At 45.6% G+C, this 144,179-nt stretch overlaps 1 protein-coding gene across 4 annotated transcripts; it reads left to right on the top strand.

Annotated features, from left to right (window-relative positions):
* Positions 1-32,945: 32,945 nt before the first annotated feature.
* JPH2 (junctophilin 2) lies at positions 32,946-136,697 on the top strand. 4 transcript variants are annotated; one of them, XR_003943073.1, is made up of 7 exons: positions 32,946-34,039; positions 60,768-61,548; positions 105,956-106,074; positions 118,177-119,126; positions 121,425-121,522; positions 126,072-126,535; positions 136,286-136,697. XR_003943073.1 is itself a non-coding variant. In XM_030211501.1 (6 exons), exons 1-5 carry the CDS (start codon positions 33,580-33,582, stop codon positions 121,503-121,505), a joined length of 2,391 nt encoding a protein of 796 aa, XP_030067361.1. In that variant the 5' UTR covers positions 32,946-33,579; the 3' UTR covers positions 121,506-121,522; positions 126,077-126,993. The 4 variants fall into 4 exon arrangements, 2 of the variants coding, with proteins under 2 accessions (XP_030067361.1, XP_030067360.1); XR_003943074.1 differs by lacking the exon at positions 136,286-136,697 and adding an exon at positions 127,904-128,180 and having other exon boundaries at positions 126,072-126,365; XM_030211501.1 differs by lacking the exon at positions 136,286-136,697 and having other exon boundaries at positions 126,077-126,993.
* The last annotated feature ends 7,482 nt before the right edge of the window (positions 136,698-144,179 follow it).

Raw genomic sequence — 144,179 nt, 5'->3', positions numbered from 1 at the left:
GGAAAGAGATGTATTTATTTGTTACATTTGTACCCCACATGTTCCCACCTATTTGTAGTGGTTTAGTCCCAAAACAAAGACGTGCTGGAAGGATCTAAATGGTTTTTTTTCTCCCTCCCCCTCACCTTCCGAATTGTGAATGAAATAGGTATGTGCCAATTTTAGTAACAAAACTATACTTACCCAAGGTTTGACAGGCATACAAAAGCCATCTTTAATTTACAAAGATGCAGGTGCCAAAGACCAATGCAGCTTGGCATCCTACTGTACTAATTTCAGGTCGAAGCTTTAACTTCAACTATTTTTATTCTTAATATCACCAAGGAGCAGTAATGGATTTTATACAATCGTTGGTTTGTTTGTTTTTTGGCAATAAGCTTAAATTATAAGTCTAGGCCTTTGCACTGGACGTATTTGTTACTCAGTTTATTTAGTTAAATTATAATAGTGAAACTTGATTACATAAAAGACACAATCCCAGAGTTGGACTTTGGGAAATTAGCAGAGGTGTGGAGTGGAGAGCTGGATGGGACTATAACAGCGGAAACACTAAAAGACCATATCCTTGGGCTGAGGAGGACGACCCCATTGACGAGGCATTGGGAGATTCAATATCGGATGGTATTGCGTGCCTATATACCACCAAGGAGGGCCTTTCACATGGGACTATGTCGGGATGGGGCGTGCCCGAAGTGTGGAGCAGAGGGAGCCACTCTCGGGCACATGTTCTGGACATGCCCGGTTACACGTGCCTTCTGGGATAGGCTGTTACAATGGATTTCACGTATTTGGCAATCGGACTGGCGCCCCGCACTGGAGATGTTGTTTGGAAAAGTACAAATACAAGGCCCGGTGGTTTCGGGCATGCGGGAATTTGCGCTCCCTTATTGTGGCCAAGAAAAGTATACTTGCAGCTTGGCTGTCCTCAAAACCACCCCAAAACCAATGTTGGCGAGGGGAAATGATACAGCTTATGAGATTTGAAAGGTTGGAAATAAACCATCAATGCTAGGTCGGAGATCTGAGATTTCAACGTAGGTGGGGCCCTTTTCTGGATACAATGACACCTATGGCCCGAGGATATCTACTGAATGTGTAATAAGTCAAGCAAAACGGACTTCACAAAAGAACAATGAGACCTGCCTCTGGAGGGAAGGGGGGGGGGTGGGAAAGTTTTTTTTTTTTTTTTGGGGGGGGGGGGAAGGGGATGTTTAAATGAGGGAGTGGGTGTTAGGCAGTTTGTTTAGGAAGAGTCCAGACTTTGATATAGAGGTGACTGTATTTGTGAATTGTACATACCTGAACACTATATATTGTGTGCACATTGTACTAAGTTAAAGCGAAAGTTAATAAAAATCATTTAAACATAATAGTGAAACTTGATTCCTGCTGTCCTTGAAGTCACATCAATGACAGGCAAGTCAAATGGTTCTTTGGTATTTAAAATATTGTGTTATGTGTGGCAGAAACTAAAGAAAACTAAAAGTGCCATTAACCTATGTAAAAAAAAAAATAGCATCCATTAATTTCATTTTTTTAATGAGAGAAATGAGTTTTAGTGTGTGTGTGGGCCTTTGCTCTGAAAGTCTAAGCTAGTGATTAAAGAATGTAAGTACAGGCTGCAGAACAGCTGGAAGGCACGACTTGAAATTAAGGTTACTTTCCTTTTGATATGGATTTTAGATGGAGTTAGTGTGTCTGAAATAGTCAAGCTAGGGGCTGAAGGTAGGATGCCTCCTTTCAAATGGGTAAGTAAATTCATAAACACAGACACAACTACCTTTTCCGGAGACGGGAAGGCGGTAGAACTAGAGGACATGAATTGAGGTTGAAGGGGGGCAGACTCGGGAGTAATGTCAAGAAGTATTTTTTTCACAGAGAGGGTGGTGGGTACGTGGAATGCCCTCCCGCAGGAGGTGGTGGAGATGAAAACAGTAATGGAATTCAAATGTGTGGGATAAGCACAAAGGAATCCTATTTAGAAGGAATGGATCTACGGAATCTTAGCGGAGATTGGGTGGCAACACCGGTAATTGGGAAGCAAAACCAGTGCTGGGCAGAGTTCTACGGTCTACGCCCTGATCGTGACTGAATAGGTACGGATGGGCTTGAAGAGTACAAGAAGAGTGCTGGGCAGACTTCTACGGTCTGTGCCCTGAGAATAGCAAGGAGAAATCAAACTTGGGTATGCATATCAAGTATCGCATACCATGTAAAATGAGTTTATCTTGGGCAGACTGGATGGACCGTACAGGTCTTTATCTGCTGTCATTTGCTATGTCTCATACATGATGGTTGTATATTTCTTCAGAGTAGATATCATAGGAAGGAGGACAATCAATGGGACACTGTTAGGGTACAAATTATATTGCAATGATAGCGTGATTAAAAGGTAAAGTGAAAGAGGCTATTAAAGCCAAAAGAGTATCCTTTAAAGAATGGTAAAATGATGTGAATGAAGAAATAAGTAACATAAGCAGTATCAAGCGAGTATCAAAGAACTGATAAGGCTAAAAGAGAATATGAAGGAAAACTCAGTGGAGACAAAAACTCACGGTAACACCTCAGTAAAACGGGCCCTTAATGTGGACAAATGCAAAGTGATGCACATTGGGAAGAATAATCCGAATCATAGTTGGCTGATGCTAGGGTCCGCCTTAGGAGTCAGCACTCAAGAAAAAAAGATCTAGGTGTCGTCGTAGAGAATACACTGAAATCTTCCCAGTGTGTGGTGGCGATAGCCAAAAAAAAAATAAAGCAAGCGGGATGCTAGGAATTATGAGGAAAGGAATAGGACCAAGAATATTATAATGCCTCTGTATTGTTTATTTTTATTTATTACGTTTGTATCCCACATTTTCCCACTTATTTGCAAGCTCAATGTGGCTTACATAATACCGTAAAGGCGTTCGCCAAGTCCGGTAGATAACAAATACAAGGTGATGTGGTCGAATAAGGTTCATGAGTTTCTGACACAGTGGGGATAGAAGAGAGGAAGGGTTGTGTGGATAATTTTGTGGACCAGGGTGCAGATTCCATGGTAAAACCTCTCATTGAGTATTGGTGTTCAATTCTGGTTGCTTTATCTAAAAAAAAAAAAAAAAAGATGTACCGGAATTAGAATAGGTTCAAAGAAGAGTGATCAAAATGATAAAGGGGATGGAACTCCTCCCATATGAGAAAAGGCTAAAGAGTTTAGGGCTCTTTAGCTTGGAAAGCAACGGCTGAAGGGGAATATCATTGAAGTCTGTAAAAAGCCTGAGTGGTGTAGAATCTTTTTTTTTTTTTTTTCCACGCTTTCAAAAAGTACAAAGACTAGGTGACACTTGATGAAATTACATGGAAATACTTTTAAAACAAATCGGAGGCAATATTTTTTCACTCAAAGAATAGTTAAGCTCTGGTTCTCGCTGCCAGAGGATGTGGTAACTGTGGTTAGCGTATTGGGCTTAAAACTTAATAGTCTCTGAGATGGACATGGGGGAAGCCACTGCTTGTCTCAGGATTGGTATTATGGAATGTTATTACTAATTGGGTTTCTGCCAGGTATTTGTAACCTGGATTGGCCACTGTTGGAAGCAGGATACTGGGCTAGATGGAAACATTGGTCTGACTGAGTATGGCTATTCTTATGTTCTTAGGATTATGAACTGTCTGCCTGTGTTTCAGAAATCAGCAGAGTCTACGTTAATGTCCAGAACATAAAAGGTTGCATAATATATCTGGACATTTTTCTCAGTTCACAACCTGTATCTGCAGTTGTCTAGTTCCCCACCCCCACCCCTCCCTATGTCAGTGAGCCTGCAACTAGCAGCAGCCACTATAGGTACGATAAAGGCAAGGGGGAGGGAAGGCAGTTCTAGTCACAGGAATGGAGGTGGTGATCTGGAGTAAGTTTCTCTGCTGTAGAAGTTATTAATAGAAATCAAACAAAATAAAACATGGAAAAGAAAATAAGATGATACCTTTTTTATTGGACATAACTTAATACATTTCTTGATTAGCTTTCGAAGGTTGCCCTTCTTTGTCAGATCGGAAATAAGCAAATGTGTTAGCAAATAGTGTATATATAAGAGAAACATCAAAGCATTACTTTGACAGTCTGACAGAGTGGGAGGGTGGGGGTATGCATGGGGACATCAAAGCATTTCATTGATATTCTAACAGAATGGGTGTTGGTAGGTGAGAGGAGGGTAATAAACAGAGAAATAAACGAGAAATACAGCTTTATGGTTTATAATGGGTTAGAAAACCCAGATCCTTATTAAGTCCTGTTTGTTGGGTGTCAAAATATTCAATCATTCTTATTTCGAAGGTCTTACGTTCCTGTATTGTTTTAAAATTACCTTTCAGTATTCTTACTGGTGCAGTGTTCTGGTCTTGTGAAGTGTTGGCCCACTTGACTGGGCTTGACTGGCACTGGCTATTTTCATGTGATGTCTGTGCAGATTGAATCTTGTCTTAAGCATCTGGCCTGTTTCTCCAATATAGCATCCTTCGTTACATTTTTTACACTGAATGATATATACGGCTACCACACCTCTCTGCTGTAGAAGTTTATGCACGTGGGGGTGGGGTGCAGAAGTAAAATGAACCACCTCCAGAAAATGTCCGATTACTCACACAAACACACACGCATGCATACAGAGCATGGCTCGAGGAATTCTTTCCAACCCCTCTGCATGTAAATATAGATATAGATAGATATATTTACATGCAGAGGTGTTGGAAAGAATTCCTCAAGCCATGCTCTGCTTTACTGATCTGTAAAAGTAAGTGTTATAGGTGAATCTGTGCACATGAATCACCAGTGCCTTTAGTTAATTCTTACCCAGTTCATCTGATGGACCTTAGGCCTGTGTCTACTTTCTGGTTTAGACTTTTTTGCTCTTCGGTGTTGCTGACCTATGAGAAGGCTTAGTCTTGCTCTTTACGAATATGGTGCCAGCTGGCCCCTGCTGCTTGGTTTACTTTCTTTACTCAGGGACGTATCTTCTTACAATCTGAGGTTCTTGTAGCACCTCCAGTAACTTTTCCATGACACTTGTTCATTACTTTCCACAGGAAGACATTTATGGAGCAGGCACACATTGAAGAACACCCCCCCCCCCCCCACCCATTGCTTGTATCAAAATAGTTGTAATGAAATGTTCACTATATACCCATTCCTTTCAGTAGACATTGAGAAGTCAGGCCCCCACAATTACACCATAGTTAAATATAGAAACGCACATAGTACCTAAGGTTACATTGAACTGCTAGTCTCCTTCTATCTGTGCTCATAGAGAAAGGGTAGCCTCCCTTTAGAAATTAAGGGGCCCTTTTTACTCATGCTGATTGAGGTCCAGATGTATTCTTTCTTCTTTCTGCCGCTGGTTGGACTGGTGAAGGAGGCTCTTGTATCTGCAGAGGGTAGCTGGAAGTTGATCCTCGTGTTGGCAGAGGTCTTCTATTTGCAGGGTGGATGGGAGGTGGAACATGGAAAAGTCAGGTCTGCTGTGGAGATGGGAGTTCAGTGATAGTGATATATAAACTCATTCAGAGGTCCTTTTACAGAACGGTGGTAAGCCCAACATGGGCTTACCGCTTGCTCTTCCAGGACGACTGCCAGCCCAGTGTGGCTGCCGGCAGTAGTCCTGCCCTGAGCGTGCACCATTTCCGGGGGAAAAAGAAAATCCCTGGAAATGACACGCGGCGGTAACCTGACGGCAATCGGGCATCGCAAGGTTAGCGCAGGAGCCCATATTGGTAAGGGCTTCCCGCCGCATGGCCATGCGGCGAGATCTCTCACCGTGTGGCCATTTGGTTTTGTTTTTTTTGGCTTTTACCAGCTGCGGAATAAACAGGCCCTGGTGTGTGGGAACAGCAGCCATTGCCAGCTTAGTAAAAGGACTCCTGAGTGTGATTTCAGAGAGATGTCCTCTGGGCACCAAGATTCCATTATAGAATACTTGTAAAAAAAGGCCCGTTTCTGCCACAAATGAGGTTTTCCTCGGAGTGTGTATGTTTGAGAGAGAGTGTGTGTGAGAGTGACTGTGTGAGAGAGAGAGTGAATGTGCAAGTGTGTGTGTGTGATAGAGTACTCTGAGAGTGGGTGCGAGTGTGTCTGTGAGAGAGAGAGTGTGTGTGAGAATGAGAGTGTGTGCAAGTGCGTATGTGAGAGTGTGAGAGAGAGAGAGAGAGAGAGAGTGTGTTTCACACAGATACAGTGTGTGCGAGAGAGTGTGTGAGACACAGACTCTCTGTGAGACTGAGTGTATGAGACCAAGAGAGTATGTGAGTGACTGTGACACATAGAGAGTGAATGTGATACAGTGTGAGACATAGAGTGTGTGTGAGAGAGAAAGACATTGACTGTGAGAGAGAGAGAGTGTGTGTGACAGAGATATCTCCCCCCCTCCTCTCTGGTGTCAGGCCCCCCCCCTCTCTAATGTCTGAGTGTTACTGTGCAGGATGCTAAGCTCTGGCTGTGCTTCAAGGAACTGACCAATCCTATTTAATAGAATGCACCTCCAACATTCTGAAGCCGAGAAACCTCGTGTGGTTGGTCACTTCTGCTTGTGACGAACCCGGAAGTACGTGATGTCAATTCAGGAGATGGATACAGAGAGCAGGAATGCCTCAGCCATGCAGTCAGTTTCAGAACGTTGGAGGTGCGTTTTATTATACAGGACTAGTGTAAAATAGTTAATTTTTTAAAATTTATTTATTGAATTTTATAGTCCATCTTATTGACTACGCCCAGAATGGGTTACCTAATTTATATTCACAATAAAGCACAATACACACATACAGATAATCAATTCAATCTGCCAACTTAACAAATAGAACAGTCTATCAGTTCCATTTAAACAAATGGGTTTTTACAGATTTATGGAAACTTGGGAAATTATTAATAGATCTCGATCTCACAGCAAGAGGTAGCTTATTCCATAGCCAAACCAATGAATATGAGAGAGCTCTTAAATGAGCACATTCCAGCTGGAAAAACCTTGCAGAGGGCAAAAGAAAGCATCTCTCACAGTGAGAACGTACTAGCAACTGATTCAGTGTATAAATTGGTGGCTTCTTAGAAACATAAATTGGAACCATACCATGAAAAACCTTAAAAGCTAACACCAACATCTTAAAAATTCACCATTTACTGATAGGAAGCCAATGCATTGATAGAAGAGAAGGTGAAACATGATCCCATAATGCCAGATTTTTCAAGAGCCAAATTGCCGAATTCTGAACCCGCTGAAGCCTCTTCAAACTTATTAGGCAACCCCACAAACAGCGCATTGAAATAGTCTATTCATGAGATTACATAAGCATACAACAACTGGGCAAAATCAGACTCAAAGAAATAACCTTGAATCTTATGCAATTGGCGCAAATACCCAGTGTACCTGAATGTAACTCACCTTGAGCTACTACTGACAAAAGGTGAACAAAATCTAAATAAATAATAAAAAGAAGAGCGAGCCAGTTGAGAAACATGGTTATCAAAAGTTAGCCTATATTTAGGTATGCCCACTTATGCCATGTCAATAGCGGGTACCAATGTGCGTGCCTGCATGCAACACTTTAGTGCATACCTTACATTATTCTATAAACTACACGTGTAAATGTTGGTCCCGCCCATGCTCCTCCCCTCTGAACATCTATTTGCATTTATGCACCAAGAGGTCCTTTTACAAAGGCGCACTAAAAAATGGCTTGCGGTAGTGTAGGTGTAGGTTTTGGGCACATGCAGATCCATTTTTTAGAACGCCTATAAAAAAAGGCCAAATGGATGTGAGGCAAAATGAAAATTGCCACGCGTCTATTTTGGGTCAGAGACCTTACCGCCAACCATTGACCTAGCAGTAAGCGGGTGGTAATGGCCTATGCGCGCCCAAAAGTAAAAAATATTTTTCAGAAGCGTGCCAATAATGAAACTACTGCAAGAGCCACGCGGTAATTGGATGGTAAACTCCATTTTGGCGCACGTTGGGCAGGTGTAGACGCTTACGTGGCTTAGTAAAAGGGCCCCTAAGCAACTTGCACATATCCTTTATAGATTAGCACTAGAGAATGACACAGGGACAAAGTTTGTCCCCAAACCCGCCCCATCCCCGCAGGCCCTGTCTCCATCCCCACCCCGTCCCTGCAGGTTTTGTCCCTGCCCCGTGGGCTCTGTCCTCATCTGCAGAAGCCTTGAACACTTATGATTTCATATTTAAATCTTTTCATTAAAGTATAAAAAGGAACAATATACTGTGCAACTGTTGTGTGTAAATTACAAATAGAAAACAATAATAACAATGAGCAGCTATAATAACCCTTCTTCCCACCATCACCCTCTACCCTTCGAACCCCAACAATAGCTGACTTCTACTACCCCAAGAAATCCTAATCCACCCTGTTAAAATGTCCAGGGGTACAAAATACAACCCGTTCTATATACCCTAGAGGGTAAAAATATGCCCTATGAAGCACTGCTATGTTTTTTTAATCTGTGGATGAATAAGAAATCATCAACAATCTCAGGATTCAATCTAGCTCTCCTGTCTTCCACAGTCCTTCCTGGAATAGAAGTTGTCTTCTTAGAAGATGTGCTGGTAGCAGGATGTACAGGATCCCCCATGCAAATTTTGCTAGTTGTGGCCAATATGTTTGCTTGTTTTTCCAAAAAATCAAAATATCTTTGTAGGCATCACTTAAATATAAATAACAATCCAGTTCATTAACAGGCTTCAAAGTAGAAAATGACACAGGGATAAAGTTTGTCCCTGGCCCTGTGGGCTCTGTTCCCATTCCTGCCCTGGCCCCGTGGGATCTGTCCCCACTCCATCCCCGCAGTTACTGCGATTCCCTGTCCCCATGTCATTCTCTAATTAGCACTGAGCACTCATCTATCACTTTGGGCCACTGTTTCCTTCTCCTCCTGTTGCGGCACACCAACATCCTCCATGCCTTCCTGAAAAAAAAAAAAAAAAAAAAAGATTTGAGATGTTAGTAGGGGGAAAATGCATGAACAAACCACATTTACCACCCACCCGTGGCCTCCTCTCTTCCCATCCCCTTGGCAATTATATCCAGCATTTCTCTCTTTGCCCCTCTCTGCCCCTCACCATCCTGCGTATCTCTCCTTGCCCCTCTCTCCACTTCTCCATCCTGCATATCTCTTCCACCCCCCCCCCCAATCTGACACTTCTCCATTCTCCCATTCCTCCCTTCTGACGGGAGACCACCCCACCATGAAAACTTTTGGCAGCCCACAGAAAAGACTGTACAGTCGCCTCTCTCCCTCCTGCCCCTCAATCAATGCGAAAAATGAAAACATCTCACACTCACCAATGAAAATGTGAAAGCACGAAAAAAAAAAATTCTGGATGCAAGCAACGTGGCACAACACACGGCAACCGTCGGCAGAGCGGTTAAAACATTGCACACGGACCAGGGCCTTTAAGGTTCTGCTTACTCTTGACGTCTATTTCACATGCCTAAGACAGGGTCCAAGAAAGCAAAGGGCAGATGGTCTGCAAACTCCAAGATGGAAAATCAACAAAGCAGATCGTGATGAAAAAATGTAATTTATTAATAGACTAGCCGTTGAGCCCGTTAAAATGGGCTAGTATGGGGTTTTTCCAAGGCCCCCTCCCCTCGCCGCTGCAGGCCCCCCCCCCGGAGTCGCCGCCGCTGCCACCACCCCTCCACCCGGCCTGGGCCCTCTCTTCGCTATTGAACTTACGTTGCTGAAACACAGCACGCAGATCAGAGCTCCTGTCAGCCTTCCTTCTCTGCCTGTGTCCCGCCCTTGTGTGACGTAACGTCGGCGAGGGCGGAACACAGGCAGGGAAGGAAGGCCGACGGGAGCTCAGCTGATCTGCTTGCTGCGTGTTGGCGATGTAAGTTCAATACCGAAGAGAGTGCTCGGGCCGGGTAGAGGGGGGCGTGGGCGGTGGTGACGACTCCGGGTGGGGGGAGCGGTAGCGGCGACCTCGGCGGGGGGGGGGGGCGAGCGGTAGCGATGTCGGCGGTTCCCTCCCTCCCCTTCGCGCAGTTTCCCTCTCTGTCCCACCCCCATCATCACATATTGACGCGGGGGCGGAACAGAGTGGGAAGTCTCTACTGCGCATTTGCGGGTGAGTACGGTCACTCGCCATTTATATGTTTGATATATTAAAAATTACATTTTTGCACCACGATCTGCTTTGTTGATTTTCCGACATGCCTAAGACATACATCTGTGATGCGATCTTTTTAGACATGCATGCAACAGCTGCAGCGCTTGCCATGTGCTTAGCGAATGACTTTTGTGCACATGTGTTTGCAATCCCACTACCGTGGATTTCAACAGGTTAGAGGGACTTTCATGCATCAAACTTTGGATTACCGCGTGGCTCATTTGCATGCAATTTTTTTGAGCATCGGTTGTTTTTTTTTTTAAATCGGTAACTTCTAACAAGGACATTTACGTTTTCGGTTCTTTAACGTTTCTTTCATGCATCCTCCCCTTACTCTCACAAGTGTACAATTACCCACATAAGTGCAAGTAGTCTAGAACAAGTAAACACCATTAAACATTTAAACAAGTAAATAGTAATTAAGTTGGGGGTATATATATAGTGGATTTATGTCGACTCTGTTTTTATTGAAAATCACGAACCGCTTACAAATTGAGACAGTGTCGCACAAGGTTTGTTGAAGAATAGAAACCCAAGGAAGCAGTTATACATTTTGGGCTATGCTAACTGTATAACTTCTGTTCGAATGTTGATGGATGATTTTAGAAAGCCACTTTCTGAGAAGGAAAGTAGGTTGAAGATATCAACGGCACCCAGAGGGTCATGACATTCTTCATCTCTTACTGTGCTATGTTTCAGCCTCCAGCGATTTCCTCCCCACCTTTCCTTTAGGTCCCACCTAATTTATACCTCTCAGGTTCAGGCAGGGTTGAATGGGAAAGAACAGCCTGTGAGCTCATCTGGAAACAATGAACAGGGAAAGAAACTGCACTGAATGATTCTGAGCTAAACCTAAGGAAGGAAGTCGCAGTGCTTGTAAGGAAGAACATGCAGCAGAAGCTAATAGACATGGGTAAATAAGGCTGAAATAGGAAGCTTCAGACAGCATGAAGAGGAATCAGAGACAGGAGGGAAGGAAACTGCTGAACCAAAAAGATAGGGTCAAGGGGGCTGTGCTTTCCACAAGAGCAAATTAGGAGAGAAATTATAACACACCTGTCCTATATAATAAAACGCACCTCCAACATTCTGAAGCTGACTGCATGGCTGAGGCATTCCTGCTCTCTGTATCCATCTCCTGAATTGACATCACGTACTTCCGGGTTCGTCACAAGCAGAAGTGACCAACCACACGATCGGCTTCAGAATGTTGGAGGTGCATTCTATTAAATAGGATTGGTCAGTTCTGAAGCACAGCCAGAGCTCAGCGTCCTGCACAGTAACGCTCAAGACACCAGATGGGGGGGGGGGGGGGGGGGGCTGACACCAGAGAGGGGAGGGAGGTATCTCTGTCACACACACTCTCTCTCTCTCTCACAGTCAATGTCTTTCTCTCTCTCACTCTCACACACTGTCTCTCACACACTCTGTGTCTCACACTGTATCACATTCACTCTCTATGTGTCACACAGTCACTCACACACTCTCTTGGTCTCATACACTCAGTCTCACAGAGAGTCTGTGTCTCACACACACTCTCTCGCACACACTGTATCTGTGTGAAACACACTCTCTCTCTCTCTCACACTGTGTCTCACATACGCACTTGCACACACTCTCATTCTCACACACACACTCTCTCACAGACACACTCGCACCCAGATTCACTCTCTCTCTCCCCCACACACACACTCGCACATTCACTCTCTCTCTCACACACAGTCACTCTCACACACACTCTCTCAAACATACACACTCCGAGGAAAACCTTGCTAGCGCCCGTTTCATTTGTGTCAAAAACGGGCCTTTTACAAAGGAGAGAACACCAGAAAGTGAAGAGGAAAATGCAGAATGGGAAACAACAAGAGATGACTCTGATAATGGTGATGTTAACTATGATTCTGTCCCTGAGTTGTCACTGGAAATGAAGCGTCAAAAGATCCAGAGAGAGCTCATGAAGCTAGAACAAGAGAACATGGAGATGAGAGTGGAAATAGTCATCAAAAAGGAGATTTCTCCTGAAGTGGTTGGATCGAAGATGTCGCCCTCACTGCGAAAATCCAGTAAATCTTCTAAACGCAAATCAAGTCCCAAAGTAACCTCCTCCTCGAGCAGTGTCTTCCCCTTTGCAGGAGCAGCAGAGGCCGTGGTTGTCACCTGCACTGCTTGTCTCAGGCATCTGCCACTTCCTTCTGGGCTTTACTGTCCTTTTCGCCTGCCTTTATGAGTCTCAGGGAGTCAAGACCCGATTTTTGGTCTCTTCCTTACTTCCTCTTCTTTTTTGCTTTGTTTTCCCTGCCTATTTATTTATTTGGTTTAAAATTGTATTTATATTCCCTTCCCTTCCTTTCTTTCTCTGTTCCTTCTACCCTCTCAATTCTCATTGCAATTATTTTATTAGCTCATTGCAAGCCGCTTTGAGGCTGCAAAACTGCGGCAAAAGGCGGGGTATAAATGATCTAAATAAATAAATAAAATAAAATGGCATCCCGACATAAGAGCCCTGACAAATTTTAGCCCCCAACAAAACAGCCTTGTAACAAAATAGCCCTTGACAAATCAGCCCCTAACAAAATAGCCCTTGACAAAATAGCCCCTAGAAGAAAATAACACTTCACAAAGATGATAAACTACAAGTGAAATCTTCACTGATAAAGGCTTCTACCAGCATTGCATTGTATAAAGCATATATAAATAAACACAATTCTATAGCTACCAGCTGGTATTCATGATCTGTTTTGCTGTCTAAGGAAACTATTCTTCCATCAACATACTAACTAAAAACAATATTGTTATTTTCATAGTCTTACCAATCTTATTCTGTTTGGCAAGGTAAAATTATTAGGAAAAAAAATGCAGTGCCGTATTCTGAGCAGCCTGATCGGGCCCTTTGTCAGGGGGCTAATTTGTCAAGGGAAGGCCATTTTGACAGTGGCTGTTATGCCGGGGGCTATTATGTCAGGAGCTTTTTTGTCGGGGCTATTTTGACCAGGTACCATGTAATATGTAAACCACTTTGGCTGTACCACAGAAAGGTAGTATATTAAGAATCCAATAAATATATTTTTGTTACATTTGTGCCCCGCACTTTCCCACTCATGGCAGGCTCAATGCAGCAGGCAATGGAGGGTCAAGTGACTTACCCAGAGTCACAAGGAGCTGCCTGTGCTGGGAATCAAACTCAGTTCCTCAGGACCAGAGTCCACCACCCTAACCACTAGGTCACTCCTCCACTGTTGCTACTATTTGAGATTCTACATGGAATGTTGCTAGTGGAATAGCAACATTCTAACATTCCATGTAGAATCTCCAATAGTATCTATTTTATTTTTGTTACATTTGTACCCTGTGCTTTCCCACTCATGGCAGGCTCAATGCGGCTTACATGGGGCAATGGAGGGTTAAGTGACTTGCCCAGAGTCACAAGGAGCTGCCTGTGCCTGAAGTGGGAATTGAACTCAGTTCCTCAGTTCCCCAGGACCAAAGTCCACCACCCTAACCACTAGGCCACTCCTCCACTCCTGAGTTATTATATAAATAATAAACAAAGCAAAACAATAGATCCTAACAACCACTCTAACCCAAAGAAATATCTGCTGCTTACACACAGTGATACAGAAATACTTAGACAAAGACTTACACAGAAGACTGACTACATGACCACGGGTGCCACTGAAAAGCCAGAAATTAGTAGGGATGGGCACCCAGAAAGTTTTTGTTTCATGTTCATTTGTTTTTGTTTTTTTCATGTGGAATTGAGTTAAAAGTGCACATCTCCTTAAAGAATGAGTACTATCTGTAGACAGTGCATGCTTTCCTGATAGATGTGCATGTGTGAACCATTGTACATGTGCATTCTATTGGGAAAGAGCGTGCACTTTGTACAGATAGTGCACACTGTTTAAGGAGAGTGTGTACTATTCCCTGGATTCTGTATAGGTCACCCAAACTTTTGGTGCAGATCCCAGATGCACACATCAACTAATTAGTCAATTAGGCTCTAGCAATCAATAATTGGAGTTAACAAGCATTTAATTGGCAGTAATTAGGAAATACGCGCAGATCTGCCCTACGTGTTATTCTGTAACATGTGTGCTTAAATTTCATCAGGCACAACTCAAAAGGGGCATGAGCGTGGGAGGGGCATGGACTGGTCAGGGGCATTCCCAGAAAATAGGCACAATATTATAGAATTCCTGCATTTGTGTGCCTAACTTCAGTTGGGTGTCAGCTTTTATGCCAGCTTTTTGTTGACGTCAGGGGCGTAGCTACGTGGGGCCACGGGGGCATGGGCCCCCACAGATTACGCCCTGGCCCCCTCTACATTTGACGCCGCAGCTGCCGCCCCACATCAGGTACCTTGCTTGCTGGTGGGGGGTCCCCAAACCCACCAGCCGAAGAGTCTTCTTCAGCGCCGGTCGACTCTGGCGCCTTCATTGTGTGATCATCTGTTTCTGACGCCTTACGTCCTGCACCGTGCATGTAGCCCCTTGCGGGCGGGCGGCAGTGGCAGCGGAAGGGGGGGTTGCGGTTGCGGCGTCGGGGGGGGGGGTCCAAAATGGCGGGGGGAGGGTGGCAGCAGGGGGAGGCGGCTAAACAGTGCCCCCCACCTCGGACTCTGGTCCCCCCTCCCGCTGAGGTCTGGCTATGCCCCTGGTTGACGTAAGTTAGGCATAAGAAGCGTGATAAGCTAGTATTCTGTAAAGAGTACTCTGACTTTGGGTGCCATGTACTTAATCTGGTCCTATCTGCTGGATTCTATATAGTGCGCCTAGAGATCTGTGCGGAAATCCAGGCGTATTCTATAACTACGCACATAACGTAACAAGCCAATCAGTGATTTTAACAGCACTTAACAAGCAATAATGAGCATTAATTGGCAATAATTAACATTTATGTGCAGCAGGGGCGTAGCCAGACCTCATGGTGGGAGGGGGCCAGAGCCCGAGGTGGGGGGGGGGCACATTTTGGTCTGCCGCCTCACCACCCTGCCCCTCCCCACCCACTGCTGCAGTAAATACCTTGGCTAGCGGGGGTCCCCCTACCTCTGCCAGCTGAAGCCTTGTCCAGCGCTGGTCTCTGGCGCCGCTGCGTTGCCTGCCTTGCTCTCTCTTCCCCTCACGTCCTGCATTCTCAGTTTCACTAAAGGAGCATGCCAGACGTGAGGGGAAGACAGAGCAGGGCAGGCAACATGGCGGCTCCGGAGACCGGTGCTGAACAAGGCTTCAGCTGGTGGGGGTTGGAGACCCTCGCTAGCAAAACCAGGGGCCCAGAGGAAACTTGGAGGGTCCCATACCCCCATAGCCCCACCACTGACGTGCACAACCCGCTAAGCATATTCTGTAACGCAGTGTGCCTAACTTCTAACATGTGCAGGCAAAAAGGGGTGTGGTTATGGGCGGGGAAATGGGCATTTCCTCCACGACCCTCCAGACCGGTCAAGACGCATGGGTTATGTCCTCCTACCAGCAGAGGGAGACTGAGAAACACTGAACTTTTGAATACTGTATATATAACCTGTGCAGTACATTCACTAGCCAGTATTTTCTCAGTCTCAGCAGAGGTAGATGGACAGCCTGTGCAGTCTTCAATAGTCTGGTGAGGTAGTTTGAATTTATAGTTAAGGGGGTTTCTCCTCTTATTTCCTTATTTGTTGGTTGGGAGTATTCCCTGTACGTGGTAAAAAAAAAAAAAAAAAAAGTGCTTCGGGGCCCTGGGTCCGGTGGGGCCCAGTTTTCCCCCCTGGGGTGTCACACCTGTTTTCAGGTCCCTCCCCCTGTGCTGCTCTCTTTGGAGACGCTGGCAGCTTGTGCCTCGGCTGCTTTCTCTGATTGTAGCCTTGAGAGCCCCCACTTTTCAGCTGCCAAAAAGAAATTGGTAATATTTCTTTAAGAGCCGTCTGCAGTTTTGTGGGTAATATCCCTTTAAGAGTCGTCTGCAGTTTTCTTTACATAGGAACGGACGCAGGCCCGTCCCTATTACTGGCGAAAGAGAGAGAGAGCAGGGAGGATAATTGTTGTGGGAGAAAGCGGTGAAACAGAGGGTTTGCGCCGGTCAGGGCTTTGAAGTTATGGCGGGCAAACTTCTTCGCTGTCGCGCGTGCTCGCGTCGGGGTATAGAGGCGCCGGGAGGGCAGTGCCGGCTGTGCGGCGATCCGAAGCAGGTCGCGCCGGTGGCGGCACCCCCGGTGCTAATAGCGGAGGCCCCAGCTAGTTCGGGGGTGTCGGGAGTAGCAGCAACGTCGGCAGGGCCGTTTTCAATGAATTTAGTTTTGGCGGGAACGGCCGCCATTTTGGATTCCGCGCGTCCCTCGGAATCAGCTGTTTGTGGCCCGGCTGCTCCCGGTTCGGCCCCGAAGGTGGCTCCGGAGGGTCCAGGAGGCGTTGGCTTTCCTCCGGATTTTGTATGGACCCTGTTTCAAGCCTGGAAGGCGGGACCCCCACCTTTGGGGGAGGGGGCTAGTGCGACCCCGGCTAAGAGGCCTCGTTTTGAGTGGGACGACGAGGAGGGATTCTCCCCTGTAGGATCTGAAGGGGCCTTGAGTGATAGCGCGGATCCTGAGGGGTTTGAGGGTCCTCAAGAGCCGGAATTGGTGGTCCCTGGGGAGGATCCTTCTGTAGTGAGAATTTTTCACAGGGAGGAGCTTGCGGAGCTCATTGAGCAGGTTTCTTCCACCCTTAAGTTCGAACCGCCAGAGGCGGTTTTGGGGGAAGCTAGGCAGGTGGATCCCTTGGTTAAGGGGATCCAGCGGCAGGCTCGGTCTTTTCCCATGAATAAGGACATCCGGGATATGGTAGTTCAAGAGTGGCTTTCGCCGGATTCTCCCTGTAAAGTGTCTAAAGCGATGTCTAGGCTGTACCCGCTCCCACAGGAAGATAGAGATTCCTTTAAGGCCCCCACAGTGGATGCGGTGGTGACAGCAGTCACCAAAGCCACGGCTATACCGGTGGACGGGGGGACTGCTCTCCGGGATCCCCAGGATAGGAGACTTGAGGCCTTCCTCAAGCGGAGTTTTGATTTGTCGGCCCTGGCCCTGCAGGCCTCGATTTGTGGGGGGCTGGTTGCGAGGGCATGTTTCCGCTGGGCTGAGAAACTCCTTGATGACTCGGTGGAGGTTGGGACCTCCGGGGTACAGGAATTAGCCAAATTGGAAATGGGATCCTCCTTTTTGTCTGATGCGCTTTATGATTTGCTCCGTGCTTCGGCCAAGAATATGGCTATGCTGGTGGGGGCACGTAGGGCGCTGTGGTTGCGAGGTTGGGTCGCAGACGCGGCCTCCAAAGCTAAGCTTTGTTCTCTTCCGTTTAAGGGGTCCATGCTCTTTGGTGAGGATTTGGATAAGTTGGTAAAAGGTCTCAGCGATGCCAAGGCCCCTCGTCTTCCGGATTTTCGTCCTAAGGCGGCGTTCAGGGGTACTTCCTCCCGAGGTCGGTTTAAGGAGGCTCGCCGGTATAGGCCCGGGAGGCCTAGTGGGGCCTTTAGAGGTCGGTTTTTCCAGCGAACACAGTCCTTTCGGGGGAATCGGCGCGGAGGCCGTGATTTCTCCGCGGGAGGACAGGGAGGACAGGTTTCGGGGCGTAATTCACAATGAAGGTGTGCGGGTCCAGGCCCTGGTTCGGGTAGGGGCTCGGCTGAGTCAGTTTTACCAGGACTGGGCCCAAATCACATCGGATCAGTGGGTTCTCGAAGTGGTGCGAGACGGGTACGCGCTGGAGTTCGACGGCTCGCCTCCCGAAAGGTTCCTGGAGTCCCCTTGTCTTTCCAGACTCAAACGGGCGGCGGTGCGAGACACGTTGGCGCGGCTGATCAGTCTGGGGGCGGTGGTACCTGTTCCCGCCGCTCAGCGCCGCTTGGGCTGCTATTCAATCTACTTTGTGGTCCCAAAGAAGGAGGATGCCTTTCGACCTATTCTAGATCTGAAGGCAGTCAATGCAGCCCTCAGAGTTCCCACTTTCCGCATGGAGACATTGAGGTCGGTCATTGTCGCGGTGCGGGAAGGGGAGTTTCTCACGTCTTTGGATCTGACAGAGGCTTATCTGCACATCCCCATTCGGGCCGCTCATCAGCGATTTCTGCGTTTTGCGGTTTTGGGGAAGCATTTTCAGTTTTGTGCTCTGCCTTTCGGATTAGCAACGGCTCCGCGAACGTTTTCCAAGATCATGGTGGTAGTGGCGGCGGCCTTGCGAAAGCAGGGGGTTCTGGTGCACCCGTATCTGGACGACTGGTTGATTCGGGCAAAGTCCCAGTCGGAGAGCAAGGAGTCGACTGCTCGAGTGGTGCACTTTCTTCAGTCTCTGGGCTGGGTAGTGAACTTTGGCAAGAGTCACCTGGTGCCGTCGCAGTCGCTGGAGTACCTGGGGGTTCTATTCGATACCAGGAACGGTCGGGTCTTTCTGCCAGGCCCCCGGATTCGCAAGTTGCAGAGTCAGATTCGGCTATTTCTGTCGGAGGCGGCTCCGACGGCCCGGGAATACCTGCAAGTCCTGGGGTTAATGGCGGCCACCATAGAGGTAGTTCCGTGGGCCCGGGCGCATATGCGGCAGTTGCAGTCAGCTCTTCTCAGTCGGTGGGCGCCTCTGTCGCAGGAGTTGGATGTACGCCTTCAGCTACCGGTTTCCCCACGCCTCAGTCTCCAGTGGTGGCTAGACCCAGGCAATCTGGAGAAGGGAATGCCGTTGGAGGCTCCGCAGTGGGTGGTTCTCGTCACAGACGCCAGTCTTCAGGGCTGGGGAGCTCATTGTCTCGGTCAGGTAGCTCAAGGACGCTGGTCTCAGGTAGAAGCTCAGTCGTCCATCAATCGTTTGGAAACCCGGGCCATTCGACTAGCGCTTCTGGCGTTTCAGAGTGTGCTGGGGCAGAAAGCAGTCCGGGTGTTTTGCGACAACGCCACTGCCGTGGCTTATGTCAACCGTCAGGGGGGCACAAAGAGTCAGGCGGTCGCGGAGGAGGCGGCGCTGTTGTGTCAATGGGCGGAGGTTCATCTTCTGGCGCTCTCCGCGGCACATGTGGCTGGAGTAGACAACGTGGAGGCAGATTACCTAAGCAGGCATGCTCTAGACCCCGGAGAGTGGTCGCTTCGTCGGTCGGTGTTCAATCGCATTGTGTCGGTCTGGGGTCTTCCCGTGATGGATCTCATGGCAACGGCCCGCAATACTCAGGTTCAGAGGTTTTTCAGTCGCCGGAGAGATCCTCGAGCGGAAGGCATAGATGCGCTTCTAATGCCGTGGCCGCAGGAGTTGCTGTATGTGTTTCCCCCATGGCCGTTGGTCGGTCGGGTGGTTCAGCGCATCGCTCGACACCCCGGACAAGTGATTCTGTTAGCCCCGAATTGGCCGCATCGGCCGTGGTACGGAGATCTGGTGCGGTTGGCGATAGCGGATCCTCTGCCGTTGTCAGGTTCAGGGGTGTTGTGTCAGGGACCGATAGTTATGCCAGATCCGGATCGGTTCTCGCTTACGGCCTGGCTCTTGAGAGGCACAGGTTAAGGAGGAAAGGTTTTTCGGCCAGAGTTATCGATACGATGTTGAGTTCGCGTAAGCGGTCCACTTCGTTGGCGTATGTCCGGGTCTGGCGAGTTTTTGAGCATTGGTGTGCATGTAGGCAGGTTCTGCCCTTTCGGGCTTCGGTGACAGATGTCTTGGAGTTTTTACAGGATGGTATGGACAGGGGTTTGGCCTTGTCTTCTTTGAAGGTGCAGGTAGCGGCTTTGTCGTGTTTCCATGGGAAGCTCCAGGGAAAGTCGTTAGCTTCTAGTCCTGATGTGGTTCGATTTTTGAAGGGTGTTAAGTTACTGCGCCCGCCACGGCGGCGGATGGTGCCTTCGTGGGATTTGAATCTCGTTTTGGATACTTTGGTGAGGCCGCCGTTTGAGCCTTTGGTTTCTGTTTCAGATAAGGATCTGTCCCTAAAGACGGTGTTCTTGGTGGCTATTACTTCAGCTCGGCGAGTGTCAGAACTTCAGGCTTTGTCTTGTAGAGAGCCCTTTTTGTCCTTTTCCAAGGAAAAGGTTTCGTTGCGCCCGGTGCCGTCCTTTGTGCCCAAGGTGGTCTCAGAGTTTCATGTGAATCAAATGATTTCCTTGCCAGTTTTGGGTGACTTGGCCGGGGATGCAGAGCAGCGTCGACTGGCCAAGTTGGATGTGCGAAGAGTCTTGCGCTGTTACATTTCCAGAACTCGTCACTATAGGCTTTCTGATCGTTTGTTCATTCTCCATGGTGGGGCAAGGAAGGGCGCGGCAGCTTCCAAAGCTACGATAGCTAGATGGTTGAAGGAGTCAATTGCTTCGGCGTATTTGCTGAAGGGCCGCGTGGTCCCTAAGGAATTTTCGGCTCATTCTACCAGGAGTATGGCGGCCTCCTGGGCGGAGAGTAGTTTGATTCCTCCGGTAGATATTTGTCGAGCGGCGGTTTGGTCGTCTTTGCATTCCTTTGTTAAACATTACAGGATTGATGTGCATGCCAAGGAAGAGGCAGGGTTTGGGGCTGCGGTGTTGACCTCGGGCCTACGGGGTTCCCGCCCTTAAGATATTACTGCTTGGGTACGTCCCATGCGTCTTGACCGGTCTGGAGGGTCGTGGAGGAAGGTGAAATTAGATCTTACCTGCTAATTTTCTTTCCTCTAGACCCTCCAGACCGGTCAAGGCCCGCCCTGTCTGTACTGTAGGCCAAGAGGTCTGTACTCTGTTGTTCTATCTTGGCAGCTGTTGAGTGTGATTTCTATGGTTTCAGACTTGGTTTGTATAAGTCTGGTCAGGTGTGACCGTGTTTGTTCGTCCACCTGTGGAAGCACACACTATCTGAAGGACACAATGAAGGATATGAAGAAAGTGTCCAATTGACAATTACCACATACGGGGTTATTAGTTCTAGTTGGTGTTTTTGTTTTCTCTGCTTTGTCAGGGTTATACTGGCTAGTGAATGTACTGCACAGGTTATATATACAGTATTCAAAAGTTCAGTGTTTCTCAGTCTCCCTCTGCTGGTAGGAGGACATAACCCATGCGTCTTGACCGGTCTGGAGGGTCTAGAGGAAAGAAAATTAGCAGGTAAGATCTAATTTCACCTTTGTAGGCATTCCAAAATGTATATGTGCAGTTATGGAATATGGGCCAGTGTGCGTAAATCTACACATGGGGATTTATGTAGCATTTTCATTGGCGTCAATGGGCATGCATAGTTTTAGGCACTAGGATATCAACTAAGCGTATTCTTTATACTGCGCATAAATCTTGGCGCTGCTTGTAGAATACACTTAGTCAGAAATGCTTACCATGCGGATTTTTAGGCGTTATATATAGACTCTGGCCCTGTGTGTCTATAGTGTGCACTCTTAGCGGCAGTGGTGTAGCTACGTGGGGCCACAGGGGCCTGGGCCCCCGTAGATTTGGCCCTGGACCTCCCTGCCGCCGACCCTCTCGACCCCCCTCCTGCCGCCAATCCACCGTCGCTGTCGCCTACCTTTGCTGGTGGGGGACCCCAACCCCCGCCAGCCGAGGTCCTCTTCTTCCGGCGCAAGGCTTCGTTCAGTTTCTAAGTCTGACGCAATGTGCAGGACGTCAGACTCAGAAACAGAACGAAGCCTTGCGCCGGAAGAAGAGGACCTTGGCTGGTGGGGGTTGGGGTCCCCCGCCAGCAAAGATAGGCGGCGGCGGGGGAGGGTTGGTGGTGGGAGGGGGGGTCAAAGTTGTTGGTGGGGCGGCAGGGGGGGTCGGCAATGGCGGGAGGGGGGGTTGGCAGCACCGGCGGGGGGCTAAAATGTGCCCCCTCACCTCTGTCTCTGAACCCCCCTCCCGCTGAAGTCTGGCTACGTCCTTGCTTAGCGGATGACATTTGGTTCAAACGACAGCCCATACCTAGAAATCAGTAAAGGGCAGGATGAAGAGGATAATTTAAAGAACGTGTTTGTATACATGAATCTGCTCAATGCTACACTGTGACAGGAAACGCTGCCTTTAGGGACCCTTTTACATTCCAAAAAGTGGCCTGCGGTAGTGTGGGCGTATGTATTGGATGCATGCTGGACCATTTATCCCCTACGTCTGGAAAAATGCTTTTTTTTTGGGGGGGGGGCCAGGAAATGGATGTGTGGCAAGATAAAAACCAACAAGCGTCTATTTACAGCCTGAGCCCTTAAAGCCACCCATTGACTTAGCAGTAAGAGCTCATGCGTTATCTGCGTGGTTAACCGCCCAGAGTGCACCAACAACCAATTACCACTGGGAACGCCCCCGTGGTAGAAAATAGAAAATTATTTTCTACTGTGTGCTTTCAGCATGTGACAGACTCAGAATTACCGTCAGATGCACGTGCTAGGCAGGCGGTAATCTGATTTGACGCATACTGCACGTGCGAAGGCCCTTTCGTGCCCTTGTAAAAGGGCCCTTCAGTAACTGGATGCACCCTTATGGGCTAACAGATTTCTTTCTTGGGTTTTCAACATTAAATGATCATGTTCAAAGTAAAGCCCAGAAAAAGCTACCCTGGATAATTATAATGCTTTAAGAATGACTATCCCAGATGGGGTCAATTGGCAACAACTGGCCTAGAGTAAGATGAGGAGTGGCCTAGTGGTTACAGTACTGGTATTGCAATCCAGAGGTGGCCAGTTCAAATCCCACTGCTGCTCCTTGTGATCTTGGGCAAGTCACTTAACCCTCCATTGCCTCAGGTACAAACTTAGATTGTGAGCCTTCCTGGGACAGAGAACTAACCAGTGTACCTGAATATAACTCACCTTGATCTACTACTGAAAAAGGTGTGAGCAAAATCCAAATAAATTATTTGAGATTCTATATGGAATGTTGATATTATCTGAGATTCTAAATGGAATGTTGCTATAGTGGAGGAGTGGCTTATTGGTTAGAGCACTGGTCTTGTAATCCAGAGGTGGCTGGTTCAAATCCCACTGCTACTCCTTGTGATCTTGGGCAAGTCACTTAACTCTCCATTGCCTTAGGTACAAACTTAGATTGTGAGCCCTCCTGGGACCAGTGTACCTGAATGTAACTCACCTTGAGCTATTACTGAAGAAGGTGTGAGCAAAATCTAAATAAATAAATAATGTAAATAAAATGTACACATTCCAGACCAACAGAAGACTCCAAAGTATTCTGTTGTACGATACAAGATAACAGTCATGAAAAATGCAAACAGTTGTATTAGCAACTGCCCCCCCCCCTTAATTACATTTGGAACAGGGTGGCCAATTATCAGTAAATTTACTGGCAGTCATAACAAAATAAACTGACAAAAAATGGCATGAAAATATGGATGTCTCACCAGTGCCAGGGGCATGGGTTCTCTGAGGTTACATGGCTTGGGAGCTGAGAACTGTGTTTTGTGCATAATCAAGTGAATGTTAACAAGTCCAGCTGTGTACAAAATCACAATAGTAACGTGAGTGCCTGTAATAAAGGCTGTCAGCGAAAATCTGGTAAATTGTCAGTGAGTTGGAGGCTCAGCTTTGAAGGACTGAAAAATATTAGACTGAAAAACAAACTCTGCCCACTAGGTGTCAGTCTTACTCTATGATTAAGCTTCTTGATTACAAGCCAACACACATTCAGAGGTTAAAGAGAAGAGTATGAATCTTAAGAAAAATGTTAACCTCTTTTCTTTTAATTGTTATTTCTCCCCTCAACTAAAACATCCTCCCTTTGCAACTGGGGGCCCTTTTACTAAGCCACGTAGGCGCCTACGTGCGCCCAACGCGTGCAAATTTGGAACTACCGCCTCGCGTGGCCCTGACGGTAATTTAATTTTATATGGACGCCCACATGCGCGCCGGAAAATAAAATATATTTTCCGATGCACGGCGCTAACCAGGCAGTAATCAGCATTGTACGTGCGCTGATGATTACCACCTGGTTAACGCGTGAGACCTTACCACTAAGTAAATGGGTGGCGGTAAGGTGTCAGGCCCAAAATGGACGGGCGCCAGTTTTCATTTTGCCGCACGTCCATTTTCAAACCAAAAAATAAGGCCTTTTTTTTGCAGGTGCGTTGAAAAATGGACCTCTGGGCGTCCGATACACGCGTCTACAACAGCACAGGCCACTTTTCAGCGCACTTTAGTAAAAGGACCCCTGGGTCGGCATCAGAATATTTAAGGCCCTAGTTCAAGAATGAGAGGATAGGCCTTACTTTGTTCTATTCAGTGCCAGTTGCAGGGCTTCATCCAGAGGAATGTCTATTCAGTTGAGTCTACGTCAAATGTACCATCACACTATCAGAACATAGAGCAGGCTTGTCCAAGTTCAGAACTTGAGTGCTGCAAGCAGACCAGGTTTTCAGAATATCCCTAATGAATATGCACTACCATCATGACTAATTCTTCAAATATACATACATAATTTATTTGTTCACAAGTATAACAATGTTTATCAATGTTTAACGTCACTTCATTAAAATACCTCATCCTAACTTTACAGTGTTACCCCTAATAATATAACCATCTAAGAACCTATAAATAAACAATATTTAAAGCATTTGTTCTCATAAAAATTGTCCATATCAAAAGGAAATCCTTTTTCAAAAGCACTGACTAGCACAAAAATAGTTCTCTGAAATAGTTCAAAATCAATACTGATGGACTTGCTGATCTTTTCTCATAAACTATTTCAGAGAACTATAATATGTAATTTATCCTTAAAATCGAGCGTGGTACCAGAAGATTGGAGGGTGGCCAATGTAATGCCGATTTTTATAAAAGGTTCCAGAGGAGATCTGGGAAATTATAGACCGGTGAGCCTGACGTCGGTGCCGGGCAAAATGGTAGAGACTATTATTAAGAACAAAATTACAGAGCATATTCAAAAGCATGGATTAATGAGACAAAGTCAACATGAATTTAGTGAAGGGAAATCTTGACTCACCAATCTACTACATTTCTTTGAAGGGGTGAACAAACGTGGATAAAGGTGAGCCAGTTGATATTCTGTATCTGGATTTTCAGAAGGCGTTTGACAAAGTACCTCATGAAAGACTCCAGAGGAAATTGGAGAGTCATGGGATAGGAGGTAGTGTTCTATTGTTGATTAAAAACTGGTTAAAAGATAGAAAACAGAGAGTAGGGTTAAATGGTCAGTATTCTCAATGGAGAAGGGTAGTTAGTGGGGTTCCCCAGGTGTCTGTGCTGGGACCGCTGCTTTTTAACATATTTATAAATGATCTAGCGATGGGAGTAACTAGTGAGGTAATTAAATTTGCTGATGGCACAAAGTTTTTCAAAGTTGTTAAATCACAGGAGGATTGTGAAAAATTACAAGAGGACCTTACGAGACTGGGCGTCTAAATGGCAGTTGACGTTTAATGTGAGCAAGTGCAAAGTGATGCATGTGGGAAAGAGGAACCCGAATTATAGCTACATCATGCAAGGTTCCACGTTAGGAGTCACCGACCAAGAAAGGGATCTAGGTGTCGTCGTTGATGATACGTTGAAACCTTCTGCTCAGTGTGCTGCTGCGGCTAAGAAAGCAAATAGAATGTTAGGTATTATTAGGAAAGGAATGGAAAACAAAAATGAGGATGTTATAATGCCTTTGTATCGCTCCATGGTGCGACCGCACCTCGAATATTGTGTTCGGTTCTGGTTGCCGCATCACAAAAAGATTTAGTGGGATTAGAAAAGGTGCAGAGAAGGGCGAAGAAAATGATAAAGGGGATGGGACGACTTCCCTATGAGGAAAGGCTAAAGCGACTATGGCTCTTCAGCTTGGAGAAAAAGCGGCTGAGGGGAGATATGATAGAGGTCTATAAAATAATGAGTGGAGTTGAACGGGTAGATGTGAAGCATCTGTTTACTGGACTAGGAGGCATGCGATGAAGCTACAATGTAGTACATTTAAAATGAATCGGAGAAAATATTTCTTCACTCAACGTGTAATTAAACTCTGGAATTCGTTGCCAGAGAATGTGGTAAAGGCGGTTAGCTTAGCGGAGTTTAAAAAATGTTTGGCCGGCTTCCTAAAGGAAAAGTCCATAGACCATTATTAAATGGACTTGGGGAAAATCCACTATTTCTGGGATAAGCAGTATAAAATGTTTTGTACTTTTTGGGATCTTGCCAGGTATTTGTGATCTGGATTGGCCACTGTTGGAAACAGGATGCTGGACTTGATGGACCTTTGGTCTTTCCCAGTATGGCAATACTTATGTACTTATGTTATGTATGTAACTATTTTTGTGCTATTCAATGCTTTTGAAGAAGGATTTCCTTTTGATATGGACAATTTTTTATGAAAACAACTGCTTTAAGTATTGTTTATTTATAGGTTCTTAGATGGTTATATTATTAGGGGTAACACTGTAAAGTTAGGATGAGGTATTTTAATTGACATTAAACATTGATAAATATTATTATACTTGTGAAAAAATAAATGATGTATATATTACTAGACATGCTAGTAATATATTAGATGATACTAATACATGAAACTACAGCCCTGTATTATTTACTAATGAATATGCACAAGAGAATCATGGGATAGGATGTAATGGCCTATTGTGAATTAAGAACTGGTCAAAAGATAGAAAACAGAGAGTAGGGTTAAATGGTCAGTATCCTCAATGGAAGAGGGTAGATAGTGGGGTCCCCCAGGGGTCTGTGCTAGGACTGCTATTTTTTTCAAAACATATTTATAATTTTTGCTCTCACCTTTTTCAGTAGTAGCTCAAGGTGAGTTACTTTCAGGTACTGCTGGATAGTTCTTTGTCTCAGGAAAGCTCACAATCTAAGTTTGTACCTGAGGAAATGGAGGGTTAAGTCCAAGATCACAAGGAGCAGCAGTGGGATTTGAACTGGCCACCTCTGGATGCAAGACCAGTGCTCTAACCACTAGGCCACTCCTCCACTCTAAAGGTGGGAGTAACTAGTGAGGTAATTGAGGGGGGTCTTTTACTAAGCCATGGTACAGTTTTTAGCTCACTGTTGAATTAAGTTGGTGGTAAACATCGAGACACCCATAGGAATATTTGGCATCTAGGCTTTTACTGCCAGCTGATTTCTACTGTGAGCTAAAAGTGCTACCGTGGCTTAGTAAAAGATTTCCTACATTTGCTAATACCAGCAAATGAGTAGTGTGATCAGCAAGGCATCCCGTGAAGAAACAGAAGGATGAGGAATATATTAAAAAATAAAACCTTTTATTCTTCAGGAACCAACACAGCACTGTGTTTCGACATAAAGCCTACATCAGGGCAGAAACAGCAAGCTTATTTTTTTTTGTTACATTTGTACCCTGCGCTTTCCCACTCATGGCAGGTTCAATGCGGCTTACATGGGGCAATGGAGGGTTAAGTGACTTGCCCAGAGTCACAAGGAGCTGCCTGTGCCTGAAGTGGGAATGGAACTCAGTTCCTCGGTTCCCCAGGACCAAAGTCCACCACCCTAACCACTAGGCCACTCCTCCACTGTGGCTGCTATTTGAGATTCTACATGGAATGTTGCTATTCCACTAGCAACCTTCCATGTACAAGTCGGCCCTTGCAGATCGATCACCAATGTGGCCGCGCAAGCTTCTGCTTCTGTGAGTCTGACGTCCTGCACGTACGTGCAGGACGTCAGACTCACAGAAACAGAAGCCTGCGCAGCCTTCTACATGGAATGTTGCTAGTGGAATAGCAACATTCCATGTAGAATGTCCAATAGTAGCAACATTCCATGTAGAATCTCCAATAGTATCTATTTTATTTTTGTTACATTTGTACCCTGCGCTTTCCCACTCATGGCAGGCTCAATGCGGCTTACATGGGGCAATGGACTTTTACCCATCTTTTTACCCGCTGCGGTAAAAAGGGCCATGGTGCACGGCAAAAACAGCTACAGCAGGGCCCTTTTTACCACAGCTTTTTGTGATAATGAGGGGGTATTATGCACTAAATATTGCTTACTTTTGACAAAATTTGTTGAGGAACGGAAACCTGGAAAAAAAAATGACATGACCATGTTTTGGCTGCCTCTCCCTATCCCCTGTCCTTGTCATTATTTCAGTTCATCCAACTGAATAATAGTTCTCTAGCCTCTCCTCCGACTGTACACATTTCTTCTGCAAGCCTCATTAGAAACTGTCTGGCTCTTGTCACCTTGCTGTTCCTTTCTGCCAAAAAAGTAAGTTTATCTGAGGAGCTGGGTCTGCTAATAAACAGATGCAGGAGACTTTGCTGCCAGCACACTGCTCAATCACAGCAGAAAGGATTAGGGTGAAATCAGAGCCCCTATGTCAGACACCTTAGGCAGCTGAAAAGGAGACGGGAGCCACTGGCTGCCGGGTCAGGTTTAAAACATAGGCGAACTAGGTGCATGCCTAGGGCTCAATGCTTAGGAGTGGCTCTCTCAGATATGTTAATTCAAGGCTCCTAAATTGATTTGGCAGCTGCTGGCAGAAAGAAAAAAAAAAGTGTAGTGGGGAGGTGAACAGAGCTACTGCTGCCCACAGAGGTCTGTCTGTTGTCCCCACCCCTTTTGCATGATTCTCCAACTGGTAGGAGGAGTCAGCTGGCAGCACTTCTTACCAGGCTCCTCCCCCTCTGATGATTTTCTTTTCTTTATTTGTATCCCACATTTTCCCACCTATTTGCAGGCTCAATGTGGCTTACATAATTTTGTTAACAGTGTCATTCCAGGATATCAGATACAGTTAGTATTGTGCAGAGATTAAGTAGGGAAGAGAGAAGAAGGAAGGGTGTGTGATTGGGGTAGTTATAGAGGTGGGTTTTCCTAACTGAGTGGGTTGGAGAGGTGGATTAGTGAGGTTATCGGTTCTCATTGTAGGCTTTGTTGAAGAAGTATGTCTTCAGAGTTTTGCGAAAGATAGTTATTTCGTTGATTGTTTTCAGGTCTGTAGGTAGTGCATTCCATAACTGCGTGCTCATGTAAGAGAAGGTAGTGGCATTCATCAGCTTGTATTTTAGTCCTTTACAGCTGGGGAAGTGCAGGTTGAGAAATTTGCGGGATGATCTTGTTGCGTTTTTGGGAGGTAGGTCCACGAGGTTTAGCATGTAGATTGGGGCGTCTGCGTGAATGATTTTGTGTACAACCGTGCAGATTTTGAACGCAATTCGTTTCTTAAGTGGGAGCCAGTGAAGTTTCTCTCTTAAGGGTTTTGCACTTTCATATTTAGTTTTTCCAAATATGAGTCTGGCGGCAGTATTCTGGGCAGTTTGGAGTTTTTTGATAGTTTGTTCTTTACAGCCAGCGTACAATGCGTTGCAGTAGTCCAGATGACTTAGTTAGACCAGTGGTTCTCAACCCAGTTTTCAGGACACACTTAGCAGTGGCGTAGCTATGGGGGGCCACTGGGGCCTGGGCCCTCCCAAATTGACTCTGGAGCCCCCGGTTTGGCTGGTGGGAGTCCCCAACCCCCGCCAGCTAAAGCGTTTGTCCCATGCTGGCCTCACATTGCCTGGTGCCCTGTCCTGTTCTCAGTCACTGTGCACGCTCATTTTAGTGAAACTGAGCATGCTCACGCAAGGAAGTTTGGATAGTTTCTGAAAGATAAGTCCATAGGCCATTATTATGATGGACTTGGGAGAATCCATGACTTATTTCTAGGTTAAGCAGCATAAAATCTGTTTTACTTTTTGGGGATCTTGCCAGGTGCTTGTGAACTGGAATGGCCACTGTTGGAAACAGTCAGTCCTAGGTATACTGCAAGAAGCTGCTCAGACTCCTGGAATCTGTGTACCAAATGCCATTGTATAAAATGGTAGATTATAAAAGCAGAATGATGAAAAACAATAAAGTTTATTAAGAACAAACCCAAAGGGCAATAAAACAATATCAGACATGGCCACGTTTCGCCCTCAGGCTGCATCAGGGGTAAAACTATAAAATAAAATATAACAATAAGAACATATGAAAACATAAATTTCAAATCATCATATAGAAAAACATACATTTACATTTAGACTATGCACAAGTCGTAATATATTGAAATCAACCAGACTACCAATTAAAAAATCAATTAAAAAAAACAAATAAAACTATTAGAAATTAACTGATAAACCAATAAAATATTCAAAGTTTGTGATTATCATAATTGATACATTAAAATCTTGCTAGCATTGACAAATTAAAACAGAGAAATATGAATCCATATAAAATTATGAAAATAAAACATACATACTAAAAAAATCAAAGCATATATAAGGAGAGGAGGACATTATTAATTTAACCATAGTCAAAAGCGTAATGTAATATACATATGTTGTAATTTGTACCAAATAAAATACAATACATACCTAAGCAAGGGGGATACACCCCTTGTAAGTATACAAAAAAAAAACCTGAAATCAAAAGAATATATAAAAAATCTTTATTTAAAAAAATATTCAATATAAACAACACAACTAATAAAACTCAAAATATAGTGACAAAACCACCTTATAATAAGGTTATGGCAGATAGACAGAGAGGCTAAACATGCAAGAACATGATCATAATCAGTCTTATCTGCATTATTTTCTCTATGTTGCCCGTGTGCACGAGTGCACAGACACGAGGCAGAAAGGGCGCACGCATGCTTAGCAACTGCAGGCAGAAAATTCTTGCTGTCTTTCTTTATTGTGGAAAAGAAAGAGGAGGAAGGGTCCCTCACGCAAACGTGAGCAGCAAACCAAAAAAGTGAGGTGGACTCAAGGAGAATATCCTATATAATAAAACGCACCTCCAACATTCTGAAGCTGACTGCATGGCTGAGGCATTCCTGCTCTCTGTATCCATCTCCTGAATTGACATCACGTACTTCCGGGTTCGTCACACGCAGAAGTGACCAACCACACGAGGTTTCTCGGCTTCAGAATGTTGGAGGTGCATTCTATTAAATAGGATTGGTCAAGTTCATTGAAGCACAGCCAGAGCTCAGCGTCCTGCACAGTAACGCTCAGACACCAGAGAGAGGGGGGGGGGGGTGCTGACACCAGAGAGAGGGAGGGAGGGAGGGAGGAGGAGCTTGATACCAGAGAGCGGGGGGGGGGAGGTATCTCTGTCACACACACACACTCTCTCTCTCTCACACACACTCTCTCTCTCGCACACACTGTATCTGTGTGAAACACACTCTCTCTCACACTGTCTCACACACGCACTTGCACACACTCTCATTCTCACACACACACTCTCTCTCACAGACACACTCGCACCCAGACTCACTCTCTCTCTCTCACACACACACACTCGCACATTCACTCTCTCTCTCACACACAGTCACTCTCACATACACTCTCTCAAACATACACACTCCGAGGAAAACCTTGCTAGCGCCCGTTTCATTTGTGTCAGAAACGGGCCTTTTTTACTAGTCAAAATATAAAAGTCTTTTATTCTAAATGGCATAAAACTGACCCGACATGGCCGTGTTTCAGCACAAAGGCCTGCCTCAGGGGTCAAGTGGATCCCCAGTGGGAAATTCTCACTGTAATGCAATGTGAACAAAGGCTTTAAAAGCGCGCGCATTGAGTTCAGGCTGAAAACTTGCGCAGAAAGGTCTAAATTCTATATATGGTGCCTAAAAAAAAATCGGTGCCAAAAAATACCCATGTTAGCGGTATTTTATAAGCCGTGCCTGAAGTTTAGCGCAGTTTATACAATAACCAATTAAGCGGAGAGGTCATGTACGACTTTAAGCACTGCCGTTTGCAAATGCCCGTGCCTAAACGTATGCGCGGATCACTCGTATTCTGAAATTACACGCGTAATTCAAATCTATGCCCCCGTTCTGCCCCCAAATGCCCATGACCCTCCCTTTTCCACACCCCCTTTCTTGGACCGCACCTAACTTTACGTGCGTTAGTCCCAATTGCATCTAATTAGTGCCTATAATTGCTTGTTGAAAAACAATTACTGGCACTTATTGGCTCATTATTCTATTAAATTGTGCGTGCAAATCGGGAACGCGCCTATTTCCATGTGCAGTTTTTGGAGAGCTTTACAGAATCAGGGGAAAATGTTTTTCATGAGCATTAACAATATATAAATAAGGGCCTGCGTCCTGCCCCTCCCCCCCCCCCCCCAGACAGACAGGCAGACAAGCTTGACAAGTTCTTTCCTGTAGCATTCAACTGTTCTGGGGAGGGCCTGGAGCAGTCCTGAATTTGTAGCCCCACATTTCTATTTTAAAACTATCTCCACAAAATAATTCGGAGGGGGGGGGGGGGTGGGAGAGAGATGCATAAGCAAAAAATAGGAGTGCATTTAAGAAACATTTTATAAGTTAGAGAGATGACCCATGGCCCCCAGCCCCAAGTACTCCCATGACTGTCCTAAAAATAAACCCATTCAGTCCAAAAGCTGATCATTGGGATTTTAGAATCTCTCCAGCAGCTTGTGAAAGTTTTCCACCCTGATCAGCTGGGCTGGGGGACAGAGAGATCACTCCCTGTCCTATACCAACATTCAGCAGCTCCATAATAATGACTGTCCTGGCTGCTAATAATACATCTCCAGACGGATCTTCAGAAGCCTAGCGCAAGGGCGAGAAGGCAGAACAAGTGTCCACCGTGCAGCCGTCTCCGGCTCTATTTTAAGCGCGCACATATTTCTTTGCCCTGTCCTGCCGGGCCCGGCCCCCTTTCGGATTCCTGACCATGCCTTCTTATATTCTTTTTTTTCCTCCCGAGAGCCGGTGTAAGGATTGGGTTTTATTTTTGGAAACACTGGGATCCGATAGCCTTGTTAGGTCTGTTATTAACATTTGCAGAGCTCGGACGCGCCGAGAGCAGAAGAAAGACAGATCGGGCCGGGGGAGGGAAAGGGAGACTGCTCCCAACGATCGTCCCCATCCCATGACCCCCCACCCTCCCCCCCAAAATCGCAGTGATGTCCGGCGGGGTCCCCAGGGCACCCCCGATGGTTCTCATTTAGCCTCCAGGAGGTCTGAGGTGCAGAATAAGGCGGAAAGTATCGGGTCCGGACGGGAGGAGAACGTTCCCTGCTGCAGCCCTTCTTAAAGGCACAGGCAGCCTCTGCACCAGTCTCTCTCTCTCCCCCCCACCAAGCTCTGCTGTTTTTCACTGCTTGAAATTCACCAGGAGCCAGAAGAGGCAGCTAAGCTGGACAACTGGACCTCAAGAAAGTTGCAAAAGAACAAAAACAAACAAACAAACAAAAAAATCAAAACGCAGAGAAGGAAAAGCTGACAGTACTTTGATGTCTCTTTTGTGCGTGTATCTATGATGGTCCTCCAGCCTTGAACTACAGTTCAACCATTAGACTTCTTTATTTTTACGTATTATGTTTTGGAGTCATTTCTGACTTTTCCAGATCTCTGCCATAGGACGTCTGTGCTAGCAAGAAACCCACATTTTACACAGCTGATTTCTTTGTCAACAATTGAAGGATTAATTGGTGTTACTGTAAGACTTTTGCAAAATTGTTGCTGTTGTTCTTTTTTTAATGACATGATGGCTTTTTAAAAACGTATTACCGATTTATGAGAAAAAGAAGTAGACTGTACAGAAAGCTGCGGAAAGCTAAACGTTTAAAAGAAAGAAAACAACACTTGGTTGATAGCATGAGTGGAGGAAGGTTTGATTTTGACGATGGAGGGGCATATTGTGGGGGCTGGGAAGGAGGCAAAGCCCACGGCCATGGGATCTGCACCGGCCCAAAGGGGCAAGGGGAGTACTCAGGCTCCTGGAATTACGGCTTCGAAGTGGTGGGGATCTATACTTGGCCCAGTGGCAATACCTACGAGGGCTACTGGTCTCAAGGCAAAAGGCATGGCTTAGGCATCGAAACCAAAGGGAGGTGGGTTTACAAAGGAGAATGGACTCATGGCTTCAAAGGGAGATACGGGACACGGCAGAGTACCAGCAGCGGAGCAAAATACGAGGGAATCTGGAGTAATGGGCTTCAGGATGGCTATGGTACCGAGACCTATGCTGACGGAGGTAAGGAGGATGTACGGCGGAAGAACATTAAGCATGTACTATTAATTAATCTAATGCTATGTCTCACGTTCCCAACAAAAGGCTCAAAGGATGTATCCAATTGCAGTCATCATAGCCCTAATATTACATCACCACATGTCTATCATACGTCAAATAATGGACAATACTCAACTCTTCCGATGTACATTTCCCCGATGTGGCCATGCCACATGAACTTTATCTTACCATAACATCACTTTGTATTTGTTCTCACCGGAGTCTGCAAACGCCTAACCGGTATTATGTAAGCCACATTGAGCCTACAAATAGGTGGGAAAATGTGGGATGCAAATGTAACAAATAAATAAATAAAACAACAATAAATAAAATTATGGAAGTAGCCAGAGCCAGTGCAAGTGTAGTGGGCACCGTAGGCAAACCTTCAGCCTTACACCACCCCTCCCAATGAACTTTCAGGCCTCTAGTCTGCAGACCCCCCCCCCCCCCGCACCCTTAAAATGTTGATAATTAACTCAACAATCATGATCATCGAGCAAAAATCCTATAAAATGCAGATTAAAGTGCTTCTTCCATGCTTTGCTCAAACTCTGCCCATGTGCAAACCACAGTGTGTACTTTTCCACTCTTCAGTATTCTAGAAGGGGTCATTTACACGTGCAAGTGGCCACTAACAGGCAGATGATCAAAAGCCCCGCGCTGTTCCAAACAGCGCTCTAAAATAGCACTGGAACAGCGCGGGGCTTTACCGCACCGATGATCAGAGATAATTGCATGCAAATTTAAGCACGCAATTATCTCTGATCATGGGGTAGAAGCGCGGGCGAATTGTGCCTGAGCATGCGCTCAGCACAATCCTCCCGCACTTGTTTGACAGGTCTGGGCTGTTAAAAGCCCAAACCTGTCAAACACAGGGGCTGGAGGTCCATGGGACCACCAGGCCCTGACTACCCCTGCCACGAGCAACAGGGGCTGGAGGTCCGGTGGACCTCCAATCCCCCCGACGATCCCACCCCCCCAGGTTCAGGGAGGGCTGGAGATCTGGTGGGTCTCCAGCCCCCCCAAACCCCCAGAAAATGGTCCCTGGTGATGCACTCCCAAATGCACTAACTCCCAAATGCACTAACTCCCAAATGCACTAACGAAAGACCACTGTGTCTATGCAAACAGTGCTGAGCCAACACATTCACGGAAGCATAGGAAGAGGAATGGGAAGGGTCAAAGGGACCATGGCCCACTTAGCCTCAGCAATCATGGAAGTGGGGGGGAGGGGGGCAGGAAAGAAGCTTGGTGTTTTAGGCCTAACCCAAGCAAAAAAATATTCTGTTGCCTCTGCACACGAGCACGATCATCACATACCAAGTTTGGGGGGGAAACAAAAAGTGTTAGTGAGTAATTGCATTGATGAAAAGATTCATAGAAATGCCCAGTCTCGTAGCAGAATTTCTACTGTATGGTAATGTCACAAGGTGAAGAGCTTCTGGTTAATTGTGCCTGTGGCACATATTATGAGGCCCTTGTCCCCGAGGGTTTCTCCCGTTTGAGAGTAATGCTATAAACATTTTTAGTGCCTAGGTAGGTAGATGGGCTTTTGTAAAATTAGGGCCTAAAAGTATACCTGCCACAAGCCGGCATGCAGTTTACAGTAGGCGTGGCCAGGGGAGGAGTTAGGGTGGAGCATGGGCGGAGCTATGATTTTGGGATCATCTCTCTATATAAAAGGCAACACCAACGTTCTATGAAGCCTCCAGCCGGAAGTGTGAAGGGGGAGAGATATCCGGTTTCCCCATGAGTGTCTGCCCCGCCCTCTCTGTAACAGAAACAGTCAGTGAAGGAAAACACAGCAAAGCAGTGAAGGACTCAGAGGGGGGAGGGGAGAGAGGGCAGAAGCCCTCACTATCTCTGTAACACAAACACAGCACAGCAGGAAACTTAACACTGAAGGACTCGACTCCCAGGAGGGAGGGGACAGACAGCACAGGGGAAGGGAGAGAGGGCAGAGGGCAGGGACACACACACTCCCACATGCACACAGAAGAAAACCTTGCTAGCCCCCGTTTCATTTGCATCAGAAACGGGGCTTTTTTACTAGTATTTTATAAAATACACGTGTTTGTGCATACAGTATGTGCTAGAGTTTACGGCTGCTCTTGCGCAGGCGTAATGTCCATGTCTTCACTCTGCACACTATTTCTGCAGGATTTATGCTAGTATTTTATAAACACACATATTATAGGCGGTTATGTGTCTTTAAAAAATAGCGCCAAACAGGTTAGAGGCTGACCAAATTTTGGTTTGGGCATCAAAACCAGCCTGAAATCTATTGCTGCTGACGCTGCACACAGCTTGCCTTACTCCACTGCTGCTTCCCTTCCCCCTCATCTCACGCGCCACTGCCGCACACAACCTCCCTCCCCCTCCCGTACTCATCCATCATCCAGCTCCCCTCCCCCCCATGCCTACCTTAGGCACCCTGGTGGTCTAGTGGCTTAACCAGAGCAAGTGTGATTCAGTCACTCTGGCCCTGGCCGTCGCTGCTGCCAAAACAGCCCCGTGACCTTCAGTAGCAGTTTTGCGAGACTGCTGATGAAGATCTTGTCGGCCATCTTGGGATTGGAGCTGGTATAGGCCAGGAGCTTTAAGCTCTGCAGTTTAGGAAACACAGTTATTAAGTAGGCCTCTAGAGGCAGGCCTAACACAAGTTGTGACTGCTGGGGTGGCCACTCCCAAAACACAGCCTACAGTTCCTGTTTTCCCTCAGTGGTCCAGACCTCAGCAAAGCTTGTGAGTCTTAACAAAAGCACAAAGTTGCCTCATCTCAGCCAGGTCACAGAAGCTACACGTGTTCAATCAGGGCATAGACTGGGGCTTCAGTTTTTCCTTCCCTGGGCCTCCTTAACCTCAGCCTGGCCTTGTCTTTTAAACTTCCCAGGTATTGACTCCATTCCTCCCAGTTCACTTCCTCCCAGGGCGGGTCTCATTCTCTTAAGGTGGTCCAGGCTATTGGAAGGCCTGTTCTTAAGGTGGCCCAGGCTATCGGAGAGACTTTCCTTAAGAGAGAGGGGCAGTGTTCTCTAGACCCCCTCACAGTCCCATTTATGCAGTTACCCTAGCCAGTTAAGTGCTGAATGTCAACATTTAACTGGCCAAATGCTGACTCTGCTTCCGGAATGCCCTCAAAATTGCCAGCTTTCACTTAGGCGCTAAACACTAATTTTCAGTGGCGATAACCAGTTAAACGCTGTTGAAAATTAGCAGATAGCCCGAAACAAAGCAATATAACCAGTCAGCGGCCATTTCTGGCCGGTTAAATCATTTTGAATATCGACCAGCTAGATGTTTAGGTGACCATTTTGCCCTGTTAATAATTTGATGTCTACGGTTCTAAAATAGATGCTTCTACCAGCATGTAAGAAAATCAAAAGTGCCAGCACACGTTTCCACATGAACCCATATGTCGTTCTGTACGTACATATTTTTGTGTGGCTAATATTTATGCACAGAACAACTTGCCGGCTGACGCATCTATCTTCTCCTACATAAGCGCGCAACTATGGAATGAGCTCCAAAAAGCTGTGAAAACAATCTATGACCACCTAAACTTCAGGAAATCACTAAAAACCCACCTCTTCAAGAAGGCCTATCCCACCGATCCAACTTAAATTCCCACACCCAGCAACACAGCATCAGTGGCGTTCCGTGCTTGGCTGACACCCGGGGCGGATCGCAGCTGCGCGCACCCCCCCCCAGGTGCAGTGCAACACAGCGCCCCCCCCCGGCATGGACCCCCCCTGGCACAGCGCCTCTCACTCCCCCCCGACAGTCTCCACCTGCCTACCAGCTGAGCTCCGTGCAGCCGGCACCTCGAATCTGCAGCGCTGCTGACTGTAAAAGAAGATAACCGTCTCGTCGTTGGCCCTTCACTCACTGTGTTCCGCCCTCGAGGAAATAGGAAGTTACATCAGAGGGCGGGACTCAGTGAGTGAAGGGCCAATGACGAGACGGTTTTCTTCTTTTACAGTCAGCAGCGCTGCAGATTCGAGGTGCCGGCTGCACAGAGCTCAGCTGGTAGGCAGGTGGGGACTGTCGGATGGGGGGGGGGAGTGAGAGGCGGTGCGCCGGGGGGGTCCACGCCAGGGGGGGTGCCATGCCATGCCAGGGGGGGTGGACGGAGCACCCCACCACCCGTTGACACCCGGGGCGGACCGCCCCCTCCCTTGGTACGCCACTGCACAGCATAACCAATGATCGTACTGGACAATCTATAATCTTCATTCCCTTCGACCCTCATAACGCTCGATGCACACCTACCTCATTTGACCACAATAGAACCTTGTATTTGTTATCTACCGAATTGGCAAATGCCTTTATGGTACAATGTAAGCCACATTGAGCCTGCAAATAGGTGGGAAAATGTAGGGTACAAATGTAACAAATAAATAAATAGGTGTGTACTCGCAATTTCTTTTTCTTTGGACATGGGCACAGAAAGTTTACGCGCATGTGTCCAGCGGTCTTCCCCTGATTAGCATGCAAATTCTATGCACTTGACATTTCCATATCATTACCTTACTGTGGGATCCTTTTACTAAGCCGCGGTAAAAGTGGCCTGCGGTAGTGTGGGCGTGTGTCGGGCCAGTTTCTACCGCTTCTGAGAAAAGGGCCGGGAAAAGGACCTGTGGTAAAGTTGAAACTAGCACATGACTATTTACGGCTTGAGCCCTTAATGCCACCCATTTATTTATTTGTTGTTGTTTTTTTTTGTTACATTTGTACCCCGCACTTTCCCACTCATGGCAGGCTCAATGTGGCTTACATGGGGCAATGGAGGGTTAAGTGACTTGCCCAGAGTCACAAGGAGCTGCCTGTGGCTGAAGTGGGAATCAAACTCAGTTCCTCAGTTCCCCAGGACCAAAGTCCACCACCTTAATCACTAGGTCACTCCTCCACTGTTGCTACTATTTGAGATTCTACATGGAATGTTGCTATTCCACTAGCAACATTCCATGTAGAAGTCGGCCCCTGCAGATCACCAATGTGGCCGCGCAGGCTTCTACATGGAATGTTGCTAGTGGCATAGCAACATTCCATGTAGAATCTCCAATAGTATCTATTTTATTTTTGTTACATTTGTACCCCATGCTTTCCCATTCATGGCAGGCTCAATGTGGCTCTTACATGGGGCAATGGAGGGTTAAGTCACTTGCCCAGAGTCACAAGGAGCTGCCTGTGCCTGAAGTGGGAATCGAACTCAGTTCCTCAGGACCAAAGTCCACCACCCTAACCACTAGGCCACTCCTCCACTGTTGCTACTATTTGAGATTCTACATGGAATGTTGCTATTCCACTGCAAGTCAGCCCTTGCAGATCACCAATGTGACCGCGCAGGCTTCTACATGTGGAATAGCAACTTTCCATGTAGAATCTCCAACAGTAGCAACATTCCATGTAGAATCTTCAATAGTATCTATTTTATTTTTGTTACATTTGTACCCTGCGCTTTCCCACTCATGGCAGGCTCTATGTGGCTTACATATTGTATACAAGTACTTATTTGTACCTGGGGCAATGGAGGGTTAAGTGACTTGCCCAGAGTCACAAGGAGCTGCCTGTGCCTGAAGTGGGAATCGAACTCAGTTCCTCAGGACCAAAGTCCACCACCCTAACCACTAGGCCACTCCTCCATTTATTTATTTATTTGTTGCATTTGTACCCCACATTTTCCCACCTATTTGCAGGCTCAACGTGGCTTACATAGTACCGTCAAAGGCGTTTGCCCTGTCGGTGGTTAATAAATACAAAGTTGTATAGTGATCGTATGAGGTGTAAGTGGAGGGTCGGAATGGATGAAGATTGCGTGTTGTCCTGTTCGATCATTATCATGCTGTGTTGGTAGGTGAAGAGGGTTACGTGGGGTCGTTGGGGTAGGCCTTTTTGAAGAGGTTGGTTTTTAGTGATTTCCTGAAGTTCAAGTTGATCTAGCGGTAAGGGCTCTTGCGCTACATGCACGGTGGCTGGTCAGTGCACGCCAACTGCTGATTAACGCCAGAAACGCTACACACAGTAGGAAATACAAAATAATTTGTCCCGGCGGTATGGCCACATGCCTAATCTGAAATTAGCACCAGGGGTGCACTAGCCTGGCCGTAGTCTCATTTTGGTGCCCGCTGCACATACATAGAGCCTATCACGCCTTTGCAAAATGACCCCTACATCACCACAGTTTACTTTCTCAATTTACTGGTAGAAGCCATATACTTAGCCATCGGTGCATGGTTCTACCATGTGGCTTTCTGCATTAGGCCTTGGTTAATAAGTTACCAGCCTCAACATACCAAGATCAGTATTGTTTCCTGAAGCTGGAAGTGGCTGACTCAAGAAAATAACCGGATTCTATTTTGTGTTGGTTTTCTTGGCATCCTTTCTAAATTTTTAAAAAGGATGCCAAGAAACACGATCTTATCTAAATCTGCACTACCCAAGCTGCAACGGACTTAAATACAAAACAACTTACGCATCTAGTTTTTCCTACATAAGCACACAACTGTGGAACGCATTCCAAATGCCTTGAAAACGACGTACGACCACCTAAAATTCCGGAAATCACTAAAAGCCAACCTGTTTAAAAAGGCATACCCTACCGCTCCAACTTAAGTGCCTAATCTCTGCAACACAACCAAACTAAAGCACGTAATGGACATAACACAACTCTTCCGTTCTCCGATTCCCTAATGTGGCTGTGCCACATGAACTTGATCTTACCACAACATCACCCTGTATTTGTTTACACCGGAGCCTGAAAAGGCCTCTCCGGTACTATGTAAGCCACATTGAGCCTACAAATAGGTGAGAAAATGTGGGATACAAATGCAACAAATAAATAAATTTTACAGTAGCAAGATATCTGGGATGAGGTCTACTTCCACTGTAACTGATGCGGAGATAGAGATCGCTCAACTCCATTTCAACCACACACACACAAATGTCTGGATAGCTGTGAATATTCAGTTTCTGGCATTTTTTATTTTTCACATTCTGCAATACAGATATTAAGGCCAGTTCTGGGCATGTTTTGTGGAGATGGATTTACGTGCAGATGAGTTTGTACAGCTCAGAATTTTTTTCAGAATAGTAGCAATGTGGATTTAGCGATCCATCACTTCTTGGCTTAGAGATTCCCATTAAGTGATGCCATTTTGCTTACTTGGATACAGTTGAGTGAGCAGGTAAGATTACAGCGCACACCCCACCCCCACCCACACATACACAACCTAAGTTGATTGTAATGTTTGGCTTTACCACATTACCTTCCTCATGGTGTGTGTAATGGGTTTTTGATGCACCATCTAACTGCATAGCTTGTAATCAATAACCATTGTTTTTAACATGAATGTGCCTTGGGTTTGAAAATGTTAGTAAACACTGAATTAGAGGCTGTGAAACTTTAGCAAAAAACCAGACAACACCGATCTCTCTACACATGACCGTTTCATTTAATGAACGTTAACGCACTACCACTTTATTCCTCATGCCGAAACGAACTCCTGATATTTGACTGTCTAACTTACTCTATACTTTACTCTATCAATTACGAACCCTAATGCAATACCACTTTGTATTTCTCATTCCCGGACATGGCGATCGCCATTACGGCATTATGTAAGCCACATTGAGCCTGCAAATAGGTGGGAAAATGTGGGATACAAACGCAACAAATAAAAAAATAATCTAATCCAGTTTAAAACTTTGTCATAAAGAGAATATCAAATGTAATAAATGAGATAAAATGTGGCAGCAGTGTGTACTTCAGGTCTAGTTCTTTAATCACTCATCCAGAGTCATGAAAATGATTTACCCCCGAATTCTATAAATGGCAATTTAAATTCACCAGGTCTTTTACTAAGGCGAACTAGCATTTTTAGCGCGTGCTAAAAATAGGTGCACGCTAAATGCTAGAGATGCCAATGTATTCCTATGGGCGTCTCTAGCAGCTAAAAACGCTAGCGCGCCTTACTAAAAAAACCCGCCTGAGTGAGCAAATTTGGGTGCACGCCCAATTTGTATATACAATTTAATTGAATACCGAGTCAATTAAACAAGCAATTATTGCTACTAATTGGCTTTTATTAAAATTTATGCACCTAAATTTAGGCGCGGGATCCGCACGTAAATTTTTCTTTATCCCAGATCGCATAGGAGCTTTCACCTCACTATTTCATACTTCTTATATGTGACTGTTCTCGTGACAGCTCTCTGTCCCTCCCATTTAAATCTTGCTGCACTGTCCGTGATCCATTTGGCGATCTCTGAGAGAGGTCATCTGAGGGGCCCTTTTACAGAGTGGCGTAAGCCCAACGTGAGCTTACCACTCGCTCTTCCAGGACTACTGCCAGCCCAATGCCGCCGCTGGTGTTAGTCCCGCCCTGAGCACATGCCATTTCCGGGGGAAAAAGAAATCCCCCCCCCCCCCCCCCCCCCCCGGAAATGACTTGTGCGGCGATAACCCGGCGGTAATCGCTGCCCGGTTACCAACAGGTTAGCACAGGAGCCGTTATCACCACCTCAGTTGGTGGCAGGAAGGTCTCCCCGCCGCATGGCCATGTAGTAAGAGTTATATCACTGTGTGGCCATTTTTTTTTTCGACTTTTACCAGCTGCGGAAAAATGGCCCTGGCGCATGGGAAAAATGGCCCCTGCCGCTATTGCAGAGCCCTTTTTCCCGCAGCTTGGTATAAGGACCCCTGAGTGAGCATGGCCTTTGATTGTCCTTGAAGAGAGACAAGAAATGTTTGTTATTAATGCATCTAAAAGGTTTACAGTAGTGGAAACACCTAAATCAGAGCTGGTCAACTTAGCCAAGTTTCAGTCTTCATTATCTTGCAAGGACTTCCCTTTGAGCACTGTTCTGCTTTGGACACAAGACAATTTAAACATTCAATGGGTAAAGGGCTTGATATATAGTAGGTAGTTAGTGCATGTTAACTGTTAATGCGGCAGCCCACGCCAACTCCAGAGGTGTAGCTAATCGCATTGTGTTACCTGCCATTCAGTTAACATCATGCAGTAAAGATGTTTCCCCTGTTAGTTGAATGGCAAATACTTGGAAGGCCCCCAGAGTTAGCACAGAGGCTTTACAGTTACTGCATGTTCTTCGGTGGTAACTGAAAAATTGTCCTGAATTTTAATTAGTAAGGCCCTATGCGAAAGAAAGCCTGATTTTAAAACAGCCTTTTCAAAATCACATCCTCCTAGGGCAGAGGAGTTCAGTGTTTGTTTACAGTGCCAGTCTGAACCAATAGATGCTTGATCTCTTTTTAATTTGCATTGGGGAATACAAAAGACATGAAGCAAGCATATTCCGTCACTTGGTTAAAACAGGCAATTCTTTTTAACTCTGTAGTTTCCAGAATGCTAGGGATGTGCATTCATTAGCACACGTTTGGTTGATGTGGCTGCCAAAAATCATAGGAGCCAGTATTCAGCTGGCAGAGGTCATCAGTTTTTTAAACCCTTTTGGCCACTGCCAGCTGAATTAGAACCAGACTATGTACTGTTACTTGACATTTTTTTACTGTTGTAGTCAGTGCATTTTTTTCTAGCAAAAAAGGTGCTGGTACTCAAATACTAGGCCGCCCTTCAAGGGCGGGGTGATCACTGAGGGACCCATCCCACAATAGCCAGGCCCCCTGCAACCAGTCACAGAATCTATAACAAGACAGAATTGGTGTGTAGAGCCTGAGCTGTTTCATTAAAACTTGGGGTCCATGGGTCAATTTTAGAAGAAGGGAAACCTTCGAAAGCTAATCAAGAAATATGTATTAAGTTATGTCCAATAAAAAAGGTATCATCTTATTTTCTTTTCCATGTTTTATTTTGTTTGATTTCTATTGATAAGCAAACAATGGAAAAGGTGCCAGTACTCAGTACCCGCGAGTACCCCCCTCAAAAAAGCCCTGGTTGTAGTTATAGTAATAGAGTATAGTTTATTGATACTTATACCGCTTAGACTAACTGGGCAGGACAAGTTGATGTACAATCTAGAATACATATAAGGAAAAGGGAAAGGAACTCCATTGTTTGAAAGGAAAGAGCAAGGCATTCACACAATAGAGAACAAATAACCATATAACATTGGGATAAGGATTAGGAAGGGGAGATAGTCTTGATAACAAGAAGGGCAGAAGGAAAAAGGTAGGTGGCAAACCTTGTGTGTCCGGGACTCCAAAAGCTTGTATGAAAAGCCAGGTTTTGAGCTCTGTAATTGTCTATTGGAACCAGAAGGTCCCAAGTTCAAAACCTATGGCGGCTTCTTGTGGCCATATCAATTAACATGCATGTGTAACTGTAGGTATTTTATAACTTGTGTGCACAGATTTGCATGTTAACCCCAGTGGCATAGCTACAGGGGGGGGCACAGGGCATGGGCTCCCCTAATTGGCTCTGCAGCCCCTGGTTTGGCTGGTGGGGTTCCCAAACCCTCGCCAGCTGAAACATTTGTCCCGTGCTTGTGTCGCCACGTTGCTTGCCCTGCTCTTCTCCGTCATGCTGTGCATGCTCATTTTAGTGAAACTGAGCATGCGTGACATTTCTCACATACTCGGTGTCATTAAAACAAGTGTGCATGGCGTGATTGAGAAGAGCAGGGCAGGCAACATGGCAAGACCAGAGCGGGACAAACGCTTCAGCTGGCAGGGGTTGAGGATCCCCGACAGCCAAGGTATGATGATGTAGCGGCGGTGGCAGCAGCAGGGGGTACGATGGGGAGGCATGCCAAAATGTGCCCCCCCCCCACTTTGTCCACCCCCCCCCCCCCCCATCGAGGTCTGGCTGTGCCACTGGCTAACCCCCTAATTGTATAAAAGTTGCTAAAAATTTCAAATTTGGGTGAGCGCCCAATTTGTGTGTGCAATGTAATTGGATAATGAGCAAATTAGTGTCAATAATTGTATTTTTAACAAGCAATTATTGACACTAATTGGATCTAATTGGCATTTACATGCATCAATTTACATGTGATCTGACAAAAGGGGGTGTGGAAATAGGAGGGTCATGGGAGTTGTGGTGGCATTTCTATAATTAATATGCGTTGTTATAGAATAATGTGGATACATACCTAATGTAGGTGTACATATTTGTACCACATTTCAGTTGGTGCAAATGACCATACCTAAAGTTAAGCACAACTACCGGGCATAAGTGCTTTTCTATAAACCGTGCCTAACTTTAAGCATGGCCGTATATAGAATCTAGCCCTAAGCATAAAATTGGGTACGGATCAGGGGCGTAGCCATATGCCCAAGATGGGTGGGCAGAAGAATCCCGCCCCATTCTACAGGTGATTTGGTCTCTATTCTCTCACCTGCATGCCACATGGTCTCTCAAACATCCCCCCTCTCCCGCATATCTTTTAAATAGCAGATTTTCACTGGCAGCGAGCAGCAACTAATACACACTGCTGATGTTGGCCCCACAGCCTTTCCTCTGATGTAACTTCCTGTTTCCGCAAAGGTGAGAATACATCAGAGGGAAGGCTGCAGGGCCGGTGCGAATAGTATGTATCAGTCGCTGCTTGCTGCAGGCGAAGATCTGCTATTTACAAGGTATGCAGGAGGGAAAGTCGTTGGGAGTTTTCAGCTGGTGGGGAATGGGAATCCCTGCCAGCCACACAGTGTGCTGCTACTGGATGGGCCTGAGCCCAAAGTGGGTGGGCCTGGGCCCACCCGGGCCCATCCTTGGCTACGCCACTGGTACAGATGTTTATAGGATGAGGGGGTATATGGCTTTAACATGCACTAAAAAGTGAAATGAAACTGAAAAATGAAAAAAAAATTAGAAAATGAGAAATGAACCAAAGCAAACATTTTCCCCCCGAAATACCTCTACCCAAAGTTCCGTATTCAACAGCTTTGCATTTGCTTCTCTGTTCTGTGCTCTGTGCCCTATATTTGAGTTGCTTTTCAACATTTAGATTATGACATTTTGTAATTGTTTTTATTATGTCTATTGTTTTGATTTTTCTAATGTAATTATGTATGTTTAACTTGTACACCGCCTAGAGCGGTTTGTAAATATTTTAAATAAATAAAAAGCTATGGTTCTGAACCCAGTTCTCAGAGCACACCTAACCAACCTGGTTTTCAGGACATCCTCAATAAATATTCACGAGATCAACTTGCACAGAATGGAGGCTGTATCTGCAAATCCGTCTCCTGTATATTTATTGGGAATATCCTGAAACTGGGCAGGATGTTTGTTTTGTTACATTTGTACCCCGTGCTTTCCCACTCATGGCAGGCTCAATGTGGCTTACATATACAGGTACTTATTTGTACTTGGGGCAATGGAGGGTTAAGTGACTTGCCCAGAGTCACAAGGAGCTGCCTGTGCCTGAAGTGGGAATCGAACTCAGTTCCCCAGGACCAGAGTCCACCACCCTAACCACTAGGCCACTCCTTTTCCTGAGGACTGGGTTAAGAACCAATGAGTTAGACAATATGGCTGCCAGTTCTCACAGGCTTGTTGGTGACCCACAAATTAGGGCTGTATATTGTCAATACAGGATTTTTCTCTCTTTGTTAACGCAGAGTATCCAGCTCATTTTCGAAAGTGATCGCTGGCCGTCTTCTGACATAAATCGGGAGATGGCCTGCCATCTCCTGAGCCCGGCCAAATCGGTATAATCGAAAGCCGATTTTGGCCGGGTTCAACTGCTTTCTGTTGCGGAGCCGGCGAAATATCGAGGGGGCGTGTCGGTAGGGTAGTGAAGGCAGGGCGGGGGCGTGCTCACGAGATGGCCGGCTTCGCCCAATAATGAAAAAAAAAGAAAGCCAGGCTTGTAGAGCATTTCGCCGGCTGTACTTGCACCTTTTTTTTCACGACCAAGCTTCAAAAAGGAGCCCCAACTCACCAAATGACCACCGGAGGGAGTCGGGGATGACTTCCCCTTACTCCCCCAGTGGTCACCAACCCCCTCCCACTCCAAAAAAAAACTTTTTGCCAGACTCTATGCCAGCCTCAAATGTCATACCCAGCTCCCTGATAGCAGTATGCAAGTCCCTGGAGCAGTTTTTAGTGGGTGCAGTGCACTTCAGACAGGTGGACCCAGGCCCATCCCTCCCCCTACCTGTTACACTTGCGGTGGTAAATAGGAGCCCTCCAAAACCCCCCAAAACCCACTGTACCCACATGTAGGTGCCTCCCTTCACCCATAAGGGCTATGGTAATGGTGTAGAGTTGTGGGGAGTGGGTTTTGGGGGGGGGGATTTGGGGGGGCTCTGCACCCAAGGTAAGGGAGCTATGCACCTGGGAGCTATTTTTATTTTTAATTTTTAGAAGTGCCCCCTAGGGTGCCTGGTCAGTGTCCTGGCATGACAGGGGGACCAGTGCACTACAAATGCTGGCTCCTCCCATGACCAAATGCCTTGGATTTGGCCGGGTTTGAGATCACCGGCATTATTTTCCATTATGGCCGAAAACCGATGCCGGCCATCTGAAACCCGGTGAACTCTGACATTTGGCCGGGCCCAACCATATTATCGAAAAAAAAGATGGCCGGCCATCTTTTTTGAAAATACGGTTGGCTCTGCCCACTTACTGCGCCGGCCTCGAAGGTGGCCGGCCAGCTATTTGGCCGGCGCCATTCGATTATGACCCTCCACGTCACCCTCAGATCAGTCAAATCAGTGCAGCATTGTAAAGTCTGTGGTAGATACAAGACAGGCATAGCTATCGGCTAATTTAAGGAAGGACAAATTGATCTTCACTTTAAGTCTTATAGCTGGATGGAAATTTGGGCTTGCTTTCTTCTTGGTTCGGTGCCAGATTACTATGGCAACTGTATCAACAATGACTAAAACAGGGTAAGAAATTTACTTCCAAGTACAAGCAACATTCCTTTCTGACTATTGAAGGGACAGCTTCCTATCCAGCAACATATAGATAGATAGATAGATAGATAAACAGTAGTTCTCGCTTGTGTTGCCTTTTCTTCCATAATTCATTTACAAAGTGGTGGTAAGCCCAACACAGGCTTACCACTTGCTAAAAAGGAATTAACACTGGGCTACCGCAGCAGCCTGGCAGTACTTCCCACTCCCAGAGTGCTATCATATCCAGCCCCGGGATGTACCAGGCGGAAATCGGGCAGTGCCACGTACTGCCCGGTTACCGCCGGATTAGTGCGGGAGCCCTTACCACCACCTCAGTGGTATGGGCTCCCCCCCCCCCAAATGACTGCACAGCAACTGCTTTACTTGCCGCATGGCCATTTCCTGCAGAAAAGAAAGACCTACCTTTTACCAGGCTGCGGTAAAGGGGGGCCTCGGCACATGTCAAAAATGTGCTGATGCCAGCGCAGGCCCCCTTTTGCCGCAGCTTGATAAAAGGGGCCCTCATTGATTTTAATTTTAGCTGACATTGCCATGGAAATGTCCCTTCAACGCCCATAAGCACTTTTCTTTCTATTATGATCACATTTTCGTAGAATGGACATCGTAACATATTGGAAGGACTAATTTTTGAAAGCAAAATAATTATTCAGTTCAGTTTGAAAGAGCAGTGTTTGAAGTAGCATTACTTAATGAAGAAGTGATCCTTTGAGCTGATAGTAGCAGACGAATGGAGCTCATGAACTAGGGGCAGTGGAACACTCTTCTTTTTGGAGAGGCCAAACAAACCAATCTCAGACTTCAACCCCAATCTTTCTAGTTGCTAATGCTACGTTGGGCAAAATATTGGTAGTCCCGTGGCTCCAGTGGCCCACCCTATTCTGTTGCCTCCGTCATGCACTCAAGGTGACACCAAGAATTCCATTCTCCCAGCACTCCCAACACTGTCAAATGTCTCTTAATCAAGATTCAAGGCGAGTTGCATTAATTAAAATAAGAAACTGATACAATCAATCAGAAATTACATTTAAGCTGTAAAAGCATACAGAAAATCACAATCCTCCCAATCTAGAAAAAAGTTGTCTTCGTAGCATTTTGAAAATATAAATAATCATTCATTAATCGCAACTCTGAAGGAAGATTATTCCAGTAACGAACAGCCGAAAAGAAAAAAGAGTGAGAAAACACAGCTTTAAGCCTTATAATTAGTCAAAGAAAATGCCAACATCAAATAGTTATAGCTCCTGGAGCTTGTCCTAAACTTTAACAAACTTATCAATTGAGATCTACCTTCAGGACCTGAACCTTCCAAGAACTTAAATACAAACCAGAGTGTTTTAAAAATAACTCAATGAAATGCTTGAATTCAGGCTAGGCAGATTCAAGATGGCCGCTGCTAGAGTCTGACGTACCTGCCACTTCTCTGAATTTCCTAGTCTCTGGCGATGCCGAAAAGAAGGGGCCGGCCCTCCTCTACCGCTCCTCAGCAGCAAAACCTTTCTCCTAACGCAGCTACAATACAAACTTGTTGGAGGTGTCGGGGAATAGCCCGTTGGTCCGTTCTGGGGTGGATGGAGACCCCGGAGCGTTCCCAGTGCTAGAGCTTTCGCTCAGCCCCAATGTAAGAGTTTCTCCCCCTCAACCCTCTGGCTGCAGTACTCCTCGGTTGGTGTACTCTATCCCGAAGCCCACAAGTGGAACAGGAGAAGAGAGACGGGAGGTGATGCAATCAACCGGAGGAATTCGGACTGAAGGAAACTTAGACAACCAGACCGGAAGAGTAGTATCAGCTACTCCTGGAACAGCAAAGGACACTCCAGCCATGAGTGAGGAACATGGTTCTTCTTCTACTAATATAGAGGTAACAACGACTCTATTTCCTACATCGATGGACAAACCAAATGAAGTTATGCTGGATAGTCTATGGACATTAATAGTAGAGCTGGGAAAAGCAATATGCCCGCAGATAAAAAAATTGACTCAAGATTTATCCATGTTAGAACATAAGACAAAAGATATTGAATCTAGAATGGACACCATAGCGAACAAAAATAAGGAATATGAAAATGAAGTTAAAAAGACACAAGCATATCAAGAATGTATAACTAAAGACCTAATATTCCTTAGAAGAAAAACTGAATCCTTGGAAAATTCGAAAGGAAATAATAATCTTCGTTTTTTTAATTTCCCCAAACAATTTGCGACTTCACCAAGAGATATGTTAAGGAAATACATAAGAGATACATTGGGAGTGGCCGAAGAGGCCATTCCCCCGTTTTCTCAAATATATTATTTGCCAGCAAAAACAAAAGAGAATCAAACCCAAGAACTTGATGTTTCAGAGATTCTGGAAGCTTCTGACAATGAAATGATAACACCGTCGACTTTGATTGCAATTGTGGCATTAACTCCAGATAAAAACTGGTTAATGAGACTATTCTTTCAGAATAGGGAAAAAAGTTTTCTTGGACTGAAAATTCGTGTTTTTCCTGATATTACTAAAGACACTCAGAAGCGTAGACAACAATTTCTTATGATGAAGCCAGGGGTACTTCATTTGGGGGCGACATTTTTTCTAAGATATCCTTGCAAGTGCGTTGTTGAATATCAGATGAATAAGTATGGATTTTTTGATCCCCCTCAACTCACCACATTTCTAACTGCTAAGGGGTCCACTGGGAGGGGTGGAAATAGCTCTGTGTAATAATTTACTGGTACCTTTTGAAAATCAGACTCAGCAAATTCCTGCTTTGTTTTTCTAGATAATTGATTTAAATATCCATATATGTAACATTTTAAATCCTAATTGTGGACTTGAGTATAATCTGGTGAAATAATTTCCTTATATATTGTTTGTTTTTCTTTAATATAAAATTTCAGATTTTATATATTATATAATGGAACCAGGTAACTTTTCTGTACAAGTGTTATGCTTGATTATAATTTAAAATTCTATAAATAAAAGTTAAAAAAAAATAAATAACTCGAGCCTGAACAGGTAATCAATTCAAGATGCTGCTGAATTTTGAATCATTTGAATCTTAGAAGACAGACTCCAACATAATGAATTTACATAATCTAGTAAAGATAGTTAATTACACAATGATTCTGAAGTGATCTTGTGAAAAATAAGATCTTAACAGTCATTTCAGTTTGAAATAAACTTTTCTAATCAAACCACTCATCTGCAAACTGCACTCTATCAAAGACTTTACTGTATTTTTTTTTTTTGTTACATTTGTACCCTGCACTTTCCCACTCATGGCAGGCTCAATACAGCTTGCATATTGTATACAGGTACTTATTTGTACCTGGGGCAATGGAGGGTTAAGTGACTTGCCCAGAGTCACAAGGAGCTGCCTGTGCGTGAAGTGGGAATTGAACTCAGTTCCTCAGGACCAAAGTCCACCACCCTAACCACTAGGCCACTCCTCCTCTACTGTTGCTACTATTTGAGATTCTACATGGAATGTTGCTATTCCACTAGCAACATTCCATGTAGAAGTCGGCCCTTGCAGATCACCAATGTGGCCGCGCAGGCTTCTGCTTCTGTGAGTCTGACGTCCTGCACATACGTGCAGGATGTCAGACTCACAGAAACAAAAGCCTGTGCAGCCTTCTACATGGAATGTTGCTAGTGGAATAGCAACATTCCATGTAGAATCTCAAATAGTAGCAACATTCAATGTAGAATCTCCAATAGTATCTATTTTATTTTTGTTACATTTGTACCCTGCGCTTTCCCACTCATGGCAGGCTCAATGCGGCTTACATGGGGCAATGGAGGGTTAAGTGACTTACCCAGAGTCACAGGGAGCTGCCTGTGCCTGAAGTGGGAATTGAACTCAGTTCCTCAGGACCAAAGTTCACCACTCTAACCACTAGGCTACTCCTCTATTCAGCTTCTACACTCATGTATGCCTGTATTGTAATCATTTATGTGCATCTGAGTATCTCAAGGCTGTTGCAGTGTGACAGGACGGTGGCCATAGGTGGAAGGATGCTAGGCTGCATAGAGAGAGGCAAAACCAACAGAAGAAAAGAGGCGTTGATGCCCCTGTACAAGTCATTGGTGAGGCCCCACTTGGAGTATTGTATTCAGTATCTTGCTAAGGACATGGAAAGACTAGAAGCAGTTCAGAGGAAGGCAATGAAAACAGTATGTTTTGTTTTTTTTTAATTTCAAAAGACACATGAGAAGAGACTGGAAGCTCTGAATATGTATACCCTAGAGGAGATGAGGGAAAGGGGAGATGTGATACAGTTTACAGTTTATTTAGGATTTGATATCCCACAAAGTTTGGCAAGCAGGTTAATACAGTTTACAATAAAATCACAATTTATAAAATTTGAAAGGAAATTTATAGATAGGAAAGGTCTCACAGACATGCCTACAAAGAATAACAAATCAGCTGCGTACAAGTACAGGTAGACAAACTACCCAGTTGGGCACAGTGGCATAACCCCAAATACCTTGTGAAAAAAAGATGTTTTTACAAAATGATAAAGGGGATGGAAGTCCTCTCGTATGAGGAAAGGCTAAAGAGGTTGGGGCTCTTCAGCTTGGAAAAGAGACGGATGAGGGGAGATTTGACTGAGGTCTACAAAATCCTGAGTGGTGTAGAATGAGTAGAAGTAAATCGATTTTTTACTCGTTCCAAAAGTACAAAGACTAGTGGACACTTGAAGTTATATGGAAATACTTTGAAAACAAATAGGAGGAAATATTTTTTCACTCAATTAATAGTTAAGCTCTGGAACTCTTTGCTGGAGGATGTGGTAGCAGCGGTTAGCGTATCTGGGTTTAAAAAAAGGTTTGGACAGATTCCTGGAGGAAAAGCCCATAGTTTGCTATTGAGACAGACATGGGAAGCAACTGCTTACCCTGGGATTTGTAGTATGGAGTGTTGCCACGATTTGGGGTTCTACATGGAATGTTGCTACTTTTTGAGATTCTGAATGGAATGTTGCTGCTCTTTGGGGTTCTACATGGAATGTTGCTACTAACTGGGTTTCTGCCAGGTACTTATGATCTGGATTGGCCACTGTTGGGAGCAGGATACTGGGCTGGTCGGACCATTGGTCTGACCCAGTATGACTATTCTTATTTTCTAATGAACAAGTTTGTGCTTTGTGCTTAGAGTAGATTTTTTAAAATTTGGATTTAGCTGTTTTTGTACATTTGAGAGTTTTGTTCTTTGGGCTCCTGAGTATGATACCTCACTCAAAGGGGTCAATATTCACGTGTTCTTTTTTTTTCCCATATTTTTATTGAAGGTTTTTTCATTACATAACATACAAAAGCAAACATGAAATCAAACAGTATCAACCATTCATGACAGATAAGCATAGAGATCAAAACAACATTATCTGTCCATGACAATAAAAGGGGTCAATATTCAAGTGGGGTTTAACTGAGCAGGGGAGGCTGAGCTGGTTGGCTGCTGATATTCACCAGCACTTAACAGGTAGTGCTACTGAATATCAGTTCAAACCAGCCATGTGCAAACCAGTTAGGTTAGGGATAGTTCAGGGGCATATTTTGGGAGGAGCCACTACTTAACCAGTTTAACTGGCTAAGGGCCTTTTTTTCTAAGCCGTGCTAGGGGCGCGTTACTGCTTTTAGTCCACGCAAACCATTAGTGCGTGCTAACTTTGTAGGCACAATATTCCTATGGGCGCCTACATAGTTAGAGCGCGCTAATTTTGTGCATGCGCTAAAAATGCTAGCTCACCTTAGTAAACAGGGCCCTAAGTAAGCAGATAAAGTTAGACAGCTAAAAGCTGTCCTAAATTTATCCATTGAGTTAACTGGGCACTGACCGGCCTGAACATCGGCCAGTACCCTGTTAACTTCTCGGTGACCGCACATACCCAGAAATTCAATCCCAGACATGGCCTGGAATTATATATCTGGTCTGGCTGTGAGCAGTTTACAAGATATTTACAGCTGTGGGCTGAATATTGGGACCATAACTGTTAAACCCCTAAATTAGGAGGAATTTTCAGCAGAAAACCTCTAAGTTTGTCTGAAAATAGGGCACAATTTCGGTAGCTTTTTTTTTTAATATTGGGCCCTTTATTTTTGTAGAAATGAGTGAGAGATCCAGTGGACTAAATTATGAAGTGGAAGTCCAGAATAAAACAACTGCCTTATTTGCCACTGGAACCCAGAGCAAAGGGACGTACAGTGACTTCAGTTTTCCGAGTGGCACACACAGCTTGAATTCAGGATGCAGCTTTTCTGCAATATAATCTAGTTCTGTAACCACTGGACACTTTTTTCCTTTCATGAAGTCAAATTGCTGACTACAGCTTACATGTAATACTGTACTCACCTTTCACTACATCAGTGACTAAGGAGGCTAGGGCTTTTCAGCTTGGAGAAGAGACGGCTGAGGGGAGACATGATAGAGGTATATAAAATAATGAGTGGAGTGGAACAGGTGGATGTGAAGCGTCTGTTCACGCTTTCCAAAAATACTAGGACTAGGGGGCATGTGATGAAACTACAGTGTAGTAAATTTAAAACAAATCGGAGAAAATATTTCTTCACCCAACGCGTAATTAATCTCTGGAATTCATTGCCGGAGAACGTGGTGAAGGCGGTTAGCTTGGCAGAGTTTAAAAAGGGGTTAGATGGTTTCCTAAAGGACAAGTCCATAAACCGCTACTAAATGGACTTGGGAAAAATCCACCATTCCGGGAATAACATCTATAGGATGTTTGTACGTTTGGGAAGCTCACCAGGTGCCCTTGGCCTGGATTGGCCGCTGTCGTGGACAGGATGCTGGGCTCGATGGACCCTTGGTCTTTTCCCAGTGTGGCATTACTTATGTACTTAGTTTGGAAGGGTAGAGGGCTAGCTGTCATGGGGGCATAGGGGTAACAGTTTTTAACTGCTTGCCCAAAATGTGCTGACACTTGCCCATTTTTTTTTAATCCAGGAGTTGAGCTTCCAGAGTGAGAATGTGTAAGTTCTCGCAAACTGTAAGGTGTTCTGTTTTCTTTTGCAGATCTTGGCATGGTAACAACCTTTCTTCCCTTTGTGCATGATGGATGGGGAGGAACCGAACTGTGGAGGCCAGAGGCTCTATGATGGCATTCAATGTCCTCTCACTCTGAGTTTGAACAGTCCTTGCTTTGTTTCGTGCGACAGCGTTCTCGCCCTGTCTTTTACACGATTTCCTGCTGTGGTTTATTTTGACAGTAGGACTGTGTGGAGGAACTAAATTAGTGGTTTTCAAACTTTTTTCCAGAGGACTCTGTGAAAAGGGAAAATTTCATCTTGAGATCCAGTAGAAGAATAAGAAAAGTATTCTTTCTTCCCATTACCCTTTCTCAGCGCCCTCACCCCCTTCACAGCTTCCGCTGATCACTAATACCACCCCCTACCTGACTGACTCCCACAGACCACAATGCACACTTTCACCACCACCTCTTCACCAGCATCCACTGCTCACTTTCACCAGCCCAGCAGTCAAACTGCTCACTAATTATACCTCCTACCTCCCTGGACCTCACTGTACATTTTCATCATCTCAACAGTCTAACTTTTCACTAATAGCACCCCTTACCTCCCCCAGAGCCCACTGCACATTTTTACCACCCCAATAGTTACTGTTGCAACCCTCTTCCTCCCTAGACCCCACTGCACTCTTTTACCTTCCCAGTATCCCAGCCGTTCACTAATACCATCTCTTACCTCCACCAGAGTCCACTGTACATTTTCACCTTCCCAACAGCCCAACTGTTTACTAATACCACTCCTGTCTTCCCAGACCTCACTACACATTTTCACCATCCCATCAGTCAAACTTCACTAATACTGCCTCCTGCCTCCTAGAGACTCCACTACACACTTTCACCATCACCTGTTCATCAGCACCCAATGCTCACTTTCACCAGCCTAAATGCTCACTTCCTCACTTAGATAGTACTATTCACCCTCACCACACCAATAGCTCACCTGCTCACTAATATCATCTCGTTCCTCCCATAGACTGTACTACACACCTTCACCACCACCTTTCCATCAGCACAACTGCTCACTTTCACCACCTCAACATCCCATCTGCTCACTGATACCACCCTCACCTCCCCCAGAAATCGCTGCACAATTTCATCACCCCAGTAGCCACTAATACCACCCCAACCTCTCCCAGAACCCACTGCTCACTTTCACCATCTCAACAACCCAACTGTTCACTGATACCACCCTCTACTTCTTCCAAACACCACTGTACATTTTCACCAGCCCAACTTCTAATACCATCTCCTCCCTCTCCTAGACCACTTTGCTCACTTTCATCACCCCAGCAGCTAAACTGCTCAATATTTCTACCCCTTTCCTCCCCTAGACCCTACTTCACATTTTCACCACCTACAGGATAAGATATCATCATATGTTTCCACTTAAATGGGTGAATTTCTTCAAAAAGGCAGTAGATAAATCAAAATAAATAAATATCACATATTCCATGAAACCATTTCTTTTATTAATTCATATTAAAAATAAAAAAAGACATTGCTCTGATTTTGTATTCACATGCAGTAGTGTTGAATCTGAATGACTTGCTTTTAAATCTTCATAGTATAGTAGGTATGCCATATAGACTGTATTTCTTATTAGAATTTTTTGGTCAAAGGCAGTGGCGTAGCCACAGGTGGGCCTGGGTGGGCCAGGGCCCACCAACTTAGTGATCAGGCCCACCCAACAGTAGCACACATTTAGCGGTAGCTGGTGGGGATCCAAAGCTCGGTCAGCTGAAATCTTCCGCCTAATGGTAACAAAAATGCTACTCTCAATGATACCGGAACCTGCGAATGCTCAGTTTTCAGTGCATGCCTTCTGCAGACTGCCAAGGTGGAAAGAAGCGTTTTCCTGCCAGCTTAGATATTTTTTTTGGTGGTGGTGGTGGTGTGGAGAACACTTGGTGCCCACCCACTTCTTGCCTAGACCCACCCAAAATCTGTTGTCTGGCTACGCCCCTGGAAGGCAAGAAGTTTGGAAACAGAAAAGCTTGGTTCCTTGGACAAATGCATCCCAATCCTGACTTAGGGACCCCACAGTCAGTTGGGTTTTCAGGATATCCTTAATGACTATGCATGAGATAGATTTGTATATAGTGGATGGTTAATGTCCTCTAATTTAAATCATGCTTATTCATTGTGGATATCTTGAAAACCTGTCTTTAGGAAGCCCTGCCTTACACAAATGTGAAAAATACTACAAAGAAAAAGTTATCCTCAAAGTGGTCCTAATTCAGGGGTGGGGATTCTGATCCACAAGAGCTAGCAACTGGCGAAGCTCTCCTAATAGCCCTAATAAATATGCATGAGGCAGATTTGCCTACACAACCTCTAATGCAGGCAAATCTATGTCATGCATATTCATTGGGGTTATTCAGTAAACCTTGCTGGCCAGTAGTCCTCAAGGACTGGCCTATCCCCCCCTTTCCTAATTCACAGAACAGTCTTTGATGAATTTTGCTAGACCTTACAGCAGTATTGAAACCTATGACCATATTACATTGCAGGTGTTAACATTAGTTATAGAAAAAGAGTGCATTAAAAAACATTTTGAAAGCAAATATTATATCTTGGTTGTGGTTGTTTTGTTATGACTTATCCTAAATCCCAGTGAGAACTAGAAAATGCGTGATGGCATAAGCAGAACATTGATGTTTGTTGAATTTTTTTTATTGAAAATTACACGGAGTCTAACGGTGAAGAAGGGTTTCTATTCAAAAGCAGTGACATAGAGTTTTGTCAGAAAAACTAACTAAAGCGAATTAGGTGCAGCGAAGTGCGACTAAAATGATAGCGGGGATGGGACGACTTCCCTATGAAGAAAGACTAAGGAGGCTAGGGCTATTCAGTTTGGAGAAGAGATGGCTGAGGGGAGACATGATAGAGGTATATAAAATAATGAGTGGAGTGGAACAGGTGGATGTGAAGCGTCTGTTCACACTTTCCAAAAATACTAGGACTAGGGGGCATGCGATGAAACTACAGTGTAGTAAATTTAAAACAAATCGGAGAAAATGTTTCTTCACCCAACGCGTAATTAAACTCTGGAATTCGTTGCCGGAGAACGTTGTGAAGGCGGTTAGCTTGGCAGAGTTTAAAAAGGGGTTGGACGGTTTCCTAAAGAACAAGTCCATAAACCGCTACTAAATGGACTTGGGAAAAACCCACAATTCCGGGAATAACATGTATAGAATGTTTGTACGTTTGGGAAGCTCGCCAGGTGCCCTTGGCCTGGATTGGCTGCTGTCGGGGACAGGATGCTGGGCTCGATGGACCCTTGGGCTTTTCCCAGTGTGGCATTACTTATGTACTTATGACTATTTTTAAGGATGGTGAATTTCTTCTATTCGAATACTGCTTCTCAATCCTTTCCTAGAGGCAAACCTGATCAGTTGGGGTTCTCAGGATTAACGCAATGAATATGCATGAGATAAATTTGCATATCGTGAAAGCATGAAAATCTGTTGCATGCACATTCATTGTGGTAATCTTGAAAACCTGATTGGCAAGGTGTTAGGGATGCAAATAAGTAAAATGTTTTAATTTTATTTTCAGATAATGTGGCTTCCCTCCCCCCCCCTCCCCACACACACATACACACTTCTCATTGATATATTTCAGTTTCATTCACATATTGATTTGAATGCAACATTTTTTAAAACACATTAGAACGTTTTAGCATGAGCAAACTGATTTTATATTCTTAATTCATAGGTTGGTACAGCTAAAACAATTTGGCATACACTAAGGGGCGTAGTTATCAACATGACCTACTGTTAAGATATACTATTTCACCACTAGCTCGTGTTATTTTAGCACAGGTCCCATTTTATGCAATGAGAGTTAGTTACTAATATTAGATTTTAACAATAGCCCACCTTGATAAATTCCCCTCTTAATTAAAGAAAAAAGAAATGTCTCTAGAAATCAAAGTCACTGCTATATGTAATAAAAGTGACCAAGTATAGGGCAATCAAGCCATTGTGACATCACTGATGAGGTCAGCTCTTAGGCGTTGGTGGAATAAGGCATTATGACATCACAATATCAGCTCTGGCTACCAGAGTCTGAAACTCTTCACACTAAGGGAGGAAGTTATCAACATGGGCTACCATTAAGATATGTTATTGTACCACTAACTTGTGCTATTTTAGCACAGATCCTGTAGTGGGATACTGGTGTAAGTGGGCTTTTATGCTCCAACATTCACGTGTAGCTGCTTACACCATGACAGTGACTGGTGTAAGCAGTGTGTTTTTTCTAGCAAAAAAGGTGCCGGTACTCAAATGCTAGGCCACCCTTCAGGAGTGGGGTGACCACTGAGGGACCCACCCCATCATAGCCAGGCCCCCTGCAACCAGTCACAGAATCTATGACAAGATAGAATTGGTGTGTAGGACCTGAGCTCTGTCATTAAAACTTGGGTTCCATGGGTCAATTTTAGCAGACAGTGGAAAAGGTGCCAGTACTCAGTACCCCCAAGTACCCCCTCAAAAAAAGCCCTGGGTGTAAGCGACCACAACTACATGTTGAAGTTGCACATGTAACTAACAGAATTCTAGAATATTAGTGCATAAGTGCTGGGCATACCCCTGATCTGCCCCTGTATCAACTTCATCCACTCGACCTTGCAGTTACACTCTATAAATTTTCCATACTAAATTTCTAGAATAGCAACTAAGTACAGTTACACACGTAATTGCAACTTAGTGCCGATTAGTACCAATTCACTCTAATTCTCATTGATTATTGGTTGTTAATGCCAATTAGTGCCTAATTTACCAATTAGGTTACACGCATAATTCAGTATTCTGTAACCTATGCTGTAATGTCTTCCTGGAATTTGCTCGGCTAGCACTTTTAGACCGGAGCTTTTAGCCATATATTTCTGTATTGACTTAAATATTGCTCTACCATTCCTGATTCACCCTTGACGTGGGCACTTAACAACACATGGCCGCATCAGGTTTGGTTTATGGTGGAATGAATACCTTTGTTGCTATTCTGATGCTTTGTTATCTTCTTGTTGTTTTGTTGTTCTTAACTGGTTTCTCCACACCGGGATTCTGTTTGACCACCATTGATATATCCCTGCATCATTTTGTTGGTGATTATAACCACCAGACTGCATTATTTATTTATTTATTCATGACATTTATACCCCACGTTAGCCCAAAAAGAGACTCGAGTTTAATGTGGCTTACAAACAAACAATAAAGTGAATAAAACATAATAATGTATAGGACATCCATACACCACTACCAAATGGACTTGGGGAAAATCCACAATTCCAGGAATAACATGTGTAGAATGTTTGTACGTTTGGGAAGCTCGCCAGGTGCCCTTGGCCTGGATTGGCCGCTGTCGTGGACAGGATGCTGGGCTCGATGGACCCTTGGTCTTTTCCCAGTGTGGCATTACTTGTGTACTTATGTCCTCTACTTGGCTCACTTTTATTACATAGAGCAGTGATTTAACCTATTGTGATGTCATAGTGGCTCATTCCACCAATAAGAGCCAACCTCATTAGTGATGTCACAATGGCTTGATTGTATAGAATGTACGTTTGGGAAGCTCGCCAGGTGCCCTTGGCCTGGATTGGCCGCTGTCGTGGACAGGATGCTGGGCTCGATGGACCCTTGGTCTTTTCCCAGTGTGGCATTACTTATGTACTTATAAGGATATAACATAAATTACAATAAGTTCAAGAAGCAAATTATATTGTCTCTCTCTGTCATGTATGTATGTCTTTTAAGTTTAACCATTTATGCATAAATTTCAATTTGTAACTAGGATTTCCAATCTTTCTTTTAGGAACATACCAGGGACAGTTCACAAATGGCATGCGTCATGGATATGGGGTGCGCCAGAGCGTCCCATATGGTATGGCCGCTGTGGTTCGCTCTCCTCTGCGCACCTCCCTTACATCCCTTCGGAGTGAACACAGTAATGGCACCTTGCTGCATTCAGATGCGCTACCCGGTAGCCAAGAAAGTATTGTGTCACCTACCATCACACGAGGGGGTTTTGCGCTTTCTCTTTATTCAGACCCTGATTCTGTTAAGCCAAAGAAGAGAGGCTTCTTCAGGAGAAGTTCATTACTGGGCAAGCTATCTAAATCTGAGTCTAAGTCTTCCCTCTCAAGTCAAAAGAGCAAACTCAGCTTCCTGAAGAGTGAAAGTGGATTCAGTTCCGCAGCCAGTGATGGTAACTCCACTATGAGTCTTGGAGAAGGGACAGAAACAGAAGAGTTTCCACCGGTCGAGTCAGATATCGATGCAACAACCACGGAGGTTTACATGGGAGAATGGAAAAACGATAAACGTTCCGGTTTTGGAGTGAGTGAGAGATCCAGTGGACTAAAATATGAAGGGGAATGGTTGGATAACCTTAGGCATGGATATGGATGCACCACATTCCCAGATGGTCCAAAGGAAGAAGGGAAGTACAGGAACAATGTATTCATCAAAGGAATGAAGAAGCGCGTGATACCACTCAAGAGCGCCAAAATTAGACAGAAGGTTGACAGGAGTGTGGAAGGAGCACAGAGAGCAGCAGCTATTGCCAGACAAAAATCCGAGATTGCAGTTTCCAGGTAGGAACTTAAATATCAAACTATTTTCTGCAAAACGCTAGTCATGAGAATCTTTTTAAAGCAACATGATTTTAACTTCTGTGAGACAATTATTAGAATAGATCGTTGGCCTTACTTTGATTAGTTTAAGAGAAATTAGCAAGGTAATTTTGTGAAGGTATCAGGGAAAGTCCTCGATACTCTATTAAAGGCATTAAAAATTTTGTTTTTGTTGTTTTATATGTTTGATATTTTTGTAGCATTGACCATTGTGGGTTTTTTTTTGTTTTTGTTTTTTTTACTGATTGTTTACCTAAACTATCTTCGGGTTTGTATCATCAGATGATGCTTATCCCTTTTTTCAAACCATTAGTTTTCTTAAAGTAGTTGACGCTATCTTTTCAGTGATGGCAATATCTTTTTGGAACGTACTTCCATTAAATGTTAGAACTGAACAAAATTATTTCCTGTTTCAAAGAAATGTTAACATTTTCCTTTTTAGTCATCTATGAATAAATTTACTGCTGTTGCTATTTAATTAAGATGATGTTTAATGTGTATGATCTTTAGCTATACAATGGGAAGCATTGTGGTTAGTATTTAGTGAGGATATTTTTATTGGCTTGTATTATGCTGTAATTTTTTTTAATGATTGTATTATTTCTTTATATAATGGTACATCGCATTAAATCCTATCAGGGAAACTAGCAGTTAATAAGAGTTATATTGACATTGAATCTTCTCTGTGTGGACTTTGTTAGATTTTCAAAGTGAAAGTATGCATGGACTTCTGTTTTGAAAACTATTCCAGGGTGAACAGTTTTTTCTGTGTTAATTTACACATGCTTGGATTTTCAGAGAATGCCCCTGTAAAAGCCCATTGCCGCAGGTAAATGCTGTTTAGCTCTGGAAATCATTTTTAACATTAGCCTCCCCATAATATAGGTGGTTTCAGAGTAGTAGGGTTGAAGGAGTTATACCAAGCGCTGTTACAATATACATCTCTTGTCTTTGGGGTGGGGAATTAAGGAGCACATTAGTTTATGATTTATTAAACATTTTATATACTGCCTAGCTTAGCCAGATCAAGGTGGCTTATAATAAATAAAAATTCATAAATACATAAAGTTAAAAATTCTAAAAGAAACTCCGTATGCCAGATAGAAAAGACCTAACCACCATCAGTCAGAGAACCATTCTCACATTCTAAAATCTGTCGATCTCTTTAATTGCAAAAAAAAAAAAAATCATTTTCAATATTAAAAGCCTGACAAAAGTAAAAACTTCTAAGAAAGGACTTAAATTTCTGTATCATTGTTTCTGCTCTAACATACTTAGGGATAGCATTCCATAAATTAGGCGCCAAGCAGGAAAAATCTCGATCACTAGCCCATTCCCGCTTTATTTTTACCCTAGACAGAACCTCCAAACTCACTTCCTGCTTTCTCCCTACCACTTCAGAGGACCAGGCTTAAGCAGGGGCAACAGGGGTGGCTGCACAGGGCCATGCGTTCCTAGTGGCCCCACATTTAACTGAGTCAACTTGCAACTGGGGGCTGACCAAAAATTAAAGCTTCTTTTCCCTTTCATCTCCATCTTCCTCTCCGTCTCCTTCTCTCTTTATTTCTAATACATATATGTGAGTAACATAGTAGATGACGGCAGAAAAAAGACCTGCACAGTCCATCCAGTCTGCCCAACAAGACAACTCATGTGTGCTACTTTTTGTGTATACCCTACTTTGATTTGTACCTGTCCTCTTCAGGGCACAGACCGTATAAGTCTGCCCAGCACTATCCCCGCCTCCCAACCACCAGCCCCGCCTCCCAACCACCGGCTCTGGCACAGACCGTATAAGTCTGCCCAGCACTATCCCCGCCTCCCAACCACCAGCCCCGCCTCCCAACCACCGGCTCTGGCACAGACCGTATAAGTCTGCCCAGCACTATCCCCGCCTCCCAACCACCGGCTCTGGCACAGACCGTATAAGTCTGCCCAGCACTATCCCCGCCTCCCAACCACCAGCCCCGCCTCCCACCACCAGCTCTGGCACAGACCGTATAAGTCTGCCCAGCACTATCCCCGCCTCCCAACCACCAGCCCCGCCTCCCCACCACCGGTAATACATGGTAATAAGTAGGTGATTCAGGGACCCTATTACAAAGGCATGTAAGGGCTTATGTGTGGAGCAGAAAAAGGAGTGGGAACAGAACCAGGCTCTTCAGTGAACAAACTGGAGATGTTCAAAGTTGTAAGTATATTTTAATGAATAGAAACTCTACAAGGTACCCTGTTTCGGATAAGAGAAGTATAAAATACGTGTAAAAACATATGCAGTACACATACAAGTATTTTTGATAGCAAATCGATAAACTGGTCAATTAATTATAAAATGAACTATAAAAATATACATTATTAAATAATTGGATAATGCAGGTTGGCGAAGGATAATCATAAATATGTTGGCATATAAAACATTTTTTGATAAGAAATCGATATGCTGGTCAATAAATTATAAAACAAACTATAAATGTATATTTAATAATATACATTATTAAACAATTGGATAATGCAGGTTGGGGAAGGACAAATGTGGGCTTATGTGTGTCTAGCATGTGCCAAATCAGCATTACCGCCCAGCTACCGCGTGCCCCAGGCAGTAATTCTGAATTTGGTGGTAATTCTGCGTGGTGCTTACCCAGCGGTAAATGGCAGTAGATGCACGCTGCATGCCTACTGCCCGGGTAGCACATGAGACCTTACCGCTAAGCCAGTAGGTGGCGGTAAGGTCTCAGGCCGGAAATGGACGCACGCTGTTTTTTTTTTAATGCATGTCCATTACCCGTCCCCTTAAAAAAAGGCCTTTTTCCAGGATGCGGCAAAAACTGGCCCAACATGCACCCAAAAGATGCGCTCACATTGCCACAGGCCACTTTTTGCCATGGCTTAGTAAAAGGGCCCCTCAGTGTAAACTAGACGACAAATGTCAGTCGGGTACCTTGGGGGACCAGGGTACCTGAAGCTTGTAAACCATTATAGAATAGGTTCATAGTAGAGAGTTGCACAGGGACAGACCTTTCACCCATCCCTGCTCATCCCCAATGGAATCTAACCCATACCCACCCATACCCATTAAGATCCATTCTATCCCCACCCATCCCCACAATCAGTCTCCTCCATTCATACCCATACCTGCAGGATTCAAAGCTACTATTTACTTGCTTGCAGTCCTCTGTTTCCTCCCAACCCCAACAGCCTCCCATGGGTTTTTGGATGGTATTCACTATTCAACTAATGAATGTTCCAAGCCTTAGTCTGATGGGCATTCCAAGCCTCATTCTGATGCTCCAATGGTCTCTTTCAGAGCATTCCAAGCCTCATTCTGGAGTCACCATAGATTTTGAATGCATTCCTGTGGGAATCCCAATGCAACTTCTTCCATTCCTGTGGGAATCCCATGGAACTTCCTCCAAACCTGCGGGAATCCTGTGGGTTCCATGGGATTCCTGCAATCCCCATTCCCGTGCAGCTCTCTAGTTTGTAGCCTGCTTAATTAGCTTAAGTTGTATCACCCAGCCTCTAATGTATTCAAGTTTATCTCACGCATATTAATTGTGGATATTCTGAAAACACATCTGGCTGTAGAGTCATGAGGTTAGGTTTGGGAAATCCTGTCCTAGGATATGATGTTAGGTCATTATACAGCCTTGGGTCACTGTTTAAAACAGTGGTTAATAGTAATTTTCCCACTGCACACAGTAGCTGAAAAAGTTCATTTCTGAAGCAGTTTAATACAGATGATAAAAGGAGTTAAGCTCATTTGCCAGTTTTTTGCTTGCTTTGTAAGCAATCCCTTTGGTTTTTGCAAGCCCTTGGAAAATGGTTGTTATAAATGTAACGAGAGCATCGCTGCCTGACGTCCCGAGCGATGGAATACAATGTTCAGCTTGGCAGATCTCACCCAGTGACTTCACTGAACTGGCACACTGCCCTCCTGCCTGTGTTTATGGACGGCCTAAAAAGTCATATTCAAAGGTTATGCAAGTCCCTATTATTTGTCTATACACTGCTCAACTCGGGCAACTGGGTTTAAATGAAGTTGTATTTATTATACATTATGTGTACTTCGGATGAAATGGGACCGTGTCCTGTTTCTCATCAGGAACTTGGAATGCAGAACGCTATAGTGCTCAGAAGTGACTGCAACACTTGTCACCATAACTTAGCAACAGTTTCCAACTATGGAAGCTCTGGAGTCAGAGGCATCACTGAACAGTGTCGTACCAATTCTCCCCACAAGATTCACCGGACAGTATCTTCATTTTCCTAGCACCTTATCATACACTGTTAGGCAATAATGCTTGCTGGTCTGTATTTTTTTTACAACAATGCAGTTTTTTTTATATGTTGGGTGTTTCTACTAGTGTAAGTGTGTTTCACTTAAACAATAGCACCTGTTAGGGAGGCCTGTCCATCCATATGCACATGTACACCACCTATCTTCTCCCCTCTTCCTTCCAGCGTCCTCCACCTCTCTCCACACTTTCTTCTAACACCTGCCCTCTTTCGGCCTTCTTCCCATCCAGCACTTGCCCTTTCTGTCCTCCACAATGGAATCTAACCCATTCCCGCCCATCCCTACTGGAATCTCCTCTATCCCTGCCCATCCCCGCAAGTAATCTCTTCCATCTCCACCCATCCCCAACTTGTGGTAAAACAACTCAACTTAACAGTAGCCCATGATGATACCTTCCCGTCTCAGTCCTTATGGGTATTTCAATGCTATCAACCATATCCATTAAAATTTTTTAGTGCTATTATAATTGCCATGGCTCAAGGAAAGGAGAGGTAGGCTGGCCTGGCACTACATTTCCGCGGGAACGCTGCAAGACCTACATTCATCCTCATGGGATCCTTGCAGGACCTGCATCTATCTCTGTGGGAGTCCTGTGGACCTAGAGGGGATCCCTGCAGGAACAGCAGGATTCCCGCTAACCCCGTTCCCGTGCAGCTCTCTAGTCTAAATGAGTATGTCAAACGTAGAACGTAGTAAATGATGGCAGATAAAAACCACCATGGCTCCCACGGAGTCTGCCCAAAACTGTGGCTAAGATTGTACCTGTGATTCCATGTAAGTTACCCTCTAATGCCTGGTAATAGGATATACATATATGCAACAATCATTGCTCTTATGCAACAATCATTGCGTCCTGTACAGGGTTTGCACCAGGGTATGTTAGAAAACTGATCCTCCCACACTGAAAGCATAGATAAATGTTGTACTGCCAGACGCAATGGGTGACCAGGTTTATAGGGCTCCAGCACCTCCATAAGATAGCCCAGGGATCCCTCATTAACGGCTCTAAACACCAGACAACAAACCTTGAACTGGATGATTTGAAATTTAATAGACAACTAGTGGAAGGGACACAGCACTGGCATCATCCAGGCTCGTGATCTCGTCTCCCACCCTGCTAGTAAGCGGGTGGCTGAATTTTGAATCGACCAATGAGTGTGCAACAAATACGCTGGTAACCCCAAACAGAGTGCTGCAGCCATCCAGCAGGTCTAACACCAGCCACTGCAACACAAACCGAAAATCGGCAGCAGGGAACACTTCACCCAGTGGAGCAATGCAGAAGCTGTAGAAAGCATTAATCATCTAAGAAAGCAGAAGTACTGGAGGGAAAGTGACTTTCACGAAGGTCTCGAGGAGTTTCAGTGGCAGAACTAAAGCTAAAACCTCTTCCCACCCCATCCCCAGGAATCTTCCAGACTCCCAACACTGCACTTTAGCTATCAAATCTACTATTATAGACAGCAAAGTCAACATTCAGTTTTGCTGTCTGTGCAGTCTGTATAAGCACCAAATAATACTCATTTGGGAGTATAATCATATGTGGTAAAATGTAACGTTAGAAAACATTGGTATTTAGTTCATAGTTATCTTGTCAAGGTAGAAAAATAGTTTGGGTAGGTCGAGCATTCTTTGCGGTGCATTTCTCCATCTAAGAGACAGTGGCAAGCAGTGTAAATTGAGAAGGTAATTTTCAGAAGCATTTACTTGGGTAAATACTAATTTACCTGGCTAAACTGGCCATTTAAAAACGGCTCTGGCTTACCAGGCTGAAAGTATATGCAGGGATCAAGAATGCATTTGTATCTTCAAATCCTTGCTCAAAGCCCACCTCTTCAATGTTGCTTTCGGCACCTAACCTTAGCCTTTCAGGAAATCTAGACTGCCCCTACTTGACTGACTGTACATTTGTCCTTTAGATTGTAAGCTCTTTGAGCAGGGACTGTCCTTCTATGTTAATTGTACAGCGCTGCGTAACCCTAGTAGTGCTTTAGAAATGTTAAGTAGTAGTAGTAGTAGTACCCAGATAAAATGTAACCTCAGAGGTGTGTTTAGCCAATGGGGAGGGAAATAATGTGTAGATTACATTTAAAAAATATTTGTGCATTGTTTTGTTTTATAGAAAAAAAGAATGAACAGAAACAGCAGGTACAATTTTCAGTGGTTACTTTTTTGCAAGGCGGTTTTTAAAGGGAAAATCTGCTCCTTCATGTTTTCCGTTTGAAAATTGATGCAAAGTACCAGTGGAATTCACATCTACAAGGGCAAATTTTGAATAATGCGTTCTAAATCGTGGATGCACAACACTACCTAGCTAGCGATATAGGGGCAGGGCAAGATCTAGGGACTGTGAGGCCCTGAGCCATCTTTTGCATTGGCACTACCCCACCCCCGCAATCTGGTATCTCTCCCTGTCCCTCCAGTCTCACCCTCCTGCTGGACTAGGTGAGGCACTGGCTCAGGGCACTGATGATAAAGGGTGCCAAAATCCCAGTCCGGCATCTATTCCTCTAGAAGTTTGAAGGTAGACTGTACTGGGATTTTGGCACCCACATCACCAGCGCCCTGGGCCAGGGCATCACCCGGTCCATAGGTTGAGCCAGCCCCGTTCAGGGGGTACTTCTATAAAGGAGCTTCTAGAATTAGGTGCCTAGAGGCGGGGCCAGCCCAAGGCAAGGTGCTGCCTGAGGCGGAGTTAGGATGCCCCCCCCCCCGGGCTGAGATGCTGCCCTCTTCTTACCTGCCACTGGCACCCAGCATCTCCCCTTTATGGCACTACCCGGCAGCTGCCCTTCCACTGGCACCCGCCTCTTCCCTTTACTGTGGCTGCCTGAGCCTCTGATGAAACAGGAAGTCACATCAGAGAGGCGGCCGCAGTATTTATTTATTTATTTATTTTAGTTACATTTGTACCCCGCGCTTTCCCACTCATGGCAGGCTCAATGCGGCAGGCAATGGAGGGTTAAGTGACTTGCCCAGAGTCACAAGGAGCTGCCTGTGCCGGGAATCAAACTCAGTTCCTCAGTTCCCCAGGACCAAAGTCCACCACCCTAACCACTAGGCCACTCCTCCACTAAAGTAAAGGAAAGAGGCGGGTGCTAGCGGCAGGGATGTGTATGGGAATTGCTGCAGCTACCAGGCAATACCGGGGAGATGCCGCCACTGCTGGGTAACGCTGGGGAGGTGCTGCTCCTGAAGAGTGCCACCTGAGGCCCCTGCCTCAGGTGGCCTAATGGTCAGGCCGCCTCTGCCTAGAGGGTACCTTTGAGGCACCTGTTCTCTAAAGGACTTATGTCAGCCATAGGGATGGAGTAAATGCTCACACTTAGATTCCAGAGATATATGTGTAACTTGTAATAGTTTATAAGCTGCACACATGTGAATGCCCAACTGCAAACTATGCGCTATCAAATATATGCACAAATAGCACAGAACTGGGTGATTGCAATTTACACATGGATGTGCACCTATATTCCAGTATTCTGCCTAATCTCTCCCCCCCCCCCCCCCTTCCATTCACCCCATTATGCTTTATTATTAAATTCTTTATATATTTATGATTCTTCCCTTATTGGTAAGTGTGGATTTATTTTGTTTCATATTTTGTAATGATTATTTTTTAGCTTGTTTGCCACATTGAATTCGAAATTGTGTGGGGAAAATGTGGAGTAACATGGAGGGGCATAATCGAACAGAAACGCCTATCTCCATGGGCGTTTATCTCCGAGAACGGGTCCGTGAAGGGGCGGACCGAACCGTATTTTCCAAAAAAAAAAATAGACGCCCATGTTTTATTCGCCAAGGTGTGAGCTGGGCGTTTTTGCTTTTCAGCGATAATGGAAAATGAAATCGCCCAGCTCAAAAACGAATAAATCCAAGGCATTTGTTCGTGGGAGGGGCCAGGATTCATAGTGCACTGGTCCCCCTCACATGCCAGGACACCAACCGGGCACCCTAGGGGGCACTTTTACAAAAACAAAAAAAAAGGTCAAAGAGCTCCCAGGTGCATAGCACCCTTCCCTTGGGTGTTGAGCCCCCCAAATCCCCCTCAAAACCCACTGCCCACAAGTCTACACCATTACTATAGCCCTAAGAGGTGAAGGGGGGCACCTACATGTGGGTACAGTGGGTTTGGGGGCTTGGACGACTAATAAGATTAAGCAGCACAATTGTAACAGGTAGGGGGGGGATGGGCCTGGGTCCACCTGCCTGACGTCCACTGCACCCCCTAACAACTGCTCCAGGGACCTGCATACTGCTGCTTGGGAGGAGGGTATGACATTTGAGGGTGAAAATAAAAAGTTGTGAAACATCATTTTGTTGTGGTGGGAGGGGGTTAGTGACCACTGGGGGAGTCAGGGGAGGTCATCCCCGACTCCCTCTGGGGGTCATCTGGTCATTTAGGGCACTTTTTGGGGCCTTATTCGTAAAAAAACAGGGTCCAGGAAAAGTGCCCTAAATTCTAGCTACAAACGCATCCATTATCGGCGAAAGGCGCCCATCTCTGTTCGGGTGATAACCACGCCCCAGTTCCGCCTTCACCACGCCTCCGACACGCCCCCGTCAACTTTGTCCGCATCCGCGACAGAGTGCAGTTGAAAGCGTCCAAAGTTCGGCTTTCGATTATACCGCTTTATTTGTTTTTGTGAGAAAAACGCCCATCTCCCGATTTAGGTCGGAACTTGGGCGTTTTTCTCGTTCGATTATAAGCTGGATAGTAACATAGTAAATGACGGCAGAAAAAGACCTGCATGGTCCATCCAGTCTGCCCTACAAGATAAACTCATATGTGCTACTTTTTGTGTATACTTTACCTTGATTTGTACCTGTCCTTTTCAGGGCACAGACCGTGTAAGTCTGCCCAGCACTATCCCCGCCTCCCAACCACCAGCCACGCCTCCCACCACCGGCTCTGGCACAGACCGTATAAGTCTGCCCAGCACTATCCCTGCCTCCCGCCACCGGCTCTGCCACCTAATCTCGGCTAAATGTATAAATGTAATAAATAAATATATTTGTGTATTTGGGGCTGAAGTTTTGGCGCCCTCTCTGTAGAGCAGGGGTTCTCAACCCAGTCCTCGGGACACACTTGGCCAGTCAGATTTTCAAGAAACCCACAATGAATAGGCAGGAAATAAATTTGCATGCACTGCCTTCATTGCATGCAAATCTATCTCATGCATATTTATTATGGATAAGTATGTCCCAAGGACTGGGTTGAAAACCCCTAGTATAGAATTAACCCTCAGGGGCCCATGTGGAAAAACCTGAACTGGGCACCATGCACTAGTGCATTTCTAAACCATGTAAAATGTAGCCACGTTCAACGGGACACCATACAAATTCTTTTCCTTTGAAAATGATCTGCAAAGGATGTATGCTGAAAATGGTCTCATACTACACACTGCTATTTCTGCAGTGGCAGAGGTGTGGGACTGTTCTGGTGAGGGTGGGGCAGAGAATAACAAGCATAGAGGCCCTTTAATTAAAGTGCGGCAAAGTTTTGCCCTTACCTTGTGTTAGCTGTACGAATTAATGCACAGCAAGTGCAAAGTCTATATGATAACTGTTGTGGGTACTCCAGCATCTTCTTATTCAGTTATCACATAGAAGAATGTCACCATATGGTAACTGCACTACATCCCCGCTGTCTGCAACAGTGACAGCACATCACGGCCACCGAGAGGCAGAGCCAAGCCTGTGGCAGGGCCGCTGTAACTGTCGCGCCCCCTGCCCCACTCAGGCCATCCCCCCACTCAGTCTGCCGCGCCCCCTTAACTTCCTGCGTCTGCTTCTCCCTCAGTCTGTCACTCTCCTGCTTCTGTGTGCTGGGACCCAGGCTATCACGTTAACACAATCACCCAGGTCCTACCTTGGAGGCCAGGCTCAGGGAATCCTGCCACCCCCCCCTCCCCCGGCAGCTCTGCAGCACACAGTAAGTAACCGAGCATTAACTGCAATGCGCAGTCTACATGAATTCCCACCTATAACTTGCTCATTTCCTGCGTCATAACAGATCGTGAACTATCATAGTAACATAGTAGGTGAGGGCAGAAAAAGACCTGTATGGTCCAGCCAGGCTGTCCAACAAGATAAACTCATATGTGCTACTTTATGTGTATCCCTGACCTTGATTTGTATCTGCCATTTTCAGGGCACAGAGCGTAGAAGTCTGCCCAGCACTAGCCCCGCCTTTCAACCACTAGCCCCACCTCCCAAATACCGGCGCTGCCACCCAATCTCCACTAAGCTTCTGAGGATCCATTTCTTCTGAACAGGATTCCTTGATATTTATCCCATGCATTTTTGAATTCCGTTACCGTTTTCATCTCCACCACCTCCCTTGGGAGGGCATTCCAAGTATCCACCACTCTCTCCGTGAAAAAATCAAGTGCTGTCATACCAACACATTAACGTATGGCTGTGCGCCAACAGTTGCAGGGCCCTTTTTACAAAGGCTCATAAGAGCCTACGTGTGAACAGCATGCGTCAAATCAGCATTACTGCCCAGCTAGCGCATGCACCTGGTGGTAATTATGAGTTTGGTGCATGCCAAAAACTCACAGTAGAAAATAACTTTCTACCGCAGGGGCGTTCCCGGCAGTAATCGGAAGCTGGCGCGTGCTGGATGGTTACTGCGTGGGTAACAAGTGAGCCCTTACCGCTAAGTCAATGGGTTGCGTTAAGGGCCCAGGTTGCAAATAGATATGCACTGGTTTTAATTTTGCCACAGGTCCATTTCCAGCCACCCCCCCCCCCAAAAAAAAAACAACAAATGCCCCTTTTTTTCCAGACGTGGTGGAGAAATGGTCCAGTGCATGTCCAATACATGCGCCCACACTACTGCAGGCCATTTTTTTTATGTGCCTTTGTAAAGGGGCCCCCCATTTAGCACCTGGGGAGCCCCATTTTACAGAGATCAAAACTGAGACTGCCAGGTCCAGGACGTGCTTAGTTCTGATGGATCTATCTACCAGTATAGAGCCTTTTCTACAATATTTGCAGGATGTGTTGACTATGTGCAGATGGGGGGGGGGGGGGGGGGAGTGGAAGGGGGAGCATCTATTGTTCAAGAATAAACAGGAAAAATATTACTGGTGGAAACTTGGCAACTTACACTTGTATGTTGTGAAATATCGACTTACACTGCGAATGACAACACTTACACACATGTGGCTGCTGCTAAGTAGACATAGAGGACGCAATTGTAATTTATTTTCAAGTTGGAGGGGGAAATTAACAGTGGGAAATTAAGAAGGATACCTCCCTTAAATCCCTCCCGTAAGGGGCTGGCTGAAACAAGCACTTTTGAAAAACTTCTACGTGTGAAAGAGAAGGTGTAAGTCCCGCATTGCGAATATTCCCACTTTCACATCTATTCCCTTTGTGAAATAAGGAATTCATGTGTAGATTTCAGTCCTGTCAAACAAAAGAGTAGCGTGGTCAACAAAACACATCCAATAATGCCAGGGAGATGGGATTTATTCCATAAAAAAAGACGATGTATAAAAATTGATGACTCAATAATGACTCGACATGGCACTGTGTTTCGGGCCAAAGTGCCTGCCTCAGGAGTCTGTATATAGATGAAAAGCTCAAACGTAGCAAAAATGCTTCAGAAGCTAAAAGTGAATACAGTCTTTTTACCGCAATCATGGCAATATGCTGCTTTAACTGACTTTTAGATTTGTAGTCTATTTTATTTATGTATTTATTTATTCTTTCCAAATTTCACAATTGAATAACTTACATAGTAACATAGTAACATAGTAACATAGTAGATGATGGCAGAAAAAGACCTGCATGGTCCATCCAGTCTGGTGCTACTTTTTGTGTATACCCTACTTTGATTTGTACCTGTCCTCTTCAGGGCACAGACCGTATAAGTCTGCCCAGCACTATCCCCGCCTCCCAACCACCAGCCCCACCTCCCGATCTTGACTAAGCTCCTGAGGATCCATTCCTTCTGCATAGGATTCCTTTATGCTTATCCCATGCATGTTTGAATTCCGTTACCGTTTTCATTTCCACCACCTCCCGCGGGAGGGCATTCCAAGCATCCACTACTCTCTCCGTGAAAAAATACTTCCTGACATTTTTCTTGAGTCTGCCCCCCTTCAATCTCATTTCATGTCCTCTCGTTCTACCATCTTCCCATCTCCGGAAAAGGTTAGTTTGCGGATTAATACCTTTCAAATATTTGAACGTCTGTATCATATCACCCTTGTTTCTCCTTTCCTCCAGGGTATACATGTTCAGGTCTGCAAGTCTCTCCTCATACATCTTGTAACGCAAATCCCTTACCATTCTCGTAGCTTTTCTTTGCACCGCTTCAATTCTTTTTTACATCCTTAACAAGATACGGCCTCCAAAACGGTACAAAACTTGTACAGTAAAGTTAAACTATCAACAAATTAAAAATAAAGAATTCTATACAAAGACAGAAAAAAAGGAAAAATATCAGATAGTTAAACTCAAGTCCACTATTTAGGAATCCAAGATTACATAAGTGGATATATAAAATTATAAAGAAATAAAACTGTTTAGAGACAATAATATTGATGATACTAACTTGCCCTCACAAGTCTTTTAGCTACTAGAAAATCAGTGAGGTGAGAAGGCTCAAAGAAAACATAGTTAACTGATTGGTAATTGGCTACACATTTACATGGATAACATAAATAAAAAGTAGCACCAATCTGAGGCCCAGATGCACTAAACGTTTTTCATCGTTAAATGAGCCTTGAAGGAAGAACTTCCTATCCTTTCCATGCTCTAAAGCCTATTTTCCGACGACAGTAGCAGCTAACGAAAACTGAATGCAGATAAGCAATTCTTCTACAAATCCCATTGAAATGACATGCACTAACCTTTTCCGATTCGTTTAACGCAGGAGAACACCGTGAAATCTAACGAGAGTCTGTACCTCTCGTTAGGGCTGTCTGTCTGCTAGAAGTTAACAAAATCCAATAAAAACAATAACTGGGGGGGGGGGGGCGAAAACGCGTCAGGGGCGTCCTTTATTGATGCCCCAGGTCGCCGCTGCTCCTCTCTCCCTCAGCACCAAAAAAGAAAAAAAAAAAGGATTGGGAAGGGGCAAAGGCACTCGTCATGAGCGTCCCGTATGGACGCCTTGCCCCCCCCCCCCCCCCCGCTGCTCCCCGCTTCCCACCCCTGCACGAAAAATCTCCAATTTTAGCAGCCCCCGGGCCGGCCCTCCTCCCTTCCTGTATTCTCCCACACTAGCTCCGCCTCCTGCCATGCTCCAGTCCCGTGCCCCACCTCCGCCGCCCCCCCTTTGGTCGTGGCTGCTGCTCCCCCCGTCCAACGACCCCCTCCCTTTGCCTTACCGGCCCGTACAGCACCTGTCACCTCTGCTGCACGGGCAAGAACAGCTGATCAGCGAGTCAGAAGGCCTCCTCAGACGTCCCTTCTTTCTTCCTGGGCCCACCCTCCTACATCAGAGGAGTAATAAGAACTGGCGATGCCTTTTCTGAGTTCCAACGTCTGGAAAAACTTGGATTTTGAATCCCATTTAGGCCTTATCTTTATTCTTAAAGTACATCTTCATCAACCAAACTTTCTCTGGAATCAAAGCCACTGTTGCCAATAAAGTTGATGCAATTGCCATTTCGGAGTTCGAAGACTCTAAAATTGCTGATACATCTAAAGGAGGATCATTTTGTTCTTCAGTTAATTGACCTTCCACCGGTTTACAAGGTAGGCAATATATTTGAGAAAAAGGAGGAATAGATTCATCTGGAAATCCAACAATTTCCTTGCTATAAGCATTTCCCTAGGAATAATAGACAACACTCTAGGGAAATTCAGGAAACATAGATTATTACTTCTCAAAGAGTTTTCAAAAGTTTCAGCTTTTCTCCTCAAATTCACTACATCCTTAATCACGGTTACTTGAATTTTCTGCACATTGTCAAGTTCTTTCTCCTGCTTCTCTATTTTCTCAGTCAATTTTTTTAAATATTAGAATCAGCAGTTTCCAGTTTTTTTTTTAAAGAAATTGTGTTTGTTGCTCCACTATCTGAATCTGGGGATACAAAGCCTTAAAAACACAACGAAAACGGAAGATATACAGTGAGAAAGACCAAACTAAAATCACAAATGTAAAAAAGCCAATATCATTTATTAAGACCCTACACGGTCCGTGTTTCGGCCAGAGAGGCCTTTTAGTTTGGTCTTTCTGTACATCTTCCGTATTTTAGTTTGGTCTTTCTGTACATCTTCCGTTTTCATTGTGTTTTTTTGGTGCTTTTTACGGGAGATTTGGACTCTCTTTGTCATTGTTGATACAAAGCCTTATCCAGATTTATAATTACAGCCCATAAATTGTCTAGGGTAACTTCAGTCGGTTTCTTGACCATAGATTTGAATTCGCTTTCAGTTTCTGAAGCATTTCTGCTACCTTTGGCCTTTTCATCTATACACAGACTCCTGAGGCAGCCACTTTGGCCGAAACACGGTGCCGTGTCGAGCCATCATTGAATCATCATTTTTATACATCATCTCTTTTTTATGGAATAAATTGTTTACGACTCCTCCCATCTCCCTGGCATTATTGGATGTATTTTGCTCACCATGCTACTCTTTTGTTTGACTCGTCACGTTTATAGTGGTCCCTGTTCCTCCACCTTGGTGGTCGATCCCTAGATTTCAGTCCTGCCCACATCACACCCAAACCACACCCCCTTGAAATGTGTATATACTGTGGATTTGCATGTGTGGCACCGAGGAAAATCAGCGCTAAGCTCAGAGTTGGGTGTTGTTTATAAAATAGCGTTTGGCGCCAGGATCCACACCCAATTTGGGGCGCAAGAATTTACACCAACTGAAACCTGGTGTAAATTCTCACATCTAAATTAAGCGTAGATCCCTGGAATGCTATATCACTGCGTGCAAATTCCAGGATTTGGAATCCCTGATCTGCCCATGCCCCTCCTGTGGCTGATTTGCATGTCAAATTTATGCATGGATCCTGGCACCTAAACATGTGCATGAAACTTTTAATTAATGCCAATTAGCACTGATAATTGATTATTAGCATCCAATTATTGGTGCTAATTGGCTCATTTATCAATTAAATTGCATGTGTGCCCCCTATATAGAATTAGGGCGCTTATATACATGTACTTTTTTTGGTTCCTAGCTGGCTCACAATCTAAGTTTCTTTTTGTAATGGAGGGTTAAGTGAGGATAAGTTTCTGCCATTTACAATAACTTGCACCCCACCAGCCTGGGTTGAAGATGGTCTTGAAACTGCAAACCTTTCTCTCCGTGTTTGTGACTCCTAAGACATCACTCTGTGACTTATTCCGCCACTCTGATATCACTTTCATAAAACTCCTTATGAGCTGCTACATTCCTAAGCACAGTTACTTCTGTCTCCATTTGCTTAGCCCTTCAGATCAACATTACGTGGGCAGAGCTGAGATCCTCCTCAGAGGACAGGGCTGCCTGGTGGAAAAGAGGTCCTGAAAACCCTGGAGTCAGCAGGCAGTTGCTGCCTAAAAAAGGGAATGCATAGCAGAGGTTTATCGGTGCTAAAGGAGAATGCAACAGCTGAAAGTCAAATCCTGCCTCAGCCTGCTCAATTTGAAGCCACTAAGGTGGCTCCCGGCTTCAAGATTATATGAACAAGAACACACACAGAAATTCAAAATTATGGCAATATGGAAGTGAATAGCGTGTTAAAAAAATGCTTCTCTTTCCTCTTATAACAGAGAATTTAATTTTGGAATGCCCATGAAACACCCATTCTCCACCTATAACCATGCCCCTTTTTGCATACATGCATTAAAATTTAGGCGCAGTGCGTTACAGAATGCACTGAGGAGTCCTTTTACTCAGGTGTGCTTAAAAATGGCCTGCAATAGTGTAGACGCGTGTTTCGGGTGCGCACAGAATTATTTTTTAGCGCACTCTACAAAAAAATGCCTTTTTAAAAATTTTTGCCAAAAACAGACATGCGGCAAAATGAAAATTGCCATGCGTCCATTTTGGGTCAGAGACCTTACCGCAAGCTATTGACCTAGTGGTAAGGTCTCACACGGTAACCGGGTGGTAATGGTCTACGCACGTAGCTGTAACACGCCAGAAAATAAAAAATATTTTCCAGACGCGCATAGCGGATGCATGCCAAAATTGAAATTACTGCAAGGGCCATGTGGTAACTGGGCAGTAACTCCAATTTGGCGCACATTGGGTATGCATATGGCGCCTACACAGCTTAGTAAAAGGGCCCCTCAGGGAGTTGTGCGCATAAGTTCTAATTATTGCCAATTAGTGCTCATTATTGCTTGTTAAGTGCTGTTAACAACACTGATTAGCTTGTTAAGCCAATTAAGTTATATACATTGTTATCAAATACACTTGGATTTTGGCGTGGAATGCTAGGTGCGCTACATTGAATCCGGGGGTTGGCACATTAAGTTTTAATGAAAGGGTCCCATGGAGGGGCATAATCGAACGGGAGCGCCCATCTATAAGGGCAGCCGTCTCTAATGACGGCCCCGTAAAGCGGCATACCTGACCGTATTATTGAAACAAGATGGGCGGCCATCTTTCGTTTCGATAATACGGTCGGGGCCGGCCAAATCTCAACATTTGGGTCGACCTTAGAGATGGCCGCTCTTAGAGATGGCCGACCTCGTTTTTTGCATATAATGGAAACTAAGGGCGCCCATCTCAAAACCGGCCAAATCCAAGCCATTTGGTCATGGGAGGAGCCAGCAGTCGTAGTGCACTGGTCCCCCTCACATGCCAGGACACCAACCGGGCACCCTAGGGGGCACTGCAGTGGACTTCACAAATTGCTCCCAGGTGCATAACTCCCTTACCTTTTTTTTTTAATATGTACCCCGCGCTTTCCCACTCATGGCAGGCTCAATGCGGCTTAGGTACTTATTTGTACCTGGGGCAATGGTGGGTTAAGTGACTTGCCCAGAGTCACAAGGAGCTGCCTGTGCCTGCAGTGGGAATCAAACCCAGTTCCCCAGGACCAAAGTCCACCACTCTAACCACTAGGCCACTCCTCCGCTGAGCCCTCCCAAAACCCACTCCCCACAACTGTACACCACTACCATAGCCCTTAAAGGGTAATGGGGGGCACCTACATGTGGGTACAGTGGGTTTCGGGTGGGTTTTGGAGGGCTCCCATTTACCACCACAAGTGTAACAGGTAGAGGGGGGATGGGCCTGGGTGAAGTGCACTGCAGTACTTATTAAAACTGCTCCAGGGACCTGCATAGTGCTGTGATGGAGCTGGGTATGTCATTTGAGGCTGGCATAGAGGCTGGCAAAAAAATGTTTTTACATTTTTTGGGGGTGGGAGGGGGTTGGTGACCACTGGGGGAGTAAGGGGAGGTCATCCCTGATTCCCTCCTGTGGTCATCTGATCAGTTTGGCCACCTTTTCAAGGCTTGGTCGTGATCAAAAAGGGACCAAGTAAAGTCGGCCAAATGCTCGTCAGGGCCGGCCTTCTTTTTTCCATTATCGGCCGAAGACGGCCATCTCTTAACCAAGTCCCTTTCCTGCCTTCGGTACACTGCCGACACGCCCTCTTGAACTTTGGCCGGCCCTGTGACGGAAAGCAGTTGAAGCCGCCCTTCTCCTTCGAAAATAAGCAGGTTAGCGTGCAATAAGTCAATTTAGCAAGTACTAAAATTTGTAAGGCACAACAGAGAACTGAATGGCTAAGAAATGCACACCCCTAGTTTTTCATGAGTTTTTTAAGTTTTTGAGCAACTTTACCAACTGAGTCGAGGATGTAGAGAAGTGGAAACTGCACTACAGAAACAAATGGAGTATTTACATATCTAAGACTAGGACGTCCTTAGCTGATCTCACTCCAACCTAAAAATTATGGGGCCCTTGTACAGAGCGGCGGTAAGCCCAATGCGGGCTTACCGTTCGCTCTTTCGGGACTACCGCCAGCCCAACACAGCTGCCAATGGTAGTCCCACCCTAAGCATGCCATTTTTTTTTGGGGGGGGGGGGGGAAGAAAACTCCCAGAAATGGCTTGCACGGCAGTAACCCGGCAGCAATCAGGCATTGCCGTGTGGTACCCCGTTACCATGGGGTTAGCGCGGGAGCCCTTATCACCACCTCAGTGGGTGGCATTAAGGGATCCCTGTCACATGGCCATGTGGTATGAGTTCTCTTACCGCATGGCCATGTGTGCCTGGGGTCTTTTTACCCACTGTGGTAAAAAAGGCCCTGGCACGCGGGAAAAACGGACCCCGCCGCCAGCGCAGGGCCCTTTTTTCCCCGCAGCTTGATAAGACAGTAAACAACACAGAATGAATATTTCAAGATATATATTTTTAACATGGAACATTCACTTCAGTGCCGTCAAAATAATTGGGCTCTTTTAATAAGCTGCAGTAAGCACTAATGCAATGCTGACACAGGGTAAAAAGCACTGCTCAGGCATTTCGTTGTAGTTTCAGGATAAGCGCATGCTTCCCGCGCACTAAAAAATAGAATGGGGTATAAGTCAGTTACACATGCAGCTACTAAATACTGTTAATTAGCGCTTGTTAATGCCAATTCCGAGCTCATACCTCCAATTAAATGTCAATTTAGCATCGATTAGCTAATTATGTTATGCATATAACTGACCCCATTATATAATTGGGCATGCAATTACACACTTAATTGTAGGTGCCATTTATAGAATTTGCTTTACGAAATAAAAATGTAAGACAAAAGACACATCCTCCTCAAACAAACCAAAATGCAAATTTATGGCATAAACAACCCTCTACTCAGTTTTTCACATCTCAGTTTATGAACTTTGCTTTCGTGGCTGGTTGCTTTTGTAATTCTTATCTTCTTAAGGAAACACGTACTTCTTATACAGATACATTTTCTGTTATACATCCACTGTAAACACTGAAATGTGCTCATACCTAGTGTACCTGAATGCAAGTCACCTTGAGCTACTACCGAAAAAGGTGTGAGCAAAATCTAAATAAATAAATAAATTATTAGGAACAAATTAGACCTCCTCATTCCTTATTGATATGTTTCAAAATGAGGAGCAGTCAGCAGCAGAAATCAATGATAGCTGCAAATGACACTTATCATGACATCCTGCAGCAGGTGCGTCATTGCATGGTCCCTGCTTAGTACATATTCCGAACTACAGGAAGACCCAAATTATCCTGTCCCATCTGGATGGCTTCCAGCTTAATGGAATTGGATTGACATGCTCCTATATGTAACAGATATGGAACAGGTGGCAGACCACGGAAGTTTAATGTGAGCAAGTGCAAAGTGATGCATGTGGGAAAGAGGAACCTGAATTATAGCTACGTGATTCAACGTTCCACGTTAGTTGTCTCCGACCAGGAAAAAGATCTAGGAGTAATCTCGTTGATGATACTTTGAGACCCTCTGCTCAGTGTGCTGCGGCAGCAAAGAAAGCAAATAGAATGTTAGGTATTATTAAGAAAGAAATGGAAAATAAAAACAAGGATGTTATAATATAGTAACATAGTAACATAGTAGATGACGGCAGAAAAAGACCTGCATGGTCCATCCAGTCTGCCCAACAAGACAACTCATGTGTGCTACTTTTGTGTATACCCTACTTTGATTTGTACCTGTGCTCTTCAGGGCACAGACCGTATAAGTCTGCCCAGCACTAGCCCCGCCTCCCAACCACCGGCTCTGGCATAGACCGTATAAGTCTGCCCAACACTATCCCCGCCTCCCACCACCGGCTCTGGCACAGACCGTATAAGTCTGCCCAGCGCTATCCCCGCCTCCCAACCTCCAGCCCCGCCTCCCACTACCGGCACTGCTATCCAATCTCGGTTAAGCTCCTGAGGATCCTTTCCTTCTGAACAGGATTCCTTTATGTTTATCCCACGCATGTATCACTCCATGGGGTGACCGCACTTGAATATTGTATGCAATTCTGGTCACCGCATCTCAAAAAAGATATAGCGGAATTAGAAAAGGTGCAGAGAAGGGTGACTTCCCTATGAGGAAAGGATGAAACAGCTTGGGCTCTTCAGCTTGGAGAAAAGATGGCTGAGGGGAGCTATGATAGAGGTATATAAAATACTGAGTGGAACGGGTAGATTTGAATCGCTTGTTTACTCTTTCCAAAAATACTAAGACTAGGGAGCACGCAATGAAGCTACAGAGTAGTAAATTTAAAATGAATCGGAGACAATATTTCTTCACTCAATGTATAATAAATCTCTGGAATTCGTTGCCAGAGAATTTGGTAAAAGCAGTTAGCTTAGTGGGGTTTAAAAAAGGTTTGGATACCTTCCTAAAAGAAAAGTCCGTAAGCCATTATTAAAATGGACTTGGGAAAATCCACGGCTTATTTCTGGGATAAGCAACATAAAATGTATTGCACTGTTTTGGGATTTTACCAGGTATTTATGACTTGGATTGGCCACTGTTAGAAACAGGATACTGGGCTTGAAGGACCTTCAGTCTGTCCCAGTAAGACAACACTTATGTACATATGTAAAATGAAATTATAACTGATTGGAAGGAAGCATAAATTTTCAATACAGAATAAAAACAGTTATCTATCATACCTGTGCGTAACTTGCCTTGAGTTCAAATTTGAAAAGGCAAGCAAGCAAATCTAAAACAGAAATCCAAACTAGTTACAACGGTCCAAGATTGTGAAGTCAGCTTTGTCAGTAATTAAAGCAAAACTGCAATTGTAATGAACTGAAGAGCAAAATAGTGCCAGATTTCCGGGAACTGTGTACGAGATTGAGTGAAAGCATCCTGTGTGTGTGCTGCATCAGCTAAGAAACAACATTCCCCCCCTCCATTGTTTAATCCATTTGTTGTTCTAAGCATTGATCTTTGGGAAGAAGGAAACCTTCTTGGCTGAGACAGCTTTAAATCTGGTCCTTGAGGTTATGTCCTTCCTGGAGGACACTAGAGGTTATGAGCTATTTGGGAACGAGGGTAAGGTTTCAATATTTTAAGAATTCACCAAGTCATAAAAGCTAAGTTCTTACTGAGTGCTTTTCATTTTACGGAACCTTATAGGCTTTCTGGGACATCTAAAATTGTTCTTTAATTACTTGGAGACATAACATTGTGGTGCACTTTACTACTTGTGTTGATTTATGAATTGCACCTATTTTGAGAGAAGTGAATGCAGAACAAATGCTGACCTGATAAAGGCATCTCATGTAGGACCCTGTTTACTAAGGCGCGTTAGCGTTTTTAACATGCCTACAATTAGCATGCACGCTAACCATGTAGGCGCCTAAGGGGATTTTGTAGGCGCGTACACAGTTAATGCGCATACATGATTAACGCACGTTAAGAACGCTAACGCACCTATAATGCGGCTTAGTAAACAGGGCCCGCAAATTGGTAGAGGATGTGAAAATGATTTCCCCCCCCCCCCATCAAAATAGTAAATTTGCACTGTTGTAGTGATGCACAACTCATTCCTGGAGGTAGATCTAGGCAGTCAGGTTTCCAGGATTACCATAATAAAAATTCATGAGATAGATTTGTTTACAATGGGTCTCTATTAGGGATGAACACCCAGAAAGTTTTTTATTTTCCCGTTTGTTTGTTTTTATCCAGTGGAAACGAATGTCATTAACCCCCTTTGTTTACTAAGCCACGCGGCAATGGCAACACAGCCGATTCAAAGTGAATAGGCTGTGTCGGGATTAGCGCATTGAAGTCGCTAGCGCGGCTTAGTAAACAGGAGGGGAGGGGGGTAAGATTGCACACTATCCACCTAATTCTATAAAAGTCACCAAAAATCATGCATGTGAATTTGGGCACGTGCCCAATTTGCATGTTCAATTTAATTGAATAATGAGCTAATTAGTGCCAATAATTGGCTCTTTAACAAGTGATTATTGGCACTAATTAGATTTAATTGGCATTTACAGATGTAAATTTAGGTGTGAGATCTGCACCTAAAATCTGCATGTGACCTGAAAAAGGGGGTGTGGAAATCCAAGCCATTTGGTCATGGGAGGAGCCAGCAGTCGTAGTGCACTGGTGGGTGGGAGGCTCATAGGCATAACGGGGGCATTCCTACCGTTAACGTGCACGATATTTGCAGCATTTTCAGTTGGTGCAAGTGGTCACGCCTAAAGTTAGGTGCGATTCCTGGGTACATGCGATTCCTGGGTACAAGTGCTATTCTATAAACCATGTCTAACTTTAAGTGCGGCTTATAGAATAGTGCTTTTTCAGCGCTGATGTTTTGGCACCATATATTGAATCTACCATATGTGCTCATATCCCCTAATTTGAGTAATAGAATAGTGTTAGTTACACATGTGACTTAATATATGATAATTAACTACTAATTGGCATTAACAGACAATTGTTGGCTATAATTGCTGATAACTGGCGCTAATTGATGCTAATTATCAGTTATGTACATAATTGCGCTTAGTCGGGTTTCAGAAGATTGCACATGCAAAATCCATAGAATGCAACTGCAAGGGGGCGTGGACCTGGGAGGAGAATGAGTGGTTCAAGGGCGTATCTTGTACTTATGCACCCAGGTTACATAACACATGATCTAATGTGCAACGTTCTTTAAATCAGTCACCTTACTTTCTAATTCTTCTTACTCTCTCACCTATGTATATGTAACATCTTTGCTTTACCCTTCACTATCAATTAAAAAGTTCTATTACGTATTGTGTTGACATTGTAAGTAGTATACTATCAGGCTTATTTTCAAAAGCGAAGGGCGCCCATCTTTCGACACAAATCGGGAGATGGGTGTCCTTCTCCCAGGGTCACCAAAATCGGCATAATCGAAAGCCGACTGCTTTCCATCGTGGGGACGACTAAATTTCACGGGGGCGTGTCGGAAGCGCAACGAAGGTGGGACTGGGGCGTGCCTAACACATGGGCGTCCTCGACCCATAATGGAAAAAAGAAGAGCGTCCCTGACGAGCACTTGGGCGACTTTACTTGGTCCTTTTTTTGTTACGACCAAGCCTCAAAAAGGTGCCCAAACTGACCAGATTGACCACCGGAGGGAATCGGGGATGACCTTCCCTTACTTCCCCAGTGGTCACTAACCCCCTCCCACCCTCAAAAAACATCTTTCAAAATATGTCGTGCCAGCCTCTATGCCAGCCTCAAATGTCATACCCAGCTCCATGACAGCAGTATGGAGGTCCCTGGAGCAGTTTTAGTGGGTGCAGTGCACTTCAGGCAGGCGGACCCAGGCCCACCCCCACCTACCTGTTACACTTGTGCTGGTAAATGTGAGCCCTTCAAAACCCAACAGAAACCCACTGTACCCACATGTAACTGCCCCCCTTCACCCCTTAGGGCTATGGTAGTGGTGTACAGTTGTGGGGAGTGGGTTTTTTTTTTTTGGGGGGGGGGGTTGGGGGGCTCAACACACATGGCAAGGGAGCTATGCACCTGGGACCAATTTGTGAAGTCCACTGCAGTGCCCCCTAGGGTGCCCGGTTGGTGTCTTGGCATGTCAGGGGGTCCAGTGCACTACGACTGCTGGCTCCTCCGACGACCAAATGGCTTGGATTTGGTTGTTTCTGAGATGGGCGTCCTCGGTTTCCATTATTGCCAAAAATCAGAGACGACCATCTCTAAGGTCAACAATCTCTAAGGTCGACCTCAATTTCGCGATTTGGGCGTCCCCGACCATATTATCGAAGTGAAAGATAGACGCCCATCTTGTTTCGATAGTACGGGTTTCCCCGCCCCTTCATCGGGACGTCCTGCGAGGACGTCCTCAGGAAAACTTGGGCGCCCCTTTCGATTATGCCCCTCCACGCCATACTTTCTATTGTTATTTGAATATTTTTACTGCTGTAATTGCCTATTGATCATGTTTGATCTATTCTTACTGTATGCCGCCTTGAGGGGCTCTTTTACTAAGCCGCGTAAGTGTCTACACATGCCCAATGAGTGCCAAAATGGAGTTGCCACCCGGCTACTGCATGGCTCTTGTGGTAATTTCATTTCTGGCGTGCGTCTGATATACGTGTCTGGAAAATAATTGTTATTTTTGGCTACATGTATCGGACGTGCACCAAGTGGCATTTGGCGCGTGTAGGTCATTACCGCCCGGTTACCGCGTGACACTTTACCGCTAGGTCAATGGCTGGCAGTAAGGTCTCAGACCCAAAATGGAAGCGCGGCAATTTTCATTTTGCCGAACGTCCATTTTCGGCAAAAATTTTAAAAAGGCATTTTTTGTAGGTGCGCTGAAAAATGGTTCTGTGCACTCCCAAAACAAGCGCCTACACTACTGCAGGCCGTTTTTCAGTGTACCTTAGTAAAAGGACCCCTGAGTGAATAAATCCTAATAAATAAATAAAAAAAATAAAATAACAGTGTTTACAGTTAGACGTTAGCACTTACGCCAGTCATTGAGCTAGTCTAGGTGCTCGTGCTAAAGTTAGCCCATAATTCCAGAATGATGTAAGTAAAGTTCCGTGGCTGGCAGCCACATATTTTGTCAACATTAAAGGGGTGGCAGCTGGCTGATTATGGGAGCAGGGTTTGCTCTTGGCGTGGTCAGGAAAATAGTAGTATTCCTGGTGTTGGGCCTGTGGTGCCCAGTGGTAGGTGGATGAGTGGTCGGGTTACTACTTGTTTTCAGTATAATGTGGGACACAGTGAGAGGGTACAATGTTAGTTTTGGCATAGATGTAGTTCTTGCTCAGAGGGCATCCTGCTTTTCAGTGTTGTACGGGGTAGGGTTGGGTACAAGGTCGTCCTTTTGGTCTTTGGTTATGCCAGGAGCAGTTTTTACTGGCAAAGCTCATTCCCTAATTAATTTGCAGATAGATGATAAGGGAATAGCATTATCTGTACCTGAACAATGAAGGGAAGGGAAATGGGACTTGATATACCGCCTTTTTGAGGTTTTTGCAATTACATTCAAAACGGTTTACATATATTCAGGTACTTATTTTGTACCAGGGGCAATGGAGGGTTAAGTCACAAGGAGCTGCAGTGGGAATCAAACCCAGTTCCCCAGAATCAGAGTCCGTTGCACTAACCACTAGGCTACTCCTCCACTAGCAACATTCCATGTAGAAGCCTGCCCTTGCAGATCAGCAATGCAGCCACGCAGGCTTCTGTTTCTGTGAGTCTGACGTCCTGCACGTACACTCACAGAAACAGAAGCCTGCGCAGCCGCGTTGCTGATCTGCAAGGGCAGGCTTCTACATGGAATGTTGCTAGTGGAATAGCAACATTAACATTCCATGTAGAATCTCAAATAGTAGCAACAGAATCTCAATAGTAGCAGCATTCAATGTAGAATCTACAAATAGGGAAAGGGAAATGATATACTGCCTTTCTATGCTTTTTGCAACTACATTCAAAGCAGTTGACATATATTCAGGTACTTATTTTGTACCAGGGGCAATGGAGAGTTAAGTGACTTGCCCAGAGTCACAAGGAGCTGCAGTGGGAATTGAACTCAGTTCCCTAGGATCAAAGTCCACTGCACTAACCACTAGGCTACTCCTCCACTAGCAACATTCCATGTAGAATCTTCAAATAGTAGCAACATTCCAGAATCTCCAATAGTAGCAACAGAATCTCAATAGTAGCAGCATTCAATGTAGAATCTCCCATAGTATCTATTTTTTTTTTTGTTACATTTGTACCCTGCGCTTTCCCACTCATGGCAGGCTCAATGCGGCTTACAATGGGCAATGGAGGGTTAAGTGACTTGCCCAGAGTCACAAGGAGCTGCAGTGGGAATCAAACTCAGTTCCCCAGGATCAAAGTCCACTGCACCAACCACTAGGCTACTCCTCCAGTAGCAACATTCCATGTAGAAGCCTGGCCTTGCAGATCAGCAATGCAGCCGCGCTCTTGTTTCTGTGAGTCTGATGTCCTGCACACATGTGCAGGACGTCAGACTCACAGAAACAGAAGCCTGCGCAGCCACGTTGCTGATCTGCAAGGGCAGGTTTCTACATGGAATGTTGCTAGTGGAATAGCAACATTCCATGTAGAATGTCAACTAGGGAAAGGGAAATGAGACTTGATATACTGCCTTCCTGAGGTTTTTGCAACTACATTCAAAGCGGTTTACATATATTCAGGTACTTATTTTGTAACACGGGCAATGGAGGGTTAAGTGACAACTTGCCCAGAGTCACAAGGAGCTGCAGTGGGAATCAAACTCAGTTCCCCAGGATCAAAGTCCACTGCACTAACCACTAGGCTACTCCTCCACTCATTCCACCAATAAGAGCCAACCTCATCAGTGATGTCACAATGGCTTGATTGTCTGATACTTGGCTCAATTCTGATATTGTGATGTCATAAGGGAAATGGAAATGAGACTTGATATACTGCCTTCCTGAGGTTTTTGCAACTACATTCAAAGCGGTTTACATATATTCAGGTACTTATTTTGTAGCAGGGGCAATGGAGGGTTAAGTGACTTGCCCAGAGTCACAAGGAGCTGCAGTGGGAATCAAACTCAGTTCCCCAGGATCAAGGTCCACTGCACTAACCACTAGGCTACTCCTCCAAAAGTGATGACATTTTTGTGTGATGGTTTTCTGTTTGGCTTTGTTATACCATTTGATGGTCTGAATTTATATCACAGTGTGCAGAATAAAAGCCTTCTACTAAGATACTACCTAGTACGGATTAAAGTTAATTGGAGTAGGTAATTAAATTAGTAAAGCAGCGGCTTATTTTGCCACTATTTTGACGTATAGAGACATTATTTACATAAGGGTATGAGAGTTTGATGAATGCAGTTGTGGCGGTGAAGGTGTTAACGCATATGTTGCAAGGCTCTGGTGCTGCTGGAAAGTAGGTGGAGGCAGGGGCGTAGCCAGACAACAGATTTTGGGTGGGCCTAGGCAAGAAATGGGTGGGCACCAAGTGTTCTCCCCCACCACCACCAAAAAAATCTCTCAGCTAGTGGGAAAACGCTTCTTTCCACCTTGGCAGTCTGCAGCAGGCATGCACTGAAAACTCGAGCATGTGCAGGTGCTAGTATCGTGGAAAGTAGCATTTTTGTTAACATCAGGGGAAACTCTTCAGCTGGTGGAGCTTGGGATCCCCACCAGCTACTGCTAAATGTGTGCTACTGTTGGGTGGGCCTGAGCCCTAAGAGGGTGGGCCCTGGCCCACCTGTGGCTACGCCACTGGGTGGAGGGGCCCAAAATATTACTGAGCCCAAGCTGACATAGGTACATGAGCTGGGAAGCTGGATGGTAGGGAGAGGGAAATTGAGGAGGGTTTTAGTGAGTGGGAAATGGGTTTGAAGAGACTATTGTTTTGATTGGGTGGGAGGGTGTGGATGAGGGTGGTAAGAATGCATCATTATTATTATTATTAACATTTGTATAGCGCTACCAGACGCACGCAGCGCTGAACACCTGACATAGAGAGACAGTCCCTGCTCAATAGAGCTTACAATCTAAAAATAATACAGACAAGATCATTAAGGGTGAGGGAAGTACTGGGTGAGAAGGAACAAGGATAGGGGAATTGAGTAGTGGATAGGAGCCAAAAGCAGTGGTGAAGAGGTGGGTTTTCAGCATAGATTTGAAAACAGGTAGAGATGGAGCTAGACGTACAGGCTCAGGAAGTCTATTCCAGGCATAAGGTGCCGCGAGGGAACAGGGACGAAGCCTGGAGTTAGCGGTGGAGGAGAAGGGGGACGACAAGAGAGATTTGTCCAGTGAGAGGAGTTCACGGAGAGGAATGTAGGGAGAGATGAGAGTGGAGAGGTAATGGGGAGCTGCAGAATGGATGCATTTAAAGGTCAGTAAGAGAAGTTTGAACTGTATGCGGAAGTGGACAGGGAGCCAGTGAAGTGACTTGAGGAGTGGACTAGTGTGGGTATAACGATTTTGGCGGAAAATAAAGTCGTGCTGCAGAATTTTGGACAGACTGGAGAGGAGAGAGATGGCTGAGAGGAAGACCAGTGAGAAGTAAATTGCAATAATCCAAACGAGAGGTGACAAGGGTTTGGATAAGGGTTCTGACAGCGTATTCAGAAAGGAAGGGGCGGATTTTGCTAATGTTGTAGATAAAGAAACCACAGGTTCTTTATCATTAACTCCTGGAGGCCGATTTGACTACTTACAATTTTCCACCCTACAGAAACACTTAGCTCTGCAGGAAACAAAACACTCCTTGGAATCACTGTGGATTGAAATTCCATGTGCAAAGGGGAAAAGGATAGTGATAGGAGTGTACTACCGTCCGCCTGGCCAGGACGAACAGACGGATGCGGAAATGTTAAAGGAAATCAGGGACGCAAACAAACTGGGCAACACAATAATAATGGGGGATTTCAATTACCCGCATATAGACTGGGTTAATGTAACATCTGTACACGCAAGGGACATAAGATTTCTTGATGAAATCAAGGACAGCTTCATGGAACAGCTAGTTCAGGAGCCGACAAGAGAAGGAAAAATACTAGACTTAGTCCTTAGTGGTGCTCATGATCTAGTGCAGGGGGTAACGATACGAGGGCCGCTTGATAACAGTGATCATAATATGATCGGTTTTGATATTGGCATTGAAGGAAGTGAAACTAGGAAATCAAGTACGCTAGCGTTTAACTATAGAAAAGGTGATTACGACAAAATGAGAAAAATGGTGAAAAAAAGACTGAAAGGAGCAGCTCGCAGAGTAAAAAACTTGCATCAGGCTTGGATGCTGTTTAAAAACACCATCCTGGAGGTTCAGGACAAATATATTCCACGTATTAGAAAAAAGGGAAAAAAGACTAAACGTCAGCCGGCGTGGCTAAACAGTAAGATAAAGGAAATCATTAGAGCCAAAAAACAATCCTTCAGAAAGTGGAGAAGAGAACCAACTGAAAGTAACAGGATAGATCATAAGGAATGCCAAGCCAAATGCAAAGCGGAGATAAGGAGGGCAAAAAAGGACTTTGAGAAGAAATTAGCGTTGGAAGCAAAAATACATAGTAAAAATTTTTTTAGATACATTAAAAGCAGGAAACCGGCCAAAGAGTCGGTTGGGCCGCTGGACGAAAATGGTGTTAAAGGGGCGATCAAGGAGGACAAAGCCGTAGCGGAGAAATTAAATGAATTCTTTGCTTCGGTCTTCACCGAGGAGGATTTGGGGGGGACACCGGTGCCGGAAAGAATATTTGAAGCGGGGGAGTCGGAGAAACTAAACAAATTCTCTGTAACCTTGGAGGATGTAATGGGTCAGTTCAGCAAGCTGAAGAGTAGTAAATCACCGGGACCTGATGGTATTCATCCCAGAGTATTAATAGAACTAAAAAATGAACTTGCGGAACTACTGTTAGAAATATGCAATCTGTCCCTAAAATCGAGTGTAGTACCGGAAGACTGGAGGGTAGCCAATGTTACTCCGATTTTTAAGAAGGGTTCCAGAGGAGATCCGGGAAATTATAGACCGGTGAGTCTGACGTCGGTGCCGGGCAAGATGGTGGAGGCTATTATTAAGAATAAAATTGCAGAGCATATACAAAAACATGGACTGATGAGACAAAGTCAGCACGGATTTAGTGAAGGGAAGTCTTGCCTCACCAATCTAATGCATTTTTTTGAGGGGGTAAGCAAACATGTGGACAATGGGGAGCCGGTTGATATTGTATATCTGGATTTTCAGAAGGCGTTTGACAAAGTGCCGCACGAAAGACTCCTGAAGAAATTGCAGAGTCATGGAATCGGAGGTAGGGTATTATTATGGATTAAGAACTGGTTGAAAGATAGGAAGCAGAGAGTAGGATTGCGTGGCCAGTATTCTCAGTGGAGGAGGGTAGTTAGTGGGGTCCCGCAGGGGTCTGTGCTGGGTCCGTTGCTTTTTAATGTATTTATAAATGACCTAGAGATGGGAATAACTAGTGAGGTAATTAAATTCGCCGATGACACAAAATTATTCAGGGTCGTCAAGTCGCAGGAGGAATGTGAACGATTACAGGAGGACCTTGCGAGACTGGGAGAATGGGCATGCAAGTGGCAGATGAAGTTCAATGTTGACAAGTGCAAAGTGATGCATGTGGGTAAGAGGAACCCGAATTATAGCTACGTCTTGCAAGGTTCCGCGTTAGGAGTTACGGATCAAGAAAGGGATCTGGGTGTCGTCGTCGATGATACGCTGAAACCTTCTGCTCAGTGTGCTGCTGCGGCTAGGAAAGCGAATAGAATGTTGGGTGTTATTAGGAAGGGTATGGAGTCCAGGTGTGCGGATGTTATAATGCCGTTGTATCGCTCCATGGTGCGACCGCACCTGGAGTATTGTGTTCAGTACTGGTCTCCGTATCTCAAAAAAGATATAGTAGAATTGGAAAAGGTACAGCGAAGGGCGACGAAAATGATAGTGGGGATGGGACGACTTTCCTACGAAGAGAGGCTGAGAAGGCTAGGGCTTTTCAGCTTGGAGAAGAGACGGCTGAGGGGAGATATGATAGAAGTGTATAAAATAATGAGTGGAATGGATCGGGTGGATGTGAAGCGACTGTTCACGCTATCCAAAAATACTAGGACTAGAGGGCATGAGTTGAAGCTACAGTGTGGTAAATTTAAAACGAATCGGAGAAAATTTTTCTTCACCCAACGTGTAATTAGACTCTGGAATTCGTTGCCGGAGAACGTGGTACGGGCGGTTAGCTTGACGGAGTTTAAAAAGGGGTTAGATAGATTCCTAAAGGACAAGTCCATAGACCGCTATTAAATGGACTTGGAAAAATTCCGCATTTTTAGGTATAACTTGTCTGGAATGTTTTTACGTTTGGGGAGCGTGCCAGGTGCCCTTGACCTGGATTGGCCACTGTCGGTGACAGGATGCTGGGCTAGATGGACCTTTGGTCTTTCCCAGTATGGCACTACTTATGTACTTATGTACTTATGCTTCTCTTCCCTGGCACTCCTTTCCGGTACTGTAGCCTCGGTTGCCACTCGCTTATGGGCCGATGATCAGAAGCAAACACGGACGCCAGAGGCCATACTAGCGCCTGTGTTTGCTCCCGCTCGATGATCAGAGCCGGTGAGCGCGAGTAATAACGCGCTTGCCGGCTCTGAACGCTAATTGCATGTATGTGCTTGCAAACAAGGGTCTCCCGCATTCATCCCTCATGATCAGTGGGCAGCACGCCAAATCAGGGCTCTGGTATTGCTGCAAACCTTACGCCAGCTTGGAGCTGGCATTAGGGTTTGCTAGCAAGGGAGGTAATCAATAGAAATCAAACAAAATAAAACATGGAAAAGAAAATAAGATGATACCTTTTTTATTGGACATAACTTAATACATTTCTTGATTAGCTTTCGAAGGTTGCCCTTCTTCGTCAGATCGGGAATAAGCAAATGTTGGTAGATGACAGTATATATAAGTGAAACATCAAAGCATTTCAGTGACAGTCTAACAGGATGGGGGTGGATAGGTGAGAGACAGGAAGAGTCGGGTGGATGAGGGACAGGGAGATATGCATGGAGACAGGAGGGTGACAAAGCGGTACAATTTTGTGGTTTATAATGGGCTAGAAAACCCAGATCTTTGTTAAGTCCTGTCTGGTGGGTGTCAACATATTTAATCATTCTGACTTCAAAGGTCTTACGTTCCTGTATTGTTTTAAAGTTCCCTTTCAGGATTCTTACCATGAAGTCACTGGTACAGTGTTCTGGTTTTGTAAAGTGCTGCCGAGGGAGGAATGAGGGAGACCCACTGAAGAGGTTTGACAGGTCCAGGATTGTCTCCCAGACCTGTCAAACCTAAGCCTGCCCCCCCCCCCCCCCCCATCCAAAACACAAGACCTGGAGGTCTGGTAAGGGAGCGACCCTATGGAAACCCAGCCGTGTACCACCCACTCCCTCACATAGGGATTAAAGTTATTGATATGAATCGATGTTAGTTTGTACTTTAATGAAGTTGTGTCCTGTTTCGCCGCTACTTTTTAAGTATAGAGATGTTTATATTTAGGATATGAATACTTGATGAGTGCAGTTGAGGACGTGAAGGTGTGAATGCATACGTTACAAACTTTTGCTGTGTCCTCCATGTTTAAAAATGATAGCACATCTCTGGTGCATTCTTGAATGAAGGGAAGTCGAAGAGAAATGAGCAGAAGAAGAAAATGTCCTGCCGAGCCATTTAGCTGTCCTGAAGAAGCAGAAAGCTTTCCCCACACCACACTGAGACTGCCCTAACAGTTCAGTCACCAAATACCATCTCTGACAGCTCAGTCCACACCCTTAGCCCTGTGCTAGGGCCCTATTTCCAGCTGACATTTCATCTATAGAACTGATCCCTCATACGCTGGTTCAGTAGCAGCTGCTTTGGAATTTCAAGCACTTAAAAAATTCCAACTCCGTTCGAGTTTTTAAAAAGTGGAGCTGTTCACATCTGCTTATAGTTTGCTTATCGTGGCGCAGTGAATGGAATTTCACTACAGTATCTGACCTGTTTGTATGGGGAGAGAGGAATATATCTGCTTCACACAACATTTAAGCTGTGTAAATGGCGAAGTATGCGAAGAACTCTGTTCAGTGGGATGCAGGAAAGGACACACTTGTGCCTGCTCACATGATACCCAGTTCTGTTTCTGCAGCGAGTGCACTTAAGTGAATTTCGCTTGTAATGGGCAAATTTTGGGGCCTTTTTACTAAGTCGTGTAAGCGCCTACACTAGCCCAGTGTGCGTCAGTTCTGAGTTACCGCCTGGCTACCTCGTGGCCCAGCAGGTAATTTCATTTTTCACACATGTCTACTGTACGCCATAATCGGCATTGGAACACGCATTGACCATGACCACCCGGTTAATGTATGAGATTTTACCGCCATAGCCGCTGAGAGGGGGGGGCCCGGCGCCGCAGTCCCACCTGCCCTCCGTCTGCCCCCTGCATTGAAATCGCAGTCTCACTTTCGTGAAAGCAGCGCAGCAGGCAGCAGAACGGCTCCCTTCGGCCCTCCTTCCCTCCCTGTATTCCGCCCTCGTCTGACGTAACTTCCGCAAGGGCGGGACACAAGGAGGGAAGGAGGGCCGAAGGGAGGCGTTCTGCCTGCAGCGCTGCTTTTACGGAGGTGAGATTGTGATTTAAATGTAAGGGGCCCGGCCCGGTGGCGGATGGAGGGGGGGAGCGGCTGTGACCTTGGGGGGGGGGGGTGGAGGGGGGAGCGGCGGCGGCGCTCAGGGGGGGTAAGCGGTGGTGAGGGCGGCAGGGGGCCTTGCCCCGGGCCCAGCCTAGTCTCTTGGCGGCCCTGCTTACCGCTAAGTCAATGGCTGGCGGTAAGGTCTTAGACCCAAAATGAACATGCCACAATTTTCATTTTGCTGCACGTCCATTTTCGGCAACGCCCCCCCCCCCCCCCCCCCATTTTTTACAGGTGCATTGAAAAATTATTCTGCACGCGGCCAAAACACGCACCTACACTACCGCAGGCCATTTTCAGCGCACCTTAGTAAAATGACCCCTTTGCTACTTAATGGATCATAGAAATAATGCGTTGGGATGTTACATTGATAAATACATTTTACAAAGTACATTTTCAGGAAGCCAGTAACCCTATAGATAACTTATCTGTATAAAGTTATGTGTATATTATGCAACAGTAAATGTAGAAGTGCACTGCTGAATACATACATATTACTTTATATAAATAAAAATCTTAACTATTTAGTCCTGCATTCAGACGGCTCCTTCTCGTACTATTCTTTCTGGAGTCGTGAACTAGCCTAATGGTTAGAGAGGAAAGCTAGGAACCAAAAGGCCCTGACTTCAATCCTATAACAGTTCCTTGTGGCCTTGGGCAAGTCACTCAGGGGTCCTTTTAGTAAGGTGCACTGAAAAATGGCCTGCGGTAGTGTAGGTGTGTGTTTTGGCCACACACAGAATCATTTTTCAGCGCACCAGTAAAAAATGCCCCCTTTTTGGGACAAAAATGGACACGCAGCCAAATGAAAATTGGCGCGTGTCCATTTTGTGTCTGAGACCTTACTGCCAGCCGTTGACTTAGCGGTAAGGTCTCACGCATTAACCAGGCAGTAATGGTCAACATGCATTCAAATACCAATTACTGCCCGAGGGCCCAAAAATAAAAATATTTTCCAGGACGCATAGCGGGCGCGTGTAAAACGAACCTTTTCCGGAGACAGGAAGGCGGTAGAACTAGAGGACGTGAATTGAGGTTGAAAGGGGTCAGACTCAGGACTAATGTCAGGAAGTATTTTTTCACGGAGAGGGTGGTGGATATGTGGAATGCCCTCCCACGGGAGGTGGTGGAGATGAAAACGGTAATGGAATTCAAACATGCGTGGGATAAACACAACGGAATCCTGTTTAGAAGGAATGGTTCTGTGGAATCTTAGCGGAGATTGGGTGGCGACACAGCGTGCACATCTGTTTTCAGCCTGAGATCTTACCGTCACCCATTGAAGTAGCGTTAAGGGTTCACGCGCTACACATGCGGAGACCGGTTGGCACGCACCAACTGCCAATTATCGCCGCACTTGGTAGGAAATTAGAAAATAATTTGTCCCATCATTATGGGTACGTGCCAATTCCGAAATTACCATCAGGGGGCTTGCTAGCCTGGCGGTATTCTCATTTTGGCGCACGCTGGTAGCGCATAGAGCCTACCTTGCCTTTATAAAAGGGCCCCTGTTTTTTTTTCCAGACAGATTAGTCCTCCCTCAATGCTATGTAATGTTGTAATTTACTTTTCGTTGCTCTTTTTCTGTTTCTCTGATAAAATATGATGAGAATTTCCTCACTTTGCGGTGTGGACTGTATCCTCCACAAAGTGGACATTTAGGACCCGACATTTGAACTACAAGAGGAAGCCCACATAAGTGCCGCGATCCAGGGGCATAGTCAGCCACCCAATTTTGAATGGGCCTGGACCCAAGATGGGTGGGCAGAAAAGCCCCGCCCCATCCCACAGGTGCTTTGATCTCTTCTCTCACTTGCATGTCACATGGTCTCTCAAACATCCCCTCTCTCACATATACCTTGTAAATACCAGATTTTCACTGGCAGCGAGCAGCAACTAATACACACTGCTCATGTTGGCCCCACAGCCTTCCCACTCATGCAACTTCCTGTTTCTACGTAGGTGGGAATACGTCAGAGGGAAGACTGTGGGGCCAGTGCTTGCTACAGGCAAAGATTACTACTACTACTACTACTATTAAACATTTCTATAGCGCTATTAGACTTACGCAACGCTGTACAAATTAACATGAAAAGACAGTCCCTGCTATTACAAGGTATGCAGGAGAGACAGTTGTTGGGAGTTTTCAGCTGATGGAGTTTGGGAATCCCTGCCAGTCACGTCATAGGTGTTTTAGTACTGGGTGGGCCTGAGCCCAAAGTGGGTGGGCCTGGGCCCACCTGGGCCCACCCTTGGCTATGCCACTGCCGCGATTGGTCCCGACCCTGGATATGCAATGCTGAGCCATTTCCGGTGACTGGCATTGAATATCTTCTTTTTCTCTTTTTTTGGCCGGCTCAAACTTAACCAGGTATGTGAATATTCAGCGCTGGCCGGTGAAGTTTATTGCGGGCAAAGATAGGACTGCTATTCATGCAATATAACTGGTTAGCTGCTATCCCGCAGATTCTATATTTATTCATTCATTCTTCTATCCCACATTATTGAAAAAAAGCATTTCAGTTCAATGTGGCTTACAGTGAATATTGCATCTTACATATAACAGCTTACATTGCTTAAACTCGACCCCTGTATACGGTTACTAACAAAGTGCATGCCATCATGTCATAACCCATACTATTACGCTGTCACTGTGGTATAAAAGGCCATTCATGCACAAGCATGTTTCTTCCTAATACAATTCTACATACCAGTGAAACCTCAGAAATGACTTTTTTCACCCTGATTGGCTCTTTGGACTGTAAGGTAAAAAAAACAGCATTTTGCACAAATCAAGCTGATTCTGAGTTGCTTAACTATCTTCTATTATCTAACTAGCCAGTTCTGCAGTTATCCTCAAACCAGCCTAGTTTTTGGACTATCCATAATGACTATGCATGATAGATTTGCATGCAACAGAGGAGGTGCCTGCAGTTCTGTCTCATGCATATTTATTGTGGATATCCTGAAAACTAGACTGTCAAAGGTATACTCACTTGATTAGTCTAGGGATAGAACTTATGGAATCATGGGCTTCTAATTTCAAACTAAAACTTAATACAGATAAAACTAAGTTTCTAATTATAACTAACACTCACCATCCTATGAATCTTAGCAACTTTACTATAGTTTTCTTCTGCAAAAACGTTAGAGCGTACTGGAGACTCATTTGGGCAAGAATGTGTCTAATTTTTCATTTGCCTATATCTACAGCAATTTCGTATGAGGTTGTGATTCTGCGAGCCTCTTGTCCTACTATCTCCCTTATAGAATCGGATTAGAAGTTGTTTAATATCCTGCTCGCAGTTGCTTTGCATTTAATTGTTTAAAACTGGAAGAACAATGCCCATCTAAATTATAATGAATGGTGGAGCTACATGTGTGTGATCCGAAAATATGACCTAATACTGGCCCATAGGCATCGCAATGTTAAGTCGGTTTTGAGGACTTGGGCCCGGTTGGATCTCTTGTCAGGAACCCAATAGCACTACTTGTCTTCCTGCATCTAGGTAATTTGTCCAGAGGTATTGTCATGGAATGGGGATAATGTTGTTCTGATTTTTACTTTTGTTTGTTTGCCATGGATTGTTGTTTTTGTTTGCTTTTCTGTATTATGTTTTGAAAACCTTAATAAAAATATGAAAAAAAAAAGAACAAAACCTATTCCCTTGAGTCATCAATGAAAATCTTGGGAGTTACAATAGATCGTTTCCTTACCCTTGAAAACCAAGGGCGTCTTTTACTAAGATGCACTCACGTTTTTAGCGCTCAACATTAGAGACGCTCATAGGAATGCATTGGTGTCTCTAACGTTTAGCGTGCCCACAATTTTAGCGTGTGCTAAAAACGTGAGTGCGCCTTAGTAAAAGACACCCCAAGTCTCTAAGTTGACCTCAAGTGTCTTTCGCTCACTTTGGAAGCTAAAGAGATTGAAACCATTTTTCTCTAAATCTGTCTTTCGTACTTTGGTTCAATCCCTTGTCCTCACCAAATTCGACTATTGCAATTCTATATTGCTGGACTTAAAGGTGGTCTTCTCAAAAAATTACAAACAGTTCAAAATACTGCTGCTCATCTTATATGTAGATCTCCTCGCTTCGCCAAAGCCACTCCTCTTTTATATGAGCTACATTGGTTACCGATAAGAAATAGAATATCTTTCAAATTATGCGTTTTCATTTGCCAAATTCTGTTTGGTCAAGCCCCATCATATATGAATAATCTTAATGCATTACTCCCTCATAATGCTGTTTCATTATCTAGAGAATAAGAATGTGATATATAAAACAATTCACTCTGCTAATTTCTCCTATCAAGGCGCCAACATCTGGAATTCTCTTCCTAAATCAATCAAGTTTACAGATGATTTACCTAACTTTTAGAAGTCTTCTAAAAACACATTTATTCAGTCTGGCTTTTCTGAATACAAAGAACTGTATTTGAATTTTACCCACACCCTTTTCTTAATCTCATTTTCCACCTAGTCCCCCTGTCTAATTATGCTCTCACCTATCCACCCTTAAAAATGATTTGTTTGTCCCTGGTTACTTACTGCACATGTATTAATTTGCTTCTTGAAGTTATTGTAATTTGTGTTATATTCTGTACATTATTGTGTTTTATTCACGTTATTGTTGTAAGCCACATTGATCTTATTTCTGGCTAATGTGGGGTATCATCCTACATAATAAAAGGCACCTCCAACATTCTGAAGCTGACTGCATGGCTGAGGCATTCCTGCTCTCTGTATCCATCTCCTGAATTGACATCACGTACTTCCGGGTTCGTCACAAGCAGAAGTGACCAACCACACGAGGTTTCTTGGCTTCAGAATGTTGGAGGTGCATTCTATTAAATAGGATTGGTCAGTTCCTTGAAGCACAGCCAGAGCTCAGTGTCCTGCACAGTAATGCTCAGACACTACTACTACTACTATTTAGCATTTCTATAGTGAGAGGGGGGGGGGGGTGACACCAGAGAGAGGGAGGGAGGGGGGCCTGACACCAGAGAGGGGGGGGGGAGGTATCTCTGTCACACACACACACTCTCTCTCTCACAGTCAATGTCTTTCTCTCTCTCACTCTCACACACTCTATGTCTCACACTGTATCACATTCACTCTCTATGTGTCACACAGTCACTCACACACTCTCTTGGTTTCATACACTCAGTCTCACAGAGAGTCTGTGTCTTACACACACTCTCTCTCGCACACACTGTATCTGTGTGAAACACACACTCTCTCTCACACTGTGTCTCACATACGCACTTGCACACACGCTGTCTCACAGACACACTCGAACCCAGACTCACTCTCTCTCTCTCTCTCTCTCGCTCACACACACTCGCACATTCACTGTCTCTCTCACACACAGTCTCTCAAACATATACCGAGGAAAACCTTGCTAGCGCCCATTTCATTTGTGTCAGAAGCGGGCCTTTTTTACTAGTAAATGTATAAACATCATAAATAAATAAATAAAATACTTTGTGGCCAGCTTGAGAAACACTGGTCTAAACTATTCTTTATAGTCAAAGCTCCCAAATCCAATAAACTTTCTTTGTGCTCATTGTCCAGTAAGTTGAGAAACTGTTTTTGAGGAATTAGTATGAAAGCAGAACCTCGACTTGAGGCAAGAAAAACCTGTGTCTGACAATATGTCAGTGCTTCACAGATTTTACTGCAATTAGTCACTCTCGCCCTGTCTTTTTGTCTTGACCAAAAAAGGGTCTGTTTCTCTTGTTAAGAGTTTGCAGGATCTCTGCTGACTGTGGAATGAAAAGCTGCACTTCTGGCCCTGGTCTTGTATTTGTGGCAGTAAGAATCCTTAGCTCCATTAAGAGGAAAGTGAAAGTTTAAAGAAACATACACACACTCATGCAAAAGAAGGATTGTGCTGTGTGCCCGCTTCTTATAAGAAGGGCTGCGTATATCGGAGACAGTCAAAAAGTTGGAGTCAATGGGAAGGATCGAAGCAATTAATCAACACAAAAAAATCAGCTATGCTGGGTTTGCAAAAAAGTAAATCATCTAATACATAACACTAGTGTACTTTGTAGAAACTGCTTTTCCTCTGAATGAAATCTAAAACCATTAAAACAAATGCATCTAATAATTACTGTTATTTATTGCAGTGTTTACTTGCCGGCAGAGATTGGTATAGGTCAGCCTTGGGAAATGTGCATCTCTGATAGCTTGTATTTGACATATTCTTAGAGTGAATTCCTTCAAAAAGACGGTAAATAAATCCTAATAAATACATTCAACGTCTAATACTTTAAAATGCCTCCCAGAGTAAACTTTCATCGCTGTGAATCCAGATTACACTATAAATTAATAAATTCTGTGCAGTGACGAGGCCAGATGCTAATTTTGAGTGGGCCTGTAATTTTTTTTCATCCCAATCTTTCCATCCTCTCTGCCCCAGCCCCCCTCTCCACTCCATGGCATTCCCCTCCCCCCCTACACACACTCCAACTGCAGTCTGTCGCGGGAACGAATAAAGTTGACGGGGGCGTGTCGGAGGCGTGGTGAAGGCCACAGCTAGGTGCCCCCCTTCACCCATAAGTGCTATGGTAATGGTGTAGAGTTGTGGGGAGTGGGTTTTGAGGGGGATTTGGGGGGCTCAGCACCCAAGGTAAGGGAGCTATGGACTTGGGAGGTATTTTAAAATTTTTTAAAAACTTTTTACAAGTGCCCCCTAGGGTTCCCGGTTGGTGTCCTGGCATGTGAGGGGGACCAGGGCACTACGAATCCTGGCCCCTCCCACGACCAAATGCCTTGGAGTTGTTCGTTTTTGAGCTGGGCGGCTTCGGTTTCTTCGTTGTCATTGTCTCCTGGATATGTGATGAATAGATGGGTTTGTGGGAATTAATCTGGATCGTTTAGGTAGGCTTGCCTGAACAGATGGGTTTTTAATGATTTCCGAGAGGGCAGATGGCCACTGAGTGATCAAATTGGTCTGGGGAAGGCATTCTAGAGTTCGCTGCCTAAGAAGGAGAAGTTGAATCCATAATAGGTTTTGTACTTGAGTCCTTTGCAATTGGGGTAATGTAGGTTGAGGTAAGTTCGTGAGGTTGTAGACATGTTCCTGGTGGGGAGGTCGATCGGGTCGAGCATATAGACTATAGATGTTCTGCCTAAGATTCAGCCCGAGGCGGTTAGTGACATCTGTGCCACTTACAGAAGTGGGATGAACTGACCACACAGATATTCAATGCCGGAGGATGCGTGACTCTGGGCATCGAATATCTGGGTATCAGCGGTCACCCAGAAGTTAACTGGGTACTTACTGATTTTCAGACTGGTGCCCAGTTAGTTTTACCACATAACCTTAAGACAGTCTTTTCGCTGTCCTATCTCTATGCAGTTAATTAACTGGTTAGCGGACTGAAAATCGCTGCTAACTGGCTAAGTAGGTGCTCCGCCCAGGCTCCCTCCCCAGCCCGCCCTTAACCTCAATGTGTGATTAAACTCTGGAATTCGTTGGCAGAGAATGTAGTAAAAGCAGTTAGCTTAGCAGGGTTTTAAAAAAGTTTGGATCCTTTCCTAAAAGAAAAGTCCATAAGCTATTATTAAGATGGACTTGGGAAAATCCACTTACTTCTAGGATAAGCAGCATAAAATCTGTTTTATTTTTGGGATCTATCCAGGTACTTGTGACCTGGATTGGCCACTATTGGAAACAGGATACTGGACTTGAAGGACCATCAGTCTGTCCAATATGGCAACACTGGTTAGCGGCAATATTCAGGGGAATTACACAGTTAAGTGTTGCTGAAAATCGTGTGCCAGGTTGCATAGCGTGGTTTAACTGTGCAGGAGGCTGCCCTAAATTACCTGGTTACTTCTTCAGATACTGGCCCTGAATCTCTCCATTTTCCGGATAAGAGCTGTGGTTGACAATATTCCAGGATATCCCATGATGATATCTGACTATCGAGAGGTTCTGAATATTAAATGAAGTGCCAGCCATGGAGTCTGATTATAGACCCCTGTTTTTGCAGCAGACAATACACGAAATAGCCTGTTGCAAAGCTGGCGGGGATTGGTGACATAAGAAAAGGTTGTGGACCGGTGAGGAATAATTCTTTCACAATGCTTACAGTTCTGGCAGCAAAAATGAAGACACTGAGACTGGAGGCAGACAATGCAGCGTCATGTGTTAACAAGGTCTGTAATTTATAATGAACTCATAAAGCGGTTTCAGAGGCTTGGAAAAGTACAGTATGTTTTTAAATATTAATAGCCACATACCGTTCTGTGCATTGTACATAGCCAGTTGTGCATTGTTACCAAGAAACTGTACCCATTTCATGAATGACTGCAGACAGTGTGTCAACAACTCCGGGTGACTGATTGTGGTACATTGTTACCATCTACAGGTTGGCCATAGCAAGCTGCACATTTTGGGGTCCTTTTACCCATACCCAGTGGCGTAGCAAGGGCGAAGCGGTGGGGGCGGTCCGGCCCGGGTGCACGCTGCTGGGGGGTGTCGGCTCCGCTGGTTCCCTGCTCCCTCTGCCCCGGAACAGGTTACTTCCTGTTCCGGGGCAGAGGGAGCAGGGAACCAGCGGAACCGACACCCCCCAGTGGCGTGCACATGGCAGGCAAGAATGCACTGGGGGGGGACTTGGGTGATGTGCCGAGGGGGGGGGTTAATGCGCTGAGGGGGGGGGGGTGTCATGCTGCACCCAGGGGGAGGGGGGGTGCGCAGCGGCGAACCGCCCCGGGTGGCAGCCGCCCTCACTACGCTACTGCTTTTACCAAGCTGCAGTAAAAAGGGTCCTGCACTTGCAGCGGAGGGCCTTTTTTGCCATGCTGTGAGGCCCTTTTTAATGCAGCGGGTAAGATTGCACTATGACCATGCAGAGAGGAGTAGTTACTGCCAGGGGTGTAGCTAGACTTCGGCGGGAGGGGGAGCCAGAGCCCGAGGTGAGGGGCACATTTTAGTGCCCCCCACCATTACCGACCCCCCCCCCCCCCGCTATTGCCGACCCCCCCCACCGCCACCGCCAACTTTGACGACCCCTGCCGATGACCCTCTCAACTACCCCTATCGCTGCCAACCCTCCCCCGCCGTCGCCGTGGGCTACCTTTGCTGGCGGGGGACCCCAATCCCCGCCAGCCGAGGAGGTCCTCTTCTTCCTCCGAAGGCTTCGTTCTGTTTCTGACGTCCTGCACGTTGTACGTGCAAGACGTCAGACTCACAGAAACAGAACGAAGCCTTGCGCCGGAAGAAGAGAACCTCGGCTAGCGGGGATTGGGTTAGTGCAGAAGACGCCCCTCTACATCCCCAGACCCACCTCAAGTGCTAAAAAAGAAATTGTATTTTTTAGCCGATGGGTAGCACACACGCATCCCCAAATTACTGCGGGATTCCACAGCGCATCCCATGCCTTTTTTTGCTACAGAAACTACACGTTAGTACTTACTGCAGCTTTGTAAAAGGACCCCTCAGTGCATTTTTATTTATTGCACTTGTATCCCATATTTTCCCACCTATTTGCAGGCTCAATGTGGCTTACAAAGACCTGTTATGGCATCACCATTTCAGGGTACAAAAGATACACTTGGTGTTACAAAGATATCGAGGCTAACAAGTTGATCTAATCAGCAATTACCTATGGAGATAAGATAATCAGAATATGAGAGGATGTAGTGATGTATTGTGGATTAGTTATGGATTCTCGTAGTAGACTTTGTTAAAGAAATAGGTTTTCAACGATTTGCGAAAGTTAGTTATTAAGTTAATCGTTTTCAATTGAGTTGGTAGTGCATTCCACAACTGCGTGCTCATGTAGGAAAAGCTAGACGCATGTGTTAGTCTGTATTTTAATCCTTTGCAATTGGGGAAATGTAGATTAAGAAAGATGCGGGAAGATCTTTTAGCATTTCTGGGTGGAAGGTCCATGAGGTCAAGCATGTATGACGGGGCTTCTCCGTAAATAATTTTATGAACAATCGTGCATATCTTGAATGCGATACGTTCTTTAACTGGGAGCCAGTGTAATTTCTTAGGGGTTTTGCACTTTTGTATTTTGTTTTTCCAAATATAAGTCTGGCTGCGGTATGTTGGGCAGTTTGGAGTTTCTTGATGATCTGTTCTTTACAGCCAGCGTAAAGTGCATTGCAGTAGTCCAGGTGACTTAGTACCATTGACTGTACCAAATTTCGAAAAATAGCCCTTGGGAAGAAAGGTTTTACTCTTTTGAGTTTCCACGTGGAGTGGAACATTTTCTTGGTTTTATTCTTCGCGTGGTTTTCAAGTGTGAGATTTCGATCAATGGTAACTCCAAGAGTTTTCAGAGACGGGGAGGGAAAAGTTTGGGGTGGTTATGGTGGAAAATTTACTTGTGTTATGTTGTGTTGTGTTTTTTCTGCATTGAGTTTTAACTGAAATGCGTCTGCCCAGGAGTGCAAGATTTGGAAGCTTAGGTTAATTTTGTTGGTGATTTCCTTAAGATCGTGTTTGAACGGGATATAGATTGTGACGTCATCTGCATATATGTATGGATTGAGGTTTTGATTGTCTAGAAGCTTGGCTAGAGGTATCATCATTAGGTTAAAGAGGGTTGGTGAAAGGGATCCTTGGGGAACTCCAAATTCAGGTGACCATGGGTCTGATGTTGCCGCTTTGGTTGTTACTTGGTATGATCTCGTTGTTAGGAATCCTTTAAACCAGTTAAGAACGTTGCCTCCAATTCCAAAGTAAGCCTGGAGTAAAATAAATGAAAACGGAGTTTCACTTATTAAAATATGGGGTTCAAGAAAACTCCCAGGTGGCTGCAGTGTCTTTAGCTCACTATGAGCTCCTCTACTGCAATGGCTTGGCCAAGTCATTGATTGGATGTTCATAAAAGGATGCTGACGTACTGACAATAACATATGAACCTTGTTGTGATAGCCCAAAATGTGAATTTCTGTAAAATACATTGTACTGAGGTGATTGTGTTCCTTTCCCACAGGACTTCCCATGCAAAAACCAAAGGCGATGGGGCTGAACAAGCTGCTCATGCAGCTAACATTGAATGTGGCTTAGCCAGGACGATGGCCATGGAGCTTTCACCTGACTTTTACCAACCAGGTATGATGTAATGAGCTCTTTTCATTGCGTGCTAAATTCTTCTGTTAATGGTGTGATGAACCCAGTGGCATAGCGGGGGCGGCTGCCACCCGGGGCGGATCGCTGCTGCACCCCCCCCCCCCCCACCGGCATAGCGCCACCCTGACACGGTCCCCACCTGTCTACAAGCTCCATCCATCTGCAGCGCTGCTGTAAAAATCGCTTCGTCGGCCCTTCCCTCACTCACTGTGTCCCGCCCTCTGACGTAACTTCCTATTTCCTCAAGGGCGGGACACAGTGAGTGAGGGAAGGGCCGACAAAGCAATTTTTACAGCAGCGCTGCAGATGGATGGGGACCGTGTCGGGGGGGAGGCGCTGCGCCGGGGGGGGGTGGACGGATGCACCCCCCCCCCACCCGTTGACACCCGGGGCAGACCGCCCCCACCGCCCCGCCCTTGCTACGCCACTGGATGAACCAAATCTGCTTAAATCTGCTTGGAGCAGTAGGAACAAAATTTAGACAGTAGTCATCTTAAACATAGAACCATGGAACTATGGAAACCAAAAGTAAAACAAGACAAAACAGCCTATCCAGTCTGCCTATCCTTACCACCTGCTAAACTCTAATGTATCTGGCCATCATAATCTCTATGCTTTCCAGTACTGGGCACGTGGCATGGCCCAGTATGTAGTAGAGATGGGCAGCCAGAAAATTTTCATTTTGTGTCATTTCCAGTATTGTTTAGGGCAGAGGCGTAGCCAGACTTTAGCGGGAGGGGGGTCCATAGCCCAAGGTAGGGGGGCACAGTTTAGCACACCTCCCTCAGCCGCCCCCCCCCCCACCCCCCGCCACATCGTCAGGAGTCAGGACTCACAGAAACAGATCAGTGAAGGTGCTGGAGACCGGTGCTGAAGAAGACTTCAGCTGGCGGGGGTTGGGGACCCCCGCCAGCAAAGGTACCTGGCGGCGGCGACGGAGGAGGGTTGGCGGCGGTGGTGGGAGGGGGGGATCGAAAGTGGCGGGGGAGGATCGATGGCGGGGAGGGTCGAAAGTAGAGGGGGCCAGGGCTAAATCTGTGGGGGCCCATGCCCCTATGGCCCCACCTAGCTATGCCCCTGGTTTAGGGGAATATTTGATTTGTTCAGGATTCCCCCCCCCCCCCCTTTTGTCACAGGAGACACAAAACAAAAAATTTTAGAGCCCCCTTCCCATGGCCCCCCTGCCAAGAGCAGACAACCCCCACCTTCTTTGCCCCCCCCCCCCCCATATACACTCCCTGTAGATCTCCTGTGCCTACTTGAATCCCTGGTGGTCTACAGGGGGTTTATTGGGGTGAAAGCAATGCCTATTCGCTTTTTCTCATAACTATGGCTGCATCCAATTTGGTGGCTATGACCTTTCACTATAGTCTCACAATAGTACTGTGACCTCTAGCAGTGAAAGATTACAGCCACCATATTGGATGCAGTCGCCGCCATGGCCAGGAGCGAATGGGAATCACTTCAGCCCCAATATACCCCAACTAACCACCAGGGATTCAGATATACCCAGGGGGGGAGGGCCAATGGGATCATGGATTGTGTGTGTGGGGCATGGCCGCCGAGAGGGGAAGCAGGGGGGCAAAATTCCCCAGGCTTGGGCCTCCAAGGGGGGCCCAGTGCCAGGGTCTCTCTCTCTCTCTCCTGCTCCTGATGGGACCCAGGCAATCGCGTCCCAACAGGAGCAGTAAAGAGAGAGAGACCCCGGTGCTGGGCCCCCCCTTGCATTGCCTGCCTAGCAGCTGCTGGGCCCTCAGGCCGCGCATGCTCAGTTTTGAGACTGAGCATGTGCGACCTGAGGAAAGCAGCCACAGGGGCAGGCAATGCTGAGCTGAGAGGCCAGCCAAGGCACTTCGGGCAGGCGGGGGTGATGACGATTCTGTGGGGGTGGCGGCGACAGTGATCCTGGGGGGGTGTGGTGGTGATCCTGGGGGGGGGGGGGGCTGTGGCCCTGCCCTGGGCCAGGCAGCGGCGATCCTGGGGGGCGGCCTTGCCCCAGGCCCAGCGGTGGCACCAGACTCCAAGAAGGTAGTAGCAGAGGCAATGAAGTAGTGAGAAGTGAAGGTGTCTGACGTCAGAGTAGGCGTTCCCAGAGTGTAGGCATGCCCAAAGTGTAAGTGCTCAGAAGAGAAGAATTAAGGGCGTCGCAGGCTCGTGTGTCTGGCTCTGTGCCTGATGTTCCAGGTTTTTGATACACGGATCCCTTCAAGCAGAAGCGTAGCTATGGGGGCCACGGGGGCCTGGGCCCCCGTAGATTTGACCCTGGACCCCCCTGCCGACGACCCTCTCGACCCCCCTCCCGTCGCCAACCTGCCGTCGCCTACCTTTGCTGGCGGGGGACCCCAACCCCCGCCAGCCGAGGTCTTCTTCTTCCTTCGTTCTGTTTCTGAACAGAACGAAGGAAGAAGAGGACCTCGGCTGGCGGGGGTTGGGGTCCCCCGCCAGCAAAGGTAGGCGATGGCGACGGCAGGGGGGTTGAGAGGGTCATCGGCGGGGGGGGGGGGGTCAAAGTTGTTGGTGGTGGTGGCGGCGGGGGGTGTCGGCAAAGGCGGGGGGGTCGGTGGCGCCGGGGGGGGGGGCTAAAATGTGCCCACTCACCTCAGGCTCTGAACCCCCCTCCCGCCAAAGTCTAGCTACGCCCCTGCCTTCAAGAACTATTTTTTTGACTATAGTAAGGACTAGTCAGTAAATGGCATCCAAATTTGGACACTGAAAATGAGCGCTACGCGCATTCCATAAACAGCGCTCTGAGTTGGGCACTATTTATAGAATAGCACTTAGCGCCGGGATCCGTCTAAATTAGGCATGGATCTCCTGTATTCTATAAATACTGCGTTCATCTTTAGTGAATGCCCCTGACACGGCCACATCCCCTTTTCACTTGCATGCTAAAAAATGTACACATGCATCTTTATAAAATAGCGTCTATGAACATACGCACGTAAATTAATTGTTACCAATTAGCGCCAATTAGCATCTTCCTGCATATGGAAGACGGGCAAAGATATGACTGCATTTTATGCGGTCCTATGTACCTGGCTAGGCATACGGCCAGTGGCACTGATTATCACCGGATACCGCTGCCTGTATATCTTCCAGGTCTGCCCTGACTCTGCCCCCAAACTGCTCCACAACTGTCTGAATTCTTCCTGGGCAATATTCAGCAGTACTGCCTGGTTAAATGCCGCTGGACATCAGTAGTTGCCCACTCAGGGGTCCTCTTACTAAGGTGCGTCAAAAAATGGGCTGCACTAGTGTAGGCACGTGTTTTGGGTTCGCGCAGATCAATTTTTCAGCGCGCCTGTAAAAAAAGGCCTTTTTAACGTTTTTGCTGAAAATGGGCGTGCGATGAAATAAAAATTGACGCACCTCCATTTTGGGTCTGAGACCTTACCGCCCAGCCATTGACTTAGCGGTAACCGTGCGGTAATTGTCTATGCATGTAGAATGATGATTACCGCCCAGTTTCCGCCGCATGCCAGCATGCGTACAGGGCACGCGTAAAAAATGAAATTACCGCCTGGGCCTCATGGTAGCCAGGCGGTAACTCCAAACTGACACATGTTGGGTTCGCATAGGCGCCTTCGCGGCTTAATAAAAGGGCCTCTCCTTCCACACTGAATATCGACCTCCATCACAGCTTGAAAACAGTCTGTGGTTAAACAAAAAAAAGGCATTATGAAATTGCCAGTCTTTTTATCTCAGAGTCTGAAGGACAACAACTGATGGGTGCCAGGGTCTTGAAAAGTATCTTCTCTGATAAACCTCCTTTCTCCTCCACTTGTAGAGGAAAGCTTGAAAGATTTTTATAAATTACAGCAAGCGAAAGTGTAGGGAATACATATGAGAAGTGACATTTTCTTCGACCGTTATGGCAGCTTTCCAGTTCTTGTCTGACACTGGGAAAGGTTTGTCTCAAACAGGGATGCTTTTGTGCTGGCAGTGAATCGTTTCCTGTTGCCAGATGTCTTTAAATTAGTAGTATTATTATTTTTTAACTTAAGTGACATTCAGTGTGAGAAAGCTACTGTAGGGACATTGTGTGGCTTTCCCCAGGTTGCAACACTTTACTTGGCTTAAAGTTAGACTTTCATTAAAGAATTTCTCTTTTTTTTTTTAGGCATAATAAGCTGAACTTCACACTTTAGCCAAAAATTAGAGGTGTGGGGGAGAAATTTTGAAACAGTCCACAGAGCAACAAATTCTGATTTATTGTTGGTTCTTTGGGCTTTTTCCCCCAGGTTTATTTGGACTGTTTCGTTCTTGTGCGACCATTACTAATAAAGATCTTTTGAAGATAAGGTGCTGCATTGTTGTCCTTAGCTTCCATTGTTGTGCATGTGCCGTGGTTGTGGTGGTTGCCCCTGTTTGCTCTGCATCCTGAGTGGAAACAAGTGTTTTTGACTCCCTTTTTATCCCATGTGACATTGTCCCTTTAGACCAGGGGTGAGCAACTTCGTTCTTGGAGGGCCACAACCCAGTTGAGTTTTTAAGATTACCGCAATGAATATTCATGACATCTATTTGCATGCACTGCCTCTATTGTACACAGAGATCATGCATATTCATTGGGGAAATCCTGAAAACCTGACTGGGTTGCAGCCCTCGAGGCCTTAAGTTGTCCACCTCTGCTTTAGCCACAGTTACGTCCCTCTTATATGGAGTACCTGCTGCTCTCTTCCTTGCCTGACTGATGTAGAATGGGTAAAAGCAGGGGCTTAGCCAGACTTTGACAGGAGGGGGGTCCAGAGCCTGAGGTGAGGGGGCACATTTTAACCCCCCCCCCCAGTGCCGCTGACCCCCCCGCCCGCCGCCGCCGCAACCCTCTCGACCCCCCTTTCCCGCTGCCAACCCTCCCCCACCGCCATCACGTACCTTTGCTGGTGGGGGACCCCAACCCCCGCCAGCCGAAGTCCCGTCGGCCACGCGGCTTTGCTTGCTGAATGACCTGATCAAGTTTCTGTGCGTGCGTCTGACGTCCTGCACGTACAGCAAGCAACGCCGCGTGGCCGAGGAGAGAACTTTGGCTGGCGGGGGCTGGGGTTCCTCGCCAGCTAAGGTATGCGATTGCGGTGGGGGAGGGTTGGCGGCGGGAAGGGGGGGTCGAGAGGGTTGCGGCAGGAGGGCCCAGGGCTAAATCTACGGGGGCCCAGGCCCCTGTGGCCCCATAGTAGCTACGCCCGTGGGTAAAACTGAATTGATTTTTCACTCTTTCAAAAGTACGAGACCAGGGGACACTCAACGATATTACTCGGAAATACTTTTTAAAAGAATAGGAGGAAATATTTTATCACTCAAAGAATGAGGAAAGGCTAAGACGGTTAGGGCTGTTCAGCTTGGAGAAGAGGCGGCTGAGGGGTGATATGATAGAAGTCTACAAGATAATGAGTGGAATGGAGCGGACAGACGTGAAGCGTTTGTTTACACTTTCCAACAATAATAGAACCATGGGACATAAGATGAAGCTAGAATGTGGTAGATTTAAAACAAATAGGAGAAAGGTTTTCTTTACTCAGCGCGTAGTTAGACTCTGGAACTCGTTGCTGGAGAATGTAGTGACGGCAGTTGGCCTTGCTGAGTTTAAAGGGGGTTTGGACAGATTCCTGAAGGAAAAGTCCATTGAACATTATTAATTAAAATTTTTGTTTTGTTTTTGGGTTTTTGCCGGGTTCTTGAGGCCTGGATTGGCCACTGTCGGAGACAGGATGCTGGGCTTAATGGACCCTTGGTCTTTTCCCAGTATGGTGGTGCTTATGCTAATAGTTAAACTCTGGAACTCATTGCCGAAAGATGTGTTAACAGTGGTTAGCGTACCTGAGTTTAAAAAGGTCCAGACAAGTTCCCGGAGGAAAGTCCATATTCTTTTATTAGGATGGACTTGGGGGAAGCCACTGCTTGCTCCGGGATGGGTAGCATAGAATGTTGCTACTAATTGGGCTTCTGCCAGGTACTTGTGACCTGGATTAGCCACTGTTGGAAGCAGGATACTGGGCTTGATGGACCTTTGGTCTGACCCAGTATGGCTATTCTTATGCAGTGGCAAACCAAGGGCAGGGTGGTGGGGGCGGTCCGTCCAGGGTGTACGCTGCAAGGGGGGTGCATGGAGCAGCCGCGCGGCTCTCAGCTCCATCAGTTCCCTGTTGCCTTTGACATTACTTCCTGTTCCGGGGCAGGGAACCATCAGAGTTGACGGCCGCACGACTGCTCCCTGCACCCCCAGGAAGTAAGAGCGATATGCTTGGCGGGGGAGGAGGAAGTGATGTGCCGGGGGGGATGATACTCTGGGGGGGGGGGGGCACAGTGGCGACCCACCCCGGGTTGCAGCCGACCTAGGAACACCACTGTTCTTATGTTCCATTTCCACTCGTGGTCAGAATAGATAGTTCTTTCATTTAATTGCCCAGTTGCCAAATAAATAAGCTTGGGATATATTTTTTAAAAAAATGAACTACTACTTTGTTTGTATAAAATCTTTGTTCCTGGGCAGAAGATTAAAGGACAGATTTATAAATGTAATGATAAGATATATTCTGGTATAGTCAACTCCAAAAACACAATTTCAACTGGAGAAATAAACTGTATATACTGGTTCCTGTCCAGTTTAATAATGCAAACCCAATGAACGCACTTTTTCCCAAATAAGGGCAATAAGTGGTTTCACATACTCAAGGAAATTCCCAGAATTGCACAAAGGATTGTCAGAAATATAATTAATCCCTGCTGTAATAGAAAAACAGTGTCCACCATGTTATATTTCCTAAAACACTTCGTAGTGCTTGCAATGATAATATTGTTAATCTTCTTCGGTGGTTCTCATTCTTCAGGACACAATCTAGCCAGTCAGGTTTTCAGGATACCCACAATGAATATGCATGAGGTAGATCTGCATGCAGTGGAGGTAGTGCATGCAAATTTAGCTCCTACATATCTTTTTGTGGATGTCCTGTAGACTTGATGGCTAAATGTACCCCAAAGACTGTAGCTGCTGGTAGACTGCTTTGCTGAGGTATTTTCCCCAGTTTGAAATAGGGACTAAATTCCTATCCTATATAATAATTCTCACCTCCAACATTCTATGCATCTGCCTGCCTGTGTCCGTAACTTTCTTCACAGATGGGCTCTGAACGCTCTAGCTGATGTCACTAGAACCATTATGACGCGTCCTATATAATAATTCTCACCTCCAACATTCTATGCATCTGCCTGCCTGTGTCCGTAACTTTCTTCACAGATGGGCTCTGAAGCTCTAGCTGATGTCACTAGAACCATTATGACGCGTCCTATATAATAATTCTCACCTCCAACGTTCTATGCGTCTGCCTGCCTGTGTCCGTAACTTTCTTCACAGATGGGCTCTGAAGCTCTAGCTGATGTCACTAGAACCATTATGGAACTTGGAGGAGGGGACGAGAGGGGAGGAGGGGGGAATGCACCACCTGTACAAAAACTAAAAAAAAAAACCGGGGGGACGACCATGGAACTCGGAGGGAAGGAGGGGGGACGACGACCCTGGAACACAGAGGAAGGGGGGACACTGGAACTGGGTGGGAGGGAGGGGCCCCAGGCACACACACTCTCTCTCACAGACACACTCGCACCCAGTCTCACTCTCTCTGTCTCACACACACACACACACTCGCAGATTCAATCTCTCTCTCTCTCTCACAGTCACTCTCACACACACACTCTCAAACATACACACTCCGAGGAAAACCTTGCTAGCGCCCGTTTCATTTGTGTCAGAAACGGGCCTTTTTTACTAGTTCATACATATTTCTGTCTTAGAAAAGCTACAGGTGCAGGTGGCTATCATTTGTAAATCTGACCTGTAACATGTAGGTCAAACACCGCAGCCCGTCTCATTTTTGGAAAAACCAAATACGAAAGCACAAAGCCCCTAAGAGAGAAACTGCACTGGCTCCCGCTCAAGGAAGGAATTGAGTTCAAGATCTGCACGACCGTATACAAAATCATTCACGCAGAGGCCCCACTCTACATGCTGAACCTAATAGACTTACCACCCAGAAATGCCAGAAGATCAGCCCGCAAGTTCCTCAATTTGAACTTCCCCAGCTGTAAAGGAATTAAATACAAACAGGCATATGCTACTACCTTTGCGTACAAAAGCACACAGTTATGGAACGCACTACCCCATGACCTTGAAAACCACGGACAACTTAACCAGCTTTCGCAAATCTTTGAAGGCATATCTCTTCAACAAGGCCTACAAAAATAATCCTTGATGAAACAAACTACTCCGTATACCACCCAAACGCTTTAAAACACCTCTAACACGACCTTACCTAATACCTTCTAACTAATTCCACTTCTACCTCCAGTTTATTACCGACTGTATCTAAGATTATGCAATGACTATACCATATTAACACCCTGTAAGCCACATTGAGCCTGCAAAAAGGTGGGATAATGTGGGGTACAAATGCAATAAATAATTCATGTCCTCTATTTTACTTCCCTTTCTCTCTCAGCAGTCTCTGCTCGGCCACACAGTGCATATCTGGGTAGCTCAGAGGAATGTAGATGGCCTGAGGACTGTAAAGGTAAACTTCTCAGAGGGGTCCTTTTACTAAGGTGCACTGAAACATGACCTGAGATAGTGTAGATGCGTATCCTGGGCGCGCGCAGAATAATTTTTTAGCGCACCTGTAAAAAAATGTCTTTTTAAAACTTTTGCCGAAAATGGACGTGCGGCAAAATGAAAATTGCCGTGCATTCATTTGGGGTCTGAGACCTTACCGCCAGCCATTGACCTAGCGGTAAAGTCTCACGCGGTAACCGGGCGGTAATGACCTACGCGTGCCAAATGCCACTTGACGCGCGTAGCTGATGCACGCCAGAAAATTAAAAAAATATTTTATCGGATGCACGTAGTGGACGTGCGCCAAAAATGAAATTACCGCGAGGGCCATACGGTAGCTGGGCAGTAACTCGGAACTGGCACACACTGGGTGCGCATAGGTGCTTACACAGCTTAGTAAAAGGGCCCCTGAGTTACACGCTCCATACCCCTTATTGATTTTCGTGAGCTGCCGTAATAGTAGAAACCATTTTCTGTTTGTGTTGGTGCTTGACTGCACCATCTCTGCTGTGCTGCAAAGCTTAATAGCCACTAATGGATGGGAAATCACCTGTATTGTACCTCAGGGCTAGATTCGGGACCATATACACTTGCCAGGTATTTGTGACCTGGATTGGCCACTGTTGGAAACAGGATGCTGGGCTTGATGGACCTTTGATCTGTCCCAGTATGGCAACACTTATGTACTTATGTGCTTGGGATTCTGAATGGAATCTTGCTACACTTTGAAATTATGCATGGAATCTTGTTATTCTTTAGAATTCTAGAATCTTGCTACTCTTTGAGGTTCTACATGGAATGTTGCTACTATTTGGGTTTCTTCCAGGTATTTGTGACCTGGATTGACCACTGTTGGAAACAGGATGCTGGGATGGATGGACCTTTAGTCTGTTCCAGTGTGGCAACACTTATGTACTTATATACTTGGGATTCTGAATGGAATCTTGCTACAGTTTAAAATTCTGCATGGAATCTTGTTATTCTTTAGAATTCTAGAATCTTGCTACTCTTTGGGGTTCTACATGGAATGTTGTTATTATTTGGGTTTCTTCCAGGTATTTGTGACCTGGATTGGCCACTGTTGGAAACAGGATGCTGGGCTTGATGGACCTTTGGTCTTTCCCAGTATGGCAATACTTATATACTTGGGACTCTGAATAGAATCTTGCTACAGTTTGAAATTCTGCATGGAATCTTGTTATTCTTTAGAATTCTAGAATCTTGCTACTCTTTGAGGTTCTACATGGAATGTTGCTACTATTTGGGTTTCTTCCAGGTATTTGTGACCTGGATTGACCACTGTTGGAAACAGGATGCTGGGATGGATGGACCTTTGGTTTGTTCCAGTGTGGCAACACTTACGTACTTATATACTTGGGATTCTGAATGGAATCTTGCTACAGTTTGAAAATCTGCATGGAATCTTGTTATTCTTTAGAATTCTAGAATCTTGTTACTCTTTGGGGTTCTACATGGAATGTTGCTACTATTTGGGTTTCTTCCAGGTATTTGTGACCTGGATTGGCCACTGTTGGAAACAGGATGCTGGGCTTGATGGACCTTTGGTCTTTCCCAGTATGGCAATACTTATGTACACTTACCTACGCATTCTGGTAGGAACAAAATCCTATTTCCCTTGTGTTACATTCACTGCATTGGTTGCCTATTGAAAACCATATCCAATACTAGTTGTAATGTTTAAATTGCAGTTGTGAGTAGGTCTGGATTACCTGGTTAAGCGGTTACAGCCATATCATGCACTCAGAGTAGAAAGGCAGTTTGGCTGTTCCTTCAGTGCATGAAATGAGGCCTGTAAGGGTGCAGGAAAGTCTATTTTTTTTAATGTACCCCATTAGTTGAAGACCCTTCTAGTAATAGTATGAAAGGGCAGGAATTTTGGCAATTTCATTGGGCTTTGAAATTTATTTGTTTGCTGGGGAATGTGTGGGGGGAGGGGGCAAGGAGAGAGAATGAGAGGTGTGTTTGTGTTGTGTGTAGTATTGTCTAATTTATAGTGAATGTTTTTGGTCACAGTCCGCTCTGGGCATTTCTTTTTTCCAGTGGTGTGGATAAAATATAGAGGTAAATATATTAAGGGGTTTGTTTACTAAGCTGCGCTAGCGGCTTCCACACGGCATTGCAGACACAGCCCATTCAAAGTGAATAGGCTGTGTCGGCACTAGCGCATAGCCAGCTGCGCTAGTCGCTTAGTAAACCCCAGCGAAAGAGTTGTGCGCATTCTTCAAATTTATTATTTTTTTTTCAGTCTACTTGGCTTGCATTGATTTGTGTTTCAGACACCCCATTCTTTATCAGTTGCTTTTTATATTCAACTAGTAAAAAAGGCCCGTTTCTGACACAAATGAAAAGGGCGCTAGCAAGGTTTTCCTCGGCTCCCCTGCAGCCACCCATGTCCAGCGACCCTCCTCTCCCCCTGCGCCCACTGCAGCCACCCATGTCCAGCAACCCCTGCCCCCCCTGCAGCCACTCATGTCCAGCGACCCTCCTCTCTCCCCTGCCCCCCCTCCAGCCACCCATGTCCAGCGACCCTCCTCTGGACATGGATCAACTGTGAGGCATGTTTTTTCTTTTCCCCACGGGTTCTGAAGTTGACATCATAATGGCTACAGTGATGTCAGCCTGATCTACGGAGCCTAGCAGACCCAGGCACGGTCCCAGGCAAGTCAGAACGTTGGAGGTGAGAATTATTATACAGGATATAAAATCATGTGTTCTGAGCCTATAAATAAAGTCTATACTGCCTGCCATTAAGTAATATTTTAGAATATAATTCTTTACACTTAAACTGCCTTTTTTTCTGGTTGGAAATCATAAGAATACTTGTTCAGAAGAAATCAAAGGACCACAGAGTCTAAGAAATATAAATGGCTGAGTTCCTTTGTTGCTAAAAACACCTTCATAAAATAAAGCAATATACTGGAAAGAATGTTTTAGCCTCTTTGGATTTTTTTTATTTGTTCTAAAACAATTTGTACTGGAAAACATTTAGGACCCCTTTTACTAAGCCACGTAGGCGCCCATGTGCGCCCAACGCATGCCAAAATGGACTTACCGCCTGACTACCTTGTGCCTCTTGGGGTAATTTCATTTTTGGCATGCATCCACTATGCGCATCTGAAAAATATATTCTATTTTCAGACGTGTGTAGTGGATGCACGCCAAGTGGCATCTGATGCATGTAGGTCCTTACCGCCCAAATTCTTTACCGCTAGGTCTATAGCTGGCGGTAAAGTCACAGACCCAAAATGGACGTGCGGCAATTTTGATTTTGCCGCACATCCATTTTCGGGGGGAAAAAAAGAGGCCTTTTTTATAGGTGCGCTGGAAAATTATTCTGTGCATGGCCAAAACCCATGTCTACACTACTGTAAGCCACTTTTCAGCACGCCTTTGTAAAAGGACCCCTTAAGTTTTTTAAACATGTATTCATGTATTTATATTTTTTATTTATTTATTGTCCATAGGCCCCGAATACCAGAAACGAAAGCTTCTTCAAGAAATTCTAGAGAATGCAGAAAATATGGAGAACACAGTACAAGAAGCTCCATCTGGTGAAGAACCGCCTTCAACTCCATCGGAAAGTCCACAACTTCACGAAAAAAATTCAGACACACATGAAAGGCCACCGAGTTCTTCTAGTACCTCACCTGAGGCGAAAAGGTCTAGGCAAAGTGTGAAAAGAGATGGACTTCTCAGTCCTGGTAGTTGGAATGGAGAACAGAGTGGAGGCAGCAGTCATGTAAGAAGTCAATCAGAAGGTAGGGCCATCACGCCCAACTTACAAGGAGATAACGTAGCTGCCAGTAGCAGATCGTCCTTCCTTGGCCCAATGAGGCAAAGTAATATAAGGACTCCAGCAGATCAGAAAAGTAAATATGACATGCAGATCAAACCTCTTCAAAGGATAGAAAAGAAACTAAAAGATTTAGAAGGAGAATTCCATGAAGGTTATCACAGTTATCCTGTACGGACCTCACCAGTAACACCTCCAGTAGATTATGTAGAACCGTTAGCCCTTCCCAAAGTACCTTTGACGCCAGAGACCCCGGAACCCAAGGATATAGTTAAGACTGATGACCCTTCAGCAAAAGTCTCAGACAAGAAAATTCTGCCTTTATTAACATCCGAAGAGCAAGAATCCAAGAAATCTGCGCTCAAAGAGAAATCAGGACACCAAGTAAAAACCAAAGATGAAGTTCAACCTGAGGTCACGTTTCACGTAAAAGAAGAGCCCAAGCCCCTGAGAAAACCTGCTCCCAAAAATGAAGGTGATGGCACAGTGGAGCAAAAGCCAGAGCCTAAGACTTCGCTGAAACCTGAACCCAAAGTTACAAAGAGGACTGAGCCTAAAGTGGTGGTGAAAAAAGTTGCTTCTCAGAAGACCATAGACAACGGAGCTGATGAATTTGAACAGGTGCGTATGCTTATTTCTTAACCATTTCAATGCTCGGGTGTCATCTGTGGTTCCAAACATAATTATAAGCTGCTGATAAGAATTAAGAATAAATATTTTAAAATATGTTCAGGGACTCAGGGGCCCTTTTACTAACAGGCGTTAAGCAGTTAACACAGGAATTAGCACACGTTGCACCAGCAATTAATGGTGCAGCTTTCACTAAGGGACCCTTTTCCCAAGCTGCGGTAAAAAAAGGCTCTGTGATAGCAGTAGCAGCAGATATTTTTGCTATGCACTGAGGTCCTTTTTACCATAGCAGGTAAAAAGGCTGGAAAAATGCATGGCCATTTGGTAAGATTGCTCTTACTGCATGGCCCTGCGGGGTGAGCACTTGCCGCCACCAGGGGAGTAGCCAGACTTCGATGAAAGGGGGGTTTAGAGCCCAAGGTGAGGGGGCACATTTTAGCCCCCCCGCTGGCGCCAACCCCCCCGCATGCCGCCGACCTCCCCGCCCTCCACCAAATTTCATCCCCCCCCCGCCGCCGCAGCAACCCTCTCAACCCCCCCTTCCCGCAGCCGCCAACCCTCTCCCGCCACTTACCTTTGCTGGTGGGGGACCCTAACCCCCACCAGCCGAAGTCCTCTTCTCGGCCGCGCGGCGTTTCTGACCCCCCCCCTGCCGCCGCCGCAACCCTCTCGACCCCCCCTCCCACTGCCAACCCTCTCCTGCCGCGTACCTTTGCTGGCGGGGGACCCCAACCCCCGCCAGCCAACGTCCTCTTCTCGGCCGCACGGCGTTGACGAATGATCTGATCAAGTTTGAATCTGTTTCTGTGCTTGCGTCAGACGTCCTGCATGTACAACGTGCAGGACGTCAGACGCACGCACAGAAACTTGATCAGATCATTCAGCAAGCAACGCCGCGCGGCCGAGAAGAGGACTTCGGCTGGCGGAGGTTGGGGTCCCCCGCCAGCAAAGGTATGCAGCGGGAGAGGGTTGGCGGCGGGAAGGGGGTCGAGAGGGTTGCGGCAGGGGGGTCCAGGGCCAAATCTACAGGGGCCCATGCGCCCGTGGCCCCATGATAGCTTCGCCCCAGGCCACCACCCATTAAGATGGCAGTAAGGACTCCTGTGCTAACTCAGCGGTAACCACCACGCAGAAAAATCAAGCCCTATTTTCCCCAGCATGGGAAAGGGCACACGCTAGGGCTGGAATTAGCCCCCGGTGCCCGTGTTGGCACGCGGTCAGCCCACATTGGGCTTACCGCCGCTATGAAAAAGGGCTCGTTAGTGTGCACTAATTTCTGCCTTAATTGCGTAGCGTGGAAAGAATAGGAATTAGGTGTCCAAAGTAGCAAGTTACCTTTGCTGCACCGTTGCCACATTTCAAAACAGCTGGCTCTGTCCAGACTGCCCCTGCACTACCCGTTTATGTACCATTTAATACCAGCCGATAGCTAGGATGACATGATTTAATCAGACAGGATTTAATCACTTTGAATATTGATGCCCTTATTGAAAGCTGACTTAACATAAATTGGTGGCCTTTGGGGATCTATTTAAACATTGTTTGATATGTTTGGATTTTTGCTGAGGTTATCATAAAGGCTTTTGAGATAAATGATTTTAAGCATATATGGCTTCTAGCTGAGAGCTTGTTTTCATGATATTTCGTTAGCCCTTTAAAGAACAATCATATGAATTTAATATTTGCTTTCCTGTATTTCAGAGAGGTTGGTAACTTACCAACATGAGTTACCATTAAGATCTGTTATTTTACTGTTAACCCAGGTTATTAGTAACAAGGTCTCATTGCATAAAATGGGACGTGTGCTAAAATAGCACAAGTTAGTGCTAAAATAACACATCTTAATGGTAGCCCATTTGATAACTTCCCCCCTTAGTGTGAAGAGTTTCAGTCTCTGGTGATATTGTGATGTCATAATGCCTCATTCCACTAATGCCTAAGAGCCAACCTCATCAGTGATGTCACAATGGCTTGACTGCCCTACACTTGGCTCACTTTTATTACATATAGCAGTGATTTTGATTTCAAGAGATATTTCTTTCTTCTTTAATTAAGGAGGGAAGTTATCAACGTGTGCTTCTGTTAAGATGTATATTGTACTGTTAACTCTAGTGGTTAGTAGTTAGGTCTCATTGCATAAAGGGACCTGTGATAAAACGGCATAAGACAACACGTCTTAACAGTAGTCCATTTGGACAGCTACACCACTATGCTTGGTCTGTTTCTCCTTTTTGCTCAGTTGGTTGAATGATGATCTTTAATAGAACCCTTTTTTGATTCTTTTCCTAGGGACCCAATACAATCATGATCTGCATGGTCATATTATTGAATATCGGCTTGGCCATATTATTCGTGCATTTCTTGACATGATGTATCTTCCAGATAAGGTAAGAGTGTTGGCAGTTCGGATGCCCTGCCTTCTTGCATTCTGTTTGCTTCTTTTTGAAAGGAAAGACACTCTGCTGTAAATCCATACAGTTCACTTCACGGAACATATGGAGGGAAATTATATAAAGTTGCCAGTGTTATTCCCGGATATTCAGTGCTGGGCTATGTCCACGCTTTGGCATTGAGTATGTGGTTTATATGGCGCCAGCTAATACATGGCCAGATAAATCGATATTCAGAACTTAACCAGTCGTGGGTTGCCGTTGAGTTGTATGCAGTTACCCTGGCTACTTAAGGTCTGATTATTGGCACTTAACCAGCCAAGCGCCAACTCCACCCCCAGAGTGACCCCAAAATAGCTGGTTTTTACTTAGACGAAGACCACGAATTTTCAGCATAGATAGCCAGTCAAGTGCTGCTGAACAGGGCCGCTGAGAGGTTTTGAAACCGAGGATGCGTGACGTGAGAGAAAAAGCAGCCACAGGGTCAGGCAATGCGACAGAGGAAAGGGCGGGGCCTCAGGATCCCCGGTATCCAAGGTATTTGCAGTTCCAGCAGGTGAGGAGGGGGTGGCAGCGGAGGCGATACTGGGAAGACAGCAGCGGTGGAGATCCTGGGGGAGGCAGCGGCCCTGCCCCGGGCCCGGCAGCGGTGTCCTTGCCCCGGGCCCGGCTCAGCCTCTCGGTGGCCCTGCTGCTGAAAATCAATGGATAGCCCCAAAGAAATGATTTAACTGGTCAGCGGCTGTCTCTGGATGGATAAATCGTTTTCAATATCGACCAGTACGTGCGTTAAGTGTGGACTTCACTCAAACTCCATTGCAAAACATTTGTGTTAACTGTAAGGGGTGTCTCCAGCAGTTTCACATTCAGTCAACACATTCAAAATGTCATTATCATTTGTTTACTGCTTTGCAGATAACATGCTGCAGTGAACTTCACCTCTTCAGGTGATGTTAACCACGCCACTTTATTTATTTATTTATTTATTTGTTGCGTTTGTATCCCCCATTTTCCCACCTCTTTGCAGGCTCAATGTGGCTTACATTATTCCGCAATGACAATCGTCATAAACGGTATGAGAAGAACAAAGTATTGTTACAATTAAGGTACTTTAGCTATCAAGAAAATTAGAAATAAAAGAAATAATTAATACCTATCGGATATGCAAAATGTAAGGTAGAGTATAGCGTTAAATAATAACAGTACGATTAGGTAGCCAAATTAAGAATTCAATGTTGATTAGTTCAATACAGATGTAATAGTGAGTCTTTTATGAGAACAGTGACCAGAATTGAATGCAGTACTCAAGGTGAGGTCACACCATGGAGCGATTCCGAGGTATTATAATATTGTTAGTCTTATTATGCATCCCTGTCCTAATAATGCCTAGCGTCCTGTTTGCTTTTTTTGACTGCTGCCACACACTGGGCAGAGGATTTCAGTGAGTGGAGGAGTGGCCTAGTGGTTAGGGTGGTGGACTTTGGTCCTGAGGAACTGAGTTTGATTCCCACTTCAGGCACAGGCAGCTCCTTGTGACTCTGGGCAAGTCACTTAACCCTCCATTGCCCCATGTAAGCCGCATTGAGCCTGCCATGAGTGGGAAAGCGCAGGGTACAAATGTAACAAAAATAAAATAGATACTATTGGAGATTCTACATGGAATGTTGCTACTGTTGGAGATTCTACATGGAATGTTGCTAATGTTGCTATTCCACTAGCAACGTTCCATGTAGAAGGCTGCGCAGGCTTCTGTTTCTGTGAGTCTGACGTCCTGCACGTACGTGCAGGACGTCAGACTCACAGAAGCAGAAGCCTGCGCGGCCACATTGGTGATCTGCAAGGGCTGACTTCTACATGGAATGTTGCTAGTGGAATAGCAACATTCCATGTAGAATCTCAAATAGTAGCAACAGTGGAGGAGTGGCCTAGTGGTTAGGGTGGTGGACTTTGGTCCTGAGGAACTGAGTTTGATTCCTGGCACAGGCAGCTCCTTGTGACTCTGGGCAAGTCACTTAACCCTCCATTGCCTGCCACATAGAGCCTGCCATGAGTGGGAAAGCGCAGGGTACAAATGTAACAAAAATAAAATAGATACTACTAGAGATTCTACATGGAATGTTGCTACTATTGGAGATTCTACATGGAATGTTGCTATTCCACTAGCAACATTCCATGTAGAAGGCTGCGCAGGCTCCTGTTTCTGTGAGTCTGACGTCCTGCCAGGACGTCAGACTCACAGAAGCAGAAGCCTGCGCGGCCACATTGGTGATCTGCAAAGGCCGACTTCTACATGGAATGTTGGAATAGCAACATTCCATGTAGAATCTCAAATAGTAGCAACAGTGGAGGAGTGGCCTAATGGTTAGGGTGGTGGACTTTTGTCCTGGGGAACTGAGTTTGATTCCCACTTCAGGCACAGGCAGCTCCTTGTGACTCTGGGCAAGTCACTTAACCCTCCATTGCCCCATGTAAGCCGCATTGAGCCTGCCATGAGTGGGAAAGCGCGGGGTACAAATGTAATAAAATAAAATAATTGTTGTAAGTCTCGTTAAATAATTTAGTTTTCAGTGATCTCCGGAAGGCTGTCAGATCGTGCGTTATTATCTTTCAGTTTAGTTTACTTAGTAAGTTTATTAAAATTAATATAGCACTGTTAGGTAGTACCTGTTTGGCAGTTCACAGGGTGCAAAACGGTGCCTATTTTAAAACATCTACCTGAATGTTCAGGGCCCCTTTTACAAAGCGGCGGTAGGCCCAACACAGACTTATCACACGCTAAAAAGAAAGTACCGCCCGGCTACCGCAGCAGCCCTGCAGTAATTCCCACCCCCAGTTCGCCGTCATATCTGGCGTTTACCCGGCAGTAATCGGGCAGTGCTGCACACTGCCCGGTTACCATCAGGTTAGCGTGGGAGCCCTTACCGCCACCTCAATGGGTGGCAAGAAGAGCTCCATCCCCCCCCCCCCCCCCCAAATGGCTGTGTCAAGTGCTTCACTTGCCGCACGACCATTTCCTCAAAAAAAGAAAGACCTACTTTTTATCTGCTGCGGTAAAAGGGGGCCTCGGCGCACATGACAAACACGCACTGACGCCAGCGCAGGCCCCCCTTTTGCCACAGCTCGGTATTGTAATTGTCATAACGGAAATCCTCCCTGCTTATTCAAGTACAGGAAATCAAGTATAATCACAGGCCCTGATTAAGTACCAGGGGCATAGCCAGACTTCAGCGGTAGGGGGGTCCAGAGCCGAGGTGAGGGGGCACATTTTAACCCCCCCCCCCACCGTCGCCGCCGCTGACACCCCCGCCGCCATTGCCAACACCTCCAAAAACTTTGACCCCCCCCCCCCCTGCCGACGACTCTCTCGACCCCCCCGCCCGCCTTTGCTTACCTTTGCTGGTGGGGGACGCCAACCCCTGCCAGCAAAAGCCCTTGTCCTTCGTTTGGTTTCTCAGTGATGTCAGACTCACAGAAACAGAACAAAGCCCTGCAAGGCGGCGGGAGAGGGGGTTGAGAGGGTCGCCGGCAGGGGGGTCCAGGGCCAAATCTACAGGGGCCCAGGCCCCCGTGGCCCCATAGCAGCTATGCCCCTGGTAGCAACTGGATCATCCAAGTACAAAAAAAAAGAATCCCCCACCCCTGAAAGTGATGCTGGAAAGGGAAACTAGACTCCCTGATAACAGGTATTATGAGCATTCTGAACACAGTAGAAAGCAGGTCTGAAGGGTAACCTAGTGGTCAGTACAAGGGACTATAAACCAGGGGACTCCGGTTCAAATCCCAGTTCAGCTCTCTCTCTCTCTTATTACCTTTAAATTTTGAGCAGTCCAAAACTGTACCTAAATATTAAAGACACCTGCAAGCTTGAAGGCTATTGAGGTGGTACACATTCAGGTACGGTAAGTATTTCCCTGTATCTGGTGGGCTCACCATTTAAAATAACAGAGTTGCAGTGGAATATGAACCCGGATGCCCTGGATTAAAGTCTGCTGCACTGACCACTAGGCTGCCCCTCTGCTCTGCAGAGACGTCTGTGTGACCATTTTTGTCCATATGCTGCCAGAAAGATGTCCTTGTCCCTGGTTTTTTTGGCATTCATAATTTGGACATTTTATGTTGGAAAATGCCTGTTCATTTTGGACAGTCTCACATATTTTCGAACAGGAAACCCTGTTAGCTTAGCGGGGTTTAAAAAAGGTTTGGACGGCTTCCTAAAGGAAAAGTCCATAGACCATTATTAAAATGGACTTGGGGAAAATCCACTGCTTGTTTCTAGGAAAAGCAGCATAAAATGTATTGTACTGTTTTGGGATCTTGCCAGGTACCTGTGACCTGGAATAGCCACTGTTGGAAACAAGATGCTGGGCATGATGGACCTTCAGTCTGTCCTGGTATGGCAATACTTATGTACTTATACACATTTTTTCTGTTAATGGCTGTGAGGTGGACTTTTTTTGGGGGGGGGGTGTTATGAGCGGGATGTCCTAATTCTGTGAACAGAATACGTTACTAGCTTGCTTTAACTGGCTTTGCTGTTTTTCTTCAGGATAGGAGAGCTTGTGATGAAGATGTTGGTTCTGTACATTGATTTTTACCAGCCCCTAAAAGGAGGACTTTGGAACAGGAGGATGAATCGTACTCTGAAATGTCGAGAAGAGACGACGATCGTTTTTTCTCCCCTTCACTGCTGCTAATCCGTGGCTGGGCTCTTCAATCATGAAACAGAAATCTTTATTGTTTTGTATTCTTTTGTGTGTAAACCAGCAACTGCCTTGTCGTGCACTAACTTCATTTTCCAAATGCACTTACTTGCCAGAAAAGAGTGATGCCATTTGAAAATGTAATTAACTTAATGAGCTTTGCTAGCACAGTGTAGTAGATAGTGATCACGCAGGAATGATAAGGGAAACGGAACACATGATTTAAAGTCTATAAAAGAGAATTAAGTCATCGAAATTACGTGTGAGGGGGTAGTATGCAAGCCACACCCTATCTTGTCTTTCGGAAATAGTTGAGTATACTAGAGTTCTTAATTTTTTTGTTTCAACCCTGTGGTTGAATGTACATTTTGTGCTGGTCTTCCCTAGTCATTTAGGAAGTCACCAGCAAGGGAAACTCTCTTAATTTCTCCCTCTTAATCATGTATATTGTACACCTTGGCTACACCAGAGAAGTATAGTAATTATACTAACCAGATGTAAAACCTCACTGTCAGTTTCACGGCAGGTTGCGGAATTCCCACCGTGGCTAAGAGGTCATGGCGTAAACACTGGGCCATAGTAGTAAGCAATGAGCAATTGTAACAGGAGCAGTTTGATTGTTGACAGTGTACTATCCCTAACTCAGGGGTCCTTTTACTAAGATGCTCCGAAAAATGGCCTGTGCCGGTGTAGACGTTTGTATTGGACACACACAGGTCCATTTTTCAGCATGCCTGCAAAAAAGGCCCTCTTTTTTTTTGGTCCGAAAATGGACGTACGGCAAAATAAAAATTGGCGTGCCATCCATTTTGGGCCTGAGACCTTACTGCCAGGAGGTAATGGTCTACATGCGTACAATGCCAATTACCGCCCAGTTAGCGCCATGTCCCGGAAAATTTCCGGCGCGCTTAGTGGAGACGCATAAAAAATGAAATTACTGCCCGGGCCATGCGGGAGCTGGGCGGTAGTTCAAAACTGATATGCGTAGGATGCGCCTACACAGCTTAGTAAAAGGGCCGCTTAGTACACTCTGGCTTTCTTGGAATGAGTGGACATGCAGTTAACAGAGAGACCAGGTTGTCTTAGGCTATTCATCTGTAATAGCTGGAATCCTACAGTCAGAAGCCCTCTCCTCAAGTCACTTCACTGGCTTCCCATCCATTTCCGCATACAGTTCAAACTCTTCTTATTCACTTACAAGTGCATTCACTCTGCAGCTCCTCAGTACCTCTCCACACTCATCTCTCCCTACATTCCTCCCCGGGAACTCCGTTCACTGGGTAAATCTCTCTTATCTGCACCCTTCTTCTCCACCGCTAAATCCAGACTCCGTTCCTTTTATCTTGCTGCACCATATGCCTGGAATAGACTTCTTGAGCCTGTACATCAAGCTCCATCTCTGGCTGTCTTCAAATCTAAGCTAAAAGCCCACCTTTTTGATGCTGCTTTTAACTCCTAACCTTTAAACTAGAAGGATGTGTTGAAACATCAAGAAGAGACTGATTAAACAGTTACCGCTTTCAAAATTTCAAACCTGACATTTCTCACGTCATCACTTAAGAGAAACTCACAGACACACACACACATTCTCTCTCTCTCTCTCTCACACACAGATTAAAATAACGCATGGCAGATTGTGTGGTCTTAAATATAAATACAAACTTTGTTTGTGTTGCAGTGCACAAAGTGAAAGGCCACGTGCACGTGAGCCCCCTTGGAACGTTCAGTACTATTTAAGCTGCTCTGAAACAGTTTGGCCTTTCTTGTGCAAAATTCAGAGGTGTGCATGACATTATTTATATAGCGTTAGAAAATGTCTCCAGACTTTCAGTCATTTATGGGACATGAGGAATTTTTGGAAATAGAGTCTTCCGTCATGGTAAAACTGAAGTTTATGAGAAGCTTAAATACAAAGTGAAAAAAACAAGTTTAGCCTAGTGGTTAGTGCAGCGGACTCGGGAACTGGGTTCGATTCCCACTGCAGCTCCTTGTGACTCTGGACAAGTCACTTAACCCTCCATTGTCCCAGGTACAAAATAAGTACCTGTATATACTATGTAAACCGCTTTGAATGTAGTTGGAAAAACCTCAGAAAGGCGGTATATAAGTCCCTTTCCCTTTCATTTAGGGACCCTTTTACAAAGTCACGGAACTTTACCACATGGTAAACCCATTAGTACCACGGCCCTAAATGTCCCATGTTAACCACACATTAACCAATTACCACATGGGAATGTCAGCTAGTAAGCGCATATCCATTCTCTGCCCATTGCACACCCCGGGCCCCCTCCCCAAAAGAAAATAATTATTAGCACAGTCACTAATGCAAAAAAATAATGCTGTACACTTTAATACATCTAGTGTTAGCCATTTTATGCTACATTAAGGGGGGTGGGAATTCTATATATGGTGCCTAAAAAATTTGCATGGAGAACTTTTTCGCCTAAGCATAATCTGTGCCTAGATTTAGGCACACTATATAGAATTATGCTTAGTTGATATCCCAGCACCTACAACTACATGCATCCGTTTATACCAATGAAAACATGGCGTAAATCCCAGCATGTAGATTTAGAGGGGCATAATCGAACGGGGGCGCCCATCTCTAAGGACGGCACCATAAAGAGGCGTCCCCGACCGTATTATCGAAACAAGATGGGCGGCCATCTTTCGTTTCGATAATAGTCGGGGATGGCCAAATCTCAACATTTGGGTCGACCTTAGAGATGGCCGCCCTTAGGGATGGCCGGCCTCGGTTTTCGCCGATAATGGAAACCAAGGCTGGCCATCTCAAAACCGGCCAAATCCAAGCCATTTGGTCGTAGGAGGAGCCAGCATTTGTGGTGCACTGGTCCCCCTCACATGCCAGGACACCAACCGAGCACCCTAGGGGGCACTGCAGTGGACTTCATTAATTGCTCCCAGGTACATACTGTAGCTCCCTTCCATTGGGTGCTGAGTCCCCCAAATCCCCCCCAAAACCTACTCCCCACAACTGTACACCACTACCATAGCCCTTATGGGTGAAGGGGGCACCTAGATGTGGGTACAGTGGGTTTTGGGTGGGTTTTGGAGGGCTCACATTTACTACCACAAGTGTAACAGGTGGAGGGGGGATGGGCCTGGGTCCGCCTACCTGAAGTGCACTGCACCCACTAAAACTGCTCCAGGGACCTGCATACTGCTGTGATGGAGCTGGGTATGACATTTGAGGCTGGCATAGAGGCTGTCAAAAAATGTTTTACATTTTTTTTAGGGTGGGAGGGGGTTGGTGACCACTGGGGGAGTATGGGGAGGTCATCCCCGATTCCCTCCAGTGGTCATCTGGTCAGTTCGGACACCTTTTTGAGGCTTGATCCTGAAAATAAATGGACCAAGTAAAGTCGGCCAAATGCTCATCAGGGCCGCCCTTCTTTTTTCCATTATTGGCCGAGGACGGCCATCTCTTAACCACGCCCCCGTCCCGCCTTTGGTACACTGCCGACACGCCCCCTTGAACTTTGGCCGGCCCTGCGACGGGAAGCAGTTGAGGCCGGCCAAAATCGCTTTCGATTATACCGATTTGGCCGCCCTTAGGAGAAGGGCGCCCATCTCCCAATTTGTGTCAGAAGATGGGCGCCCTTCTCCGGAAATAAGCAGGTTAGGCACACTGCGCCATATTCTATAACTATGTGCGTAAATTTCAGAACACCCATGAAATGCCCATTTCCCCACCTATAACCATGCCCCTTTTTGACTGCGTGCATTAGAAGCTGAGCGCACTGTGTTACAGGATACGCTTAGCGAGTTGTGCGTGCAAATTCCAATTATTGCCAATTAGTGCTCATTATTGCTCGTTACGTGATGTTCTCAACGCTGATTGGCCTGTTAAACCAATTAAGTTACGCACATTGTTACAGAATATCTCTTGAATTTCAGCATTGATTTGTAGGTGTGTTATATAGAATCTGAGGGTAAGCGCATGATTGCGAATGCAGCTTTGCAATGAGAAAGCTGCTTAACAGATGTGTCCAAATGCTAAATGCATTCATTTTATTTTGGTAAAATCATAGAGAAATTAAATTTTATGCCTTGTTTTAGAGAATGGGGCATATGCAGTCCCTTCATAGTAGACTCTTTTGCCTTCAGTGTATCGGGGTAAAGACGCCGCAGTCTTTCCATTTTTGCATTATTATGTATGATTTCTTATCATATGAAGATTTGTTTATTCTAAGTAATGTTTTCTCAGGTCATGCAAGCATATTTCTTACACATTTTTACAGCTATGATTTTCAGCTTTCCTGAGATATAAGGTGTTTGTGATAAGCTGTACTTGAGGTGTTTGCTAACTTCAGCTTAAAGCAAAATGAAACTACTTCGAAATGGAGCCATCATTCTCCTCAGACACCTCAAATAGTGCCTGCACTCCCATCCTCCCCCAAACACATACAAAGCCACAGTAAATACCTCCAAAATGTGGCAAATGAAAAGAAGTTGATTGGATTTATTTTCCTTTTGAGGCAGTTGACATTTCAAAATGGCTGCTGAAAAATCCTTCAGTGGAATTATGTTATTGTAATTCTCAGCAGTTTTGAGCAATAAAGTACGTTTTTTTTTTCTTTTTTGGTTATCAATAGAAATCAAACAAAATAAAACATGGAAAAGAAAATAAGATGATACCTTTTTTATTGGACATAACTTAATACATTTCTTGATTAGCTTTCGAAGGTTGCCCTTCTTCGTCAGATCGGAAATAAGCAAATGTGCTAGCTGACAGTGTATATAAGTGAAAACATTCAAGCATTACTATGACAGTCTGACAGGGTGGGAGGATGGGGTGGGTAGGAGGTATGCATGGGGACATCAAAGCATATCATTGATATTCTAACAGGATGGGTGTGGATAGGTGAGGGGAGGGTGATCAACAGAGACATACAGCTTTATGGTTTATAATGGGCTAGGAACCCCAGATCCTTGTTAAGTCCTTTCTGTTGGGTGTTAAAATATTCAATCATTCTGACTTCAAAGGTCTTACGTTCTTGTATGGTTTTAAAGTTACCTTTCAGGATTCTCACTGTGAAGTCACTGGTACAGTGTCCTGGTCCTGTAAAATGCTGACCAACAGGGGTGGGAACCCTTCTGGCACCAGTATTGTTCATGTGATGTCTATGTAAATTGAATCTTGTCTTAAGAAACCTTCGAAAGCTAATCAAGAAATGTATTAAGTTATGTCCAATAAAAAAGGTATCATCTTATTTTCTTTTCCATGTTTTATTTTGTTTGATTTCTATTGATAACTTTAAGAGTGGACTAACACGGCTACCACACTCCTCTTTTTCTTTTTTGGAAATTTCAGATCGTTTTAAAGTAAGTTCTAAATGTAGAGTTTATGTATTTAGATTTTGCTCACACCTTTTTCAGTAGTAGCTCGAGGTGAGTTACATTAAGGTACATTGGGTATTTGTGATGATGTACTCTTGGTCAATAATTACCCCTCCCCCAGTCTGTTTCATTTTACACCACGCACGTGGGCTCAATAAGCATCTTTTTAAGAACCTCTCCATTGAATAAACTCCAAAGAAGCATCAAGTCATTTTCCAGGAATCGTTAAAATCCATTTTTTAAATTATTTTAGATCTTTAAGCCCAGATTAAGACTAAGATATGTATATCCAACAGGAAAAGTGAAAGGGACCCTTTTACTAAGGTACACTAAGCCCTAACATGAGTTTAGTGCACCGAAAAAGGCTTTCGACAGGATATGTTAAAGCATCCTGCAATAATTCCCTGTTTGCACGTGGTAATCACACACTATTTTTTTCAATTTATTTGGACGGAGGCGTGGTATGGATGGAGAATGGCTGGGAATGAGCTTGGAAGCATTAACCAGCTAGTACGCTCACATTACCGCCTGCTAACTGGTTAACATGGACTTCTCCCGCGCTCTGAAGTGCGAGCATTGTGTCAGTTGCTGACTCATACCAAAGTGACTTTTGGGTTTTCTCAATTATAACGATTGCAATATACAGACATTAAATATCAGATACATTGACTCCTGAGGCAGGCATTTATTGCCAAAACGCAGTTCCGTGTCGAGTCTACGTGTATTTCGATATTTGTTAAATAAACTTGCTGCAGTCAACCTATGGATATCTGTTTCATTGGTTGGCCTACATCCCTTCCCAACTACTTTGGCCTCTCCGTTCGTTCCACAGACAACTTCCCCTCCTGGTGTGGTGTGTTGGTGATTAATGTGGACTTAAAGTAGGAACATTAACCACTTCCTAAACTGGGGGTGTTAAATGCACCTGCTTTAATATTTTTGCTGGTCCCACGTGCTAATGGAAAAATTACCATGGGACCAGCAAAAATTTTGAAAGATAAACCCTATTTTACATCTGCGATTTAAAATGAGCTTAGTGCACGGGATAGTCCTGTGTTATGACGCACTAAGTTCATTTTATACAACAACTTAGTAAAAGAGCCTCTAGGGGACTAGACTCAAAAATACCATCAAGAAATACAGCACAGTCTCGATTATCTGACATAAACGAGACCAACCAATTGTCGGGGAAGTGAAAATTCAAATAATACGGAAAACAATGGTAACCTCTCATAGGATGCCTAAACAAAGGCATAGAATTACCGACTACAGTTCTAAAACATAATTACTGTACATATGCTTGTTCTAAAACAAAAAGTTTTAATAGAAATAAGCATGATGACATCACCATGGGGGGGGGGGGTCTGTCAGATATGCCGGATGGTCAGATTAACGAAGGTCGGATAATCAAGACTGTATTGTATTCCTTCATGGAAAGGGTGGTAGATGTATAGGATCACCTTCCTAGGTTGAGATGGAAACAGTGACAGAATCCAAGGAAGCCTGGTACAAGCAGAGAGGATTCCTGATTATGAAGAAGTGATGGAGACAACCAAAGGTCAACTGGGATTTCTGTCTCTGTAGCAGGACTGGAGATAGGCAGACTAGGTATCCCTCGAGGTCCCTGTCTGCTGTTGTGTTCTATGTTTCCGTATTACAGAAGCAGAATGTAGTTTTGATTGATGAATGTCAAAAGTCATCTGATGGTACTCCACTCAACCAATATAGAAAGTTCCAATTTTATTTGATACATTGCAAATTAAAAAAAATCTAAGTTTTTTATGAAATTATAAATTCCATAATAAACATAAAGTAAAAAATGAAAGGACCCTTTTACTGAACAGCAGTAAAAGGTGGCCTTAGCATGCCCTTACACAGGTCATTCCCATGTGCTACAGCCATTTTTACTCCTGAGGTAAAATGGCTGCAATTCCTATTTTTGGTATTAATGGTCACGTGCAAATTTTGCCATTTCAGCGTGTGGCCATTAAAACAGATTAGTGCATAAGCCCTTAGTGCCATCCATTATGTAGGCGGTAAGAGCTCATGCGCTAACCATGTGCTAATCAGTTAATGTATGGCAGTGTAGCTGCAGTAACCGAGTAGCGCAGGACACACCCACTTTCCACCCCCCCAAGACACATTTTATTTTTAGTGCTTGAGTAGCGTGTGCACATGGCAAAATTACCTCAGGATGCCTCAGTGTACCCCGTGGCATGCCGTGTGCTCAGACCTCTTGCAATAAATGACAAATTGCTGCAGACTAACCCCCGGATTCTGTAGAGTGTGCCGAGATTTAGGCGCTGAAATCGACGCAGATTCTATAACACCGTGCATAACTTAATTGGCTTAACAAGCTAATGAGCGCCGATAACTGCACTTAACAAGCAATAATGAGCACTAATTGGCACTGATTAGAATTTAGGCGCAGAAGTCACTAAGCGCATTCTGTAACTTCTCATGCATGGAGGCAAAAAGGGGCATGGTTATGGGCAGGGAAATGGGCATTTCATGGGCGTATGCGCCTAAATCTACGCGCTGAAATTTACACCAGGTTTTCATTGGCATAAATGGATATGCGCAGATATCAGCACTAAATCTAGGCAGCGATTATAGAATACGCTTAGCATTGATTTCATCGCCGACTCTTTAGGTGCCATATATAGAATCTCCTCCTAATTGTGTACTAAAAAATTATTTCTAATTTTTGCACAGAGGGGGTGTGTCTGGGGGGCGGAGAGTGGCTGCTTCTGCACTGATCAGTTACCCAGCTATATTACCACACAAAGGAGCCTTTTTACTAAGCTATGTTAACCCTAATGCGCGCTTACAGCAAAGTAAAAGGTACTACCACGGGCTGTGCTCAGGTGGCAGCAGTAGTTTGGGATCAGTGCTTGCTTCCCACGTGCTAAAAAATAGAATTTATTTTTTAGCGCTGGGGACATGTCTGGGAATGGAGAGTGGGCGTGTTCTGTGCTAATCAGTTAGCACAGCTACATCACCGTGCGCTAACAGATTAGGGCCCAATTCTATATATGGCACCTAAAATTAACACACGGTAGGCAATTATGCCTAAGTATATTCTACACACGCCCTCCATGTATGCCAATGAAAAGCTGGCATAAATCCCTGCGCGCATATTTACGTGCACTGGCCTGTATTTTATAACAAGCACGTAGATTTTGGAATGCCCATGAAACATCCATTTCCATACCCTTTAAGATTGGCCCTCTTTACCTGCGCACGATGGAATTTAGATGCAATACATTACCAGAATATGCTTAGCAATGTACGTGCATAAATTCTAATTTTTGCCAGTTAGTGCTTGTTATTGCTTGTTAAGAGCTGTTAACAATCGTCCATAGACCGTTATTAAATGGACTTGGGGAAAATCCACAATTTCTGGGATAAGCAGTATAAAATGTTTTGTACTTTTTGGGGGATCTTGCCAGGTATTTGTGACTTGGATTGGCCACTGTTGGAAACAGGATGCTGAGCTTGATGGACCTTCGGTCTGTCCCAGTATGGCAACGCTTATGTACTTGGGATTCTGAATGGAATGTTGCTACTCTTTGGGGTTCAAAATGGAATGTTGCTACACTCTGAAATTCTGCATGGAATCTTGTTATTCTTTAGAATTCTAGAATGTTGCTACTCTTTGGGATTCTACACAGTGGCGTTCCTAGGTCGGCTGCCATCCGGGGCGGATTGCCGCTGTCACCTTTGGTCTGTCCCAGTATGGCAATACTGGGAGTGGAGTGTAGGGGAGGAGTGGCCTAGTGGTTAGCATGGTAGACTTTGGTCCTGGAGAACTGGGTTCAATTCCCACTCTGGGCAAGTCACGTAACCCTCCATTGCCCCAGGTACAAATAAGTACCGGTATACAATATGTAAGCCACATTGAACCTGCTATGAGTGGGAAAACGTGGAGTACAAATGTAACAAATAATAATACTTATGTATGTGAATACGCATAGATTTGCAAGCAGAACCACGCATAACTCTAGGCGCACTATATAGAATCCGGGGTTAATGCAGGGTTAGCACTTGAGCTCTCACCACCTATAAAATTGGTGTTAGTAAGTGCTAACATGCTCATTTTTCAATGGCTGCACGCTAATGATGACATCAGCACACGACCATTAATGCAAAAAATAGAAAGTCAGCCATTTTACTGCTGCAGTAAAAATGGCCTTAGTGCATGGGGAAAACCCACATAAGGATATGCTAAGGACACTTTTTCCTGCAGTTTAATAAAAGGACCTCAAAGAAAACAACCCCCCCCCCCCCCAATTTACTAAGCCATGCCAACATATCCCATTCAAAGTGATCGGGCTATGTCGGTATTACCGCACCACCAGCTGATAGCGTGGCCTAGTAAATGGGGGGGGGGGGGGGTTAAAAGAGCACATCAAAGCCTATATCTCCTTTTCTGATGATGGTACAACATTTCAATATTACTGTATCCGGTGGGGGGGGGGGGGGGGGGGGAGGAGGCGTGGAATGTTCTTACCATGCTTTAGCATCACAATTACCTGAAAGGCTGCAGGTACTTTTTACAAAAATGTTCAGCGTTGTTTCCACGCAAGTGGCCTAAGCTTAGTGGTCATAGTTTTTTAGCTTAACTTGTGAATTCTTTTGACATTAGTTTAATAAATGGAAAGGTATTTAATGGTGAAACAGATTTTTTTTTTTCAAGCTGCGAGAGCGCTCCAGAAACAAATGATTGATGACAGTACAAGAGAGCCAGGATTTGAACAGCTGTGCGCTGTAAGAGATCCGATAGCTCGTGGCCGATAGTCTCCTGATGCCTCTGGATATGATTTATGCTACTGCTAGAGTCTACTCCTATGATTCTTTTTTGACTGTTTGGGATTCTGCCAGGTACTTGTGGCCTCGATTGATCACTGTTAGAAACAGGATATTGGGCTCGATGGACCATTGGTCTGACCCAGTATGGTTATTCTTATGTTCTTATGAACACTGACAACATGGGTTGCACTTATTACGCTATCTGCAACAGGAAGAGAACGTGGCAATTTACCATGCACTGACTGCAGTGTGCAGTCCCTATCCAGAACCCTCCTATTTTTCACTCCATAACAGGGCATGTAGATCAGGGGCGTAGCCACGGGTGGGCCTGGACAGGCCCAGGCCCAGCCAGTTTCCCTCCAGGCCCGCCCAGCCCCGGGTGTCAGCAGGTGGGGAGGGGGGTGCTCTGCTGGCACTGCAGTCCCCACCTGCCTACCAGCTCCACGATCGACGAGCAGACGACCCTCGTCTTCCATCCGGCATCAAGTCTTAAAAAAAAAAATAAAAGCCCGGAGAAACGCCTCGCGTCTGCTGTGCACTGCTGTAAAGCAAGCAGCAAATCGTCTCGTCGGTCCTTCCTTCACTGTGTCCCGCCCTCTGATGTAACTTCCTATTTCCGCAAGGGCGGGCACAGTGAAGGAAGGACCGACGAGACGATTTGCTGCTTGCTTTACAGCAGTGCACAGCAGACGCGAGGCGTTTCTCCGGGCTTTTTTTTAAGACTCGATGCCGGATGGAAGACGAGGGTCGTCTGCTCGTCGATCGTGGAGCTGGTAGGCAGGTGGGGACTGGGTCGTGCAGAGGGGCTCAGATGGGATGTCGGGGTGGGGTGGGGTTCAAATTTATAGTATTTAACTTTTAAAGTTCATGGGGGGGGGGGAGTAGAGAAGGGAAGAAGAAATGCATGCCCACCCAACCTACCCACTGGCCCACCCAAAAATTACATTCTGGCTACGCTACTGATGTAGATAGCACAAGAATTAACCCTCTCTGTCATGCCAGCATGGTAAAGGTGCCTCCCCTGGCCAGTCATTAATTCGCATGCCACTTGCTTAGCCAGTAGTAGTAAAAGGCCCCTTGGCATAGGAGCCAACTTTTCAGAATTATTGGGGTGCTAAGCCCAATGGAAATCACCCCTCCTTTGACACATATTGGGGGTGCTCAAGCACCCACAAATCCCGCTCCTATGGCCCTTTGTACTGCTTGTGCGCCTGTGGAGCGGGATTCTTCGCCCCGGTAACTTGGTGCTGCTATTTCCGAAAGCTCGGGGGTTGGAAACAGAACTGAACCGGCGGTCAGGATTACTGGGACACGTCTCACCAGAACATCACGGCAGCATGACCGCGCTACTTAACTTTTCTGTTTACAAGGAAGTGACCTTATGTGATGCGCACGAGTCCCGAATGTGTCACTGCTTCTTTAATTTGTCTTTGTCTCAGAGAAGAGAACCTGTTGTTGACAAGATTTAACGGATGCAGTACCTGAAAAGAATACTATATATTTCGAGAAGAATAATTTTGCAGAGGACTGGGCAGTGTGAATTTTCATCGGTTATACATCGGTGTATCTTTTGCCATTCAAAGGACAACTTTAAAGAGGAAACAGAGGAGGGCTTCCCGTATAGGCTAGAGAGGCGGCCTACCTAACTGAAAACGGACTGCGGCAGTTCTCTGGCGTAAGACTGGATTGGGATATCAGCTGGGAGAACCCCACCTTCCCGTCATGGGCAGCAGGGAAACAGGAAGAAACTGCTAACCTATGAGGTTGTTGCTGCTGCAAAATGAAGACTTCTCATTGCTGAAGGACCCTCAAAATCAAGAATGGACGGGTGCCCACCCGATAGGATCAGGGCACAGTTCCACTTTCTGCTGGTTGGATAATAGGTCTTCCTCTGTGATACCATGAAATGAGTATGTCAGTGGTTAATGTGTCAATATCTGAGCTATTCAGACGGTACATTTTCAAGCTGGTATCAGCATTTTAAATCTATTGTGCGAGAAGAGGCCTTTAACTTATCACTGTAAGCACAAATTGAATTCTCTTAATAGCGCTAAGTCAACTGACTTTGATGCAAGTGTGGTAGATTGCTTCCCTCAGAATGATTTCCTGATAACTGTTATTTTATTTTCTGTAGGTTATTTTTTTTTGTCTTCGTGGAAAACATCCCATAGAACTGTTTTCTGTATTTCGAAGGTAACCCACTTACCTCAGTTTGCATGCTGTCAAGATAAAGAATGTCTCTGCTGAGCTTTTAAGGTCTTACGGTAGTACATTTCACTGCTCACACCTTGGCCATCACAGGTTTTCCATTGTTTTTTGATGGAGTCTGTCTAATATTTTCCATAATGTTTCCGTCAAATGCTACGCTGGACTTATGTGCAATAATAAACAGTTACACAATCTGTGCAGTTGTTCTGTATTTTCACGTGGTCCGTAGGATGGTCCTCCGTTTTACTTTAAACTCTCTCTTTTAGAAGTTGTGTGACCTTCCAAATCTTGAAAGCAACGAGCTGACGTTTTCCTCTTCTTTTGCCCGCTGGTGAAAGCCTGAGATGCAGGAAGTGACGGGCACTGTGTGGAGCTAACATTTCTCATGCTCAGAAAAACAGGCAAAAATGATCGTGGTAAGCCGCCCAATCTCCGATATTCAGTGACACCAAACTGGACATTGCCACTAAATATCATCTCTGACCACTCATGTTAAAAGTGGGCAGGTCAGGGGCAGTATAAGGGGTGGCACTGAGGAGCAGTGGCGTAGCTACATGGGGCCAGATTTGGCCCTGGACCCCCCCTGCCGCCGACCCGACCAACCCCCCCTCCCGTCGCCAACCCGCCGTCGCCGTCACCAGCCTTTGCTGGCGGGGGACCCCAACCCCCGCCAGCCAAGGTCCTCTTCTTCTCGCAAAAGGCTTCCTTCTGTTTTTGAGAAGAAGAGGACCTCGGCTGGCGGGGGTTGGGGTCCCCCACCAGCAAAGGTAGGCGACAGCGGGTTGGTAGCGGGAGGGGGGTCGAGAGGGTCGGCAGCAGGGGGGGCAAAGTCAGCAATGGCGGGGAGGGGGGTCGGCAGCGGCGGGGGGGGGGGGGACTAAAATGTGCCCCCTCACCTCGGGCCCTGGACCCCCCTCCCACCGAAGACTGGCTACGCCCCTGCTGGGGAGGAAATGGAGATTATGCGGGTTCCAGGAATATTCAGAGGTCCTTTAAGGTGCACCGAAAAATGTTCTGCGCTGGTTTAGATGCGCGTATTGGACGCTTGCAGGTCCATTTTTTTCAGTGCACCTGCAAAAAAAGGCCTTTTTATTGGGTCATAAATGGACATGCGGCAAAATGAAAATTGGCAAGTGTCCATTTTGGGCCTGAGACCTTCCTGCCACCCACTGACTTAGTGGTAAGGTCTCACATGTTAATCAGGCGGTAATTGTCAGCGCGCATACAATGCTGATCACTGCCCGGTTAGCTCCGAGCGCTGGAAAATAACAAATATTTTCTGGCGTGCGTAGCGGAAGCGCATCAAAAATAAAATTGCCACCAGGGCCACAAGTAGCTGGGCGGTAGTTCAAAACTGTACGTACACGCTTATGCAGCTTAGTAAAAGGGCCCCTCAGTGTTGGGACCCATATAGCAAAGCGGGTGAGTTTAGGACAGCTCAAAAGCTGTCCTAAATTCACCCGCGTAGCTACGCAAGCCCTGGCACTGAATTTCAGCCGGGACCCACATAACTACTTTGTAATTTTTAAGTCCCCTCAAATCCCTTCCTTCCTACCCCCTCCCCTCCAGCCCTCAAGATTAAACTCCCTCCTCCTCCCCAGAATGATCCTCTCACTCCAGCCCCCCCCCCCCTCATCCAGATAGGTCCCCCCAGGCCTGCCTAATAGTCCTGGCGGTCCTGATGGGTGCAGGAGCGAAGAACCCTTGCTCCTGCCCCTTTTGGCTGCCTGTGGTAAATGGCTGCTGTGACCTCTCATGGCAGTCTCACGGTACCACACAAGTAGTACCACAGCCCTACAGGATTTAGTCTCCGATATTCAGTTCTGGTGCCCAGACATGGCCTGGCACTGAATATCCAGGGCTCATCTAGCCAGCGAAGGTCAGCATTTAATAAAACACTTACCACTCCAGGGGCATAGCCAGATTTCGATGGGAGGTGGATCCAGAGCCCGACGTGAGGGGGCACATTTTAGCCCCCGCCCGGCACCGCCGACCCCCCCTGCTGCCAACTTTCACCCCCCGCCGCTGCCGCCGCAACCCTCTCAACCCCCCTTCCCGCCGCCAACTCTCTCCCGCCGCGTACCTTTGCTGGCAGGGGACCCCAACCCCCACCCGCCGGTCCCCCCCAACGCCACTGCCGCCGCAACCCTCTCAACCCCCCCCCTTCCTGCCACCAACCTTCTCCCACCACATACCTTTGCTGGCGGGGGACCCCAAACCCCGCCAGCTGAAGTCCTCTTCTCGGCCGTGCGGCATTTCCGAATGATCTGATCAAGTTTGAATCTGTTTCTGTGGGTGCGTCTGACGTCCTGACGTCAGATGCATGCACAGAAACTTGAACAGATCATTCAGCAAGCAATGCCGCGCGGCCAAGAAGAGGACTTCGGCTGGTGGGGGTTGGGGTCCCCCGCCAGCAAAGGTACGCGACGGCAGCGGGGGAGGGTTGGCGGCGGGAAGGGGGTCAAGAGGGTCTCGGCAGGGGGTCCAGGGCCAAATCTAAGGGGGCCCATGCCCCCGTGGCCCCATGATAGCTACACCCCTGCCACTGCCAGCTGAGTATCAGCCGGAATAACCATTTCCACAGGTTGCTTTAACCATGAAGGTGGACTTTTAGAAAATGACCCATCCTATATGTAGGGGAAAGTATGTACAGAAAACCATTACGCACATTCTTACCTAACAATAGGGGTTAGGATGAGGTTTCGAAATAAGCCTATACTTTCGAATTTTCAGGCCACCTCACACAAATGAGTAGAAATAGGCTAACGCTTGCAACGACACAGGAAGCGCCACTGATGTATCCCATATCGTCATTGATGTATCCCATATCGTTGCATGTCAATAACAAACAAAGGCAAGCAGAAAAATCGGGACATTTCATTTGCCAATAATAATGTGATTTCTTTTGACAGAGTGAGCACTCTATTGCCAACAGTGGGCCCATTCATCGTGTATGCGTACACCATCGGGAAAGACTGTCAGCGGCTCAGGAAGCAACTGCCGACTGCCAAACTGTGCACAGGAGTTTCTTTGCTGGGGCGTAGCTAGGTGGGGTCGCGGGGCATGGGCCCCCACAGATTATGCCCTGGCCCCCTCTATATTTGACCCCCCCCCCGCCATCGCAGCCTGCCCCCCCCCCCCCGCCGCCGCATCAGGTATCTTGTTTGCTGGCGGGGGTCCCCAAACCCCACCAGCCAAAGTTTTCTTCAGCGCTGGTTGACTCCAGCGCCTTCGTTGTGGGAACATCTGTTTCTGATGCCTTAGGTCCTGCACCGTGCTTGTAGCCCTGTGCAGGACATAAGGCATCAGAAAGAGATGATCCGACAACGAAGGCGCCAGAGTCGACCGGCGCTGAAGAAGACTTTTCGACTGGCAGGACTTGGGGACCCCCACCAGCAAACAAGTTACCTGATGCAGCGGCAGGGCAGGTGGGTGGGCGGGCGGGCGGCGGGGGTTTCTTGCGGTTGCAGCGGCGGTCCAAAGTGGTGGGCAGGGGGAGGTGGCTAAACAGTGCCCCCCCCACCTCGGGCTCTGGCTCCCCCTCCCGTCGAGGTCTGGCTACGCCCCCTAGGCAGCTTTGAGGAGATGAGTAGCTGGCAGGGCTTGGAGATCCCTGCCAGCTACCAGAGCAGTATATCGCTGTTGAGTGGGCCTGTGCCCACCCAGGCCCCCTCATGGCTATGCCACTGCTGCTGTCATTTTCTCTGTTTCTATGTAAAAGCAGAGGGTTCAATTTATCCCCGATAACGTTCAGATATATGGTCACCTTATGTTACTTGCAGTTTATCAAACACAATTTGTTTTAATGTCAGTTGTACATGATATGCTTATAATTGTTATTGAGAGATATTAATGACATCTAACTGTAGAAGAGATGCTGGTAATAATATCCAACAGTGCTTCTCGAGCTGCTTCTTGTGTACCCCCTAGTCAGTCAGGTTTTTAGAATAGCCATAATGAGACAGGTTTGCATGCAATAAAGGCAGTGCAAGGAAATCCATTCTAGGCATATTAATTTTGGATTACGCAGAAGATCAGACTGACTAGGGGGTACAACAAGCCTAGCATTTGAAACACTGTGTGAAATATCAAGGTGATAGTCTGGCCTTTTGCTGGATGTGTTTATTATGCACAACACCCACTGTCTGAGCTGGAATGACGAACGGCATATCAGAGAAGACGGCTAAAGAATCCCTGAAGAGTCCTGGCCCATCTCGCAGAGCCCTCTCTGGGTAAGGTCACCATGTAACAGTCTCACCATTTCTGTGGTGAAACAGAGCACTGAACTTGGGTGTTTTCTCCATTTAGAGGCTCCGTGACACACATCTCTGAAATTGAGCAGGGATAATCTTTTATTAAGGGTATTTAACCCATATCAAGAGCCTATTTAAATCCAGATGTTCAATAACAGGACATTTCACCCCGCCTAATCAATTTCCCTGAGAACCCTGTAAAATGAAGCTATGAAGGTAGTAAAAACTGCTGACTTAATGGTTATTCAACATGAGAGGTGAAGTGAGCCTGGAGGAATAGGGGGGAATTGTATAAAGGCTACTGAAAATTCATCTCCAGAAAAAAATCGGTGCTAAGCACTATCTACAAAGAGGGCACCGCATTTCCACGCCTAACTCTGGGACCAGATTTACACCAACTGAAACCCAATGCAAATCCTGGTATACAAGCTGGGCACAGATCCCTCATAGTCTACAACATTGCGTCCAACTTTTCAGAACAATCAACGGCCATTTGCCCTTCAGAAAAGCATTGAAGACCCATCTCTTCAAGAAAGCCTACTCCAATGATCCAACTTAATTAAAGCCCACCCACATGACTCTGTATCGATGATTGTTATACATTGACCATGTCTCCCATTCTCCTTATGCTAACCCCCTATCTTTCCCGCTCCATCCTCCCTACGCCTACCTAGCATGTCAGGGGGACCAGTGCACTACAAATGCTGGATCCTCCCACGACCAAAGGACTTGCATTTGGTCGTTTCTGAGATGGGTGTCCTTGGTTTCCATTATCGCCGTCTAGGGACGACTATCTCTAAGGATGACCTAAATTTCAGGATTTGGGCATCCCCGACTGTATTATCGAAATGAAAGATGGACGTATCTCATAAGGAACTTTGCCAAAGGCTTTCTAAAAATCTAGATATACTACATCAACTGGCTCACCTTTATCCACATGTTTATTCATGTCGTGAAAGAAATGAAGCAAATTGGTGAGGCAAGACTTCCATTGGCTGAATCCATGCTGACTCTGTCGCATTAAACCATGTCTGTCTATGTGTTCTGTAATTTTATTCTTTATAAAAGTTTCCACTATCTTGCCTGGCACCGACTTAAGGATTACCAGTCTGTATTTTTCCGGATCACCCTTAGAACCCCTTTAAAAAATCAGTGTTACATTGGCCACCCTCCAATCTTCAGGTACTACAGATGATTTTAACGACAAGTCACTAATAACAGATCACCAATTTCAGGTTTTCCTATTTAACCAGCTAGGAGCCATTCCTGGCCAGTTAAGTACTTTTGAATATTGGGGGGGGGGGGGTGTCTGGAAAACCC

This window comes from Microcaecilia unicolor, chromosome 8 (assembly GCF_901765095.1).
Source record: "Microcaecilia unicolor chromosome 8, aMicUni1.1, whole genome shotgun sequence".
In the NCBI taxonomy this organism is placed as follows: domain Eukaryota; kingdom Metazoa; phylum Chordata; class Amphibia; order Gymnophiona; family Siphonopidae; genus Microcaecilia; species Microcaecilia unicolor.
The sequence above is the reverse complement of the archived record's forward strand: the minus strand, read 5'-3'. Positions and strand labels throughout refer to the sequence as shown.

Excerpts from the sequence above, each read along its gene's own strand:
- JPH2 (XM_030211501.1), top strand. The coding sequence starts at position 33,580 with ATGAGAAAAAGAAGTAGACTGTACAGAAAGCTGCGGAAAGCTAAACGT. Across the intron at positions 61,549-105,955 it reads TCCGAGATTGCAGTTTCCAG|GACTTCCCATGCAAAAACCA; the intron begins GTAGGAACTTAA and ends CCTTTCCCACAG. Across the intron at positions 119,127-121,424 it reads GAGCTGATGAATTTGAACAG|GGACCCAATACAATCATGAT; the intron begins GTGCGTATGCTT and ends TTCTTTTCCTAG.